Source organism: Eretmochelys imbricata, chromosome 1 (genome assembly GCF_965152235.1).
Source record: "Eretmochelys imbricata isolate rEreImb1 chromosome 1, rEreImb1.hap1, whole genome shotgun sequence".
In the NCBI taxonomy this organism is placed as follows: Eukaryota; Metazoa; Chordata; order Testudines; family Cheloniidae; genus Eretmochelys; species Eretmochelys imbricata.
The window spans coordinates 228,703,748-228,847,926 of NC_135572.1; positions in this window are offsets into that span (position 1 = coordinate 228,703,748).

The window sequence follows — 144,179 nt, forward strand, 5'->3', positions numbered from 1 at the left end:
TTAGGATTATGTTTTCCAATGTGCATTACTTTGTATTTAGCAACATTGGACAACAAAATGCAGATGAAATTCAGCCCCCCAGTTTGGTGAGATCCCTTTGTAAGTCTTCACAGTCTGCTTTGGACTTAACCATCTTGAGTAGTTTTGTATCATCTACAAACTTTGCCACCACACTGTTCACTCCCTTTTCTAGATCATTTATGAATGTGTTGAACAGCACCAGTCCCAGAACAGATCTCTGGGAGATCCTGCTATTTACTCCATTCTGAAAACTGACCATTTATTCCTACCATTTGTTTCTTGCCTTTTAATCGGTTAATGATCCATGACAGAACCTTCCCTTTTATCCCAGGATAAAAGCTTAATTTGCTTAAGAGCCTTTGGTGAGGGACCTTGTCAAAGGTGTTCTGAAAGTCCAAGTACACAATATCCATTGGATCATCGTTGTCCACATTTTTGTTGACTCCCCCCAAAGAATTCGAATAGATTGGTGAGGAATGATTTCCCTTTACAAAAGCCATGTTGACTCTTCCCCAACAAATCATTTTCATCTCTGTCTGATAATTCTGTTCTTTACCATGGTTTCAGTTAATTTACCTAGTTCTGAAGTTAGGCTGGTAATTGCCAGGATTGCCTCTGGAACCTTTTTAAAAAATTGGCATCGCATTAATTATCCTCCAGTCATCTCCTACAGAGGCTGATTTAAGTGGTAGTTTACAAACTACAGTTTGGAAGATAATAAACAGAGAACTGCACAATGAAACGTATTTGCAATCACTTTTTGGAGCAGGACTGCACTTTAAGGTGTTAACTTTGTCTCTTTAAACCCTTACTGAATTGAAACCAGGCTCTCTGAGAGATCACCACCCTCCTTGTATCACAGCTGGAATCAGTGGAAGTGGCTGAGTAGGAGATCTCTGCATATAAGAGAGAGGGAGCTGCTGGCAAGAGCGCTGTCCATTAAGTCTCCTCAACTGTGGAATATGCTTTTCCTCTGGGCCTGGATTTGTTAACCGACACATCTTTCCTCTACATCAGTTGAGGAAGGGGGAGTGCAGTGTGGCTTGGAGGGGTTTGCTATGAGATCTCTTTTATTAAATGATTTTTAGGATCTCAAGCAAGCATCTTGCCTTTGTTATGGCACTAAGGGGCCTTAAAGCTGACCTAACGGGGTAGCTAGGATTCCTCTTGTGTAAGGGAATCCACAGGTGGTATATAGTCAGCATACTCAGCTCTACACCTCCTCTCCCAGCCCCGTACCAAGACCCACCCCCTAATGCCATCTAGACTATGGTGCTTGAGGGATTCATGTTGGGCAGCGAGGGGCTTGAGTGGAGTGCACTGAGCTCTAGTCCTAGCTGGTGAAATAATCTCAAGGGGGCTGTTACTGCTAAAGTAAGTTACAGGCTACTGCCTCTTACACAGGTGGCCAAGGAGAACTCTAGGGATTGGAGGAAGGTGGAGATGGAGTCACACATGTAAGTGAAAGGAGAATTCTTTCATTGAACTTGCTCTTAGTTAATTAATCCTGTCTCATATTTAGCTAAAAGGATTTGAATGGTTCTTGTCTCCATTTAAATAAACTACATTTTGTATTTAGCATGAGTTACTGAAATCACTTGCTTTTGATGTCTTGCTCTCCATTGCCTATGTATTAAATTACCAAAGGACATGTCTGATTATGAAACCTTTTTCTTGTTTTTTACATCTCCTGTCATTAAAGCTCTATAAAAAGGCAGCCACAAAAACTCATCGCCATCCTTGACGAGGGGCATGGCTACACTTGCAGATGTAGAGCACGGGGAGTGAAACCAGCCTTCAGAGACCACAGCAGAGAAAACGCTGCCAAGTATTTACACTCTCAGCTGGAAGCGTACTGGCATGGCCACATTAGCAGCTCTTGCAACTCCACAGAGAGCAGTGTGTTGTGGTAGCTACCCCAGTGTTCAAGTGGCTGCAACGTGCTTTTCAAATGAAGGGGGTGGAGTGGAGTGTGATAGGGAGTGTGTTGTGTGTATGTAGGGGGAGAGAAAGTGGGTTTTTGGGGTGCTGAGAGTGTGTCAGCATGCTGTCTTGTAAGTTCAGACTCCCCTCTCCCACCCTCTCTCTCACACACTCACAGCAAGCAACATTCCACACTAATGGTTGCTTTGTCCCAGAGCAGATAAGCAGTCGGCTGTCAGAAGTGGAGCTTTGAAAGGGGATATCTGCATTCCTACAGCCGATTCCAAAACAATGACAAGAGTGGCCACTTGACTTAAGGGGATTATGGGATGTTTCTGGAGGCTGATCAAAGCACAGTAATTCAACACCTCATTCAGATAGACGCTGGGGCATTTCAGCCGAGACGCAACAAGCGTTATGCTTCTCGTGGAGGTGGATTACCAGGAGTGCTCCAGCTGCAGAGTCCAGGGGCTCTAAGTGCCTTGCCAGTGTGGACGATTCAGAAGTTAGGGTGCCTGGGGCTGCTTTAATGCACTCTAACTTGCAAGTGTAGCCAAGCTCTCGAACACGTAAAAGCTAAAAAGAAGCTATATGAGTCATAAGAAATTAAAACATAAAATCCAGAACAATGTCCATCAGGCAACTAAACATACTTGCACTAGCAGAACCTTATTCATCCATTCTGCAAATATAGCTTCAAATATTTATGTTTTATTAATTTATAGGGTAACTATGGGCATGTCTACACTTGCAGATGTAGAGTGCTGTGAGTTAAACCTGCCCTCGTAGAGCGCAGTAGGAAAGCACTGCAGTCTGTCCACACTTACAGCTGCAAGCACACTGGCGTGGCCACATTTGCGGCACTTGGAGCAGCATTGGGAGTGGTGCATTATGGGCAGCTATCCCGTAGAGCACCTCTTCCCATTCTGGCACTGTGGCTTGTGGGAAGGGAGCAGGGGATGCGGGGCATTCTGGGTCTTGTCCCAACGCCCCATGATGCATCGGTTCGCATCCCAGCAATCCCTGTGCTTCCATCCACATTTGGCACCATCTTTCAATGTTTTTTGTACTGTGCGCTCTGTCTTCCCTTTTGGTCTGTGGGAATGGAGCCCGAACTGCTGAGGAGTATGCTGACGAGTCTCGCCAGCACGTCGCGTTTGGCAGCGTAGTTATTCCTTATGATCCAAAGTGACAGTGAGGGCTCCGACGATGATATCGACTTGAGTAACGCATATGACACGAGTTTGCTTGTGGCATTCACGGACATGCTCACCACCATGGAACACTGCTTTTGGGCTCAGGAAACAAGCACTGAGTGGTGGGATCACATTGTCATGCAAGTCTGGGATGATGAGCAGTGGCTGCAGAACGTTCAGATGAGAAAAGCCACTTCCATGGAACCGTGTGAGGAGCTCTTCCCCCACCATGAGGCGCAAGGACACGAGATTGAGAGCTGCCCTGATGGTGGAGAAGTGGGTGGCTATTGCAATCTGGAAGCTGGCAACTCCAGATAGCTACCAATCGGTCACTAACCAGTTTGGAGTGGGGAAGTCAACCACTGGAATCGTGTTGATGCAAGTTTGTAGAGCCATTAATCGCATCCTGCTCAGAAGAACCATGACTGTGGGTAACATGCATGACATTGTGGATGGCTTTGCACAAATGGATTTCCTTAACTGCAGAAGGGCGATAGATGGCACGCATATTCCAATTCTGGCACCAGTCCACCTAGCCTCCGAGAATCAGAAGGGATATTTCTCAATGATTCTCCAGGTGCTTGTGGATCACCGTGGGCATTTCACTGACATTAACGCAGGCTGGCCTGGAAAGGTTCATGACCCACGCATCTTTCAGAACAGTGGCCTGTTCAGGAAGCTGCAAGCCGGAACATTTTTCCCAGACCAGAAGATCACCGTAGGGGAAATCAAAATGTCCACTGTGATCCTTGGAGACCCCGCTTACCCTTTAATGCCATAGCTCATGAAACCCTACACAGGAAGCCTTGACAGCAGCAAGGAGTGATTCAACAACAGGCTGAGCCTGTGCAGAATGACCGTGGAGCGTGCTTTTGGCCGTTTAAAGGGCCGCTGACGCTCTCTGTGTGGGAGGCTGGACCTGACCGATGACGGCATACCCGTGGTTGTATTCGCATGCTGTACCCTCCATAACATTTGTGAAGGGAAGGGTGAAAGATTCACTCAGGCATGGAACTCAGAGGTTCAACACCTGGAGGCTGAATTTGAACAACCAGAGAGCAGGGCTATTAGAGGGGCCCAGGGCGGGGCTGCAAGGATTAGGGATGAATCTGAGGCTGAAAGCCACCAGTAATGCCTGGTGCCCTGCACGGGAGTGAATTGCAGTGCTTCTAATGTTAGTAGGAATCTGTGTTTGCTACACTGACTTGCAGGGCCTGTTTCTTTCCTGGGCTAAGGTATCTTTTACTTTATGCAATAATAAAGAATGTTTTCAAAGCCAAAAAATCTATTTATGTCCTCATGCCCCCACCTGAGATAACATAGGGAAGAGCAGCCCTGATCCCTCACTCATTCATAATCCCACCAGAGATGGACTCTGAAGGAGTGGGGATGGAAGTGGACCATGGGATTCATATGGACAAAGCACCAGGAAAAAACATAGTTCCTATACGGTAATTTTGTCCATGTGGATCTCATTTGTGGTGACTGGCTAGCAATTCCCAAATTAATAGGACGAGGGTCTGAGGACGCCTAGCTACAGCTAGCTAAATAAGGATTGCAGAATTGTTCTCCTGATTTTGCCTATCAGCACTGAATAGGGAGTCAATCCGGAGGCTCCTGAAAGGAGATGAGTCCCAAAGATCTTCCTACCTGGGAGCCAAAGACCTAGACAGCCAGTGGGCAGTGTCAGGGAAAAGGAGGAGTTATAAATCCTGAATACTGACTGACATGTTAAGGCAACCAACTGAAAGCCCAGGAGAGCTTGCATATGACTGAGACAACCCTGACATGTGCACTGAATCTGGACAGGCTCTGTTTTGGGGGAAAGAAGATGACTGCAGGGACCTGTCTCCAACAGCAGGAGGAGAGACAGCTGCCTTCAGAAGGAAAGAGAGAAGGCACACAAAGAACCCAGGGCCCACTGATCCTAACATGAGCCCCAGAAGAACCAAGAAATGAGTGGATTCTACCACGCTTGGGACCAGGTGTACTTTACCTCATTATTGTTGTGGTAGCTCCTAGGGGCCCCTTTCAGGAGCTGGCACTGCATCGTGTTGGGTATGTGAAGTGCGGAGAGCTCTCTAGTCATCATGTCCTGAACAAGAAGCCTTTTTTTTATTATTGTTACTAAAAATAAGACACCTGAACACAGAATATGATAGGTAGCATTTCAGGTGTGAACCCTGTGATAATGGTGTCAATTACAAAAGCGATATAAGAAAATATACAAGGTGCGGTAAATCAACTTTATGTGCAGAGTGAAATAAAAATAATGCTATTTAGTCTAATAAAAATAATAAATGGGGCTGAGAAAGTATGTTCATAACCGAGACTGTTATCGTGTTGCTACCTGTTGGAGTCAGCATCTCATTTGCTGGCAAACCAGACAACTTGTCTCTCATTTTATTTAAATAATGTAAAGCAAGATTTGCCATTAGAGCTTTCGCACTCCATAATCATGAGATTAACACTTCAGTGACGCTCAGTTGGCATATATTTTAAATTATGGAGTCTCAAAACATACCAGTTTCATGCGCCAACTGTGCACTTTCTGGCTTGATCTAACCACTCTGTAGGGAAAGAGCAGGGAATTAATTAAGTGCAGACTGATAAGACACTTGGTTAGTATTGCAAAGTTATTGTTCCCCCAAAAGAAGCAAGATTTGACACAGAAATTAAGATTACATTTGGCATAGACATTTATGGACACATTCATAAATAGTGTACAAAGATAGAACTCTGCTGACCTCAACACCAGCTTGACTTCAATGAGATCTTCCCACATATGCCTTGGTGACTTGGTTCACAGCGACTTGTTGACACATCCTCATATTTCAGCTTTGCCAAAAACCAAAGAGATTTCATTTCCTCCCAAATACCCTTGATATAAACAGTCACATACAGATGGAAATAACTGTTTTTACCTGGCTGCTTTAGTTAAATAGAAAAACCATAGCCTTCCACTTACTCTTTTTCAGATCTATAGTACAATATCCAGCAAAACAAGGAGTATAGATTTAGCAGTGCATAGATGTAGTGATTGGACCTACATCATATCATGGTATTTTGCATCAATTTTGAAAGGTTGAAGGAGTTTGTTCCAGATCCTTATCCAAACATTTAGTTATTTAAATGGTTTCCAAAGTAATTGGCAATAGCAGAAATTCCTAATGCCTTATGGAGCTGGCATGATAGGCCTGCCATTAATTTATAAAAATAAATCATAATTTAGATGTAATTTTGCAGTTCCATGTAGGGAGTTAATATCCAGCTGGGGAATGTTTACAATATTTTAGTTGACGTTTTTCATACAGCATATTTTCAAAGTTAACCAAAACACCAAGACAATGTAGCAGCATCATGACTGGTTAACACAAGCCAACACTTTGGTTCATCATTGTTTCCAAAGTGGATAATAGCTTTTGGTTAATGATACATCACAGAACCATTCACATTAGAGAGAGAAAAGGCCTGTTAGGTCATTCAGTTTAACTGCCTACCAATGCAGGGTTATTCCCTACAGTTAATTCCCCAGGCCCTCTGGCTCCTTCACCAAAGCAGACTGCATGCTTCAACCTTGATGCTTAAATCTCATCCTTTAAGGTTTAAACCAATCCCACACTGTTAGAGCTCTACTGTGGAGGGCAGATTATCCCCCAGCTGCCCCCAGCAGTGTTCTTACACCTTTGTCTGAAGAATCTGGTAATGGCCACTGCCAGAGAGAAGACACTGGTCTAGAGATCTTGAATACTGGACAGGACCTTGAGTCCAGGAAAGCAATTCCTATGTTTCTACAATTCCTATGAGCTACAACCAAGGGTCCAGAGGATAAATCAAAACCTTCCAGGCTCCCTGGCTTGACCACTGGACCCACAGGGACCCTTCCAGTGCAGTAGATTCAGCAGCCTCCCCTCCTTCCTTATAAATCAAGAGAATCCTCTTTAACACTTTAATTCAATTATTAGAGTCATCTGTATGGGAAACTGAAACTGTTCATTTCAGAAAGGAGACAAATAAGAGGGGACATGATAGAAATACACACACACACACACACACACACACACACAAAATAATGTGGAGAAGTTAAACCAGGTGTTTCTATGTACCCTTTCACATACTACACGAACATGGGAACAGACAATAAAATTAAAAGGCAGCAAATTTGAAACCAATTAAAACAATGGCATGCCAACCAGAATAGACTGCAACTCTTCCTGTCTGATCTGTATTGACTTTCTGAGCTAACAGAAGAACAAACTAGTGAAACTAGGTCAGAGGGCATAACTCTGAATACGCTCAGGGAGCTGGTCTCTTGAGTAAGAAGGTGCTAAATTTTACAAAGCCACTTTAAAACCTAGTAAAAATATGTACTCCTCTTGTGTGAGCCCTTTTCCCAAAGTCAATAATAAACATGTAATTAAACAAATAATTCAACATGTCACATTGAATACTCCTCACTAAGGATTAGCCACATGTGAGATTTTAAAATGTATAGCCTTGATTTTCCACTGCCTTGCACCTTGTGTGATCCTTTCTACCTGGGCACAGTGGGTCTTCAGTATTACCAAATCACAACAGTGGTCTTTTACACTCCCTTTGCACAGGATAAATGGCTGCTCAATGTGCAAGGCAGTCAATAATAAGGCCCCATCCATTTTAAAAAAAATCTTTGTACACACAAAAAGATCTAAAATTGTGTTTTAAGGGGATGACGTACCAGTATAGCTTTCTCAGATTAAAAAAAAAGTCTTGGGATTTCAAATAAAACAATCACCTCTGGGTTGAAAAAAAAAAACAGGGAACGATTGAGCATAAAAGGAGAATTTTTCATAAAGTCATGATGAGTGAGTGAAGAGAGGTGGTTCTAGTAAGTCACCTTGCAAGCTTAATTGTAGCATTGCTATTACCTGTGTTATAATTAATGTACTCACTGCTCAAAGTGGGTGGGGATCATGAAATACCTTCTACCCAGAACTCATTACCTGCTTCTGGCAACACTCGGATTTTGACTTATAAAAATACAGATTACTCATTGTTTATCACAGTTCAAAGAATATAAAAGCAGTCAGTATGAAAATTAATGAACTGAAGGGCTTCAGGTAAAGCTGATTGGGAAGTGCGTGTGTCCCCCCCCCCCCCCCCCGAGAAAATGTAGACAAAATTATTTTTTTCCCTATTTTCATCTAAGTTTTCCCAATGGAAAATTTTGACTTTTGAGGGGGAGGGGGTGGTGATAAAAGACCCTCTAAATTTTCAACTGAAAACAGCCAACAATATTGCAGCAAAAAACTGCAAAAAAACCCCAACAACAAAAAATCAGCCCCAAATGATTTTTCCCCCATCATGATACCAAAAAATTGTTCAGTTTTGGTTTTCTGTCCAAAAAAAAAATAAAAAATAAAAAATTGACAAGGAAAATAGATTTCAGAGTGGTAGCCGTGTTAGTCTGTATCAGCAAAAAGAACGAGGAGTCCTTGTGGCACTTTAGAGACTAACACAGTGATTTGGGCATAAGATTTCGTGGGCTAAAACCAACTTCATCAGATGCATGGAGTGGAAAATACAAAAGAAGATAGATAGATAGATAGATAGATAGATAGATAGATAGATAGAGAACATGAAAAGATGGGGGTTGCCTTACTAACTCTAAACTCTAACGAGACAAATCAATTAAGGTGGGCTATTATCAGCAGGAGGAAAAAAATTACTTTTATAGTGGTAATCAGGATGGCCCATTTCAAACAGCTGACAAGAAGGTGTGAGTAACAGTAGGGGGGAAAATTAGCATCGGGAAATAGTTTTTAGTTTGTGTAATGACCCACCCATTCCCAGTCTTTATACAGACCTAATTTGATGGTGTCCAGTTTGCAAATTACTTCCAGTTCTGCAGTTTGTCGTTGGAGTCTTTTTTTGAAGTTTTTTGGTTGAAGAATTGCCACTTGAGGTCTGTAATTGAGTGTCCAGGGAGGTTGAAGTGTTTTCCGACTGGTTTTTGAACGTCTTACATCAAAACCCCAATTTTCCATGGAGAAAGAGTTTTGATGGAAAATTGTTGACTGGCCCTAGTTTTTAGATTTTTAGTTACATGGCACTTTTAACGGACAGCTCCTTCCCTATTTATGATTTCTTTGTGTCCCGAGTAGAAATTATCAAGGAGGGAATACTCCCTCTTTACACATCGTTGAACATTTTGCACCTTGTGCACTTTGGAAACCGATCAGTATTCTATTTTATTTTCCCCCTACCTTTTTTAAAAAGTGCCTGCAAAAAATGTGACAATGGTTAGGTCGCTGGTGTACTGATACAACTACCTATCATGATGACCAATACTGTTTCATTATTCCCTTGAACTTACCTGTCTGTCTGTATCCACCTGTTGTCTCTTGTCTTATTCTTCGATTGCAAGCTTGTTGGGACAGGGACTATGTTTCTGTCCTGTGCCAGCATGATGGTGCTCCATTACTAGGACTCCTGGGAGCTGGCATATGCAGTATTATGACTTATCTTGCAGTAAAGTGAAGGTTTTTAATGATTCCATGATTTTAGTCTCATTGATAACACAGCAAAAAGCCACCATAAGAAATGCATTCAAATTACATCAAGTCAATTACATCAATTTTCAAATTTTGAAATTCCAGTGGCAAAACTTAGGACAATTTTGACAAAATTGTGATTTCCCCCCTTCTTTCTCAATGAAGTACAGAGCTGGTTGAAATTCTTCAAATTTCAAAAATCAAAAATAAAGGAGGACATTTTTGGAGAAAACATTTGGAAAATTATTTGTTTTTTAAAATAATCTCTCATGCAAATGTAATTAACACGTGCCACAGGTGCATTCTGAGGACAAGGAAAAAAAGATGTGCATTCATTTATCTCAGAAAGCAGCAATAGCCTAACTAATCTGCACACTGGAGTGGTTTATCACCATTAGAATTAACTGTGTAATTTTAAATTCCTCTATCTTTGCTTTAAAAAACAACAACAAAAAGCTTTGTTGGAGGGGGAGGGGGGTTTGCGACGTCTGTTTCCACTCCAAAAAAGTAGTTCCTCGTAAAAGGTTGAGAGAAAATAGTGGGAAAATAAAGGAGTAGAAACGTCTTTTCTCTATTTTATATATATTGACTATTAATGTTTTCTACCCCTCCCTTTTCATGGTTACCTTGACTATATAGACCTCTTCTCCCTCTTCCTGACCCTCACAAGCCTATGTGCAATTTCAACAGCTGGGTTTAGCTTTCAAAAATTTAACAGTGGACATTTTCTGCCTCAGTGGGTGATAAATGCAACCTTCTATTGATAAAATATTTTTTTCTCCCTGCAGCCAAATCCATCAGTCCTCACACTTCATCCACCACAATATAAAATTTAAAAAATCCATTAATCAAACATTCTTCCCTCCTTCCACCACAAAAAGCCATTAATTCCATCCATACACTGTCCCCAAAAATTCCATCAGCTTCACATTCTCCCTGCTCCCAACATCCATCAATCCTCCTGTCACAGTCCAGGGCAACTGCACCTGTATTTTTCCTCTAGGCTCCCAGCTGTATTCTTCACCCCCATTCTAGGTTCCTGGCTCCTCAACCGTTGCCTCTCGCGGGTGGTGTCACAGTACCTGGCTCACAGCTAATAGTGCCAAACTCAGGTCAGACTGGGGCTATATTCTATCATTAGAATCATAGAATATCAGGGTTGAAAGGGACCTCAGGAAGTCATCTAGTCCAACCACCTGCTCAAAGCAGGACCAATCCCCAATTTTTGCCTCTGATCCCTAAATGACCCCCTCAAGGATTGAACTCACAACCCTGGGTTTAGCAGGCCAATGCTCAAACCACTGAGCTATCCCTCCCCCCTAGATTTCACGAAGCCAGTAGCAAATTGTACTCCTGGCTCACTATATTAGTTTTACCATAGAGCCACCAACAGTGCCCATTAGAATCTCCAGCCCCTATTTTACCACCCAGACACACTGGATTTTATGATGAAAACTTATTAAAATGAAAATTCACCACACATTTAGGTTACTTCCAGCCCCAGATGGCCAGTCACTTACCCCAGATCAAAATATATTCCATATCTCACCAAAGACATAAGAACAGCCATACCAAGTCACACCAAAGGTCCATCTAGCCCAGTATCCTGTCTTCCAACAGTGGCCAGTTCCAGGTGCCCCAGAGGGAATGAACAGAACAGGTAATCATCAAGTGACAATGCTTTAGCCAATCCTTTAGTAAACCAAAACTAAAGGTTTATTAATTAGGAAAAAGTAATACGAGTTATAGCAAGGTTAAAGCAGATAAAATACTTTTCAGGTGAATTAGAGTTTGTATTTTCAAAATAAAAGCAGAGATGTAGCGATCTGTCAGTTTCATAGAGTCATTTCATTAATTCTCTCAAGCCTTCCCAAAATTGGCTTTTTGGGGACCTCTCACTGGCATCTGGAACCTCTCTGTCGGTGTTCAGATAGATCAGAGGTAAGGATCGCTCCCAAGCCTTTCCTGTTACGGTTGAAACAGGCTATCAAACTGACAGGCATCTTCACCACCTGGGCTTTGATGAAGAGCAAATGCAGCCAGTCTGTGATCCTAATTGTTGTTTAATGTTCAATACGCCATTCAAAGGTAATGCATTTAGTAAGACTCATTCAGGCCACTAAGATGGTCTATAGGTATTTTACAATATAAATCAACACGTTTCAGATAGATGCAGACAATAACATTAGCATTCCACTAGTTTTCATGCATTAAGTAAATCTTCATTTAAAAATGCTAATACATTATTTGATTTAAGGTTAATTAAGCACAGGATACAAAGATTAATAAGCACATTGCAACAACAGACTAATTTAGTTACACTAGAACACATCAAACAGGATACACATGCAATGTAAATAGCATTCAGCGGGTTACAGACAAATGTAGGCAATAACATTAACATTTAACATACAAGTGAATTGGGACACTTAACACTGCATTGAGGTTGTGACCTGATCTCAGCTAGCTGCTAGTGCCACCCTTCCTGCCTCCCCCATTCTAGGTTCCAGGCTCCTCAGTTGTTGCCTCTCTTCAGTGGAGATCCTCATCTCTCTCTATTCTGACCAAAGTATTTCCAGGCTGAACAGTTCCCTGTCTACGCTCTAAGTTTCCCACCAAAAGACAGTCTGCCTAAGCTGGCCTGCTTCACTTCTCTGCTTAGAGATGGTACACAGTGTAATTACCACAGATAAGTTACCACACAGGTTCTGTGTAAGCAAGCACATTTAGTCTTTAGGCATAGGCATTACAGAGAAAACATATTTACAAAAAGAAAAGAACCTACACCTATGCTAATAAGCTTACCAGGCATCATCCCAACTTCAGCAAGATGCTAGCTGGTGATAGCCCTTCAAACTCCATGCAGGATTTCCCCCTGTGGTCACAAATTCATCACCACTTCAGCTCAGAAAAGCATTCCAGTCTTACAAGGTCTCAGGATCCCAGTCCTTCCAACTCTTCCCAAAGGATTGGGCCCCACTCTTGGAACAGAAGTCCTGGTCATTTCCTGGATTGGAAAGAAGGCCTTGAATCAGTTTTAATTCAGGCTTTTTAACTAAAAGTCTGTTCTTTGTCTGTTGGTCCCTGGAGAATCCAGTTTGAACCAGTATATTTGAGCCTCTCCCCAAATGGTGGTAGCTCTCTGGGGGTGTTACAACCAGAGTGAATTTGCCTAACCAACCCCCATTGTTTTTAGTTCCAGGAGGGCTGTGGTTACCCTGCCCCATGGAATTACATGCAGCCCCTCAATACATATTTGCATTCTTAATACAATGAACTCCTAAAATACTTAAACTTAATTCAATAATGTTCAACATAATTCAGTAAGGTTTATGTAAGATACTGCAGGACACTGTCATTTCTGTCATAATTCCTACTCCCGCCCGTTGGCTCAGCTTCTGTCAATTCGTCATGCTTCTTCTTCCCTAGTACCTCAAAGCAGAAACTCTAGATGGGGTTCTTCCCTGGCTGCTCTTCCTTACGGCAGCACTAGTGGTGACAGGTGGGCTGTTTTGTTCTGGTAACAGCACATGTTGAGAGGCCAGTTTTCCTGCAATCTTAGGCTGAGGGGAGGTTGGCTGGGTTCGGAGCGGGTCTCCTCTGATGATGGGTTGCCACTTCCTTTACTTCTGTGTCTTGGACAGAAGACAAAACCCTGCCCCTACCTGGGCTTTCTTCACATGGGCATAAGCCCTCTCTCAACTACTTCACACCATCCATTTTCCATGTGATGTCCATCTGCAGACTGGCCAGTGTTTTTATGGTTAACACAGTTCAATAGTTTCCCTATACTTATAATGATTCCCTTCCTTTTTTCTCAGAAGATATGCTCTTGTCTCACTACTCCAATCACATGCACTGCTAACATAATTCCATTTTAAAGTATCTAATTAGGTACAAATTTACAGAGCCATATTACATGTGGATGCAAAAAAAATCCCATAAAATTGATTATAGTGTTTATAATGGGTTTGCAAAAGAACTTTGTGTCACATTACTCACCACCCTGATTTTTATAGTATGAAATATACAGTCATTCTTTGTTCCATTACTCATTCCCGTATCTATGATGAGATGAAGCTGAATACAACTTGAATGCTCACAATAAAGTGCAAGTCTAAAGAAAAGAAGAAGAGTCTCACCAAGTCAGTGGGACACTCACAGGTTTGAGAGAGTGGGAGGCAATGGAAATGATAAAACAGAAGGTGAAGTAACATCTCATGCAGGGATTTTTACCCTACTCCTGGTCCTTAAAACCAGCTCCAGTGTCGAAACTGCATTAACTTAGTATCTTTTCTTCTCGGCCGTTCCTAGTTTCTTCGCTAGTACTTCTGTAGATGGTCACACTCATTGCGCGAATCCTCCCATTTGTTTTATCATAGTCATACTGGTACTGGATTCTGCTTTGTGCAATTTGCTGATGTCCCTTCTCTCTGCCTTACGGCTTTGATGTTCAGCTACATCAGAGCTCCTTTCTGCACAGCGGAGGCCAAGGGGAGTGGGAAAGGAGGGGAAAACATGTCCTTACAGTTGTTATGTTACAGAACTATACTATAGACATGCCCCGATATGCCATCACCATGTCTTCTATGCTGAGATTGCCTCAGGGTGGTATAGTGTAGAGATGGGGGCAGCTTTTAAGGTGCCTTTGCTCTGTCAGAACAGTACAAAAGGGCTTTAGAATGTGCCAAGATTTGGTCCCAGGACTTTCTGAAATGTCTGTCTCCTCAACCCAAGCGACTTCTGTTACCTTCCAAAGGAGAACTCCAAGGTCCAGATACCCAACAGCAGTTCGGCGCTGTTTTAAGTTTAATTACCTTTGCATATCTGGGCCTATGTCTTTTATCTCCCTGCAATCTCTGAAATTTTAAAAACAGTTGTTAGGGCTGTCGATTAATCACAGTTAACTCATGCAATTACCTAAAAAAAAATTAACTGTAATTAAAAAAATTTATCGCAATTAATTACACTGTTAAATAATAGAATACCAATTGCAATTTATTAAATATTTTTGGATGTTTTTCTACATTTTCAAATATATTGATTTCTATTACAACACAGAATACAAATTGTACAATGCTTACTTTATATTATTTTTATTACAAATATTTGCACTGTAAAAATGATAAACAAAAGAAATAGTATTCTTCAATTTACCTCATACAAGTATTCACCTCATACAAGATACAACTATCTATCGTGAAAGTGTAACTTACATATGTAGGGTTTTTTTTGTTTGTTACATAACTACACTAAAAGCAAAACAATGTAAAATTTAAGAGCCTACAAGTCCACTCAGTCCTACTTCTTGTTCAGCCAATCGCTAAGACAAACAAGTTAGTTTACATTTACGGGAGATACTGCTGCCTGCTTCTTATTTACAATGTCACCTGAAAGTGAGAACAGGTATCCATATGGCACTTTTGTAGCTGGCGTTGCAAGCTATTTACGTGCCAGATGGGCTAAACATTCATATGCCCCTTCATGCTTCAGCCACCATTCCAGAAGACATGCTTCCATGCTGATAATGTTCATTAAAAAAATAGTGCATTAATTAAATTGTGACTAAATTCCTTTGGGGAGAATTGTATGTCCCCCTGCTCTGTTTTACCCGCATTCTGCCATATATTTCATGTTATAGCCGTCTCAAATGATGACCCAGCACATGTTTGATTTACGAACACTGTCACTGCAGATTTGACAAAATGCAAAGAAGGTACCAATGTGAGATTTAACATTTAAGAATCTGAAGTGCCATCCAAAATCTGAGAGGGACAAGATGTGGAGCATGCTTTCAGAAGCCTTAAAAGAGCGACACGCAGATGCGGAAACTACAGAACCTGAACCACCAAAAAATACAATCAACCTTCTGCTGGTGGCATCTGACTCATATGATGAAAATGAACATGTATCTGTCTGCTCTGCTTTGGATCATTATCAAGAAGACCCGTCATCAGCATGGATGCATATCCTCTGGAATGGTGGTTGAAGCATGAATCTTTAGCACATATGGCACATAAATATCTTGCAACACTGGTTACAACAGTGCCATGCGAATGCCTGTTCTCTCTTTCAAGTGACATTGTAAACAAGAAGTGGGCAGCATTTTCTCCTGCAAATGTAACCAAACTTGTTTGTCTGAGTGCTTGGCTGAAGTAGGACTGAGTGGACTTGTAGGCTCTAAAGTTTTACATTGTTTTATTTTTGAATGCAGTTATTTTTTTGTACATAATTCAACATTTGTAAGTTCAAAGAGATTGCACTACCGTACTTATATTAGGTGAATTGAAAATACTATTTCTTTTGTTTTTTTACAGTGCAAATATTTGTAATCAAAATAAATACAAAGTGAGCACTGTACACTTTGTATTCTGTGTTGTAATTGAAATCAACATATTTGAAAATGTAGAAAACATCCAAACATATTTAAATAAATGGTATTCTATTATTGTTTAACAGTGCGATTAATCATGTGATTAATCACAATTAATTTTTTTTAACCGTAGTTGTTGTACAAAAGCACTATACTGTTGCTATAGATGCATATTTCTGTACTATTACTTACACTGAAACACAAACACACGTAATACTACCACAATCATCATCCGTTTTAGGGCATGAAACTTTAGGGGGTGGGTAGGAAAGCCCTTCAATCCCCACAAACTTGTCACATGAGATCTAAGTCTGGGAATTTTTTTTTTTTAAATAAAATTGAAACCATCTTGTTTTAGCTACTTTGAGTCAGAGGAATACAAATGATCCCATTGTTTTTGTTTCATCTGTGCTCGTGTAACTCAAAAATAGATTTGTTTCCTAAAGACAAATACTGCAACATTGGCCTTTGATGACTCGCTACTGCCTATTTATTTCAAAAGAAGATTAAGAAAGCTATTGTTATGTAAAGATGACCTATTGCTCATTGGCAGTGGAACATTTTATAAGAACTTCAACACAAAAACATGGAATGTAGGGCTCATAAGGCCTTTAACTACAGAAGATTGCTCGTGCTTGTCATATGGGCGGGGGGGGGGAGGTTTCTGCTAAAATAATGCATTAAAATCGGTGATTTTAGCTAGGTGAACAATTTGCAAAAAAAAAAAAAACAGTTAATGATTTCAGCCGGTTCTTCTCTTTGCAAATTGTCCACTAGAGCTGGTCAGAATATGATTACGTTTTCCACAGGAAAAAAAAATTAAATTTTTAAAAAATGTTTTCATAACATTTTTCATCAAAAAGCATTAATTTTTCAATTTAAAAAAGTTTTGGCCAGAAACCGTTGAGAACTGAAAATGTTTTAGCTGAAAACTGAAACATTTTTCATTTTCTGACAAAAATGCTTCAGTTTGGGATTTATCAGTTTTCTGATGAAAAAATCATACTTTTTCAAGGAAACTACACACTTCGTGAACTCTTCTGTTTTTCCTCTGTAGTGGCACACAACCATGAGTGCCAAACTCAGGGCAGACTGTCAAGAAACAGGACATGAATCCCAAACTGACTGTGAGTTCTATACTTAGATTTCACCAACCAATTAACAAGTGTGAACTCATCAAGCACTATAACAGCCTTTCACCCCTTACACCAAAAATCATAATATTCAGGTTACTCCAAGTCCCAAAGGACCAGTCTCTTAGATCAATTGTACCTCAGATCTCAAACCAAAGACAATATTTGTAGCCAATCCTATAGGAAACTAACTAAAGGGTCATTGACTAAGAAAAGAAAAGAAAAAGAAAAGAAAAGAAAAGGAGTTATTTACAAGGATAAAGCAGGTAAACATACAGACACAAATGAGATATAATCTTAGGTTCTGAAAGGTAATAGTGGTTGCTATAACATACAAGTTCTATGTATCTTCTAGGGCTAACCCAAGCCAAGAAGGTTGGGGATCCCTTGCTTATGCTTTGAAATATTGCACTCTCTAAATTCCAAGCAGCATAGTGATAATTCCCCCTTGACAGGGATTTTTATGCTTGTCCCCCAGCATTCAAACTGTGATGAGATTAGGGTTTATGCTCTTAGCCTTTTCATGGGCGTGTGGGAAGCAATCAGCAAAGTCTTTTGTCCACTGATGTTTAGCTGGGGAGAAGATGACACATCTTGTGGTAAACTAGCATTTCACACTTGGCAATGCTTCTCTCCTGAGTGTGGGGTTTTACTGTTTTAGCAAACACTTTCATACAGCAGAAAAACTTAATTACCACCTTATAACATGGGATACAGATATTACAAATAAAATTAATACATGCAGCATTCTACAAGCATTTCAAAAATCTAAACACTGAATACATTCTTATAATTCTAATATCTACTGGGGTAATATTAACACACCAGCGAGCCCGACTTGTTTCTAGTTATGCATTTCTCAGTGTTCAGTGAGGCCCAGGGGCCTTGGCATGAGGTCTGCCAGCATCACACCCTCAAAACACTGTTGCCAACTTTCACGCAGTAAATAAGCACCCCGACTTTCACAATAAGCCAAAAATCAAGCTAATCCCATTTCAAAACAAGCCAATATCTAAAAACTCCAACACTCTATGTGACTAGATCCCACTGGCATGCAGTTTGGGACTGTGGTGGGCCTGCTGTGCACCCTTGACTCTCTCCCCCCATTGCCCCTGCTTGCCCCTTGCCCCCCTTGCTGGGAACTGATAAAAAAAAAAAGAAGCAACAAGCTACTAGCCAAACAAACTACAAGCCAAAAACTAGCCAACAAGCAACTCACAAGCCAATTAAGCCAAAAACAAGCCCACTTTCTGCATTGTTTTTTATTGTTGTTGTTGTTTTGGTGGGTTTGGTATGTCTTCCTCAAAAACCGTTTTGAGAGAAAAATTTGACCAGTCCAGTTGTCCACAAAGAGACTGATTTGTACTCATTTGTACACTATGCACCATTTGTTTGATATATGTGTGCCAAGAAACTTCTGCCCATGAATTACTTATGATCTGTTTGCTCTATTTGTTTGACTATTTGATATTTGTACATAAGAAATATAACAGAAGTCTGGCCCTACTGGGTCAGACCAAAGGTCCATCTAGCCCAGTTTCCTGTCTTCCGACAGTGGCCAGTGTCAGGTGCCCCAGAGGGAATGAACAGAACAGGTAATCATCAAGTGATCCATCCCCTATTGCTCATTCTAAGCTTCTGGCAAACAGAGGCTAGGGACACCTTCTTTGCCCATCCTGGCTAATAGCCATTGATGGACATATCCTCCATGAATTTATCTAGTTCTTTTTTGAACCCTGTTATGGTCTTGGCCTTTACAACATTCTCTGGCAAGGAGTTCCACAGGTTGACTGTGCGTTGTGTGGAGAAAAACTTCCTTTTGTTTGTTTTAAACCTGCTGCCTATTAATTTCATTTGGTGACCCCTAGTTCTTGTGTTATGAGAAGTAGCAAACAACACTTCCTTATCTACTTTCGCTACACCAGTCATGATTTTATAGACCTCTATCATATCCCCCCTTAGTCATCTCTTTTCCAAGCTGAAAATTCCCAATCTTATTAATCTCTCCTTATACAGAAGCCATTCCATACCCCTAATCATTTTTGTTGCCCTTTTCTGAACCTTTTCCAATTCCAATATATCTTTTTTTGAGATGGGGCAACCATATCTGCACACATATTCAAGATGTGGGCATACCATGGATTTATATAGAGGCAACATGATATTTTCTGTCCTATTATTTATCCCTTTCTTAATTATTCCCAGCATTCTGTTCACTTTTTTGACTGACGCTGCACATAGAGTGGGTATTTTCAGAGAACTATCCAAAATGGCTCCAAGATCTTTCTTGAGTGGTAACAGCTAATTTAGACCCCATAATTTTATATGTATAGTTGGGATTATGCTTTCCAATGTGCATTACTTTGTATTTATCAACATTAAATTTTATCTGCCATTTTGTTGCCCAGTCACCCAGTTTTGAGCAATCCTTTTGTAGCTCTTCGCAGTCTGCCTGGGTCTTAACTATCTTTAGTAATTTTGTACTCTCTGCAAATTTTGCCACCTCACTGTTTACCCCTTTTTCCAGATCATTTATGAATATGTTGAATAGGACTGGTCCCAGAAGAGACCCTTGTGGGACACCACTATTTACCTCTCTCCATTCTGAAAACTGACCATTTATACCTACCCTTTGTTTCCTATCTTTTAACCAGTTACCAATCCATGAGAGCACCTTCCCTCTTATCCCATCGCAGCTTACTTTGCGTAAGAGCCTTTGGTGAGGGACCTTGTCAAAGGCTTTCTGAAAATCTAAGTACACTATATCCACCGGATCCCTCTTGTCCACATGCTTGTTGACCCCCTCAAAGAATTCTAGAAGATTGGTGAGGCATGATTTCCCTTTACTAAAACCATGTTGACTGTTCCCCAACAAATTATGTTAATCTATGTGTCTGACAATTTTGTTCTTTACTATAGTTTCAACCAGTTTGTCTGGTCCTGAAGTCAAGCTTACAGGCCTGTAATTGCCGGGATCACCTCTGGATCCCTTTTTAAAAATTGGCGTCACATTAGCTATCCTCCAGTCATCTGGTACAGAAGCTGATTTAAATGATAGGTTACAGACTACAGTTAGTAGTTCTACAATTTCACATTGAGTTCTTTCAGAACTCTTGTGTGAATGTCATCTGGTCCTGGTGACTTATTGCTGTTTAATTTATCAATTTGTTCCAAAACCTCCTCTAATGACACCTCAGTCTGGGACAGTTCCTCAGATCTGTTGCCTAAAAAGAATGGCTCAGGTTTGGGAATCTCCCTCACATCCTCAGCCATGAAGACTGATGCAATGGTCTTATCGTCCTTGAGTGCTCCTTTAGCACCTCGATTGTCCAGTGGCCCCACTGGTTGTTTAGCAGGCTTCCTGCTACTGATGTACTTAAAAGGTTTTTTTTTTACTTTTTGAGTCTTTATCTGTTCCTCAAATTCTTTTTTGGCCTTTCTAATTGTATTTTTTCACTTCATTTGCCAGTGTTTATGCTCCTTTCTATTTTCCTCACTAGGATTTAACTTCCACATTTTAAAGGATGCCTTTTTGCCTCTCACTGCTTCTTTTATTTTGTTGTTTAGCCACAGTGGCTCTTTTTTGCTTCTCTTACTATGTTTTTTTAATTTGGGGTATATATTTAAGTTGAACCTCTATTATGTTGTCTTTAAAAAGTTTCCATGCAGCTTGAAAAGATTTCACTTTTGGCACTGCACCCTTTAATTTCTGTTTAACTAACCTCATTTTTGTGTAGTTCCCATTTCTGAAATTAAATGCTACAGTGTTAGGCCGCTGTGGTGTTTTTCCTGCCACAGGAATATTAAATTTAATTATATTATGGTCACTATTACCAAGTGGTCCAGCTATATTCATCTCTTGGACCAGATGCTGTGCTCCACTTAGGACTAAATCAAGAATTGCCTCTCCTCTGGTAGGTTCCAGGACCAGCTGCTCCAAGAAGCAGTCATTTAAGATGTCAAGAAACTTTCTCTCTCCATCCCGTCCTGAGGTGACATTTACCCAGTCACTATGGGGATAATCAAAATCCCCCATTATTATTATTATTAAGTTTTTTTTATTTTAATAGCCTCTCTAATCTCCCTGAGCATTTCACAGTCACTATCACCATCCTGGTCAGGTGGTCGGTAATATATCCCTACCGCTATATTCTTATTATTAGAGCATGGAATTTCTATCCATGGAGATTCTATGGTACAGTTTGATTCATTTACGATTTTTACTTCATTTGATTCTACGCTTTCTTTCACATACAATGCCACTCCCCCACCAGTGCAACCTGTTCTGTCCTTCCGATATATTTTGTACCCTGGTATTATGTATCCCATTGATTATCCTCATTCCACCAAGTTTCTGTGATGTCTATTATATCAATATCCTCATTTAATAAGAGGCACTCCAGTTCACCCATTTTATCATTTAGAATTCTAGCATTGGTATACAAGCACTTTAAAAACTTGTCTTCTTTTAGCTGTCTGCCATTACACAATGTAATTGAATGGGACTCTTTTTATTTGACTGTTTCTGATCAGACCCTGCCTGTATTTTATCATTTTCCATCCTTTCATCCTCACTAGGACATAGAGATTCTCTCTTAATAGATCCTCCCCTAAGGGATGTCTGAACCATGTGCTCCTCCGCACCTGTCGGCTTTCCCCCAGCCCTTAGTTTAAAAACTGCTCTACGACCTTTTTAATGTTAAGTGCCAGCAATCTGGTTCCATTTTGGTTTAGGTGCAGCCCATCCTTCCAGTATAGGCTCCCCCTTTCCCAAAAGTTTCCCCAGTTCCTAATAAATCTAAACCCCTCCTCCCTACACCATCGTCTCATCCACGCATTGAGACTCTGCAGTTCTGCTTGTCTAACTGGCCCTGCACGTGGCACTGGGACCATCTCAGAGAATGGTACCATGGAGGTCCTGGACATCAATCTCTTACCTAGCAGCCTAAATTTGTCCTCCAGGACCTCTCTCCTATCCTTCCCTATGTCATTGGTACCTACACGTACCACGACCATCCGCTCCTCCCCAGCACTACACGTAAGTGTATCTAGATGTCTTGAGAGATCCTCAACCTTCACACCAGGCAGGCAAGCCACCATGCGGTTCTCCTGGTCATTGCAAACCCTGCTATCTATGTTTCTAATGATTGAATCACCCATTACTAATACCTGTCTCTTTCTAATAGCTGGAGTTCCCTCCCCCGGAGAGGTATCCTCAGTGCGAGAGGATACCACAGCATCATCTGGAAGGAGGGTCCCAACTATGGGATTGTTTCCCTCTGCTCTAATTAGATGCTCTCCTTCCCTGGGACTTTCATCCTCCTCAACAGCACAGAGGCTGTCAGACCGGGAGTGGGACCATTCTACTGTGTCCCGGAAAGTCTCATCTAGGTACCTCTCTGTCTCCCTCAGCTCCTCCAGTTCAGCCTCTCTGGTCTTCAAAGCCTGTACATGGTTTCTGATGGCTAGGAGCTCTTACACCGAATGCACACATACGCCACCTGCCCATAGGGCAGGTAATCATACATGCTGCATTGGGTGCAATAAACTGGGTAGTCCCCACTCTGTTGCTGGACTTCTGCCTGCATTCTCTTTTTACTCCTGCAGCTGGTTCCTTTGTTGTTGTTGTGTTTGTATCAAGGGGGTGGCTTTGGCTTTTAAGTTTAAAGAATGTTGAGTTCTAGCCCCCGCTCACACTCCCCCTGGAGAACTCCCTCGCAAAACTCCCCTGTTAGCCGCTCCTGTTCGCTAGCTTTGTACTGTCACATAAGTCAAATGGTATTGTTTCCATGATCTAATCTTTAAAAACTACTTTCACTCCCACCAGCAATGAGATTTGATTTAGTCATGTCAGAGATTTTGTTTTGTGATTCAACTAATCTCTGCTATAAAATTTGGTTTCCACTAACTTCTGTTCAAACAAAACTTCATTCAGCTGAATGTTCAGAGAAGGAGAAGGGCTGCAAACATTGTCAAAGTGTTCATTTTATTTAGACACCACCAAAATGTCCACAATCAACTGTTTTTCATCAAGCTGTAGTCACTGGAGACCCTATTACTGACATATGCAAATCCCCTCTTCCAAATCTCCCAATCACTGACCAGACACTTTGGATGAAGAATGCACACAATGACCACTGTTAAGGGTAGGACCACACGTAATTACTGGTGTTTTCCTCACTCCTACAACCTTCAATTTGATTGTTCCAGTGCTGGACTGAAGACAAGACCCTACAACAAATGCTTGATGAGCCATTTGTTTGGCTCTCACTTGCCTGCTAGGTATTTTTAAGAGGAGACTGTAGTATATTCAGCAGTCCATTCTTTGATAGCTTAGTGTAGTCCAGGATTTATGGAGAACTTGGGCCAAGATTGGCACTGATTTATATGCTGTACAGAACCTGGAAAACACTGAAGTCAAAGAAGTGGCACAAAGGATAAGTCATGGTAGAATTTGGTCCTCTGTGTCCTTACTACAGGCTATATTAGTTCAACTAGGAGTTAGAGATACAGGAAATATTACTAGAGTTCAGTACGTGTCTAGCATGCTAAATAGGGCTTACCTTCAGATATGTTATAATGAAGCTTACTCTCTTCTATAGTGTACACTAATGCTAGAGAGACAAACATTTAGGATCAAGTAAAATCTCTAAAATGAAATGAGTTTCAGAGTTATGGGGTAATAGTGGTCCTTCCAGCTGATCACAGACGATGCAACAAGAGACTTTCTGGAATGTACTGGAGTATAAGATTGAAATCAATAAAAGATTCCAATAATTACCAATACAGATATTTCAAAAGGGCTTTATCAGGTAAAATTTGGTCAAGAATTTAGGTTTTGTAAAAATAGAAAGCAAAGAGAAAAATTTCCAAGAAACGAAGGGGGGAAATTTCAGTGACAACAAATTAAAACTAACCACCACCAAAAGTATTTCTCTCAAAGTACACCCAATTATTACCGTATTGTGCTCATAGATCTGAAGCAGAAAGTAAAATGAAGAGGGAAGATCGAGCTGGTCAGGAAATTCCCACCAACTAATATTTTCATTAAAAAATAGATCTTTCACAAAACATATCATGAAAATTTGTTCACATTTTTGACTAGTTCTACAAGAAAGGGAATGAAGACTCATTATTTCCATTGTCCAAGCTAAGAGAAATACAAAGGGCTTTCAAACAGCACAAATGATTTAAAGTAGATTTTAAAAAGTCCTTCAGTTTTAATGTCCTTCAATTTTAATATATACATCACACCGATTGTCCATAGACTTTTTTGTCAAAGGATCTCAAAGCACTTTTCCCATGTTAATGAATTAAGCCTCAATACTAAAGGATCATAGGTAAATATAATTATCTCCATTTTACAGATGAAGAAACAGACACAGAAAGTTAAAGGACTTGCCCACTGTCATACAGAAAGTCTGTAGCAATGCCGGAACAAAATGCAAGGAACTTAATCACTTGGGTCCAGGATACCTAAAAGATCACCTAAGCACCCACGATGAAGACTGCCCTCAACAACTCTGCTTCTTGGGCCCAAAGCAATTTTTACCATAAGGGTAAATTATGTCTATGCTGAAAACAGCGCATTCTTGTGGGCCAGTCCAAGACTGTGGAATAAACTCCTATAGACCATCACAAACCAGACCATCTTTCATTCCCAGTACAAAGCATATTTCTGTGATTTGCCTTCTCTAACATATATATAGAAGCATGTACATTAAAAAAAAAGTCCCCAAACAAAAACCTACCAAAACAAAACACTCCACTGCTTACATAATTATCTTCCCACAGAAAACACCTCAAGTGATAGATATTATTCATGTTACTTAATTTACTATTGGAAGGTGCTCAGATACTATGATGATGAGGGTATTATAAGAACTTATACATAATAGAATGGAGCTTTCATCTTTTAGGTGCTTTAATTAAAGACCATTCTTTGCAAGACAATATGATTTTTCATCTGACAGTGTCTCTAAGAGCAGAATAATTTAGTACTAGTCACCAGTTAGCATCCAGTATTTTGAATTATCGGTAGCCTATGAATGAAACTGCCTCAGCTAGACCGACAAACATGTTAGGCAGGATGATAAAATGACAAAAAAAAAAAGATGCCAGTAATCATAATTTCCACCTCTGGTCTTCTTAGAAAACAATTAAATCTGGCATTGTTCCTGATGTTGCACAAGTCGGTCTTCGCAACGGTGGAAATAGGATTTTCAAATGATAACGAACTGTCTCTAAACACATAAAGACATGTTAAATGTTGGGACAATGTTTCGTGCTTCTGTGTTCTGATCCTACTGGAAGTGTTTTGTCTGGCTCCATGTGAAGTTTTCCTATAATACCCAACTCTGTATATTTGTTAGGCAGTGCACAAGTATTAAGTCAGATGAACAATTTGAGTAATGGAGATCTACATGTGGATGTCATCTCCAAATCAACTGGAAGAAGGACTTCTGTGATGGCTGATCGCATTAATTTTGAATTCTAACAACTCAAACACCATTGAGGACAGTTTGGGTTCATGTGACAATCTGGCAGAGAGGAAATGCATCAAGTTAATTCAGCACATTACTGACTAGAAATAGTAAGAATGGGGGCTACATGGCTGAGGGCATTGCTAAGAGCTAGGATTAATAGAAATCTGTGGAATCTCAGGGGGTGGGATATCTGTGTAGGTAGGTTAGAAGGGAGATTATTTTTATTTTTTATTCCACTTGGCCCTACTCCATGCCAGATATTGTCAGAGGGGAGTCATTCAGAATATTTTTAGAATATTCAACGGAGCTACTTTCACTAGCTCCTACCAACTGGAACTGCTGTCTGGAGATTTTAGCTCCCCACACCATAAATATGACTTCACCCCTAATTGTGAAAGATAGCAGCAGTTCTCTCCATTTTCCATACTATTAAAATAATCATCAGTTAAAGCTTTCAACCCTATAGCTAGGGAATGTCCGGGTGTGACAGGTATGTACAAGTGCATGACTTGATCACATTAACTGAAGAATGATTCTGGAATGTTGACTGGAAGTTCATTTCAGAAAAATTTGGGAAAAATCTCAGTGTGCCGGCATATACAATGTTATATGCAATTATATTATATCCTGACAAGTTGGGGGTGGGAGGAGTGGAAGACATAATGGAGCACATAAACCCATGAAAAGTCATGGGTAGCAAACAAAGGTAATGGGGCAACTGCTCCCCTTGCCCCATAGCAAATGATGCCCCTGAAGTACAATGGTAAAGAACAATTGCTTTTTAATGGCAAAAATTAGGGTTAAAGTTAATACCCACCCCCACATTAGAAAAATGGGAAAGTTTCCTACCTTATACAGGATCAACCACCGAACCACCCTCACAATCACTACTGAACCTTGGTAACTGGACAGAGGATAGAATCAGTGGGTTTTCTTTGAAGTCTAGCCATTAAAGTTCTTCCAGAGGCTGAAATTCAAAAGGAAGTCTCTCTCTTTCCTACTGCAGACCAGATGTAAATGCTCAACAGCGATTAAGAAACAGCTGAGATGGTTTTACGTTCAACATTATTCACAAAGCTGAATTGGGAACTGTTTCATGGCTTCCAGTTCAGTTAGGTCCTGGTGCCGGGAGTGTTTCCATGGATTTCAATGGATTTGAATCATGCCTTTATTTATAAAATTGCAGTCAATAAGCCTGACCCCTTTGACTTCAAAGGAATAAGAACTGGCCTACATGGAATCCACATTCCTGCATAGTGCAGCAGCCAGAGTAGAAGGGTAGGAGGAGCTGGGAAGGAAATTATAAACTTGGGTTGTCTGTATGCAAAGCCTGTAGCATTTATTATGGGCTCAACTGTGCCCAGCTTATAGCCAGAGACAACTCATTGCCTCAGACGAAGCAGTTAGCCCTGAGCTCCTGCATGCACAGAGGCTGCCTCCTACATGGCTGCCGAGCTTTGCTGACATGTGCATAGGGGAGCAGAGCAGTGACCCTGTCTTTTCCTCACCCTTCCCCACTCTTTTCTGGGTGCATGTGCACCCAACGGAACAGGGATGTAGCAGTCCCTGCACTCCCCAAAGTGCAAGAGTTGCCGTTCTGCGGGACACTTATGTGATCTGTGCAAGGAAGGGAGGAGGGCTTCTTATGCCCCCCCCCCACCACTCACTGCACACCTGCAGAAAGGCAAAGCAGCATCTGGCCCTATGTAAACAAACTGGGGATTTCTAGTGGTTAGAGCATTAGACTGAGACTCAGACCTGGCTGTGACAGTGACCCACTGAATGACTTTGGGCAAGACACATCCCCTCTCCAAGCCTCAGTTTCCTCATCTGTAAAATGGGAATAATAATAGTGCTCTCCTTTTTAAAGTGCTTTAAGATCTACTGATGAAAAAAACCTACACTGAAGGTAGGTATTATCATAAATATGTAGCTACATTTTCCCCTTTACTTTGCATTAGTAGAATAAAGGTTTACTTACTTATTTATGTTTGCAGTGATGAGATCTCAGTCATGCACCTTAGGAGGTAAATTCACAGCTGCAAAATCATCAAAAATGCTTAACCAGCTACTTTGTAGGTGGCTTTGAATATTCTCTTAAGCACAATGTATCATTATTATACATTAAAATCTTTTATACCCTTATATATATTCAGAACTCAAAAGTGAAATAAGAACCCTATAGAAACATTCTGCTTCTGTTCCCACTGAAATCAATAAATGAAGTGGAACAAGATTGGGTCCCTAGCTGCAAACAGATCCCTACCTGGAACAGATTACAGTTTAAAAACAGAATTCTGCCAAGATTTATACATGCGCTTCACTTTATACATGCAGGTAATCACAATGAAATCAAGGGGCTATTCATACCTGCAAAGTTTCAAACACCAGAATAAATCTTTGTAGTATCATGGCCCAAGGGCTCAATCTTGAATTTACCACCAGTACAGTGTTTATGACTATAAGTAGTTTCACTGATGGCTCAAATGGGTCTATACATAGTAGTAAATAGTATTCCCAGTAGCATATGTTTTCAGGATGAGGGCCTTATTAGACAACACATAGCGAAGGAGTAGGAGAAAGGATGGAAACAATTTTCTTTCCATACCTTTTAAATTCTTTTAATTCCACCCTATCCTTAGTCCTTATTTCCCCTACCTTTTAAATGTTTAAGCATACAAAATATTGCTTACAACTAAATTAATTCTATTTTTACTCTCTTGCCCTGACCCTCACCATATTGCCGACTGTTTTTCACCTTTGCCTGTAATCAGTTTATTTGCAGCAAATCTTCTTCCCTAACTAAATAAACCCCTTCCTTACATCCTTTATTCAGATTAAATCATAGTTGATTCTTTTTATTTGGGTCTTTTACTGTCTATGTTCTCATAGAAATTCACTTTCTGTGCCTTAGCAAGCACCATCTAGTCACATATAAATTGTGTTCCTTTTTTTGGTGACCCTTTGACACTCATTAATTTGTATTCTGACATCTTTGATTTAATATAACCTGGATGAATTTAGGACTGACCTCATATTTTTACAGCTGTGTCACAATTTCTCCTCCACAAGGAAAATAATTTGTATTTCTTGATATTCATCACTTCTCCATTACATATATATAAAAAAAAAACCTTTCTTTACATTTATTTCAGGCCCCCTAAAGATTCCAGTCCCTCTTTCTTAAAATCTGTTTTATATCCCCCACCCCAATTTACCCACTCGAACAATTAACTTAACTGGATCCTGATCACCAACTACAGAGTCATCTTTGCAAACTTTCCACCTGCAACAAGTTGTTATTTCTGTAGAGGTGAGAGATCACTGGTCCCAAAGATCTTCTTTAGTAATACAATAAACATGATCTTAGCACAGTCAGTACCAAATTACAGGTCTGATTCTCTATCCTGTCTGAATGCCTTCACCCAGTGCAGCTGGCCCCATTGATTTCAGTTTCACACCATCGTAACTCCGCTGGTGTAACGGAGAGGAGAATTAGACCCTAAAGGTTTAAGCCATATGATTCCATGTGTTACTCTGATCTTACCTATATGGGTGTAAGTCCGGAGTAACTCTACTGAAGTCACATATACCAATTTTACACCAGTGTAACATCATTTAAGTCAATGGAGTTAGACTGGTGTAAAACTGGCATAGCTGAGATCAGAACCCAACCATACATTATTCCAATTTAGGCCTGTTAAAGCCAAATAAGTAGAGTGGGCCAAATTCAGCATTACCTTCCATCTGTTTTACACTGCTCTGGAAATGCAAAGCAGCCATAAACGGAGTTTAACCAGACAATTAATTTGGGTTTACAATGGGCAAAGTAATCCCTGTATACCTATTAAGCGTCCAAATTGCTTTGCTTTGAAAGTTGATCGAATATAAAGTATTATTATCTGTTTCTAGTTTAGAATACTGACACACGAAGACCTTATTCTCTTCTCAGTTGCACCAGTTTTATACTGATGTCACTTCAATGACTTCAGTATGGTAACCCTAATTTACACTGTTGTAAGTGAGAGGAGAATCAGGTCCAAATACTCTTTTGCATCACTTTCTTTCACTCTTTACTCTTATGACAAACACCAGTGATCCCTCTATCGAATGATTCCATTCTCTCCACACTCCAAGAAATCCAGCAGCCAATTCCCTCCCACAAAGGCCCCTGAAAGCACCTCATCCCTCAAGTTACCTGTTAAGCTGGCCACATTATACATCCTGTATTACAGAGGAGTGCCAGCTCAGCACTCAGTTAAGGTCAAGAAGTTCTTTCTGTTTCAAAACAACTCTCCTAAGTGCTCTAAAATTGGCATGCTTACTCAGATTGTGTTGAAATTTGCTGCGCATCATGGAGGTGCAAGGTAAAGTTTTTGATCCAATCTGGGGTCATTTGAACAAGATATTCATGAGATATAGCCTTCCTCCCCCACCCCAAAATTTTACAAAATCAACAGTTTTCTAAAACAATTTATATACACCCAAGACTCTCACCAGGGCTGTGATCATTCCTCAGCTGATCTCAAACACTTGACATTTACCTCAGCTTGTGCATGATGCTTCTCCACAGAGGCAGTGGGTAATATTGAAAACATGAGTAACAGGAGAGTTTGTCTTTCTAGAATACTCCTAAACACTCACACACCAAAGAGACTGAAATGCACATGTGCAGCAAGCCTAGGCAAGAGTGTTTCCAGCTACTCCTTTGTCACAAGAAGAAAAGGAGTACTTGTGGCTAATGGGATGGCTCAGGGGGACATGCTGTGGATATTGAACCTGAGCTAGACCCATGCACAGAAAGTATGATCTCTCTCCATGGCAGAAATCTGAGAATGATCTGTAGGTGAGTTGCTACTATCTGCCTCTGCAAAGGATTGTTTGTTTGTTTTGTTTTACTTTTGGGAAATGCGCCCTGCTAACTTGCACAGCTAATATAGAAGAGAGTCTCACTGTTTTCTGAAGGATAATAAATTACACAGCTCTACACAGCTATGTGAGAATGATTGCTGGACATATTGCTACTTTTCCCCCATAGTAGAGCACCAGCACTGATTAATCAATTAGTCGTGATTAACTTTACTGGAGGGAAGATGAACAACAGGATAACGTAACAATGTTTCCTAAACAACTGAACTGAGTCAAGTGGTTCCTGATATGCAGTCCCCTTAACACATTATGGACACTTCATTTTTAGAATCTTATACATCTTTTGGTGTAGAGCTAGGGAATGTAGGGGTCAAAGCAGTGCTGGGGGTGTAGGGGACCAGTAATGGGAGTAAGGAGAGTGCAGGGGCATTGGGGGGGGGAAGAGGAGTGGGGGAAGAGAATGTTTGGGGTTGTGACAAGGGGAGGAGGAGGAGGATTAGGGGCAGGGGGATAAATTTGGAGAGGTGATAGGGAAGGGTGGGGGGAGAGTTGGAGGGCTCAGGCCAGTGGAGAAGGGTGGGGATTAAGAGGAGTGGGAAGAAAGGAGTTGGAGGGGGGAAATAGAGATGGGTGGCAAAGGGAGTGAGGGGGATTAGGGACAGGTTTGGGCTATGAGTACCACATTCTCCCCTGCCATGTGTATGCTGTCATCTGGGGAAGAACTGGCCCTCTGCGTTAGGAACTGAGAATAGGCATGCTCGCAGCATGCCCCAAGCACTTGGTGCTGAGAAGGGAATGAGGAGTTAAGATGCATTCAGTTCAGCTACAGGTAACACAGTGAACACAGCTGGGGCTACTGCCAACTCCTGGAGCAGCCCCACAAAGTTACAGTTACTAGTGCAGGTCAAAAAATTTTCCATTGACACTTTTTGGTTGGTTCTCCTCTGTTTTGTTAGAAAATGGCTTTTCAGTGATATGAAAATTGTTGTGAAAAATATTTTTATTAAAAAAACCCTGAATATTTTTCAGTGTCTGGCAACTGAAAATTGACACCACACCCCCCCTCCCCCCCCAATTATAAAATGTTGGTGATTTTTTTCCTGACCAAAAAAAAGAATATTCCCAACCTGATCTAATAGTTAGACATTTAAAGCAGGAGTGCAAAATGTTACATATGAGCAATGTGCCTCCCTTAACATTACTATCAGAACGTTTTAATTCCCTATCAGTGTTAAACAGAATAACTTCCACTTACAGTCGCTCATTTTTATATTACAATTTCCCCGTTTCAAAGAAAGAAAGCTAAAGGCTACCAAGGTGTTTGGGAGAATAGTGTTGTGGTTAAGCCACAGGCCTGGGATTCAAGAGACATGTGTTCAACTGTTGGCTCTCCCACAGACTTCCTGGATCTTCTGTTACCTTCAGCAAGTTACTTGATCTCTTGGGTCTCAGTTTCCAATCTTTTGCTTGTACGTTATATTTAGAGCTAGTCAGAAGGTGGAATTTCCTCTCTGCAGGACATGGTAACATTTTCAGATTTGGTTTTGTTCCTAACTGGAATGTCCAGATTTAAAGCACAGACATTCTGACAAAATTTGATTCAGAAACATCAAAATGTTTCATTCTGATAATGTCAAAAATTTTAGTTTCCAGAAGGTAAAAATATTTAATTTGGAGAACATCCAAAAAGGCATAGAAGAGAATAGTTGAAATAAAATGACGAAGTCAAAACAAAACATTTTGATATCACTGAAACAAAACATATAATGGATTTATTTTCACTTCCTCATGTCAAAAATTTCATCAAAATCAACACGCTCCTATAAAGGATTTTGATTTCAACAAAACTGCATTTTCAGATGTAAAACTGAACCATCACTTTTTTTTTTCCTTCCGGCACTAGTTATATATCTTTTTCTTCATTGTTTATTTAGAGTATAAGCTCTCTGGGGCCAGAACTGTCTCTTACGTTGTGTTTGTACAGTACCTAATATTGGTTGAGGCCTGTAGGTGCTATTAAAGTACAAATAATGATAGCTCATTTACAAGATGTGCACCCTTAGATTTTATAAGTTCCACAAAAGCAAAGCTTACAACATACAGAAGCTTAAAAGCATTGTAGAAACCATTTCCTACGCCCTTTACCATTTAATTATTTTACTATGAAAAATGTTACATATTGAAATCCTTAAGCACTTAAAGACATATATTATTACATTATTTTTTTCCCCTCCAGATGTCTAATTATATTTAGTGTTCCACAGTGGCACGCAACATTTACTTTTTAAATTTGCTCATAAATTTGAGTAAGTGTCTTCCATTTCTCAGGGAAGAATTCTTTAGCTTTAAGACACTATTGTTGTAATATACTACTGCCTCTTTCAGGAATAGGGCCTGTTAAAAGGAAACAAGAAACCATGAGGTTGGCAGACAGAAAGTTCAGGAAAAATTCGGAATCTAGTTTGTAGATTTGAATAAGAGGCTGTTGCTGAAGCATTTAATGTGTTCTGATTCTTTTAATGATGCTAGTTGCATTAATTTTTATTTCAATAACGTTTTCATAAAATGCCTTAGCATCCATGTGCTGTGAGTCATTAGCCGTGCTGTCTGAAAACTGACTTCTGACTGTTTTGCTGTAGTAAATTTCCACTTTAATACAAGCCACAATTGCATTCAGTGGGGATTCATTAAACTTAACCGGAGGAGAGGAGAAGTCTGCAAAAAGGGTTTTTCTATTAACACTTATTATTAACTGTTATTATTTAATAGATGCTGACAAAGTGCTTGGCTTAGTACAGGGAACAAAATGAAGATAGTCCTTGCCCCGAAGTTGTTTATACAAATAGTAATATCACTAAAAGGTAAACTCACTGGCCCAGAGATGGAATCTTGCACCACTTGTAACCAGGCATCTCATTACAGGCTTGATCCTGCAGGCTGCTGAAGGAAGTGCAGAGAGCCAAAGCCTTAGTGCTCACCACCTGTGCAAAGAGGCTTCAACACAGTGCAGAGAAGTGTGTGTAGCAGTGTGAGTAAATCTCAGTGACAGCACTGGCGTGAGTTATGGTAAGTTGGTGTGGGGAATGTTGGGTGTAATAGGGGTGGAGAGAGGGTGTGGCCTTGTGGTACGTGAATAAGAATGTCTACAGAGGCCACATTTATTATTTGTAGTCACTTGTGCTGCCAGCCAGGAGTAATGGCTACTCAAGAGCTGCACCTAGACTAATCTGGGAGTGTGAGCAGCCAGCAACACTAGCTGTTGGCATAGACCCATGACCGAGGGAGTCTAATAAAATCATTATTCTCACAACCAGCTGCTTAGTGCCTCAGAATTTGTGCTGGGCACTGTGTTTTCACGGTCCCGTCCTCAGGAAGCACCCACTCCTTTAATTTTACTTCACCAACTTCAGCCACCACATTCAACAGTCATGTGAACAGCTTAGTGCTGTTCTCCTAGAGTCTCCACTATGCAACCTGGGGGACTGAGGACTATACTACACAGAAGAGCATAGGAGAAGGGAGGCTGATTATGGAATGTAGAAGGAGCTGTGTTCAGAGCACAGGTGGAGAGAAATTGTACATCAACTAACAGGTAACACTGACAAGGAATATTACTTGTCTGACCATATTCAACTCAATATTAAGTTCAACACACCAAACGTGAGGATTTAAAAGCATATTAGCATGTCTTAAGAGAGGACAGGAGCTAGAGTAACAGCAGAGGTGGTCAAAAAAAGCAGAGGGGAGAAATTTTGCAATACTTTTTTTTAAAATTCACCCCTTTTTCTGAAATTTCAAAAATTCACAATTTGAAATATTTTGACCAGTTCTATAGCTGGCTCTAAAACTAAAGTTTTTCATGTAAAAGTAATAAAAACATCTCCCTTTTAAATTAAAAAAAAATGAGCTGAAATTTAAAACATTTTGACTAACTCTAAGTAATGCCTTTATCCATGCCTCCTTTCCTCTCCCACACATGCAATAAGAATTTCTGTGACAATTTGAAAGACAAGGTAGGTGAGGTAATACCGTTTACTGGACCAACGTCTGTCACAGAGAGAGAGGGAGAGAGAGAGACAAGCTTTTGAGCTTATCAGGAGCCCTTCTTCAGTTCCCAAATATTAAGATGAGCTCTGTGATTCCCCAATGCTTGGAAAATCCTCAGATGCACAGTTAGGTTTACAGCCTCTTTGTGCCACCAGAGCAGTATTGTGGGCAGGATCTGGTCCTAGGTGTTTCAAGTTGAGTTCCCAAAACTGAGATACCAAAACCACTTTTGAAAAATCAGCTTGGATCATGTGAGTCAGCAATACTGGGCTGGCATTTCACAAAAAGTTCTCTCAAGAAATTCCAAGAACTTCTGATTTTGTCTGGAAATTCTTCAGTCTCTCTTTTAATGTTTCAGAAACCAGAAGTTACTAAATTAGAAATAAGGTATACATTTTTTAACAGTGAGGGAGATTATCCGTTGGAACAAACTAACATGGGAAATGATGGAGTCTCCCTTTCTTGATGTCTTCAAAACCAGACTAGATGCCTTCCTGGAAAATATATATGAGGGGTGGCCAAACTTACTGACCCTCTGAGCCACATACAACAATCTTCAGAAGTTCAAGAGCTGGGGCACACCTGACAGGGCTTAGGGCTCCTTCAGTCCCATTCCTGCTGAAGCCCCAAGCCCCAGCAGGCATGCCTGGTGGGGACGATGCCCCAAATCCCCCTTCCCTGCTGGGCAGAATCCAGAGTCAATGCTTGAGGGGGCAAGTGGAGTCATGTGCCACCCAGATTTTTGCCAGGATTTGCCAGGACCACTCGGTCACATGGTGCTGCCAGGTCCCCTCCCAGAATGGCAGCTGCAAAGCTGGCAAGCTGAGAGCTGTGGCCATGGGGAGAGACAGTGGCAAACACCTGGGAGCTGCAGGAAGGGGTCACTAAGGGTAAGAAGGGAGCTGTGCCTCAAGCTGTTGGGGGGCACGAACTTTTAAATTGTGCCCTCCCAGTCTCAGCAGGCACCAGTCGTCTCTGGCAGAAGCCCCTGGCCCCATTACCCTGCTGCAGGGCAGAAGCCCTGAGCGCCCCTCTCCCCTGCCCCCCATCAGTCTAGTAGGCAGAGAATGGGGGTAGGTGGGAGGGAGGGCTTCATGAGCTGCACTTTAACTGTAAAAGAGCCACCTGTGGATCACAAGCCACAGTTTGGTGACCCCTGACATTTACTATGACAATCTGGGGTGTAATCCAGACCAGTAAAGGGCCTGTGTCACCACTTGCCCTCAACCTGCAGTGCCTCACAATGCTTTGCTGCTATAGCTCCCAGCCTAGGCTCCTCACAAATAGCATGCAAGTCACACCGTGAGAGTGTGTATAGCCACAGCTCTAGTCAAGCAGTTCGGACCCCAGAAACCTGTCAGCAAACATCAGCCCCAGTCTGGCTTCCAGCAGCCTTGATTATTACTTGCCGGGTGACCCCAACACACTCCCAGTCCTGGATTCCCCCCCCCACCCCCAAACGTGTGTTTTGTACCATCCAGACCTCTCCTGGACAGTCCAGATATATTAGGTCGGTTGCCCCTCTAAGGGGATCAACATAAAACAGTCTGCTACCTTAACTAGAGATACCCAAACAATTCACATCATTGGGTTAGTTTTAATTAAAGAATAAAACAAGTTTAATTACTTACAAAGAGAGATTTTAAGTGAGTACAAGTAATGAGGCATTAAAGGCAGAAATGGCTACAAGAAAAATAAAGATAAAAGCCTTTCTAAACTTAAACTAGACTTGGTTCAAGGTGAAGTCCCTTGCCACATGTTTCCACTAATAATGTTGGCCAAACTTCCAGGGCAGGATCTGCTCCCAGAGTCTGACGACTGTTTTTGTCTTCTTAGGTGAAAAGAAAGAAGTGGATAAGGAGAGATAAAATGGGGCGTTTTTGCCCCTCACTTCTCCTGCCTTTGAGATGTATTTTCCTGCAAAGCAAAGTTTGTTTAATCAGTAAAGAAAGAGACATGGTGTCTGATGGTGAAAGAGGTTCCATGCTGTTTCTACTCATCTCTGTTTGCTGAAATGCAGATTGTCCTGGTTTCTGGTCCTGGTTTCTGGTGTCTGAGGACCCTGTTTACAATTTATATGTAAATTAATATAAACACACATTCCTTTGCCTAAGACCTGCTTGACCAGTTCTTCCCCACTGGGGTATGTGGGTTTAAATCTTTGCCAGTAACATCCTTTAAGGGGAATTCATAACTTTACATACAATGTTGCAACACACATTTCACCATGATATTATTGACCAGCAAGCTATTAGTTTTTAAATTATATCTCACAAAGCATATTTTGTATAAAGATGATTACAATAGTGTGCATGGTGTGAATACAGGTGTGCATTCCATCACAATACTTTAGACAAACACTACTCCCTGGGTAATTCTGTGCCACTGTGGACATTCAGAATTCATGTCCCCCGCAGATTTCTTTGCTTCCCTGAAGAAAAATGACTTTCTTATGGGGAAGCAAAGGGAAGCCACAAGACAGGTCATGAGATCGTCCCCAGCAGTATGTTTCGGGTGCCCAGGGCAGCTGGCAGAGAGGTAAATCACTGTGGGGCAGGACTGAGAAAAACCTGGCTGGTGACTCCTACCCTGCACTGGGCTCAGCCGCTAGTCCCAGCTGGGCTGAGGACAGGACACGACTTCCTCTTCCCCTGCACGGCATCCGGGGCTTGGTCAGACCAACCCCCAGGTTTCTCCCCAGGCTTCAGGAAGCTCTGCAAGCTCCCCCCACCACCACCACCACTTCCTGTACCCATCACTACTCAGGTACAGGGAGAGGGATCACTGTACAGGGAGCTGCTCCCCCATTTGCCTAGCCCCCCATGCATCCAGACCCCCGCTCATACCTAGACCCTCCTGCCAAGCCTCACCCCCACATCAAGAACCCTCCCTGCCAAGCCCCACCTGAATCATCCTGATAAGCCACCTGCACCCAGATCCTCACCCCACTGAGCTCCCCACACCCAGACCCCCCTGCCAAGCTCTATCCCCCCTGCAGCTAAACACCCCCACACTGAGCCCCAACCACCTTCACCTGGACCTACCTGCAGAGACCCATTACCATTGCACCCAGATCCCCGCAACAAGCCCTTGTGCATCACGATCCCCCACACGCCCGGATCCCCCACTGAGCTGCCTGCATCCAGATTGCCCCATACAGAACCCTCTCAACTCACACCTGTGTCAAAGTCAGATTCAAGGCTCACAGAATTTGTCAGACCACTCTGTTTATTAGCAAAGCGCTTTGCCAATGCACCCAGATATGTGAGCCTTGAATCTGACTTTGACAATTTGGAGGTCCCACCGAGATGGCAACCATCTTCACTGGGGCCGTGTGACTTCTGACCGTTCTTAGGACGGCCGTGGCAAGCCGGCACCTGGGCATTTGGCCCGAGCAGTCCTCCGCCAGAACGGAAGGGTGCATGACCACAGTGAAGTCTACGCCATCAAACCTGTTGGTTCCCACTCTGTTTTGGTAGGGATCCCAGGATCTGACATCAGGAATCTGGTCAGGTAATTATTTCTGTGTTTTGTCCGGACTGAGGACTGTCTTGTCTCTGTGTCTATCCGTCCTCCCTGTGATGTGTTTGAGTCTGGGCACCGTCTCCATCCGGGGATCGGCTGACCAAAGGGTTCCTGTCCCCATGGTCTGAGTGAGTGAAATCTGCACAATCACAGCCGCACCGTGCCTTGGGTAAAACCCTTGGTATGAAAGCAAGGGCGATTGAGGCAGTAGCCTGTGGGCTCCTTTTGTGTGTTGCACTGGGCATCACTCTGATGAACCTGATCTTCCTTCTTGTGTGATTGGTGTGTAAAGTCCTCCTGTATGGGTAACCAGACGTCTAAGTTGGGACAGTTCCCTAAAGGAACGCCGGCTCATTTTATGTATTTTAGGAAGGGTCCGGACTCCTGTAAATTTCTGGAAAAATGGTCTAGGCTAACTCAGGAGAATCCCAAAATTCAGTGGCCACTGTTAGGATCTTGGGACAAAGACCGAGTAGACGTCTTAAAAGACAAACTCGGCCAACCTAAAACTAAATTGGCAAAAGGAGAGGTTGATTGTTTCATGCAGTGGTGGGAAGAGGCAAATCATAGGTGGACAGAATCAAAACTTGCCTCTCTCAAAGATTCTGGCTTCTATCCCACCAGATGCAACTCATTTTACTGTTGTTGATTTGTGCTCTGCTTTCTTTTCTGTCCCGGTTCACCCTGACTCACCGTTCCTGTTTGCCTTTTCTTACAAGGGGCAACAGTACACATGGACCACACTGCTCCAGGGGTAAACTGAAAGCCCGTCATATTTTTCCCAAGCATTAGCCCAAGACCTTGCTGACCTTGTTTTCCCGTCCAGGTCCACACTAGTCCAATATGTAGATGATCTACTCCTCTGTTCCCCTTCATTGTCTGCCTCTGAAACTGACTCTTTAGTGCTCCTTACTGCCCTAGCAAATAAGGGTCACAAAGCTTGTCGCTCTAAACTACAACTCTGTCAAGCTTCTGTCACATACCTTGGCTTTCTCCTCTCCCAGGGTTCCCATGCACTTTCTCCCACCCGCGTCCAAGCTATCCTTAGCTTTCCCCAACCCCGCTCCCCACGCCAGGTCCGGAAGTTTTTAGGCATGGCTGGATTTTGCAGACAATGGATTCCCCAATATGCCTTCTTTGCAAAACCTCTCCAGGAACTCACTGGATTCTCTGTGCCTGACCCCATGCCATGGCCCCCTGAGGCCAATTCTGCCTTTGTTTCCCTCAAACAGGGTTTGGCTTCTGCCTCTGCCTTAGGGTTGCCTGACTATTCTAAGCCTTTTAGCCTTTTCTGCCACGAACAATCTGGGTGTGCACTTGGAGTTCTCACTCAGATGCATGGAGAAAAGAACCGCCCAGTGGCTTATTTCTCTGCCACTTTAGACCCTGTTTCCCAAGGCTTACCACCGTGCCTGTGTGCTGTGGCTGCTGCAGAGCGCCTAGTCGAAATATCTGATTCTCTTGTTCTCCGCTCTCCTCTGACCCTCCTGGTCCCTCACTCTGTAGAAACTCTCCTGCTACAACGTAACACAGGCCACCTCTCCTCTGCCCGCCTTACCAGGTACGAACTTTTACTACTATCAGCTTCATATATCACAATAAAGCGTTGTTCTCAGTTAAACCCTGCCACTCTCCTTCCTTTGTCTAATGACGGTGATCCCCACGACTGCCTTGCAACTGTCTCCGCTGTCACTGTCCCGCGCTCTGACCTTTCTGATGTCCCTCCCCCTAATTCTGACCTTGTTTTATTTACTGATGGTTCCTGTTTTCGAGACGACCAAGGTTGTCTCCTTGCAGGATACGCTGTAGTTTCACTCTCTGAAACCGTGGAAGCTGTGCCTTTACCTTCTGTAACCTCAGCACAAGTCGCTGAATTAGTTGCCCTCACCCGTGCCTGCTTTTTGGCGGCAGGACGCTCCGCCACCATTTACACTGACTCCCGCTACGCTTTTGGGGTTGTACATGACTTTGGTACCCTCTGGCAAACTTGGGGTTTCCTTACCTCTGCCGGTACCCCTATTAAAAATGGGCCCTACGTCGCTGCCCTCCTGTATGCAGTTTTACTTCCATCTGCCCTAGCTATTGTTAAGTGCCCTGGCCACTCAATGGCGGATACTGATGTTGCTAAGGATAACGCATCTGCTGACGCCTCTGCTAAACATGCTGCTGCCATAGAACCTTCCCCAGATGCATTTCTAGGTTCCCTTTCTGTTTCTATACCACCGCCGTCCCTCACTGACCTCACCCTGCTGCAAGACTCTGTCCCAGAAACCGAGAAGGAATCCTGGCTTGCCCAAGGTTGCTCTCTACATCCCAATTCTCTTTGGCGCTCGCCTACTGGCGCCTTTGTAGCCCCCTTTTCGCTCTACCTGTCTCTGGCCGCCCTGCTACACGGTGTTTCGCATGTCAGAAAGGAGGGGGTGGTCTCTGCTGTAATTAAGACAGGATGGTGGGCCCCCATTTTTAGCTCTTTTGCAGCCCACCACTGTGCAGCCTGTACCATTTGCCAAAGCCATAATATTGGTAAACCTGTAAAAGTGGCCCAGGGCTTCCAGGGCCTGCCTCAAGCACTGTTCTTGCATTGGCAACTTGATTTTGTACAAATGCCTAGGTGTCAACAATATGAATGTATATTGGTTATGGTATGTTTATTCTCTGGTTGGATTGAAGCCTTTCCTTGTCACAAGGCTGACTCACTGTCTGTTGCCAAATGTTTGTTAAATCATATTATGCCTGCCAAGGGAATTCCTGCTACTCTGTCCAGTGATCGGGGACCACTCTGTTTATTAGCAAAGCGCTTTGCCAATGCACCCAGATATGTGAGCCCCATGCAAAAGCTCAAGCTAACTTATTTATACAGATAAGCCAAAGCTAATTTAACATAAGAGACAAAAGGAAGAGAAACTGACAAATATACATACATATCTTATTTGCATACTAACATCTACCAATCTCCTAGCTCAGTAGGAGCTCTAAGTTAATTAATTTGAGGACCCATTGTCTCACACTCCTTAATGTTTCTCTTCCTGACAACTATATTTCAACAAACCTTTCAAGCAGCATTTCTTTAATGAATTATAATTTAAATATAATTCATTCTACTTTCACACCTGTATCCCCCCACATTAAGCCCCTCCACACTTGGATCCTGCCAGCTGAGCCTGCCTGCTCACACCTGGTGCACCTGGCGCAGACAGGCAGTGCCCTGGGGTGTTTCTGGGGCAGGCCCTGTCCTTGTGCTGTGTCAGGGTTGGGTGAAGCCTCAACGCTGAGTCTGTGTCCTTGGGCGGGGAGCTGCAGAGTGATCTCCCACCTCTGTGCAGCCAGTAGCCTGTGCTCCCCAATGCCATGCTGGAGCCTTCACATTTATTTGACAAATAAAATTTGCAGCATTTTGCAGAATTTTTAATTTTTTGGTGCAGAATTTTCAATAAATCAAAAATAGCCGTTTTGCTAAAGATTTTTATACACATTTAAAAAAAATTAAAAAGTCACTATTTTTAAAATAACATATTTTGGCATTTTTAACTTTTTATTTGTAGGACATTTTTTTGAAAGGCCATTTTTTATTTTATATCTTTTTGATAAACATTTTTTGACCTGCTCTACTTATGGTCCTCCAATAGTCCATCCATCTACCATGCAACACTACCCACTGATATAGCTCCTACTGAAGGATCCAGCAATTCTGGCAGCCTTTCTGCTTCCATCCAGGCCCCCGCTGAGGTCACATTTTGCCCACTATGGAGTAATATACTCATGGGTTTTATTTTCCAAATTAGTTTTTCAGTTCTTAATTGCCAGTTAACCTCTGTCTGTCTTACTGAAATTTACCCTTCACCAATACACACATATAAATCCCAAGGAAATCAGATGGAATAGAGTCTGTTCCACTCTGCATTTTTTACCTGGGGAGAGAAACAAGGAAGCTGTTCTACACCCTTAATCATTTTTGTTATCCTTCGCTGTATCTTTTCCAATTCCAATATATCTTTTTTGAGATTGCCCTACATGCCTCAACTGGAAGGTATATACCCTACATAGCTCTCTACACATCCAAGAAATGCCTCCCCATCCACACTGATATTTTTAGCAGTGTATTGTCCCCGCTTCTGAAGCCTTTCCCTGCCTCATTGAAAGACTCCAGCTGCAGGGAAAAGCCTGGTAGGGGGTAGGCAGCAGGGAAAGGGTCCAGCAGCCAGGAGCAGCCAGAACCTTTCCTCACCGCCTACCCCCTGCCAGAACCTTTCACTGCTACATGTAGCTACACACCACAGAGTGTGTGGATGCAGCCTGCCTTTTTTACCCTACACACTGCTACAGTGTAGACAAAGTCACAGATAAAATATATGATCAAGTAAAATTGAAATAATTTCAGACTTGACTTTAACTACTTCCTTATAATGGAGAAAATCCTAATGCTAGATTGAATGAAACTGCTGGTGGATTAATCTACAATTATATTCTTATAAAGGTAAAGTCAAATTTTGGTCATATAGGGCAAGATATTTCAATGGCGCTCAGCATCCAACAGCTTCCAGTGTTGCACAATCAGGCCTAATGTGAACATAGTCTGAACAATGGATAAAACAACCTGTTATCTGAAAATTATTCAGCTGAATTATTTGGTGAATATTTACTGAAAAATATTTCATCAAAATTATGTACTAAAATGTTGATGAAAATGGGAATGGCTATGAATAGCTCTTGACTGCACAGCAAACAAGTTGTTTGAGAAATGGTTTCTTTTTTCCCCCCACAAAAAATGTAAAAATTCCATCTAATGACTAAAACTTTGGGGGTGGTTTTGATGAAAATCCCAGACTAATTTTGTTGTTGCTGCTGTTTTCAGCAATTGGGCGGGGGGGGGGGGGGAAGCTGGGATTGTTTTTCAGTTTTTAACCAAAATTGAAACATTTCCAATGTAAATGAAAAACGGCACAAATTTCAGTTTTGTCAAAAAGCCGTTTTCCATTAAAGAAAAACAGAAAATTTCCCCCCACATCTAAAACAAGATCTAAAATTGTTGAAATTGTGCTTTTAGGAATATTATTCAGCCAGCTTCACAAGACTCCTTTACATTCAAGTAAATTCCTTTAGCTCCAGTCATTGACTGAATGATGTGTAGGGGTATTTAAGTTTGTGTGCGCACCAAAGGGCTGGAAGTATCTTTAAATTAAAGTAGGTGTTGGCCTGCTTTCGCTTACACATTCTTGGAGCCTTCAGCTAGTTGCTGCCCTTGCTACATTCCTCTTCTCTGGCCTCTGGGTATATATCCAAGGGAGTCTGAACTGATGTCATGTATATGATGGAGACTTCAATGGGCTTTGGGTCAGGCCAATAATGTGCATTGCCATAATATAAACAATAATTAACAATTAATAATGGAAGAAGGGGGGAATCATTGGCTCAATGAAAAATCTACAGACTTAGGGCCTGATTCTCCCCCTACTTACACCAATTGTACACCTTTGTAACCCCCCCAACTTGAACAGGAAACATCAGACATTCTGACTTTATTGGAATCACTGCTATTTTACATCAGTGCAAGTGAAGACAGAATCAGAACATAGTGTACTTAGATTTCTAGAAAGCCTTTGACAAGGTCCTTCACCAAAGACTCTTACGTAAATTAAGTTGTCATGGACTGAGAACTGGTTAAAAGACAGGGAACAAAAGATAGGAATAAATGGTAAATTTTCTGAATGGAGCGGGGTACAGAGTGGTAATCCCCAAGGGTCAGTCCTAGAACCAACCCTATTCAACCTATTCATACATGATCTGGAGAAAGGGATAAACAGTGAGGTGGCAAAGTTTGCAGACGACACTAAACTGCTCAAGATAGTTAAGACCAAAGCAGACTGTGAAGAACTTCAAAAAGATCTCACAGAACTAATTGATTGGGCAACAAAAAGGCAAATGAAATTTAATATGGATAAATGTGAAGTAACGCACACTGGAAAAAATAACCCCAACTATACATACAATATGATGGGGGCTAATTTAGCTACAACTAATCAGGAGAAAGATCTTGGCGTCATCGTGGATAGTTCTCTAAAGACGTCCAGACAGTGTGCAGCAGCAGTCAAAAAAGCAAACGGGATGTTAGGAATCATTACAAATGGGATAGAGAATAAGACAGAGAATATCTTATTGCCCTTATATAAATCCATGGTATGCCCACATCTTGAATACTGCATACAGATGTGGGCTCCTCATTTCAAAAAAGATAAACTGGCATTAGAAAAGGTTCAGAAAAGGGCAACTAAAATGATTAGGGGTTTGGAATGCGTCCCATATGAGGAGACATTAAAGAGGCTAGGACTTTTCAGCTTGGAAAAGAGGAGACTAAGGGGGGATATGATAGAGGTATATAAAATCATGAGTGGTGTGGAGAAAGTGAATAAGGAAAAGTTATTTATTTGTTCCCATAATATAAGAACTAGGGCCCACCAAATGAAATTAATGGGTAGCAGGTTTAAAACAAATAAAAGGAAGTTCTTCACTCAGTGCACAGTCAACCTGTGGAACTCCTTGCCTGAGGAGGTTGTGAAGGCTAGGACTATAACAAGGTTTAAAAGAGAACTGGATAAATTCATGAAGGTTAAGTCCATTAATGGCTTTTAGCCAGGATGGGTAAGGAATGGTGTCCCTAGCCTCTGTTTGTCAGAGGGTGGAGATGGATGGCAGGAGAGAGATCACTAGATCATTACCTGTTAGGTTCACTCCCTCTGGGGCACCTGGCATTGACCACTGTCGGTAGACAGGATAGTGGGCTGGATGAACCTTTGGTCTGACCCAGTATGGCCATTCTTATGTTAGGTTGTGTGTGTGTGTATTCAATACAACACACACTTGGCATTGTTCTGCAGTCCTTTATGTAAGCAAAATTCCCATTGACTTCAGTGTATGAACTGAGACAACCAGTAATAAGTTACAAGTTATATACGTTTTTACATAGGAGAAAACTAAGGTGTGGTGCAATTTAACGTTAATCGAAACAGCATGATTGCTGATGGCATGAAAAAATATTTCCATTTCTGAAGAGATTCAATTTACTGAATTCTTCTAAAATTTAAAAGGGAGCTGTTTGGTTTAATTGCTACAAGTTGTTGGGTTTTTTTTAATCTGCAGTGGAGTTTATTAAGTACGCTGAACTTGGATTTTTAGGCAAAATTTGTAACAAAATGTATGTTAAATGACTGTTATTTAATTGTTCATACAAGTCACTGTTTATTTGCTCTGTGTTACTGTTTCTGTAGCCAGTGAGATTACTTTCTAATCACATAAACTGATGTCTTAAAAACTATGTGGCACAGTCAATGTGATGAATTAAACCGTTTTGTTCTAAAGTAAATTTTGTTGCCTGTTCTCAAATACAGTGGACCCGATTCTCCTCTTACACTTGGGTACAAGAAGTGTAAGTATCTCCATTGGTTTTACACTGGTGTAGACAGGGGTAGACTAGCTGCCAGCAACTGGCGCCCTAGGCAAAGCATACAATCGGCGCCTCCACCCCCCAAGGGCAGATCTAGGCTGAGGTTTTTGGTCAACTGGGAAACATTTTGCCCCTTTTTTCCTTTTAATGTTTTTTAAACAGGGTTTTTTTTTTTTTAAACAGAGGCTTAATTATTCAGTTTGTCTGTCCATCCGTCTGTCCAACCAATGTTTCTGAGATCAGATAAAATAGAGATGTGAAATTTTCAGAATAGATTTGTACACAACAGCTAGATGATATTTTAGTCTGATTTCAAATAAAAATGCATTAAAATGTTAATTATAATTATTATTACAAATCCAAAATCATCCATTACGCTATCCTGCTTTAACTGCTGTTACCAGCACATCCAATATAGAAAGAAATAAGAAAACTCTTCAATGAACTTTAACCTGTGGTTACAAAACATTCTGAATAAAAAACACTCTGTGCTCTTAAAACATGACTTTTCTCGCTTTAAGTTTTAAAAATTCAGTCACTTGTTCTTTTAGATCCAGTTTTCCAGCTATTTCATGCTCTATTGACATTGTGACAAGTCCAACAAGTCTCTATTGCACCATTGTTGAACGCAGATATGTTTTAATCAATTTTAACTTTGAGAAGCTACGTTCCCCATGAGCAATGGAAACTGGCAAAGTTAAAAGAATGTGTAGAGCTATAAAAATGTTTGGAAAACGGTCTGAGAGTTTATTTTCACAAACAAACTTCAGTACTTCTTCAGGAGTGGAATGTTTCTTAAGTCATCTTGAAAAAGCCTGAAGCTCACTACACAAATCTGTAGTCAATGCCAACTCTGCGTTCGACATGAATTTCCGGCTATGCAACCTTGATGTACATTCGAGTTAGGTGTCACTAGCCTTGAAGCTCTTGCCGCTAGCAGATGTGTTTCATTGTGGCTGAGTTATTGCTTATCAAAATTGCGGAGTGGGTCATCTTGACCCTATGTTGCAAATTGAAAAAAATGTCGCTAAAATATTATTTATTTTGCAGTAAATAAAAGATTTGACATATTAATCTCAGAAATGTAGAGAAATGAATTATAATTCGTATTCTCTCCGTACGTGCATGGGAATTGAAATAATGACATCTTCATTATTTTATTTGTATTTGTATTTTTTTCATTTTATTTTTTTCCTCGAATTTGGCGCCCCATTTAACTCTGCACTTACTCCAAAGTAAGTGTGAGGAGAATCGGGCCCATTTTCTTCAGTGGAGTTACTCCTGGTTTACATCAGCATACATAAGAGGAGCGAGTCAGACTTGCTGTTTTTATTTAACTGTTTTGTTTGATACAAAAAGGAAAAGGTATACTTTAAGACACAGTCCTGTAACCCTTTCTCACATGAGCAAACCATTATTCATACAAAGAGCCCCACTGATTTAATAGGGCTGTTGCATTCCTTTGAGGAACCCAGGGTGTTGAGGTACCTCACCACCATCTGCATTAGCACGAGGGAGTCTTGTCTGTGCCTGCCATAGATCAGCCCCTGGAAACCACCCGCCTCTGGCAACACACACTGCTGCGCAGCCTCCACAGGCTTCGCTCTCTCTTTGCACAGGATAGCAATAGGCACACACCAGCCACAAGTCCTCGGAGCATTCCCTGTAGTATCCAGCCTCTTATCCACTGAATACTCAGGCCCAGTGTTCCCAAAAGAATAGTACATGCTAGCTTGCAAGATTCAATTCAGGATCACCACTTTGCTTAGCACCACACCACTTAGATATATTTAGAGCAAAAATAAGAAGAGGTTTACTATCAACGCAGAGAGATTCAAGTGCTACTAAGAGTATTAGAAACAAATGGTTGCATATAAAACAAAACCACAACGTTTTCTAGAGACTCAGCTCAACTAGCTAACCTAGACTTCTTGTCTAAAGAAGCTTATCTCACCCAAAGTTCTTTCCAATGTTTTAAACCAACCCTGGCTGAGACCCCTCTTCCATGGAGTAAACTCACTTTCCATTTACTTCCAAGATAAGGATGACACGGTGTCTTCTTTGTCCCCCAAATATACAAGAGCAAACCTTTGATGTGCACCTCAAGACAGGGTTCAGCCCACTGCTGTTTGCTTCTTCCTGTTACTTTTCTCTTTTTGAAGTTTTTACAATACTTTATTAACTTTCGGTTTAGACTGGTGAGAAGAGCCCCATTCTGAACCAGACAATATTTAATTTATATGTAAACAGCCAGATCGATAAACATTTCTTATATGACCGAAAACCTGCTTTTCACCTTTGCTGGTGACCAGTCCCTAGACACAGATGTTAACATAATTTTGAGTGTATGAACAATACTCCTTGCATAACATTCATACATGCGTTCCACAATGACATTGATGATCAGTGTGACACTGGCTTTTATTTGAAACCTCACATGACACACTTTGGTGAACTAGAATGTACATACCAGACTCAAGAGATCCCTGTAACCCGTATGCACGCCCCTCTGTGCCCCCTTGCCTGTTGGCACTAAGAGGTTCTAGGGTCACAAAGACTACCGGGTAGATTAAAGTTGTAGATGGTTAAATGTTGAGAGAAAGAGGATATACCTGATGCTGTACAAATATAGGACTCAGTCTCTCAATCCTTATTCATCTAATCATGTGCATAAGGACAATTTGCATGAATAAAGATTGCAGGACTGGTCTAAGAATATAGACAATATATAAAACAATAGACAATTTATATAAAAAAATACGGACAGACAGATGAATCCATGAGATAGCAATTTAATCAGATCTAAAGAAGGACCTGGATAAGTCTGTTATTTTAATCTGGGCAAAGCTATCACTTTGGCATTCCTTATAAGTGTTCTGGAAGCATTGAAACCTGTATTAAGAAGGGTGCAAAAGAAAGCAAGTGCTGTTTGTCTGTAAACAGGGAAGCATCAAGGGCAATGACAGAGCAAGGGCTGATGCAGCTCAGAATATATAGGAGAGGGAAAGGGGATGATCTCCCTGAATTCCAGAATACAGCTGGATGCCATCAGCTTCCAAGAATCTAAACTGACCTCAGCAGATTGCAGACTTCATGTGTGAGCATCATACTGTTAGTGTAAATAGTTATAAAAAAGTCATATATTGAGATTAAGATCCCTATAAATGACTTGAAACCCTGCTCCTTTTAATAAATATTTATTATTAAGTTTGAATAGCTGAGGTTGGAAGACTGTTTCATTTACAATCTCTGTTTTCACAGACTCATAACTTTCTGAAAAATATATTTTAGGATGAAACTTTCCTTGTCAAGCCTCCATCTGAAGTCTGAGCTGAATTCCTTCAACCATTTTTGTTTGTATGTGAAAAATAAAATTTTCCTGCTGGCAAAAATATATATAGCATTTCCATAGTTTTTTTCACTTCAGTAACTCAAAAATGGCTGAAATTTGAAACCTGAACATGTCACTAGTCCTCACTGAGGTGATCATCCTTCACTAACTTGGAAAATTAATAAAGTTCTGAATGGCTTAGAGTTGTGTATGGCACATGTGCAGCACAACATTTCTCTACAATTGAGGGTTTATGCTTCTAGGTGACAATCATGCACTGACAAGTCAATGGTAAAACTTCCACTGACTTCAGTGGGTGCAGGATCCAAGCTCTCTACAGACAGCATTCTTTTGTTTATTTGCAGAAGTGTGCGCATTCAGGAACCAATTCTCCTTAAGCTTATCCTAGGCACTCCTGACCCCAAGTCTCCTTATTTTACCAGAATAAGGCCAATGCTGAGTGCTTAAATCCCAACTGTAGATGCTAAGGAGATTGAGGAAACTGGTAGAATGTGTAGGATGGGAGGACTGCTTTAATGTTCAGCAGGGCTAGACAATAGGCAAACCACAGGCCAAATCTGGACCTCCAAATGCTTTTGAATGGACCCTGAAATCTTTTTATTCATTTAGTATCATTATTATTTTTTAAATTATTTTCTCTGGAGTCTGCACCTTGACTATACTTTGACCAAGAAATTTGGATCTTGACAAAAGATAATGGACTACCCAAGATGTACAGATTCTTACACCTTCCTTTCAGTTGCTTTTCCTATTACTCTTCTCTCTTCTGGCCCTTCAACATGTGACCTAAATGTCCACTGCTTAGAATATTTTACACCTTATTACTATTATTTATTAATAAATTAATAATTATTTGTATTATCATAACATCTAGGAGCCCCAACTGTGGACCAGGAACTCACAGTGCTAGGTGCTGTTCAGACACAAAACAAAAAGCCTCTCAGATTCAGATACCAATAGACTCAGTAGACTCAATTAAAACGGAATGGATAAGGGATATCGATTACACATGTTGAAGTCCAAGGATGACTACATTGGTATTAACACACGTTAATAAGGAGGAAGTACATCAATTTATACTGCCTTTGACTCACCTCTGAATTTGGCCCTAAATGTTTGTACCACCCACTGGTCACTTGCTAGAGGCAGGTGACTGTTTTCCCCAAGTTTATGAAACTAACTGCTGGGCTTGAGCTATTATTCAGAGAAACAGAGGAGCAGCACTGACAAACCAAAGCGAAGGTTCGAAGGAAACCTGTGTTTTTAGAAAAGCAGAGTTATTACTGCCAAAACTAACGGCAAGATTATGTGCTCCACTCACCATTATTTGCCTTCTGGGACTAAAACTAACTGTTAGAGTTTATCTAGAAAACTTGCCTAGGAAGAGAGGTTCCTAAGAGTGATCACAGAAGGCATTTCCTTAGAGATCCTTCAGACAGGGGAGGCTGCAATATTCCCTATCGATGAGGCTGCAGAATATCTGCACTACAGCTAGAGGGAGGTTCCATAGAACACCACATAAGCAATGCTCTCAGCCCCAGGCAATGTACTTAGGGTGACCAGATGTCCTGATTTTATAGGGACAATCCTGATTTTTTGGGTCTTTTTCTTATATAGGCTCCTGTTACCTCCCACCCCCCTGTTCTGGTTTTTCACACTTGCTGTCTGGTCACTCTAAATGTACTGTGTCTTTGGTGGCATTTCTGTGGTGCAGTAATTCAGACTGATTATTGTGTGTATTATAGCCCCACAGTCATGGCTCCATATTTACAACCAAAATTCCATTCTAAACCCTATTTTTGACACATGCAACTCAATCCAATTTCTCTCTCTCTTTTCTTCTTTTGAACAGAGAATTTCTCAATATCAGGCCAGAGGATGGTTTCTGGAAAGTTTAATTTTGGCCCGGGGTGTTTCTGAGTAATTGGGCAATGGAAATGTATCTTGTTGGTAAATTGTGCAAAAACAGTGTAGGTTGTGGATTTTTTCGGCTCATTCATAATTCAAATATGTCTTGGTTTTGCTTCAGGCGTCTCCTGAACTTTGTCCATTATAAGAAAAACGACATAATTTTGATTTAAAATAAAAGTGAACGCAATCTGTGGATCAAACCAACTCGTTCTAGTTATGAATCAATTGTTCCAGTGACTAAGTAATTGAATATGACTATGGTGGCAAAGTATGATTCAGTGACTTTGTGACAAATAAGACAGGCAATGTATCAATCTCAAACACATTATGCCTCAGTAGGAAAACCTCCTATGACTGCTAAAGAAAGACAAATATCTTGTGTGACAACACTTCTGTTTGCCAGAGGAGTCATTGATGCACATGGAGCTTGATGTAATAATAGTGATATGCATAATCACTTTTTGCTTTGTTCATTTTACGCTTGACTACTTAAGTAATTTTAAAAAGTTTTAATATTCACTCTACCATAACCTCAGCTAGCATAAATCAGCATAGCCTCATTGGCTTCAACAGAGCTATGCTGAGTTACATCAGCTGAGGATCTAGCCCATCCTTTTTAAACATGTACTTTTAACTTTTTTGTACATGTCTTGTTACTGACAGCTTATGTTTTATTGCACAAACTTAGGGCTACAGTCATAAAGGGACTCAGGTGCCTAAATGCCACTTTAGGTGCCTAAATCCTGGAATCAGGCTCCACTGGGATTCACAAAACTTCCCTCAGCTGCCGTCAAACCCTGTAAGCACCTAAAACTTGCTTGGGACCTGTTTTTGCAGTAAAAGTTTCCTTGGGGCCTGTCCTGAGTGCATCTGGATACCTAACCCTCAGTGTAATGCATGAACCAGGGGGAAATAGGTGTACCCCACCTAACACGCCTGTGGGGCCCGATCTGGTAAGGTACGTTCAGAGGCTTGTTCCTGGATTGGGCCTCGCACAAAAGAGTGGGGAGGATCACCTCCCTCATAACTTTTAGTCCAGTGGTTAGGGGACTCATGTGGGAGACACCCAGTCCAAGTCCCCCTTCCACCTGAGGGGGAGAAGGGATTTGAAGTGGGAGCTGCCATGTCTTAGGAGGGTGGGCTATCCAGCAAGCTATGGCCTATTCTGGTATGTGGAGGGAGTCCCTCAATCTCCCCTGTTGACTAACTAAGTTGAGACACATTGAAGTGTAGAGACTGGATCTCCCACATCCCGGATGAGAACTCTTACCACCAGGCTAAAGCATTGTTCTCAAGCTTTCTCACTCTCTCTGGACCAGTTACTCTAATTATTTAATCCAGTGGAACATCTTCAATAGCAGAGATTGAAGAACCCCAGCACACATGCCACCTCCAATCAGAATATCTCATAGCGGAGTAGTCATAGCACTCACCTGAGAGGTGGCAAATCCCTGTTCAAATCCCTCCTCACCCTCAAGTAGAGAGCAGACTAAAAAACGGCGTCTACCCCCTAGAATCATAGAAGTATAGGATTGGAAGGGACCTCAATAGGTCATCTAGTCCAGTCCCCTGCACTCAAGGCAGGAGTATGTGAGTACCCAAGCCACTGGACTAAAAATTATGAGGGAGGTCCTTCTCCTTCCACCCCAAAATTATTGTAGGTGCCTAATCCCAAAATGAGAATCCCAAGCAGAGGGAGCTGCTTCCCTGGAGCCTGGACATGAACTCCCTGAGAGGGGTGGAGCTTAGGACACACTCCTCACCTGGGCATCTCCCATTGACTAGTGTAGGCAGGGGGTGGTCTTGAGTCCTGGCTTTTGTGAATCCCATTCTGAGGTGATTGCATAGGCATTATACAGACAGCCTGAACACTTAGCTCAGGCTTTGTGAAATCCAGGTGGGGTTTTTTATAGGAGCCTAAAAGTTGGGAGTGGCAAAGCTGTACCTCACCATCCCTAAACTCCTGTGAATCTAACCCATAGAACCTCATCCTTCAAATGCTAATTGCTAAGTATAGTGCTTACCACTCCTAGTAAAATCAATGGAACTATGCCAATTTACAAATCGCTGCCTCCTACAAACATGGTGTGGATTTGCCTGTGGTGGGTTTATTGCTTTTTGCCTGAGGAACCACGTCTCTTCTGTGCCTGTTGCTACTTTTTTTAATATAAATTATCTGCGTATTGTAGAGGAGAGTAGTGTTATTTTGCAGAGATTTGATTTTGTGTTGTTGTTCAAAGTATGTAGAGTGAAGTACCAAACTTTAGGAGGCCTATAATAGGCCCCAGGCCTGCAAAATAATAACAGTAAATAATAATCTAATACCCAGTATATATATCATGCCTTTCATCTGAGGAAGTCAAACCATTTTACAAACAGTAATGAATTAATGGAGGAATTTGTAGCCACAGGCAAACAAAACAAACAAGAAACCATCCCTTCCCTTCAGCCCACTGTTCTCTGCCGCCTGCCTAACTTCACAAAGAGTGATTCTGTGAGGGAAGTTATACGCAGCTGTTTAGTACTTGTTTCTTAGAGCTTTTGGAAACTTGGATTGTGCAGCTTCTTTAAACACAATATTTCTCTGTGCAAGCAGCAGAGCCAGACCACACGGCAGGGCCAGTTCAAGCAAATGTTGGTCCTCTGAAAAGCTATTCAACAGTGCCTCCTCCACAACAGATGGCTTAATTTTCCATTGCCCTTCACCTTATGAAGCCATTTACACCCGTGCAAAGTGGGTGCAAGTCAATACGTTTCTGATTTGTTTCTGTTTTGCTCCCTCTTTGCTCTCACTTTGAATTAGTGAAAATGGTGAATTGTCATTTTCTGCTGGAAAAAATGTTTAATGAAAAAATTCTCAACCAGCTCTACTTGCTTGTGGTTTGTAGTCCTCCTTATTCCCAGTGCATGTGTGAGAGTATTTCATACCATTGCAAAGGGGCTACCACCACGGAGTCTGTAAATATGCAGCAAAAAGTGGCTTCCAGCTTTAGTTTCTTCCAGTTTTGTGTGGCCAGCTTTAGACATGTTTGATGCTGATTTTCACAACACCTACATCTTCCACTAACTCCCAAAAGAGGCGTGGCTGGAGCTGGTTGGGAGATGTATTTTATTTTCCATAAAACATTTGGAAAGAAGCCAAAAAAATATTTCATTTACATCAAAAAATTAGAATTTTCATTAAAAACCATCTTGAAAACTAAACTTTATGTATTTATAGTTGACAATCAAAAACAATTTTCCTTTGTTTTTGGTTGTCAGAAACTGAAAAATATTCAGTGCTGGGGGGACGGATGGGGGTGGTTGTTTTTAACAAACCAAAACCAAAAAAAAGGAGAAAATCTTTTTACCAGATCAAGTAAAGGATGCTCAGGCACCTGATAAATTCAGTCTCAAGGTGTCAAAGACAGGGCACCCAGATTCAGTAGAACCTTTTGAAAATTTTGCCATGCAACATATGAAAATATTTGAAGGAAATGTTCAATATGGCAGTACAGTTTTCACAAAACTGTCACTCCATATCTGACCTCTCACTCCTTATCCTCAAAGGAAACATGTACAACACCTTCAAAAGACAAGCCGGAGAGCTTACATTTCTATCTTTGCTAGATACTGAAAGCCATGGTTTTAATAAAGACACTGGATTTAGGGCTTATTACAACCATCTGTAACCAACTAACCTTTTCTGTCTTGTGACTGCAGGGTGTTAACAGTCCACTTCATCCTGAATGATCCCTTAGAATGTGTGTTAATTACTTATGCTAAACAATCTGTTCAACCTTGTATTTAGCTGGGACACTGAGTACCTTTCCCGGACCTGAAGAAGAGCTCTGTGTAGCTCAAAGTCATGTCTCTTTCACTAACTGAAGTTGGTCCAATAAAAGATATTATCTCACCCACCTCAATCATAACATGCAGGAGATTGAAGGGGAGTGGACTTTGATTCTGACTTTCACAAAATCCATTTAATTGAGTATTTACATTTATTTTCAGGAAAGCAAAGAATTAAATTAAGCTAACCAGTGGCATTGTCATAACGCCTGTATTTTTCTACCGCTAGGCCAGTACATTCTGTATTTTAATTATTGGTATGAATGCCCAGCACTGGGTAACAAACACTAGCAAAAGAGTGGAACAGGGAAACTCTTCCAAGAACAGGGAAATGCCTCTGGGTTTACTTCATGAGGAATGCCTTTCACCTTCCACACCTGTAATCCTGAGCCATACAGTAAAGGCCTGCATTATCAGCATGGAGAGGGCCACTACTATGGTTGTTAGGTTATACTTCATCACAACAAAAGAGAGGTTAGTCAGGTGAACTACAGTGCCTCCGCCAACATCTGCTTTGTGAGCACAGACTTTTTCACCAAAAGATTTTCCTGATCATTTTATTGCTACTGCTGGCTCCCTGCCCTGAAACCACTCATCATGCAATGAAAAGATAATGTCATTCTGCCAGCCATCAGTAAGCTGTGTTCAATTTTTTTCCTCCTTCTAAGAACACCGAAGCCACCTGATTAGAAAGTCGTGTATGTTTCAAGCAAAAAACAGTCTTTAGATCTAAAAGTAAAATGTGTTGACTACCCCTGATCTGTCATTAAAAGGCAGACTGCATAACATGAAGGAAGTCATACCTAAAGGTAACCAAAGATAAAGATAACACTTCTTTAATTCCTCTCAAAAATATTCCTTAAGGCTCTTATTCAGCAAATACTGAAGTACGCTTCTAATGTTAAGCATGTGAGTGATTCCATTGACTTCAATGGGATTATTTGGGTGCTTAAAGTTAAGCATATGCTTGAGTGCTTTGCTGGGCTGAGGCCCCTTCCAAAAGTTTATGAAATGGCATTGTGAATTGCTAGGGAATAAAGCATTCAAACATCTCTTTTCCCCCTAACTAACAAGCCCTATTAACAAACAATGACGTCCCTGACATAATGAATTAACATTCATTCATTGACATTGAACTTGTACAAAAAGTAACAGTGAAACAAGCTGTTACAACATCCAAAGTTTACAGTAAAATTTGATGGAAAATTGTTAAAAATTCAAAATTTGGGGAGCTTTTGACCAGCTCTGGTTTGGGGATTCTCATGCTTCACTGAAAAAGTGAACTGATGAAAAATTATGCACATATTTTCCCAGAAGGTATTTCTCCAAATTCAAAGAGCCCTAACAATCAGCATTATATAAAGTATTGTACATACAAAAATAAATGTGTCTACATACCTACACACATATGCATGCAGATAGATGTATAGATGCATACATATGTGAGTACATAAATTGGCACTATTTGTCAGAAATTATATAAATTACACTCTTTGTCCCATAGGCAGAATACATGCTTTAGCCTCTGCCATCTAGTTCCATAAGCAAAAGTACATCAGAGCTGGACTTAACTGATGCCCAGAAATTGATTAACCAGAGTTTTAGAGACTGTGCTTTTTATTCATCCAGAAGTAAAACATTCTTGTATTGATTTAATTTTATTTTACCAAGCTTCCGTCAACCATATATCAAATGTGGTATTGGATAAATTTCCCTTTCTGATCATGTATCTGTCATCATAAAATTTTTATTAGCACAGCTTAAGTCATCACAATGTAGATGGACAGTGAATATATTTTTATTGCAAGATAAAGTTGTGATACAGGAAATTGCTTCCTCAATAGATAAATTTACTGTTAACAGTGATACTCCAGATTAAGTCCACCATTTTATGAGATATACCCAAGGCATTTAGCAGAGGAACACTCATTGCCATGGCAACTCATTATAACAAATTGGTTAGACAGAAATGTCTGGAACAATTATATTGTAAATTTTAACACCTGGATAAAATCCTCTAAAAACCTATTTAATGAAACAAATAGATATGGAAAGTGAAGTACAAAACTAAGCAGTCACTCCATTTTCCAAAACATGGCTGACATTTTAAAATGCTTGATTAATTTTAATTTTTTTTAATATGCTTGCTTTTATGTGGAAGCAAAAATGAAGGCCCAAAATTGCACCTTAAAAAGTGGAGGTGAGGTCAAGGCTCCTTTAAAAATAAAGGGCCAGATCCTCAGTCCTGGTAAGATCACTATGTGCCATCAAAATGGCACACAATGAGCTTAAAGCTGCCCAGAATGTGTAAGTGACTCATAGGCTGGTGTAAAGGAAGCATAGCCACCTTCATCTCAGCCACTCCTGGCCTCCCCTGTGCAGGGGACACATTGGGACTGGCTCAGGGTGGACAGGGGTGTTCCAAAAGTAGGAGGAAGTGAGGATGGAATATGACATGCTTCACCTGGTTGGCAGAAAGTGTCACGACCAAGGCTTGGATGGTCAGGCCTAGTTGTGGAAGCTGTGGCAATCAAAAGCCAGGAACAGCACCAGCGGTTAGAGTAGGAGTCAGAACCCAGAGTCAAGGATCAGAAACCAGGAGTCAGACCCAATGGTCAGAACTGGAGTCGAGAGCAAGTCAAGAGGTAGGACCATTACTACAAGAGGCAGGGGAGTCCACCTTGTTACACGGACACTTCCTGGAACTCTTCCTGGTCTTAAATAAGGCACTTGGACCAATCGGAGCCACAAGGGAAGCTGTCAGCCTGGCTTTCTAAGGTGGTACTTCCTGTGGTGTTTATCGCCACAGGGTTTATATAATAATGTACACATAGGTGAGCAGCAGACACCACCAATTTGGTAGACTTAATGTACCTTCTCTACACACATGCAAACCCTGCATTATTTGACAGCTTTATTATGTATACTTCAAGATGAGGTATGATGTGGTGCTGTCAAGAGGTGTCATTATCATATAAATGGGATAAACAATGACACCATCAACATGTTAAAATGGCCAGTTTGAAATAGTTGCATTAACTTCTGTTAGTTTAATGGCTATGCATTATTTCAAGACATAAAATTGGATTTCTTTGTGATCTCAAAGTATCACTACAACAATCTCAAGGGTAAAACAAAATCTAGTCATACATTTGTACAGGGTTCATTGAAATGTAATAGTGCTGGTGCCATTTCCAACATTATCATCCTCATCTTGCTCATCATTACAATCTCTGTTGAGAGTTCGTGGGTTACTACAGTCTTCCTTGCCTTGGCATGCACACAGATCTGTGCAAGGAAGATTGTTCTGACTGCAGACACAGTTGATTGAGCAGGGTCCCCTACTGGTACAGCTACAAAAAAGGAATTGTGGAAGCTCAGATGCCATTGGGTCCTTTCAGAATACAGGAAGTAGTTTATCATTCACATTTTTCCCATCCAGGTTGCAATGGAGATCCAATATCTGGTTTGTCTATGTGTGAAGACATCCAAATATTTCTTTGTCAAGATGCTCTTTTGACATGCTTTTCAAAACTATGCTCACATGGTGTGAGTTCGTCCAGTGACATGTCCTTTCCGATGGCTAGACTGAGGCTCAAGCAAGTTAGGTCTGTGCTGGTCTTTTTTTTTTTCTTGCTTTGGTTATACAGCACTGCTACTAAAGTCCTTGCTGCAGAAATTGTGACTTGTCCATCTCTCTCTCCCAATTTGGCAAGATTTCTGAAGTGGTAAAATCCCTTTGTTTTGACAACATTAAACACAGATTTTTTTTCCCCTATATGAAATAGGGATGACACGGAGTCATATCCTGCTAACACGTGTACAGCAGGAAGTATGTTGCAGAAGTCAGCAGTGAGTGCGTCACAAATCGCACGCACGGGTCTGAGTGACATTTGTAAGTTTTGCTGGTGTCTTTTTCGATCCACATGTTATCTATGAGTTCCATTTTTGGAAAGTTGTGAACAGCAAGAACCTGCGGTTCCTTAGACAACAAGAGATCCAAAAGCCAGACTGGCACATACTGCATACAGAAGCGTCCTTGTGTCCACTTCCTGTGGAGTACTGTTGAAGTCTTGGGCTTCTTCACTAACTCTACTGGTGATGGACTTTGCAACTTCACCACTGGAAAAGTTTCCAGCCAGAGGGAATGTTTGTGCTGGGTGTGCGCCTACACCCAGATGCATTTTGAACCACTTATTCACAGGGAATTTTACAAATGACTGCTTGTTGGATACCATGTTTGGAAACTTTTTCCCATGGAGGAACAGGGCATGCAAAAATCACCTGATATTTCTTGCATCCAACCATAGATCCTGTCTGGTGCTGTCTTTCTGCAGTTTTCACAGCATTATCTGTCGTATCTGTCAAAGATTTAGATTACAGAATTAACTTTGTCAAATCATTTTAGGATCTGCCTCAAATACTCAGCAGCCAATTCATTGAATGTGTGGAATTTGTTTCCAGCCATCACTAGTATGACAGTCATGATATCTTTGAGGTACACTGTGGTTTCTTTGTTGCATGCTCTTAGCTCATGCATTCTTTCAGTTTAAGATTCCATCTGGTGCCCTAATTCAGTTTTGTCTGTTCTTCTCATTGTTCCATTAGCATGGAAAAGTTACATGGACACAGGTCCTTTCGGGTGACTAAGAACAGTCGCCAAACATCTCTGCATCTTGCTAAGGACAGGTCTCTGCAGAAAACAAACTTCTGGGCTGATAGCTGCTGTGATTGTTCCTCCCTTGCCAGACTGAAATTTGGTCTTCTTGGCCATGTCAGCAAATGTTCTGATGCCAGATTTCTTGACTGTGCTGATGAAGCTATATGTCCTATCAGAATCAAGTGCACCTCTCACGAATCTCTCCATTTGTTCTTCACCAACATCTGCTATTTTCAGTAGAAACTCTTGTATGTTGATATTACATGCAGTCCAGTAAGTATGTCGATAAGCACTTTTGGATGTGATTCAAGGTCAAATGGCTTTGCCATATTGTTTATGACTTGGTTGGTAAGCACTGTAACATGCTCCATCACTTTTCTGTGCCAAGGCAAGGATTTGTTTGTGGACTTTTGCATCGCCACTTCTTCTTAGGCTACTTCTTTCTCTCATAGCTTTTGCATGTTCATTCAGGACATGCCTTGTGAAGGTGCATCTGTCAAGGACTGGCTTTTTTGTCAGTCCTATAATCCCACTTCTGCCCTTTGAGTCTTTGATGACAGTTTTCTCTGTTCCAATTTGTCATGGGGCAAGTGTGTAATCACCCTTAGTCTCTGGGTAGTGTGACCTAGGAGCCAAAGTCAATATAGCTTCCCCCTCACCCCCCCCCCCGAGAGCTGTGTGGCCCAATGGCCAGAGTCAATAAGGCTGCCCTCCTCAGCAGGGCTGTGTGGCCTAGTGGCAGGAGTCAGGGAAGTGGGCTGCCACCTAGGGATGGATGGCAGCTGGGGTAGGGTGACCCGAGTCCTCCCTACTTCACCAGGTCCCAGATCAGGGCCCTGGCAGTTGCAAGTGTGCTCGCCACTGAGTCAGTGGGGATCCGACTAAAACACGCTGATGTCACCCGGAACAATGACTAGTCCCCCTGGGCTACTTCCTACCCTGTCCCTGATGCAGTGGTTCAGGCATCTCCAGGATCTCTGGGCTCCTCAGTCTGTCCAGCTCATGGCAGCTCCAATCCTCCTTGGGCATCCACAGGTGCTTGGGTGCCTCTGGCTTCTGCAGTCTGAGGCTTTAGCAGCTACCAGGCTAAACCCTGCAATGTTCATCCTGCCTCCTTGATGGACAGCCCTGACTGAGCTGAGCTGCTCCCTTTTATACCTGGTTTCTAGCCCGAGCATGCCCAGCAGGGCCGAGGGGGAATGGCCTCCTGGGCCCATAGGATGGAGTTAACCCTTGCAGGATCAGTGTGGGGCAAGTGCACTACATCACACCACGTCACCCCAAATTCCATTGAAATAACCAGAAGTCTGACACACAGCAGATCCCCCAGATGCAGAGGCACTGTATACATCTTCAGGAAGATTTAATATTTCAAGAATGTAGATTGGTATGCACTTGGCATAGCTGGGCCTGTTTGCAGTAAAATAGTATGGAAGCAGGTATGCTGTGTGTGCAGGTGGAGTTTCCAATCACCCTCTCACTTTGCATGGATATTTAAAAGTAGTATCTGCATGACCTCAAGAAAATGATCCCTGAACTTGAATATAGGAAGAGGGTATAACCCCATGTCTGAAATTCCTCGCTGCAGTAGCATATGCTGAGTTACAGCATGATCAAGCTGTTTAGTGATATGCTGGAAAGACTCAAATGTCTTCAGACTCAAACACCTTTTGAGTGTTAGCCAACATGTGCCAGACAAATGTTGGAACTACATGAGTACCTCCTCCCTGCTCACCCCATTTAACAAATGAATAAAGTTTCAGTGCACTCTGGGGCTCAAATGCTAGAGTCAAGCCATGTAGAGCACAGTTGAATTGCTTACTAGCAAGCATCTGATCTGCAGTACAAACTGCAAACATATCAGAATCAACAAGAAGGGACACTGGATAGGGAGGGCTCTGAGTTATTACAGAGACTTCTTTCCCAGGTGTCAGAGTAGCAGTCGTGTTAGTCTGTATCCGCAAAAAGAAAAGGAGTACTTGTGGCACCTTAGAGACTAACAAATTTATTTGAGCATAAACTTTCGTGGGCTACAGCTGACTTCATCGGATGCATGCAGTGGAAAAATACAGTAGGAAGATTTTATATACACAGAGAACATGAAACAATGGGTGTTACCATACACACTGTAACGAGAGTGATCAGGTAAGGTGAGCTATTACCAACAGGAGAGAAAAAACCCTTTTGTAGTGATAATCCTCTCCTGCTGGTAATAGCTCACCTTACCTGATCACTCTCGTTACAGTGTGTATGGTAACAGCCATTGTTTCATGTTCTCTGTTGTGATGGGGCAAGGCCAGATGGCTATAGAAAAGTAGTGGGAGATAGATATATTAGCTCCAGGCTAAACAAATCCCTGGTACCAGGATAAGTGAAATGGCAGCTGCTCCAGGTCAATTAAGACACCTGGGGTCAATTAAGAACTTTCCAGAAGGCAGGGAGAAGGCTAGCTTGATTGGGACACCTGAAGCCAATCAGGGGCTGGCTGAAACTAGTTAAAAGCTTCCCAGTCACTCAGGTGAGTGTGCATGTCAGGAGTTGTGGGAGGAAGTTGTGCTGTTGGAGAGACTGAGGAGTACACACCATATCAGGCACAAGGAAGGAGGCCCTGAGGTAAGGGTGAAGTGGAGCTTGAGGAAGTGAGGGCTGCTGTGGGGGAAGTAGCCCAGGGAATTGTACATGTCATGTTTCTAAAAGGTCAGCTACCATAGCTGATGCTATTAGGGTCCCTGGGCTGGAGCCTGGAGTAGAGGGTGGGCCTGGGCTCCCTTCTGCCTTTGCCCCCTGATTAATCACAGAGACTGGGAGACAACAGAGACCGTGCAAGGAAGGATAACTTCTCCTCACCTCCCTCACTGGCTTATGATGAAAATGGCTCAGTAGACTGTGACCCTTGTCTCTAGAGAGAGAAGGGTTATGTGGAGGCTCACAGTGAGCCTCTGAGGCTAGTGAAATCCTCCAGGAAATGTGGGACCCACGGAGGCAAGGACAGAGCTTTGTCACACTGTGTATATAAAATCTCCCTACTGTATTTTCCACTGCATGCATCCAGTGAAGTGAGCTGTAGCTCACGAAAGCTTATGCTCAAATAAATTTGTTAGTCTCTAATGTGCCACAAGTACTCCTTTTCTTTTTCCCTTGGTATCTGGCTGCTGGGTCTAATCCACATGCTCATGGTCTAACTGATTGCCATGGCCTGCTATGTGCAGGGGGTCAAACTAAGTGATCATGATGGTCCCTTCTGACGGTAAAGTCTGAGTCTAAGAAAGTCTAGCAAACCTGCATCTCCTAAAATTTCCCAAAACATGCAAACAGCAGAGGGTGTGAAAACCACGCAGGTGAATCACACTGGTACCAAGTTCACTTGATAAGTAACAGCACACAGCTGCTGATCCATGATCTGAACAGCATGCTGCTGTTCTAGAGCTGCAGACATTTCAGCACTGTAGCATAGACTGTGGCCACATCAGCTGATCTGGCATACACAATAAGTGTATATGCAACTGCTGTGTAGGTACTCTTCTTTGTTGCAAGATTGTGATTGAAACCAGTCCAAAATCAAATAATCTGAATGTCAACAATATCAACATCATTTGGTACGGTAGGCCATCATGAGGTAGGAGTCTTAAAAGACACCTGGAGAGATCTCAAACAGAGTTTTATTTGTAGACAAGTGTTTACTTTCTCAAGTACTTTTTCCTGGCAAGTCGGTTCTGGACACATCCTAGGTTTGTCAAATCCTGCACATTGCGTAAGAGACTTGGATTGCCCAGGGAGAGTAAGTGACTTTTCTTTCTCACACATCAATGATATTTCTTGTGATGCTGGACTAATCTGCAGATTGTTCTTGAAATGCCATTTTAGCCACTGAGGGCCTGTCTTCACTACCATGCTAAATCAGCGCCACTGTGCCAATGTAGCATGTCTGGTGAAAACGCAGTACATTGACGGGAGAGCGCTCTCCTGTCGCCATAATTACTCCACCTCAATGAGAGGTAGAAGCTCCCGCTGACATAGCGTGATGTAGACACCACTTTAAGTCGATGTAAGTTACGTCGCTCAGGGAGGTGGTTTTTTCACACCCCTTAGTGACATAACTTACATCGACTGAAGCGGTACAGCAGACAATCCCTGAATGGAAGGTATTCTTTCTATCAGTAGTCTCCTCATTTATGTCTATATTATCATCTCCTTCATGGATGATATTTCCACCAGCATTAAGTAGTGTAATTCCATCTGGAATCAATACACCTCCCTGAGATCATTCTACTTCAGTTTTTGCAGCACTAGTGATGAACTGCTTCAGCTCATCACAACTGATGCAGAATCCATGAAGGTGCAGTATTTCAATTAAACTGCAAGATCCTAACTCATGGTGTACCTGTGCATCAAGGCTTGTGGCGTGCAGTGGTATGATAATTTTGGAACTTTTAAAGACTATGCACTCTGCAATGGAAAGGCAACTTGTCTTCTGAAGGATGATACTCATTGCTGGTTTAATTATATGTCTCTCTATATCTGTCAACCAAAGACACTCCAGCACCAACTGGGGGATAAAAATAGCTGACCTCTGTAAACTACAATAACCTGGCCTTGGATAATATTCTGCGGCTTTTATTTTGCTTATTTCAGACCAAAGGATTGAAGCAGCATGATACACAAGCACTTACTCATTTGAAAGTTGTTCATCAGGTTCACTCACCAAAAGAACAATCACAAAATATTTGGATGACTTAGGTTCCTGCTTCAAATTACTAGCAGCTTGGATAGAGTGACTCTGGGAGCACACAATGCTAATTAGTAGAGGGCCACAACTCACATCAGGATTTACACACTCATTGTCCAAACTTACTGTTGTCATAATCTGTATCTAAAACTTGTCATGTAAAGTACCATATGCAAACTGGTGACGCTGGTCATTAATACTGTGTTATATATGTCTGGGCGATAAGAACATAAGAACAGCCACACTGGGTCAGAACAATAGTCCATCTAGCCCAGTATCCTGTCTTCTGACAGTGGTCAGTGCCAGGTCCCCCTGAGGAAATAACAGAACAGATAATCATCAAGCAATCCATCCTCTGTTGCCCATTCCCAGCTTCTGGCAAACAGAGACTAGGGACATTTCAGAGCATGGTTTTGCATCCCTGCCCAGCTTGAATAGCAGCTACTGATGGACCTATCTTCCATGAGATGTATAAATAATTATAGATGTGTGCTGGAAATATATTAGTAAAATGTATTTGGCAGGAAATGCCTTAGCCCAGCCCACCTTAGGCAAAGGAATGTTTTGCCTGTGTCTCCACTTTAAATTAAGGAAGGTGAAGCCAAACACAATGAAAAATACATTTACATGTAAGGTAAACAAAGCCATCAGGCAAGCAAGTGGAGGACATGGCCACTAAACATTCATGACGGGGGCTGGAGGCTACATTGGCAGGAAGCCTTGCTGCCTCTTGTAACAGGGAGATAGAAACAGAGGCAAAAAGCCATTTTGCTATCCGCCACTGGAAGGACAAAAAAAGAGGCCAGAAGTCTTGAAATCTGAGGATGGTGGATCTTTCAGCCAAGGAGGTTGAAGTCTCTGAGAGCTGACTCCATGTGAGAAATCTGCTTAGACAAATGTTTTAGTACTAGAAAGCATGTTTTGTTGGTAACCTTTCCTATCTCTTTCACTCTTACTTGAAATCACTTAAAACTGTTTTTTGTTAAGAAAAAAATATTCTTGTTTTATTGTAAACCATCTCAGTGCTGTGTATTAAACTGAAGTGCGGGTCTTCAGCTAAACTAACAGGCGTGTGTGTGTTTTGACTCTTTGGAGGCAGAAAACTTGATAACTTCTGTGAGTATCCGAAGAAGGGACTGGACACTGCAGAAAGACATCTCTGGGGAACAGATGTTCACTGATTGTTACTTGCAAGGCAAGATTTGGACTGACAGAGTCCTGAAGAGTTTGCTGGCAAGGCAGACAAGATGGTGTGTTGGGGAGCTTGCACATTACTTAGCAGCAGCGAAGCCCTCGCAGAGCAGAAGCTCACATTTCTGGGTGACCAGAGCAAGACATCACTCATAGCATCAGCTAATTTTATTGCACTGCATAGGACAATAGTAGACTTGCCTTGTACATGCTATGCATAGAAGGAAATTGCAGAATCCTAGTGTTTTTCTAACCTTACCTATACTTTACTCCTGGAGTAGCCTTCAGTGTCTACATCTGAAGGAATTAGGGCTGTACATCTTTGTAGCAGCTTGGACAGGGAAGGAGCCTTCTTGTATAAAAAAAATCATTGCCTCTCTCTTCAATCAGCTGACAACATGCAGTGCCAAAGGGTAACTATTGTTGCGATATAACCAGGTGGTTTTGCTAAGGTTCATTTTACACATAGGAAGAAAGGCATGTTGAATGATAAACTGCATCCTCAGCAACCAAGTCTTCCACACATATTCTGCTCCTTTTATATAAGCAGAGTAGTGGTGACATGGAAATGATTTTACGCTCTTTTGTAGAATATAAAGCCATTCCTTTAAATAGCACTTTGGAGGGAGAGGCTAATAAGGAATATAAGCTTTCTATGCACTGATCTCTTTCTCTCTCTCTCTAAGTGGATCTTTCCAACACTAAACAAATTCTGGCTGTTACTGGCTAGCTGATAAGGTTAATGGAACATCAAAGCACACAACATGTCCTCAGAGTGTACAACAATAATGTGAGCCAAAAATGCCTCAGTGGCACATATTCAACACCTATTCAAGCTAATGGGAACTACACCCATGCATCAAAAGGCAGAATATGATCATTCCATAGAGGGCATGTTCCACAAACCACTTCCTCTATTGCGTAGGAGGGTTGGCAGAAAGATTCATTACAGCTCTGCAGTGTTTACAGAGCATTTCATTACATTCTTCCCCTCCTTCCCCATTTTAAGATTTGTTTAATCATTTGTATCTGTATCACTAACGGGGATTTAGGTTTCAAAATGGGCTGGAAGCCAGGGATGTAAATGGAGGGTACAATATATTGCTTCCTGAAAGATGACATTGGAGGTAGTAGGGGGATGGGAAATATGTGCTCCTGATATTCAGGCTAATTGAACACCTAGGGAAGAAGATTGATTATCCCCTGGGACAATTAGCAAACTAAGCAGTATTAAGAAAAGAGATCAAAAGAAGAGACCTTCACCAGGGTTAACGTGTCTTAGACAAGGGAGCTGGTTGAGGCTGTTCTGGGTAGGTATGCAGGAGAAGAATGTGACATACAAAGCATACGCTAAATCATATGGCAAGTGTTTGCCGCATGGTGCAGGAGAAGCAGATTGTAGCTGGGTGATGGACAAGCTGAAGCATTTAGGAACTATCAATATGGTGTGCAATTCTAAGGGATGTGTGGATTCCAAGGTGCATGGATCAGTGCGGAACACAGGTTTCTCTGATTGATTCTGCCTGTGATAACGAAACATGTCTGCAAAATACCAGCCAGCTGACAGAAGGCACCAGTCCTATTACTTAGGGAGTTGCCCGGACTCTGGGATCCTGCAGCTAGGCTAGTCTTCATCTCTCCTTATTTTGGATCCCCCTTATTTGTCTTTGTTTGATATTTTAAGAGTGTATCAAAGTCATTTAAACTATATTTACGTTTATTTTTATTGTACTATATAATACCCGAGTATCTTGGTAGCGGTGCTTTGTAGTTATTGACTTTGTTCTATTAATACTATTATCCCATGAGACATGCCTCTGCTAGAGATGGGTTAGAGATATGCCAGGGCTTGGAACAAGTAACCAGCTAGCAGTCCTTCCCAACACAATGGATTCTACATGTCAGATTCTGATCCCAGCTACAGCAGTGCAAATCCAGACCAACTCCATTGAGGTCAACAAGGCTACATCAGAATTACACTGAATTGACTGAAAACATAAACAAGCCCTATAATTCTTATAATGGAAGACAGTTTGACAGGACATCCAGCCTAGTGGATGGGAGAAAGCAGTAGAAGCGATATATCAGGACTTTATTAAGGCTTTGACACAGTCCCACATGACAGTTTCATAAGCGCATTAGGGAAATATGGTGTGAATGAAATAACTAAAGGATGAGTGCACAACTTATAACATGGGTGTTCCAACTACCTGTGGTTGGAAAACTGTATCTGTAGGCCTGACTTGACATGACTAAAATTGCTAATTGAACATGGGGGGGTCCCAAGAGCACCAAGTGGAGTCCCGCCAGGATTTGTCATGGGTCTGTTACTATTTCATATTTTCAGTAATGACTTGGGTCATGGAGTTGAGAGCATGCTTATAAAATTTTCAGATAACACCAAGCTGGAAGGGCTTGCAAGCACTTTGGAGGACAGAATTAGAATTCAAAATTATCTGATAAATTGGAGAATTTATCTGATATCAGTAAATTGAAATTCAATAAAGACAAATACTACACTTACTGAAATTCAATAAAGACAAAGTATTACACTTAGGAAGTAAACATCAAATATACAACTACACAAATGAAGAATAACTGGCTAGTTAGTACTAATGCTGAAAAGTATCTGGGATTATAATGGATCACAAAGTGAATGAGTCAACAATGTGACACAGTTGCTAAAAAGGCAAATATCACTCTGGGATGTATTAACAGGCATGTGATATGTAAGACATGGGAGGTAGTTGTTCCACTGTGTTTGGCCCTGGTGAGGCCTCAGCTGGAGTATTGTATCCAGTTTTGAGCTCCACACTTGTGCTGGTGACCAAAATTAGAATGTGACCAGAGGAAAGTAAGAAAAATGATAAGAGGTTTAGAAAACATGACCTATGAGGAAAGGTTGAAAACACTAGGCATGTCTAGTCTAGAGAAGAGAAACCTGCAGAGGGACCGGAGAACATATTTGAGGACTGTTCAGGGCTGTTATAAAGAGGACTGTGATTAATAGTTCTGAGAGTAGGACAAGAAATAGTCATCTTAGATTGCAGCACAGGAGATTTAGGGTAAATATGAGTAAAAATGTTCTAACGATAAGGATAGATAAGAGCTGGAACAGGTTACCTGGGGAGGTTGCGAAATCCTTGTCATTGGAGGCTTTTAAGAACTGGTTAGACAAACCCATGAGGGATGGTCTAGGGGTAGGTCTACCCTTAAAACACTGCATGGATGCAGCTGTGTCACTGCAGGGTTTAAATGAAGAAGCTTCTCCTAGCGGCATAGTTAACTCATCTCCCCACGAGGCAGTAGCTGTGTCAACGGAAGAAGATCTCCTATCAACATAGTATTACTATGTGGATTTTTCACACCCCTAACAATGTAGGTATACCAATATCAGTCAGTAGTGAAGACCTGGCCTCGATATAAGGGGTATGGATTAGATGCCCTCTCACGGTCCATTCCATCCCTACATTTCTATGATTCGATATATTTGTCTAGCAGACTCCAGCTGCTTCTTCCTCCAAGGAATAAAAGACCCCATTTAGCTGGCTATAGATATTTGTTCAGGTAGGTTTGAGCAGTCTAAGTAATTTTAGAGGTTAACTTTTATTACATGTTTTAGGAGCTCAAAAATCCAAGTTACAGTATTGTTGATCTTCTAACACCTGTTTAAAGTCTTCCATGTGTTCAATTACATGATCATTGTTTACATTTCCAATATGTTTTGCATCAGATTTTTCCAGGTTTTTATTGGTTCTGATGACTTATTGCATACAGAAGCCCCCTCCATTTTCTTTCTTCTTGTAGTTACCATCTCCTCAAAAAGTTTTGTACCAAACATTAAAGAAAGAGTGCCCATGCCATTTACCCAGCTGAGGAAATGTAATTCTTGTAGTGGGACAGAGACGTGTATGTCTGTTAAAACGCTAATGTGTGGATCAGTGTAAACTCCATAAACATGTTTTAAATGTTGAAAGAGTCACTGTGGTAATATTTCTGAGACACTGATGGCTTATACTGAAATATTACTGTGGCCCCTCCTGTAATAACTCTGTGGAAGCATTTCCCTTTCTGGAACCCAGATGAGAGACATGTTCACCTGAGCTATAGAATTATGTATCAGCAGGTGAACTATGGCATTTAGTTTTCCAGGTTCCAGTGTCTTTCTATAGTTTTCCAATAGTAGAGAAGCAGAAGGTAGTAACTTTAGATGTATTTAATTAAATGAAGTCTAATATGCTAGGAGTTCACTAAGATAATAGGGGAAACTCAGATCTCAGGCAAGGATACACACGAGAGTTCTAGACAGTAATGTACAGCTCTTCTGTCCAGTCTCATACAACTGGGATTTCTAAATATCTAAGATTTCCTCCCAATTGTTTTTTGTCCCTTATAAAGTGCTTTGGCCCTAAAAGGTTGGTTTTGTTTTGACAAGCAGTAAAGCTCCTAAGAGCTTTGTCAAACTGAATGCCAGGGATAGCTCAGTGGTTTGAGCATTGGCCTGCTAAACCGAGGGTTGTGAGCTCAATCCTTGAGGTGGCCATTTGGGGATTGGTCCTGCTTTGAGTAGGGGGTTGGACTAGATGACCTCCTGAGGTCCCTTCCAATTCTAGGAAACCAAGTCTAAAAATAAACCCTTGAATTTCCAATCCTTTGACATTTATTTTTGTCCAAATTTGGATAAAATGTTTATACTGACGTAGGCCCATGATGTACCACTGCAGCTCAGTCACAGAAAGAGGACACAGTGCATCAATGGAGATGTAGTTCAACCAGGAAGCAAAGGTGCACATGGGAGAATTGGGTTGTGAGGGACATGGAACTACCATTCACATGAGACATGTGGTAGCCAAGGTGAACAATGAGATAAAGGTCAACCCAACCCACTTCAGTTCAGCTTGTCAACCTGAAGTGTAACATTTTGTTTCAGTTTGACTCAAAACAAAAATATTTTTTCAGATGTTCCCAAGGGAAAATTCTGCCCAAAATCAATATTTTCTGGAAGAAAATTTCCATGTTGACCAAACCCCATTTTCCATTAGGAAAAATGTTTTGTTTGAAACCCTACTCTGAACCTGTTGAGGTTTGCCCATCCTTTGATACATCAAGTGCTCCTCGGAAGGATTCTCTACATTTATCAAGTCCCACTGTGCTCTATGCTCTCTAGGGAGAATGCCAGAATAAAGTTGATATCTAGAAAGCATAGGGAAGGTTGCAACTCACCTCCAACCATCTCATTAGATAGGAAAAACTGCACAAGGAAAGGCTAAGAGATCAGGTACCATACACCTACTCAGAGAGCACAGACCCAGATATTATGTGCCCAGTTCTGCAAACCCTAATCAAGTGAGTAGTCATGTTGATGTCCATGTGACTATTCATGCAAGTAAGGAATACCCTCATCAACAATGATTTGCAAGTAATTTCACAGATTCTGTGATTCTCTAAACATGTGGTGGATCTCTTAAGAGCACTATTCCTGTTGAAGATCACTCCTTACAGCATAAAGCATTTACTATTGCTATGCTCAGTTTAGTTTTAAAATGTTCTAAGTAATGGAGTTTTCACCATTTCCCAAGACTACTCCAGAGTCAATAGATCTCACTCACTGTAAGAAGCTTTCCCTAATATTTAACCTAAACTTTCCTTCTCTTAGTTCACCTCTACTTATAGCCCCAAGACACCCTAAATTATTTGTTTTAAGGTCTCATGCTCTTCTTCCCTGCTACTTGGGGGATAGGGTGAGAGGGATGGGCTGTTTCCCACAGATCCTGGTTGGAGGCTGCCATGCGGGGCAATGTTTCTTCTGCAGCATGCTCTACCTTCTCCACTAGACTCTAGGCAAGGGTTCTTAGGTCAGGGAGATGACTGGGCCAGGGGATGGCCAGTCTTAGTGGTGCATTTCCCTTGCCCCGGACCAACAGGGGACAAAGCAGCATAAGTTATTGAAGTATGAGTCTATGGACTTAGTACCCCTGGTTCCCTGAGATCACCTCATGTGATGGCAGAGACTAACGGAAGGGGTTAAGAGTTTCCCTGGAGCAGCAAATGTAGGAAAAGATACCTTCAGCTCACCAAATGTCACCTTTGACAATGGTTTGTCCCAAATGGAAGGGACCCAGGGCATCAAAGTGGCATAAGAAGCTCAGTCTGAGATAACTTGAAAATGAAAACCTCCTCTGGGCCACGCCAGCATGGCCAGTGAAGATGGGACCTTGAGGACGGGACTCAGAGTGCCCGGGCAGGAACCTGCTCCTCTAATTGCCAGAAACATGAAGAACTGGGTCCAAGGAATGGAACATTGTATTGTTTAACTTAGTATTCAGTTTTGACTTGGCCTTGAATTACTAACTTACGACGACTTCTTAGAAAGGAAAGTCTTTCCTTCATACTAATATGCGGTAGCATTCCTGGAAGGGAGCCAGTGTGTCAATTTAAGCACCTTCTTGAAGTGCAATGGACTGTGGTATTTCCAAGTCACAATGTTAGTTTGAGTCTTTCAGAAATGTGTGCCAAAGTTTCTTCATTGAAAATAATGCCTCACATTACACATATCATCCTTACATTGGCACTTAGCTCCTTCTGGGGCAATGACATCTCAGTTTTCCCCCACATTCTTATCTCCCATTTCTCAGCCTCACCAAAAAAAAAAAAAATGCTGTGGAAAAAAACCATCTTGTTTAAAATGTGAAATTCTCATGTTCTACTTTATTAAACAGCAAAAAGACAATGGCACATATCTGGGGAATTTTAATACCAATTTTTCAAAAGCTGGCTTCCATTTTTGTGCATGCAAATTGTAGACATAACTTTTCACCCAAAAGTATTTGTGGTGCAATTTAGATCACATAGCTGTCCAAGGGCCCCGCTCTGCAAATACTTATCCATGCAAGTAACTTTACTTGTTTGAGCAATTCCAATGAAAACAATGGAGGCTTTGGCTGAGTATGACAAAACTAGTTCGGTAGGATTTATTATGAGTAAAGTTACTCAGGTACATAACTGTTTGTAAGATTTGACCCTAAGCTATTGCTTTACACCCACAAATCAGGTACTTAAACATTTAGACAACCACAATGCAACCGCAATTATATCGGTGAATAGCCCAGTGGTTAGCCTAGGAGATGGGAGACCCAAGTTCAATTCCCTGCTTTATCTCAGACTTCCTATGTCACTTAGCTGCTCTGTGAATCAGTACCCCATGTGTAAAACAGGGATAACGATACTGTTACCCGAAATTGGGCCAGCTAGTAAGCTTAGGGAGGACTAATGACCCACCAGAGTTTGGCAGAAAGCAGCACGTTTATTATTCTGATAGCTAAGCTCAAAAGAAAAGGGTGTGGGGGGGGTCACACTCACACTCGCATACTCACGCTCCCAGGACAGGCGCGGCACTGGAGATGTCAGGATCCTTTGAGGTAAGTGTTCCACAGCGCAGCAATGGATGATGTGATGAAGGTAAGTCTTCCCAAGGCACAATGGAATGCAACGCAGCAGACCACTGGCCAGGTGGTCCGGGCGAAGGGCCTTCACAGGAGGTACAAGCTTATGAGTGCAACTCTTGAGCACATGGCCACGTCTCCTTTTAAGGACCTGATCCTCACGGCCTGCGACTAGAGATGACTTAGCCGCATCTGGTTGGTCACACTCCACCTCAGGCAGTGTACATGCATTGGGTGTGTGATCACTGCCTAATTAGAGTCCCAGACACCTTGTCTACCTGGGAGCTCTTTTGATCTTCCAGCTGTTCAACCAGCCCATTCATCCCACAAGCATTCCATGAGGGAGGGGGAGGGGAAAAGCCACTTCACAGGTATTCAGAGGGAGAGGAGACAAAAGTGTGGGGGGAGTGTAACAGACCTTTTGAGCATAGAGGTTATTCATAACATAGTCATACAGAGCATACGGATCACTGCTGCTCCTACAACAGATACTTCCCTATCTCCTAGAGCAGTGCTTCTCAAGCTATCTGATGTGGGGGACCGGCAATCTTTTTTTCCAATGTGCATGCAGACTGGCAGCCGATGGCTCGCAGACCGGCACCGGTCCACGGACCACCACTTTGAGTAGCACTGTCCTAGGGGCCCTGCAAAGATAAATACATTAAGATCATGAAGTGCTTTGAGAGCTACTGATGAAAAGTGTTATGTCAGAGCCAGGTATTTCATGGGAATAAAAATGTATTAAATTTTTTTAACTCTAATCTAAACCATCCTCACTTTTGGTTCTGTAAAAACAAAGCCTAACTGAAGAGGTTTTAGCAAAATCTAAATCAACACAATCCTTGCTCGCCCAAGACAGAGACAAAGCAAAACAGATCTTTTGTCCTACCTTTCCATCCCAAACTTTGGTGATTATTAAATGGCAAAAAAACTTACATTAAACAGAGAGCTAACGTTGCTTGGTGGTATGTTGATCCCTTGCAGAATACTGAGATGAGCAAAACAAAGTTCTGAAAACCAGGAAATGCACAGTTAAGGTTGCCCATGCAACATTGCTCTAACCTCTTCCAGCAATGCCCCCAACACACCCCATTAACACACATACCTTTACTCTGCCAACCCCACAACTGTTGAAATGTACACGTTCTTCACCCCTTTTATAACCCACTCCTTCTCACCCACAGGATTTCATCTAACACTATAAGGGGACAAAAAAAGGTTGTCCATGCCAGCATCCCTCTACAAGCAATGCCTCAATATGCACAGAACACTTATTCAAACTGGCCCTTGGCAGTGTAACATCCAGGAGATTCCAGATCCTGGTGCATACAGACATACAGGTAGCCAATTCCCCAGAAACAATACCATACATGTGCAATTTAAGAATCACATCACAGCCTTTTTACAGCTCCCTTACATTTACTCACAGGATACTATCTCAACCCACACTTTCACTTAATCCTTAAAGCTTTAGAATTCTCTCATATTCCACCTCACTGCTAACAATACCCTTCGTAATAAAGGCCCTATGCCCTGCTACTGACATAACCTACACAATTCTCTGTTCAAGTGATACACACTGAATCCTGAAGGCGCATGCAGCTCTTGCCTTTGCTCACACAGACGAGGACACAAAATATGGGTCTCCTAATATCAGAGAAATTGTTACTTACTGTAACTGGTTCTTCGAGATGCGATGCAGACGTGTATTCCACTTCAGTGTGTTCGCGCACCCACTACCCCAGCGCCAGAGAAATTTGCCCAAGACTGCCCATAGAGGGACAGCGTATGGGCCTTACGGCTGCAGTCCCTCCCCTGCCCACATGAGGTGGCACCGACCCAAACCCTCCCCAGTTCCTTTGCCTTGAATGCCTGGAAATGAGACTTCGATGCAGAGGGGATGTTAACATACATCTGCATTGCATGTCATAGAATCACAGCTACAGTAATTAATCCCGTCTTAAAGCAGATGCAGTGGTTTATTCCACATGGATGACTGACACGCAGTGACCCCCCAGCCAGGAGGTGGGGGATCAGAGTCAAACAAGGACTGAAGGACCGATCTACCAACGTTTGCATCCACCCTGGAAGAAGTGCTCATGATGTAATCATTTGTGACCTTGTGTATCCATGACCACATAGCAGCCCCGCAAACGTCCAATATGGAAACGGCTCTGAGGAACACTATGGACGTTGTTTGAGCCCTCATAGAAGCAGGTCACATACACTGCAGGGAGTAGCCAAAGCTATTTCATATGCAGTTTTGATGCAGGATGTTATCCATTTGGAGACTGTCTGCGAAGAGACCGCTTGACCCTTCATGCGATCTGGATAGAATACAAATGAGGCAAAGCATGAAACAGTTTAGTCCTGTCTCGATAAAAAGATAGACATTGCCTGATATCTAATGTATGGGGACTCTGTTCCTCTGAAGATGAATGTGGCTTAGGAAAGAACATAGGTAAATATACTGCATGGTTCAAATGAAACTGAGAAACTACTTTAGACAAAAATTTTGGATGTGGTCAGTCACTTTGTCTTTGGAGAACTGTATATAAGGAGGCTCTGCCATCCAAGCCTATAACTCACCCACTTCCTTTGAGGATGTTCTTGCTACCAGGAACACAGTTTTCTGACATAAAAGTGGAAAGGACAAGATTCCAGGGGCTTGAACAGGGGTCCCATTAAGGTCACTAGGATGGTGTTAAGGTCCCACAGAGGAACTGGCTCTTGAACTGGAGGATTAGATTAAGGAGCCCTTTTCAGAATCTTGCTACCATGGCATTTGAGAAGACTGATCTTTCCTGAATGGGGGGGATGAAATGTCAATATCACTGCCAAATGCACTTTCAATGGATTAAACTCAAACCCCAGTGACTGAAGGTGCAGTGGGTACTCCAAAATGTTCTGGGTAGATGCCAGCGTTGGTTGGATTCTGCAGGGTAATGACCACACTGAAAATTGCTTCCGTTTTACTGAATAGGCCATCCTGATGGAGGGTTTTCTCCTGTTTAGGAGGGCTTGGACAGTCACTGAAGATTGCTCTTCATCCTCAATCAGCCATGCAGCAGCCATGTCAGAAGATACAGGGAGCTGAGAGCAGAATGCAATATGCAGCCTTGGTTTCGAGTGAGTAAGTTGGGATAGGGAGGAAGAGATATGGGAGGATGAACAGACTGTGTAAGAAAGTTAGAAAACCAGCACTGTCTCGGCTAAACCAGGGCAATAAGCATGATTTTAGCCCAATCTGCCTTGAGCTTGAGGATGACCTGAGGATGATCAGGATTGACTGCCAGCTGAGGTGGAGAGTGTTGGACGGGTGCTGGGACTGAGGGCCCCCTTGAGAGGGGAAGAGAGATGACATTTCCTGTTGTCCCTTGAAGCAAACAGGTAAATCATCAGGATGCCCCAAGCTGTGAAGATGACCTGGAGGACACTATCTTCAGGGACTATTAATGACTCAGGGAAAAATGCCAGCTGAGATGGTCCACAAGCTTATTCTACCCCCGGGCAAGTGAACCGCTATCGGATTAATGTTGTCCTTGATATAGAACTGCCACAGCCTGATCACCTGTAGGCAGCGCAACCTGGAGCGTTCCTCCCTTGTTTGTGCACATAGTACCTCTCAGTGGTGTTGTCGGTAAGTAAGAGACTCAGTGGTTCACAGATATTGTCCCAAAACTCTTGACGGCCTCCTGCACTGACCACAGTCCCTGTACTTTCAGTGCCCCCAGGTGCACTCCACTATGCATCAGAAAGGCATCAGTAACAACTGACCTGGTTGGCAAGGGCCGGGCAAAGGGAATGCCTTGGCAAACATTCTCTGGACATACCAACCACTGCAAGGAGTCCAGAACCAGTGGAGGAAAACAAACCAGTCTGTCTAGAGGGTGAAGAGTGAGACAGTAAACCATCCTGAGACACATTTGAAGGGGATGAAGGTGCAACCCTGCAAACTGAATCACATGTGTGCAAGTGAACATGTGTCCCAAGAGCCTCAGTCGTGAAAGGCTAAGACTGAGGCAAAGGTGGTGAATTGTCTGAAAATGGCCATCCAGCAGAAACATCTTCGAAATAGTGGAATTTGACAGGGCCCCAGTGAATGTGATTTTCTGAATGGGAGCCAATGTCAACTTCCTGCTGTTTAGGTTGAGATCCAGATGGTTGAGCAAGGAAACAGTGGTGCCGACATGACCAAGAACTTCCTTTCTGGATCTGCCCCTCAGTAACCAGTCATCAAGACATGGTAATATGTGAATTCCTTTCTTCCTGAGATACACCATAACAATGACCATGCATTTAGTAAAAACCCGGGAGGCAGAAGAGATTCTGAATGGCAGCACTGTGTACTGAAAGTAGCACTCCACCATGACAAATTGAAGGAATTTCTGTGGCTTGACAATATTGCCAAATGAAAGTAGGCATCATAGAATCATAGAATATCAGAGTTGGAAGGGACCTCTGGTGGTCATCTAGTCCAACCCCCTGCCCATCCTGAAGGTCCAAAGCAGCAAACCAGTCGTTCTGAGACAATGCAGGGAGAAGAGTCGATAGAGTGTCCATTTGGAACCTCATGTACCTCAGAGATTTGTTGAGGCCACAAAGGTCAAGGATGGGTCTTAGCCCTCACTTGGATTTGGGTACCAGAAAGTACTGGGAGTAAAAGCCATGACCCCCATGTTCCAGTGGAACCTCCTCCACAGCTTCCAAAGCCAGTAGAGATTGGAGCTGTATCTCGTGAGGAGGTCCCTGAAAAGGGATCGGGGGAGAGTGGGGAGGAGGTGTGGAGAGGAACTGGATAGCATAACCTGATCTGATGATGCTTGAGACCCAGCTGTAAGTGGTGACTGAGCCTCAAGCATTCTGAAAGCATGCCAGCCTGTCCTCTAAGGGGGGAATGAGGTGCAATAACAATCAGTGCTTTGGACCAAGGAGTCAAAATGGGCACTTGAGAGATACCAGGGAGAGTGTGTGTAGACTGGCCAAACCCTGAGTCCAACTGTTTTCTTCTGTGGCATCTATGCCACTTTTTAAGTAGTCCCACTGCCTCAGAGGAGGGAAAGACTAGCCAAACATGCACTGTGAACGATACGGTTGCTGATGTTGCTGCTGAACACCACAGTGGTACCTCTGAACTGCCAGTATGTACGCTCCCAAGGACCACAGGCTAGCCCTGGAGCGCTTGAAGGACTGCAGTATCTCATCAGCCTTGTCCGAGAATAGAGTTTGGCCACCGAAGGGCAAATCCTCTATGGTTTGCTGGACATCAGGGGGAATACCAGAATTTTGCAGCCAGAAATCCCTACTCAGGGTGACCACAAGGACCATCACCCAGGCTAAGGTGTCTGCAATGTCTAGCACTGACTGCAAAGACATTTTAGCGACCAAGCATCCCTCAGTGACAAATGCCCGAAATTCATCTTGTGAAGTCTTGGTCAACTGGTCTGCAAACTTTGACATAGTTGTCCAGTTAACAAAAGTTGTACTCGGACAGCAAGGCTTGCTGGTTAGCAATTCATATGGGTAAGGAAGAGGAGGTGTAAACTTTCCTGCCCATGAGGTTTAATCATTTAGAGTCCCTATCCTTTGGGGTGGACTTAAACCTGACCTGCCAGGCTCATTCACCACAGTTACAACAAGGGAATTTGGGGTCAGAGGGGAGTAAAACCCCTCAAATCCCTGCATGGGAATGAAATAGCTCTTTCCTATGTGCTTAGCCACAGGAGGCACTGAAGCCAGCATGGTCCAGAGGGCCTTAGCTGGTTCATCATTGATAGGGAGGGTGACTCTCCCAGGGGCGAACAGCTGCAGGATATCCACTAAATATGTGGATGTTCTCTTGCAAGAACTCCGCTTGGATACCAAGGGAAGCAGCTACACATCAGACAAGGTCTTGATACACCTTAAAATCTTCCAGTACTGAAGGGAGGGATGAACCAGGCAGCATGGAATTGTCCGCAGACTAAGATCATGCCCTTAACTGACCTAAAGACAGATTCTGTTCCAGGGCTGATCGAGCCAGACCCAGGAGAAGGATCGCCAGGGCCTGGGCCTGCGACAGATCAACAGTCCCTGCCAAAATCCTGGCTGGCGATTGCATCTTTGAATGAGATGAAGAGTGGGACCTCCGTAACTGAGAAGCATCCCAAAGGTTCCATGGAGGCTACTGCCATGGATAAGGCATTGGTGGCCAGTAGGCGCTGGGCCAAGGGTCTCCATCCTGACTACAAGATGAGCACCAATCCCAGTACCTTTAATGGTGCATCAGTGGCCCCTGATGCTGGTCAGGTGATGGAGAGTAGGAGGATGATGACCCTAACTCAGATGCTGAGGAGCCTCAGGATCCTCAGGATAAAGGTGGAGCAAGGTCAGAGGAAGCAAGTTACCAGTCTGACTCCTCCGTGGCGCAGAACGAGGCAGGAAGGGGCACTGCCAATGGAAGCGACACCATTGGTACTGAGCATGTCAGTGCTGGAAGCAGCGTCAATCCCAAAGTCAGCAGTGGTACTGGAAGGTCTGATGGTACCAACTTTGAGGGTGGGGAAAGCTGCCACAGTAACATTTGCAGTGCCAATTGCAGCAGTCCTGAGGAGATGCCTGGTACTGAGGGCCCATCCCAGTCCTAGCCCTGCTTCCACAACCTGTGGAAGGGGAACATCAGGGTGTGGTGCTGGCAGACCCAAGGGTCCAGCAGCTCGTTCAGTTGACAGGGCAATAGATGATGCAGCCCTGGAAAAATCCTGGATCAAAGGAGAGGTCGAGACGCAAAGGCAGAGGAGGTTTGTAGCTGCCTGGTATGCTGCCAACATGGGAAGGGGGGGGGGCAAGGTAAAAGGTTTGGGGACCACTGATCAAAACACTCTCACCTCCCCTACCACTCGTCCCCATTTAGCTTTTGCCCCATAGCATCCATCCCCCTATTCCACCCTCTCCACCCCCTAAATACCTCTTCACTCCCAGGAAGCGCATGTCTAATTCCCCACCCCCATCCCTCACACAAAGAGTTTGGGAGTGCAGTGTGGTTGAGTGCATTGGCGGGGCTGGGGGGATGCATGAGGGTTGGGTGCAGGGTTCAGGTGCACTAGCAGAGTTGGGTGGTGTCATGCCTACAGCATGAAGGCAGCAGAAGGAAACTGGTTTTGGGTAGTACTTGTAAGTAACTGATGAACCCCTTGGGCAAATGACCCCAAATTTAGATCACTAACGCTAAGGCCCCTACGTAGCACACCAAATTTCAAAGCAATTTTGTTAACTGTTTGGATTCTAGAGCACTTACAAGAGTCAAGCTTTAAAGCATATAAAAAACAGCCGGAATGGAAACCCTCTAGCTGCTTTTCTGTTTGGCGCATGTGCAGTGTAAAAATATATATATTTTTTTCTTAAAAACTGTTCTAAATGTAAGTCCCCCAAAGATTTAGTGGGTGCCATGCATTACCTTGGGTAAAACTCGGCATTGAGTTTACCTGCTACCATGGGTAAAAAATGACCACTTGAGATCATTTTGATCCACATCACATTGATAGGTTGATCTCTAGCTCTGGGCAAAACAAAACAAAAGCAAACAAACTTTTTTTTAAAATGGCTTTTTGCGGGGGAGGGGACTTATATGGCTCAAATGACTCCAAATTTGGGTCACTAATCCTACCCTACGCCCTCCTGCGGCACTCAAATTTCAAAGAAATCCATCAACCATGTCGATTTTAGGGGACTTAGAAAGGTCGACCTTTAAAGTGAAGTCGTGTTGCAACCTTAACTAAAGTGGCGTGGCAGAGCCACTATAATGATCTAATAAACTTTTGATTCAAACCAGAACACCCAATAGGATCAAGCCCTGCAGCATATACACCGGGGAACACTTCATCCAACAATGAAAGACAGCCATCTCTGGGCTGAACGTGGTCACTTTAAAAGAGTGCAGGGTGACAATACTGAATATTTCAGACAGAGAGTTACAAATATTTTAACTCAGATGAATTTAAGGTTAGGCAAGTAGAATTTATCCAGAATGCTGGGACCAATCCTTCTATGCTTGTGAAAAGTAACATGGTTTTATTATTCTATAAAGTACTAACACCTCAGGTTTACATGTTACACAGTCTGAAAAATGAGACACTCATTAGCACAATGCTGCATATCTCCAACTCGGATACTGTTTCCGAACTGACCAAGGGATTATTGTCACCTACTACTGACATACTTACGAAAGAAAGAACAGCATTAGGGAAGAAAAAAGTTCAGCAATATAAAGTTGTGATAGCTATATAAGCACACTTTAGAAAGGGAAACGCCATTTAATCCATAAAATTAAACAAGACACAATCTGGAGGGTTTGTAAAAACACACATGGGGCTTCTGAGATTAGGAAGATGGCTGGGTTTTTCTGTGATTATCAGTACAGTATTTTTATAGGGCTGATCTGGTTTTGGTGGGGTTTTTTTCTATTCCGAAATATTTTTACAGTGTATGGAGGACCAAATTCTGTACTGGGAAGTGCATGTACAGCTCCAGCACAATCTGACTTTAGATCATATTACATATATATTGTTTTAGTTTGTATTTAAACACACCTACATATACACAGACTATATATATGCATAACTCAGCTCTTCAGCTGCCTCTCTTGACAGAGTTTTAAAAAAAAATCTATATCGATGGGGTGTTCAAGCTGCTGAATTCGAAGCTCTGTAATCAAGACAATCATGTTTTTTCTAATGCACCACAATCTTTTCGCTTTAAAAATTTACTCTGTAAATGCACACATTTTCTCTAGTTACACCACAGCTGCTCGTTGCCTCTTCATTGTGTTTTTTTAAACCCAGGCTTTGTAGGCTTCTGTAATTGGTTTGTTTTCTTTAAGAAGAAACAAACATACTAAAGGGCCAGATCCTCAAGTGTTATAAATCAGCATATTAGACTGAGTGAAGATTTGGCTCAGAGCATTTACTAGGTGTTCTCTCTTTAAGCCAGGTCTGGAAAGAATAGACACAACTGGATTCATTTCAACTTTGGGTAGATCTACTCTGCATCTGGGAGCGTGCTTCCCAATGAGGGTAGACAGACACATACTAGTTGTATTAGAGCTAGCACACTGAAAAATAGCAGTAAACTTGGGGTAGCATGGACAGCAACTTCGGCTAGGCCCCTAAGTACAAAGCAGCCCAGACCCTCTGAGTATGTATATAGGTAGCTAGCCAGAGTCACAGCCCATGCTACTCCCAGCTACTGCTATTGTTAGCAGAGGTACAGCCTCTGTCTACTCCCGCTGGGAAGCAAGCTCCCAGATGCAGTGTATGAATACACTTTGAGCGTCACTTGTAGTGAAGGAAATGACACCAGGTTATGCTGAGAAAATATAAAGGAAAATACTGCAAGAGGATTCTCAAGAACAAGTGCTCAAGTACCAAAAAAAATTACTTTCACTTTCCACAAAATTCTAACCGGTGAGTTTACTGCTCACAGGAACAGCAAATGCTAAGCTAGTGGGTGAGAATATTCACAGAAAGTGAATTCTGAACCCACAAATACAAGTATTGGCACCATAATCTGCTTCCAAGAGTTCCGCTTATTCAGCTGAGGAGCAGAAACAATGCCCCGTGAGCTATGAATCCAGGCTCAGCTAAGCAAAACAGCACAGTTCAGCTTTTGAGACCTGAAGATGGAGAAGGAACTGCTCATGAACAATCCAGAGGTCATTCACAGAACATATTCGCTGCATAATTTTGATTAAACAATAAATCTGAAAAAAGCATAAGATACTAATTAACAATTTGTGATCAGAAAAACCTGCTAAATTCAAATAACTTATTCACTCACGCACACAAGGGCCCACAGCCAGCCTTAGGGGTGGGCCACCCGGGTATCTGCCCGGGGCGCCATAGTCAAGGGGGCGCCATGTGGCAGCGAAGGTGTATGTGCTGCTGGTGTAGAGTCAGAAACTGCTCCCGACTGGCAGGGGAGCCCAGATTTCTCCCTGCTTCCTCCTGCCGGAGGAACATGGGAGGCAAGCAGTGATGCACAGATACTGCTCTCGCCCTCAACGTTCCTCTGCACCCCCTAGGGGGCTGCCGGGAGGGCCGGAGTGAGGAGCAACACCAAGCACCCCGTGCATCCAGCTCACTTTCCCCTCCTGAAATGGACTGTGAGGCAAGCGTCAGGAGCTGCTGCTCTCCTGCCCTGCACTTACGCAGCCCAGGTTGGGAAAGTGATCTGGATGCAGGGAGCCCTGACATTCTTCCTCTCTTCCCCCCTCACGGCCCCCAAGGGGTACACAGAAGAGCAGCAATGGGGGGGGGGGAGGGAACAAACAGCAACGCCAGCTGCTCCGTGCATTAGAGTTGCCAACTTTCTAATTGCACAAAACCAAACACCCTTACCCTGCCCCCTGACCCACTCCTTCTCTGAGGCCCCACCCCCCCCCTCACTCCATTCCCCCTCCCTCTGTCACTCATTTTCACCGGGCTGGGGCTAAGGGTTGGGGTGCAGGAGGGGTTGAGGGCTTCTGCTGGGGGTGTTGGCTCTGGGGTGGGGCCAGAAATGAGGGGTGCAGGAGGGGGTTTCAAGCTGGGGGTGGACCGAGGGGTTCAGAGTGTGGAAGGTGACTCTGGGCTGAGGCAGGGGTTTGGGGTACAGGGTGCGGGCTCCAGACCAGAAGGGAGCTTGGGTGTGGGAGAGGGCTCAGGGCTAGGGCAGGGGTTGAGGGCTCTGGGTGGCAATCTGCTCCATCCAAATGATTGCAGCAGATTGCACATCACCCCTCATGCACAAGGAGCAGTCTCAGAGAGTTTCCTGCTCAGGCTGTGCTACAAATGCCACTATCTGGTCCAAAGGGCCAAAATCTGCTCTCAGTTACACTGGTGAATAATGCCAGAATAACACCACTAACTTCAGTGGAATGCTGCTGGATTTACACCAGTAGAAATGAATGCTGGTTTTGCTCCAGAAAGATTTTTGGTTTTACATGCTAGTCATTTAATTCTTTGTTCAGTTTTTACTAGTATGGGACATGATCCTGTATGGTGCTAAACCTTTTCACTAGAATTAAGGGCTTGATTGTGATCTCCCTTGCCCTGCTCTTTCACCAGTGCAAATCCATGGACTACAATAGAGATACTCCTGATTTGCACCAACATCAGGCAAGAAAGTGAGATGTTCAGCATCTTCAGCTCTGAGGATTAAGCCAGTATTTGTTTAAGAGAAACTGACATGGGGCTGAAAAGTTTGAGCAGTGGTTACATAAGCCACTGATCTGCTTCAATTTCCTTCTCACGTGCCAACAACAACAGGGAAATTTGCTTTCGGAATCAAACCTGTAAATGAAAACAGTAAATGAATTCAAGCAGCACTCAATGAACAGGACTCCTGCCAGATTCAAGGCAGTATATGCGTTCACTCATTGTCATTTGCACAGCAGCCAGATTAAGTCTGTCTCTGTTATTTAGTGAAATTCTGACATGCTACACAGAAATGAGGAGAACATTTTCAGAGCTTTGGTGTGGTTTTTGACTATATCTCCACTCCGTCCACTCCTTCACCATCCACTCTATTATCTTTCTCCTCTCCCCCTTCTTCCTGTCTTTCATCAACTCTTCCCATCTCCTTACTCAGTTGAATTCTATCACCTTAAAAGATAAGGATGAGCCAAGCTTGAAACACATTGGCAGATGTGGGAAGCTTGCACTACAACTGCCCAGACTGTGTTCTGGGGTTCAAAAGTGTACTTAATTCCACCACTTTTCAACAGGAGGGGATGGATAACCCAGTGGTTTGAATGCTAATCTTGGATTTTGGACACTCAGGTTCAATTCCTTGCTCTGTCCCAGCCTTCCTGTAGGACTTGGGAAAGACATTTAGGCACATAAAGATGCAGATAGGCACCTAGTAGGATTTTGAAAGTGCCTAATTCTTTTAAGTATGAGGTCTTGAGTGTAGTATAAATGTACAGGGAGATTAGATTAACATTTGGGATTAGACTAAGAAGTACAAATATTTTAACATATTTTGTGAGTATAACATACTACATATATGCAATTTACATTTATTTAATTGCATACTACACTAACTGGATAAAGAGACCTAAATATAGGGAAAGAAACTAGAGTGAAAGAGTAAATGGTAAATTCAAATGAATATATCTGAACAAGTGTATCAAAAACTAGTGGTATATCTAATTTCAAAAAATTATGTTCTCTCTACAAATCTGCTAGTAATTCCATTTGCTTTATCAGATTTTTGTAGATGTTACAAAATGCTAGTACCAGCTGTCATGCATATAATCAGAAAGGAGGAGTTAAGAAAAGAGCATTTTCAATGCTTTAAAGATCTTGTGGGAGAGCCGGTGGAAAAAAAACAAACAAACAGAATTTCTGTCCCACAGGAAATTCCAATAGTTTGATATTTGAATTAGGAAAAACAATAAATATCAAATATTTTCATTAAATGGAATATTAAATTGATTTGGAAATGTCGTTTGACATTTTCCATAACAATGAAATGTTTTGATATTCCTTAGTCAAAATATTTAGTTTTGGTTTGTTAAACCAAATCAAAATACTTCTCTTCAGTTTAATACAAATTATTAATCTGTCCCCATCTGAGCTTCTGCTTTGCTTCATGGGAGTTCAGGTTCCTCAGGCTCCCATTCTCCTGTGCGGGCTAGAATCCCCATTTAGACTACATCTTCCAGGCTGCACCTTGATCACGTGATTTCCACAACCTGCCACTGTGGTTTAACTGGGATGGAGATGCCAGTTCATCCTGGGAGATGTAGTCCATCCAGGAAGACTAGAGAGAAGAATGGTGACCTGAGGCATTTGAATTACAACTTCCTTGAGGCAATGACACATCTCAGACAGACACAGATTAACAACAAAGCGACCCCCCATTTTGTTTTTATTTGGGTTGACAAACCAAAGTATTTCAATTCAGGGACAATCAAACCTAAAACAAAATATTTCATTTTGATTTTCCCCAACGGAAAACCAAAAAAATTTCAACAAAAAACAGAATTTTCTGGCAGAAAACCCCAACCACCCCCATTTCAGTGGAAGATTCCCAACCAGCTCTACTTTCAGCCTGATTTTCATTTACCCTAAAGCACCGGTTCTCAAACTTATTTGATCATGCCCCCTTTTGTTGTGTCTGTAGAAGTTTATGCCCCTCCCTCATGCCACACAAGTACATATACCAATAAAAACAATTTTAAAAAAATCAACATGCAACTCACTAAATATTAAAAAACCAGTAAGGCATTGATTCAGACAGAGCCATTTAAGTCTATAGCATGTAGCTCTCCAGCCACCCAGCTCTGAAGGCAGCGCCACTCCCAGCAGCAGCATAGAAGTAAGGGTGGCAATGCCATACCATGCCACCCTTACTTTTGCACTGCTGCTGGCATCGGTGCTGCCTTCGGAGCTGGCTGCTTAGTCAGTAGCTGCTGCTCTCCACTCTGCCGCCTCAAGCTTTCCCGACTGAGAGCCTTACACCACTCTGCCAGTGAAGAGGGGCTTTAAAGTAGGCATAAATGATGTTTACATTCATTTTAAAGCCCCTTTACGCTGGCACAGTGGTGTAAAGTGGCTTAATGTAAGTGAGAACCGGGCACTTAGAAGCCAACCTTGGAAAGCAGAGAGAGTTTCTGAAGCGCCTGTTAATCTGATAAAGAGAATATATTGCTGATCTTGCAAGGAACAAACGGGAGTTAAAAGCATCAATCTGCACACACAATAGACACACTCATGAGGGTTTTTCATAGCTATAGCTAATGGAAAGGAAAGGCTTATTTACTTTTCAAATCTTTTCTCGGACAACCCAAACCAAGAGCAGTGACATTTCTCAGCAGAACTGCCGCTCCCTCCAGTGTGGGATTACAATGTTTACCTCCTCAGGGACTGAAGAGAAGCCCTCCCATTGCTACCGTTATGCCAGCCCCTAATTCTCAATGTTAGTCTTGCCTGCCTGGTGTATGACATCAGCAGACTCAAGGGAGCTGTGGAAAACTCATCAATTTGGCTCTTTGCATCAGGAAAACAAAGCTGGAACACTTCACCATACTTTCAAATGAGAGTAACTGATCCCTAGATCGCCTCTAATAAGGCTGCCCTTGATTTCTGCAATTCATCGATCCCAAGGCCAGAAAGGAACATCGTTATAGGGTTGACAGTCCTCCAGGATTATCCTGAAGTCTCCAGGAATTAAAGATTAATCTTTAATTAAAGATTATGTCATGTGATGAAACCCCCAGGAATACATCCAACCAAAATGGGCAACTCTAAATTGTGATCACCCGGTCTGACCTCCTGTATAACACGGGCTATAGAACTTCCCCAAAATAATTCCTAGAAAATGTCCTTTAGAAAAACATCCAGTCTTGATTTAAAAATCTATTAAGGGAAGGCCCATCCTTGGAATGATCTATAGTTTGTCCAGGGCTCTTATAATGTTTACATCTTCTGTATGCAGTAATCAAGAGGAGAAGTGCTAGTACCACACACAACTCTCATTTACACTAGAAACCATACTTTAGTTCAGTGGAGCCCAGTCTGCTGCTATTGATTTCAATGGTAAAATACCCAAGGCCTATTCTCCATTGTCTTTCTCCATGTTTAGTCATTTTCACCAGTGTGCAGTGCACGTACAATGCTGTAGTTCTGATGTGGTGGAGTTTTACAGCCTCTTTGCACTAGTGTGAATGAATACACATGGTACAAAGCAGTAGGCGTATCATAAGTCTAGATTGACCAAGAGCAGAATGTAGCTCATATTCTTCACAATTCACTTGCTGTCATCAACATGGGCAAAGAAAGGTTGCGGAAAGGTAGGTGGACTATACACCAAGTTGTATATTTTCATCAAAGTAATTTTGACATAAATGGTTTTTCACCAAAACTGAATTTTTGATGGCAAACTTCATTTGATAAAATTTTCCATTTTGGGGGGAAAATGTACACTGAGCATTTTTACCAGAATCTGAAATTCTTTTTACCACAAGATGTTTTCAAAACACATTTCTTAAGCCAAAATGCAAACAAGTTTTCAAAAACCAAAAACATTTTTCAATTTTCTGTTTTTCATAAACAAAAAACAAACCTGCTTTTAATGGAAATATTAAATAAAATGGAAAAAAGGATTTTTCAACCAGCTCTACTGTATCATGATATAAATGAAGACATCTACTGAAATCCTGACGTTATATGGAAAACCCCATCAACAGATGCTTAACATTAACTTGATAATACAGCTGCAAGCAATCATGCTTCCATGTCACATCTGGGTTCTGGACACACATTTCTGAGCACAAAGGATGATCATTTAAAACCCAATTGTGGCTGTTAGTCACTGACCTAAGTAGGAGGTGGTGTGGAACTGCACCACCCTGAAGCAACTCCAGAAGGGACTGGACACCTAGCCAGAATGGGTGGAGGAACAGGGTCATGGCCCCACCTCCTCCCTCTTCCCTTTTGGATGATTTGCACTGCCAACATGCACAAAGGGAGCAATCTCTGTGTTCTTCTAAATGCAGGGACTTGTTGTCCTGGTCCTTTTGGAAACTTCTAATTTCCCACCCCTCACCCACTGAGAGTACTCTGCTCTCCCAGCCAAGAACTAGGGACAATCTGGCCCTTATTGGGTGGGTGATGTGTTAAGGTCTTGATTCTGACCACATATTGTGCATAATTGGTATACATGACCCCATACATGCATAGCACCAAAAGGTGAAATTCTCTATGAATCTGAGACATTAACATCAGCCTGTGCACCGAACGGTTGCTGCCATGGGACACTGCAGCTTTTTAGAAATGAGTTACTGTAGGTCATGTAGGCGTATCCAGTTAATCTGTTCTGGAAGATGAAAGTGAGCCATAAACGGAGTAACATTCGGGAGATTTCAGCCATAGGCACTAATTACGTGCACACTTTTGCCTGAAACAATCATACGTGGAGCACAGTATCTTCTATATTCCCGCGGAAACAAACAACCCTCTTCCCACCAATGCAGCTGCATCGCTGTAGCGCTCAGTGAGGAGACTACCTACACCAATGGCAGACCTTCTCCGGTCGGCATAGGTACTCCACCACCCCGTGAGGCAGTAGCTACGTCGACAAGAGAAGCCCACCTGTCAACGTAACATGGGTATAAATGTGTCGCTCAGGGGGTGTAGATTTTCCACACCCCGGAGCGATATTATACCGACATAACTCTGTAGTGTAGACCCAGGCTCTCATGCAAAACCCAGCATTCACATGGATTTGTACCTCCCCTTTGTGGAATTTGTGCCACCATCCCTTCTTTTCCACTCCCCACCCCCACAAATGTATCATATAGAGCCACATTTTTTTCATCTGTAACAGTGAGACTTAAGCTCTTCCCACTTACACTCTTGTAAATCTGGGGTAACTCCACTGAAGTTAATGGAATCACTTTCACGTAAAGCAGGTGTAAGTGGGAAGAGGGGCAGAGCCACTATAGTTGAAAAATTAGTCCAAGAATAATTTCATAAAAATTCTTTTGATGTTTTTCATTTTATTTAGCTGAGTCAGAACACCATCCCTAAGAAGACACATTGGAAGAAGCATGACAGTTGTCCTGAAAACTTGAGCGGTGACACGTGGCAATTCCTCTCTGTGCAGGGAAAGTCACGTTGCATGTTTTTTCCCCAAGCACAGCTTACCTTAGAGGATGCTTCACAGCATAAAAGTCAGAGCGTGGGGGAGCACTGAGAGGAAGACCACGTGCTACAAGATCTTTCAGTTCTAGCTGCTAAATCTGGCAGGGCATTCCTAGGAGGGGCCCTCAAGTAATGTATGCCTTATACTACAAGTGTTGTCAGGTAAACCATCCTTAACTCCTATATTTCACACCATTATGTAAATTAAAGATGCACTCCTTTGGCTTATACCCACATGACTATTTCCACTGATGTCAATGGAAAGTCACATGAGTAAGGGCTGCAGGGCTGAATCCTGCCTTTATAATACACTTCTAGATTTCCAAACCCATGGCACTGTTTTCAAAATAACCAAGTGAGGTGGTGGGGCGGGGGGATGAGTAGGGGAACTCTAAGATGGATAAATGTCAGACAAAGCTTGACATGTACACAATAACCCTATGGTATGACAACGTGAGCGGCCCCATAAAGTTTTCCATTGTTATTTGTTTTGGAAAACTTGTATGACTCAGTGGCTTTGCCACTTCTGAGCAATGTATGACCATCCCTATCTTGTTGTAATAAGCACTCTGTAGCACTCCACACATCAGAGTTTCTCCCTCTCCTTCCTCACAGGATACTAACCTCAGTTACTATTCTGGTCCTTGTTATGCTTGATAAAGAAATGGCTAGATTGCACGACTGGAATGAGGCACATGACAGACAACAAAATATGTGAGTAGAAGCCTTCACGTGGTCATAAGTGTGGGTGAAACAGTGACCATATTTAGCAGAGATCTGCCACAACCAACTAACAGAGCAGTAATCAGCATGAGCAAAGAGATACATTGTTCAGGGTTACAGTTAGATTATAAACTTCAAGTGGGTAAGAACTACATCTTGTGCAGCGCCAAGCACAGTCGTTATTCAACAGTAAGTAATAAAAATACACTGGCTTTTTCCAGTAATTCTCCTTTTTCACAAAAAAATCAGAATCAAGCAGTAAATCTTTGTAATTTCAATCACTTTTTAGCAACCCTGGTAGAAAATACTATCGTTTAGATTGAGACGGGTGCTGCCATTCTAAATTCCTCTTTCTTATTGCTTCTAATTTTCTTTGACAAGTTTACCTTTGAGCTGAAACTTCACATACTTGGTCTCCATCCAAATAAATTTGGGAGGATGTCAGAGATGGATTTTGAGGAAAAATTGGTTCAGCTGGTTTTTAGTGAAATAACTGTGGAAACAAAAATACCTTGTCAATTTAAGTGGTTCCTTTTTTTTTTTTTTTGACCGCTGTTAAGCAAGGTACTTGGGCACATGCTTAACTTTAAGCACTTGATCAGTCCCATTGACTTCATGTGTTTAAAGTTGGGCACATGCTTCAGTACCTGCTGAATCAGGACCTTTTCTAGCATATCTTGAAAAATGAATGAATGCTAAAACTTCAGAACTGGGCAATGTTCCTGCAAGCCCTCTGCCCATGGAAGTCCTATTGAAATCAGTACATTTTGCATGTGGCCGGCTTGTAGGATTGATATGTATGGCTAGGGCCAGCACACTTGCTAAGTTTCAAATTTTTTAAATTGTAGGGTCAAATCATGGGATCACTGATTTAACTGGGAGTAGAATTTGGCCCATAATAATTTAAACTTATGCATCTGTGCATATGCAGTAGTTGTAGCAGATCTTTCCGTTCTGAAATTCGATCTGCACTGTGTATGCTGCCCCTTCCCCAGCATATGGGATTTCACATGAAAGCTTTTGCAGAATTCAAAAACCAAAGCAAGCAGTTTGCCAGCAGAGTCAGTTAAGCAAAATGTGTAAATATGCAATTAATATTACAGGCCTGGATCACACAAGCATTTACTACAGGATATGTCATTCAGTACTGGGAGTTGTCCCATTGACTTCAAATGATTGACTCCTTGCATTAAACAAGTGGCATTGACGGTATTCAGGATCAAGATTCAGTCTACTCTAACATACATAAATTAATGCAAAAAAGGTGAATAGATTATGAAAAATTCCATTGCCCAGCTGCAGTTCCACTTTTACCCCAACTCGCCTGCTGCTCGCAAAGACTATTTAAATGCCACAGTTTGGGGTGATATTGTTTTACTTAGTATTTTTATTGTTTCTCCCCCTGCCTCTTCTCTCTCCCTCTTTTTTTTTTTTTAAAAAAGGATATTACAAACCCAACTACCACACTAATTCAACATTAAAGCTGAAACTGTAAACACACCAAAGTCAGGAAATTATAACGCTTAGACTTCCCTGAATCTGGAGCAACATTACATTTGTCACATTACACAAGTGCACTAATCATGTTGATGATTGTTTATGCCTCTAAAAACAACATGGACAGTTCAGGCAATGTCGCCAAGTTAGCAAAGCTTTGGGAATCTTAGCTCTGGAATTTCCTGACTTTGAAGTGAGCTGTAGCTCACAAAACCTTATGCTCAATAAATTGGTTTGTCTCTAAGGTGCCACAAGTCCTCCTTTTCTTTTTGCAAATACAGACTAACACAGCTGCTACTCTGAAATCTGATTTTTTGTGTTTAGGTTCTTAAACTTAAAATCTCACTGAGGTAATGTTTTGCATTTCATTCTTTTAAACTTTTCTGACAAATACTGGGATTCCATTAGATTTTACAATCTAAACAGGATTAGATCTGATCAGCCGTTGTACATGAAACCACCAAGGACCAACTACTTACTGGAGGAAGTGGTGTTAGTATTTCAGTAAGCAGAACTGCCATAGGTAGCTTTTCAGTAGGTAGCATGAAGTCACTGCTGATCTAGTCCCCCAGCATGGTGGCTCAAAATCAAGCCGTAGATATGTCAGCAAACTTCTCAGTTGGATTTCAATGAGGAATTCTGCATTAAAATCAAGGCCACAACGTTAGGGGATATTGTGCTACTGGAAGTACTATCTTTCAGGTAAGATGTACGTAATATCTGACTCTGAGTCTTCTAGACTACCTTGGGTGATTAAAAATGTATAAATTCCAATTTATGTAGGTACTTTTGCCTGTTTGAATTCTTCCTGCCCTTTTAATTGAACAGTTTTCTTCCTTATTTTCTACTGTAACATTACTGGAAGTCTACAGGTAGCATTATTGCAGATAATGCTCATGCGGGGTGGGGGGAGCGGTGCTGAAAATTAAAGTGTAGACACACCTTGTGTCTACATATTCAGTCCTGGTGTGAATGGACACAACTCCAAACATATTAGTGAGCTTACAACACTTTAAAATAAATTCTAGGATTTACTTTAAAACAATCTCACCCGATTCCGCACCACCACCACTTTTCCTAGCTGTAAAAAAAAACCAGTCTCATTTTCACGCCACAGAAAAATTTTTACTGAGTGTCTTTTTGTTTACTTCACAGAGTTTTCCAAGTGATGTTGATGTTTGAAAGAAAAAAAGTCTCCTGAACGTAAAGTTTTTACTTAAACAAATTGATTAGTAAAAGGAAAAAAAAAATAAGTTAAGGCAATATGGAAAAATAGGGAGATACCATTTCTTTTCTCTTACTTCTGGATCAAAACTACCTTTTAATAAAATGGCTCATTAAATGTACTGCAACACATTGCAGTTGCAGCTTGTTGTTTTTGTCAGTGTGTATCAATGCCACCATGGAAACACCACAGACTTGCTGAAATACATGTAGCATACACATGAACACAGATCTGTCTGCACCTTTCCGTTTCTATTCAGCATTTCAACCACAGAGTGGCGCTAGTGCAAAAGCTAACAGTTAGTGGGCAAACCCTAATTCCCTCCTTTTCTAGTCACCCGAGATATAGGTAAACCCAATGAAATATTGGCTTTACCTATCCTTTTATTTACTAAAGTGCATCTCACATGTGTATAAACGTCATAATAAATATACTGTTTTACTGTGTAATTTACTGTGTAATACACAAATTAAATAGCTAGAGACACACACATATACAGAAACTATTTTAAAACATAAGTGTTTGAAGGCTCACCCAGGCCTAAAAGGAACAGATCAATGCTTTAGTCATCAGCACAATTTAAAACCACAAAATAAATATCATACTTTCTTCCCATGGCATGTATGTAGTAATATTTGTAAGTCTTCAAAGTAATCTCACTGATATTTTAAGGACTGAATAGAGTATCCGTTTAATAAAGTATTACCCTGTCAGTACTTCTGACATGATGGTTACCTTTAAAACAAATCAATCATTTTCATAGGTAACCATTCTACTCTTTCACTTTATTAGCAACAGTTTTACATAATATTGAAAGCTGTAGAAGAGCCACTTGTAGTTCTAAGGATTATGGTGAAAATGTAGAACAAATGAAGATAAACACTTGCAAAGGTGGATAGAAAAATATGTCAGGAGTAGTTTTGAACCCTTTAAGGGAAAGTCTGGGAAACTGAAAGTAATGAACATATCTTCGCTTTCTCTAGCTGTGAAAATGAATACCCCGTCTACAATGCTTTTTACAGAGCACACATATTTGGCAAGATTAAGGTGTCACATCTCAAATTACAAGGCGTGTTGTTGGCATGCAGACACAAGTACAGAGCAAAACCCCTCAAGTTGTGCACAATGCATGGTTCTGGTTGGTTTACCTCCCATCAGAGGTAGCCAGCCCCTCCATGCAGAAATCATTTACTTGTAGTCTACTTGTTTCCCTTCTTTTTCCTGGACTGGCTGCAATAGCGAAGTTCCCGGCTCTGAGCTGTCTTCAGAAACTTAACCCTTTGACTGCTGCTGCTGGAGCATAGTACTGGCCTGCCACAGGAAATATTTGTATTGCTGGCTATTCAGGAGATTTAAAAGGCACCCAGGTCTGACTGCACTGTGTGTATGAGGGGGAAGAGAATTTACATCTGACTCCACTTTTTGTTACAAAGGCTCTAAAAAAAAAAAAAAGTCTTGATGGAAGTTCTGCAGACAGGGAGAGTGTGAAGAAGAAAACACGTTAGAGTTGCTCAGCCTTTAAGCTACCCGTGGATTGTGAGAGCAGCAAGTTTTAGCAGAATATTCTTAGGAAGCATCGGTGGAAGACTGCACTTTTTCCTTCTGAGCCAGGGCATTGAGATGCGACAATCAGCTCAGGCAGTGATGATGATATAAGGCAGGTACACTGTGTATAGTACAGAGGTCCGCAATGGTGGTATTTTACGGATGATGATAGTCATATTTTTTTAAAAGTCAACTTTTCAATTGACAGCTGAAAATAGATCCCTAAAACGTGACAAACCTCCAGCTAGATTTAAAGGTTCAAAGGGAGCTAGAAAGATGCTCTGAGGGCATGGGAGGTGAAATCACACTATACAAAACAAGGTGGAAACTAGTTGGGGTAAATAATGAAATCATATAAAACACATCATCACACAGAACTGAGATTGTTGAAGGAAATGTCTTCCCCAGAAGAGCGCGCGCCCCATACAAACGGTTCTGTGTGCCCCCTTGATTGTGGTTATGACTTGCTCAAATTATACTTGAATCAAACAGAAAAGAAAGATGACATAAGCATTTAAATTTAGAGAGAGATTATTAGAGGCACGCAGCTAAAATTATCAACGATCGCTGTGAGCGATCACTCCAAATAAAAAAAAGTTTGGAAACCAGTCACTGCTGACTGCTGATGAACTTTCCACGGTTTTGGCACCCCCAGTCCTTTTCTTAATGGGCTAATCTAGAAATCAAAACGTGAGGAATATCTGCCCACGAATCGACCCCGAATTCTCTTCTTACAAACGAATATTGCTTCCAAATTGGGGAGGACGGGGAGCACTTGGCTAACAAAAATGCTAACGGACCCACCAACCCAGCAGGTTTAAAATTCGGAGTTAATTTTTTTAAAAAAAGGGGGGGGGGGGAGAGAAAGGCTTATTAGAATGTACTTCCTTCTGCTTTTCTTATTCACCTGTTTTATGTGCCCTTTAATGACTCCTGAACGTGGGTAAGAATAGCAACACATGTAAACAGTTTGACCAGGGTGTGTGAGCGCTGGAGAGAGGGTGGACCATTATAGACATTGGGGCTGTAAAATACTTGTCTTCTGAGAATCGTGTTTAGAAAGAGATGTTTATGATTTAACAAAGGAATTCTGTGAAGAGTTCCCTGGTGCGGACACTGTTCTTAAGAATAGGAGGAGATCCTGGTAGGAGGGGGATAAAATGATCAACAGGTCTTTTAAATGGTGCTTCTTTAAAACACACACGGGGGGGGATACCTTTATGGGGGGCTTGTTCGTTTGCAAATAAAAAAAGGGGGGGGCTTCACTCGCCGGCTTTCCCAACCAGGCAGCGTTACTGGAAAGGGTAGGTAGAGAAGGCAGAGTGTGGCAATAAAGGGGTTAATCCGCAGAGCACGGAGCCATCTGGCTGAGCTGGTTTGTTATAATCGAGCAGATTATGTTCACGGGACTCAGAGTTTAAGGCTCCTCTCCCATAGAGCAACTCTGCCCAGCCCAAGCAAACCAGCTTTGGGACTTTGAATGAACATATTTACATCAACCTCTCTCTTCATGTCGACTTCTCTGGAAACATTCACACGGATGCCATGGTTACTCCTACCACGGTAAGGGAAATATGACATTTTCTAATAGGGTTGTGGGGCGGGGGAAGAGAAGAGGGGTTCTTTAAAAAACTGAAAAGGGGGGGGGTCGTCTCTTTGAAAGATCTGTCCCAACCTCTGGAGCCTGTCTCGGTGCGTTCACCCCCAGATCTTTCTTTAGTCTGGAGACTCCGCTCTCGCTGTTCTCCACTGCCTGCAGCTCAGGGTCCGCTGCAGGGAAGCAGCCCGGGGGGCCGGGGGGATAATATAAGGTGCTAAAGGAATCCGATTTAAGAGGCAAAAGCAAAGACGACTCGCGGCTTTATTTTAAGAGGGAAGCCAGCACCTTCAGCTATAACAAAAGCGTTGCAAAGCCTGAGCAGGGAATGCAAGAATCAGCTTCAGCACACTTGCCCCGGGGGAAAGTTAGAGGCCCTGAGCGGCAGCGGCAGACCCCCCCAGTTTCTAGACCTCGTAACTAACTTCCCTGGCGCTTTTTCTTGTGCCAGGCACAGAGCGCCCATGCATGACCTTTTAAAACTACCCCCACGTTCCCTTCAAACCCAACAGCTCCCTTCTCTGGAGGGGACCGGAGATCAAAGGGTTATCTGCGTCTAGGTGAACCGATGGATTCGCGTGGAGTTGGCAGGGCTGGGACCCTACTCCGACACTGTGCGAGTCCCAGGCTCTGGAAAGTGCCTTCTAGGAATGCAGCAGGCAGCCCCACGCGCACGGAAAGGGGAATGAAAGCGGCTTCCCAGCCAAACAGCTGAACCGAAGCTTAGAAAGTCAGTTACTGACCTGGGGGGGGGGGTGTATTTTGGGGTGGGGACCCAACGGCTCTTAGCCAAGGGATAGTGTGTGTGTGTGAGGGGGTGTCCTCGGCTGGTTCCGATAGTTCTCCAATCCGTTCGTAATCCTTCGTTAAAGCAAACATTTGCCTCCCCTCTGGCTCCCTAAATGCGCCCTACCTCGAGAGAGGAATGGCTGGGGTTGAATTAGGCTACTACGCGGGCCGTGCCTGATTCCCCTATTGCAAACCCGTGACTGAGAGACGAGAAGAGGGCTTCCTTTCCCAGAGACGGGGATGTGCGAGGTGGGCTCCGCTCCCTTCCTCGAAGCGCTCCGAGAAAGCCCCCCCTTTGCGGCTAGGCTGGTGCGAAGCGTGCACCCGGCGTGGGAAGTTTGCCCTCGCGCTGTGCCCACCGACAAGAGCCCTGACAAAAGACAGGCCTCCCAGGCTCAGCCATACCTGCTCTTGTGTATAAGAAAGTGACAGGCTGCAACTCCTGCCAAAGGGGTCAGCAACAGCCGACGTACAACAACCCCAACCCCCCCCGCTTGTGGCCCAATGGACAAAAGCAGCCGACAGGCCGGCGCGCGAGGAGTGAGTCCAGCTGCCTGTAGGAGGAAGGCTGGTCTGGGATACACACGTGTCCGTATCAGGAGCTCTGGGTGTGCGAGAGAAAGGGGCCGAGGGGGAGGGAGGCTAGGCATGAATGTGGGGAGGAGGGTGTAGGGAAGCGGGGGTGTATCAGTGGGGCTAGGGAGGGGGTGCTGTGGCGTGGTAGGCTGTTGAGGTTAGGGATGTGGGGTTTTTTTTGTTTGTTTGTTTTTTGCTGGGGGGATTAAGTGGTGTGTGTGTGTGTGTAAAGGGGAAAGATCAGGGGTGTGGGGGGTGAAAGGATTGTGCCAGAGGAGAGGGAAGGCTGTGTGTGTTTGGTACACATGACAGGTGAAGGGTGCCAGGGGGAACGCAGCTGGGTGAGTGGTTGGAAATCAGGGGTGTGTTTGGGGGACAGTAAGGGGAAGTAAACACGTAGGAGGGAGAGAGGAGAAAGGGTGTGGACTGGGGATAGGGTTGGGGGGGGTGTGAAGTGGTTGGGGGGGATGTAGGGGGGGGGGATGGGAGGTTCTGTAGTGGAGGCATAGGATGAATGGGTGGAGGGGGAAGGGCACAAGGCTGTTTGTTTGGGGAGGACAGGCAGCTAAGGAATGCCTGTGTGGGGTCTAAAATGAGGCCTGTAGGATTCTGTGGGGGGGGGGGGGGAGGAGTCTGTGTATGGAAGGTAGGGGCCCTGTGGAAGCAGAGAGCACCTCAGGGAGTGGGGGCTAGAGAGGAAAGGGTATGCAGGGTGGGGATGGTGGGTGAGTGTGGGGGAAGATCAGGGGAACTGCAAAGGTGTATGGGGAGGGAAGAGACTGAAGTGTGCAGAGCAGGTGGCCAGGGGTTGTGGGTGAGGGAGGTCAGGAGGCTGGTGGAGCCAGGAAAAGTTCTCATGTGTAGTTGGGAGGCAGGGTTGAAGTAAAAGGTGCGAGTGGGGATTGGAAGGGGGGGGTGGGTGAGCTAATGGGGATGAAGTGTGAAGGGAGGGTAAAGATTGGGGTGGGGTTTGAGGAATGTGGATGTAGATGGAAGGATGAGGGATGAAAAGAGGGTGTAGATGGGAGGGAAATGCATGGGGTTCATGTGAAGGGTAGGTGAGCGGCACAAACGCAAGGCATAGTTTTAGAAGCGAGATGGGGTGTGGAAGTGAGAAACATTGTGAGAGGAGGGAGAACAAAGTGCAGGGGTGTATAAAGTTGTGGGGGTGTAAGGAGTGAGGTAATGGGTGTGGGGTGCAGAAGGGGCTTAGGCAGAAGAGGAAAAAAAGATGCATGTTTGTGGGAGGTAGGAAGCATGTATGGGAGAAAGTAAGGCACATGGGGGCAAAGTGTGATGAAAGGGACAGCAATAGAGTTGTATGTGTTGGGGGAGGTCAGTGTGAATTCAGGGCTGGGTAAGGGGAGTGTGATTGTCTGAAGGGGGATGGAGGTATAAGGTGTGGGTGCAATGGGAGAAAGAGGGGGTGAGGGAAAGGGATGTGAGGGAAAGGGAACAGTACATTAGCAGAGAAAGGGGCTGTAATTATGTATTGACACTATGTAAGGTGGGGGGAGCAGAGGGAGTGGGAGGGCTGGTTATGTGGAGGGGTAGTAAGGGTATATGTCTGAGGGGAGTCAGGAGTGGGAGTAGAGTGTGTGGTATTATGGGAAGGCAAGGGGTGTTGGTAGGGGCATAGATTACATGCAGAGGAAGAGGAAAGGGGATGTTGGAAATAGTTAAGGAGTTAGTGATGAGGAAGCCGGTATATCTGTGTGAGGGGTTCAGGAATATGGTTGTGTCTTTGGGAAGTATGGGGGGATGGTGACAGGTTATGTCATGAGAGTGGGGAAGGGCATTATGGGTGTTTATGAGTGAAGGAAATGGCTACTCAAGGATGAATAAGTAAGTCGTGGGGAGGGAAGAGGGTCAGGATGTGTGAGGATGCATGGATAGCGTGGGGGTTTGTGGGAGTAGGCAAGTAAGGAGAGCTATGGGGTGGATGGAGTGTGTGTGGTGAGGAATAGGAATGAGTGTGTTGGGGGGGTCTGGTCTAAATGCAGGACAGTATGGATGTAGGTGTGGAGGATGTTGTGTAAGGGTGTGGGAGGTTACATATGCATGAATGACAGTGTGAGTAGTTTTGGGTGTCAGTTTGGTCTAGTGGAGAGGGTATGGGAAGGGTAGATGAATTCTTGTTGCAGGTGGACGCAGGTGATTTGGGGGGGGATTGGTAGATGTGGTTACTGTTTGTGAATTGGGTTAGGGATGTGTGGGTCCATGGGGGTTGTGTGGGAGGTGGTGTTTAGATTATCAGCAGAGAGAGCTTTAGAGGGAATTGTGTGTTGGGGTAGGGAGACAGTAGTAAGTTTGGGGACATGCAGTAGATGAGCTGTGTGTAAGAGCCTGTAATTATTGAGGGGCTTGTGTCTGGGCAAACGTTATAAAGGTGTGTGTGAGCAATGCTGTTTGTATGTGTATTGGGGAGGCTATTGGGAGACTGACGTGTGTGATGGGGTTGCAACAGGTCTGAACGTGGGGTCTGGTTGTGTTGGAATAAGGGGGTTGAGAGGCAGTATAGGTGTTAGAATGGGGTTAGAAGTTGTGTTTTTGTAAAGGGAGGAGGGAGAGGTGGCTAAATTGAATAGGAGTGTGAGGGGCTGTATGTATGTGTGAGGGCAGAGAAATGTGGGGGAGAAAGGTGAATTGCAAAGGTGAAGAGCACCATCTCGGTGTACCTGAAGGAAGAGCATCTGGCTGAAGTTGAAGACTGAGGCAATGCTGAAGGCAAGAGGGAAACACTGAGGAAGTCTTTTCTCCATAACAATCCTATCCATTTGAGGCATGTGTTCTCAAATTGTTAAATTGATCTGCAGACTTGGGGTCCTCTTAGGCACTGTGCTATGCTTGTATACTCTGATAACCACAGTGAAAAATGCTGCCCATTTCCATCTGCAGCTGGTTAGAAGACTGAGTCTGGTATGATCAGGCAAAGATGTGGCTACTGTGATCGGCTCAAATGCAACACCACAGCTCGAATATTGCAGTTCTGTGGGCCAGGACCTCAGCTAGCATTGAAGCCAATGTAGTTTTGCTGACTTCCACCAGCTGAGAATCTGGCCCATTATAACCAGGAATCCCCATGTCCTGCAAAAGCCCTAGCAACTTCAGGGCTCAGCAAGCCCACTTGGTAAGCAACAAAGCATGCCAGGAAAACATCATCCTAATTCAATACTATCTGTACTGATTCTCCACTGAACGCGGAGTCCAACTCAGGATCCTTTTCCGAATTTTTCAAATCCATGCATGGAATTGGTTCTAGCTACCTAATAGACCATTTCCCTCTGTGTGTGATCACAAAATGAAGCACTTGACCAACAGAGGGAGACTCATGACCACAGGAGACAGACACTCCATAGGAACTGTGCCAAGACTATGGAACTCATCGCCAGATGAAATAAGAATGACTACAAGTGTGCTGAGCCCACAGCTTAGTCCAAACAATCCCACAATAATACTCTTACTTATACCAAAGCTCGTGCTTTATATTCCATAATATTAAAAAAAAAAACAGCAGCAAACAAATCCATAAGCCTGCCAGAACGGAGGGGAAACACATTGGTTGCAGAGGTGCAGTTGGTGCTGGAGTTTCAGGGGCATACAGGAAGGTGTGGGACTTTAGGGGCAAGAGCATGGGGATACGTATTAGCTTTGGCAAACTTCATACACAATCCTGACAACAAAGCTATTGAAATCTATATTTGCAAAGGGTGGAGGATATTATTTTCTGTGGGGACGTCTGTGTCCATGATGACTAAGGGTTATGTGTTTCCCTTTCTGTGACTGTTAGAGGAGAGGTAAGGGGAGTAATAGTTTGTGGCAGCAGAGGTGTGTGGATAACAAGGACTGTGGTGTAGAGGAGGCGGTTTTGTGTGGGAGGTGTCTATCCACCTATGATTGTAGGTCTGTCAGTGCAGGATGTGGAATTAGGTGGGGGGGAAGGGAGGGGAGGGGAAATGTGTGAAGAGTGGGTGGTAGGATGTATATATGGGGTAGCTGGGGTGTCGAGAATTTGTTGGAAGGAATGTATAAAGCTAGACTGAGAGAGAGATACACAGCCTTGTGAATACTGCCTCTAGTGTGGTGCTGTACTTCCCAATGAGAAGCCCCAGGAAAGACTGAATGTATGGTGCCACTTTTATTATCTCTCCCCAGGCACAAATAGTACAACCTACTTCCACTGATGCAGTTAGCCTGCTGTGTGGGCCACTGCAGTAGTGGGGGTGGTGCCAGAGTTCTGCCTTCTCCCTATCCATTTGTGTTCTTCTGGGGCACATGATACCTCAAGGGGGGGTGTCCTTGTACTCCTTTGCCCCACCCCCTCCACCCTCAGTTTCCCAAGCACACTCACCTGTGTTTCCCAGTCTGCTCTATAGTGAGGAATTGGGAGTTTTGTGTACAGTGGAGGTGTGTATAAATGGTAGGGGGCTGATGTGGGTATATATACTTGTATATAGTAAGGTGATGTCATCTGGAGCTCAAATACAATCAATCAGTTCTATCTCAGGGTTATGGAAAGAGATGGCAATTCATCTCATGTGTTTCCAGAACAAGGCAATCTTCAAAGCACTGTAAACAGTTTCTGTGCATCAGCTAAGTGCTTTGGTCTAACCACCACCTTAAGCAAGATAGCAATAAATGTCACAGCCATCAGCTGGTCATTCACACCCTTTGAACAATAAGTTCCTCTACTGTGGATTTGTCTAAACTACAGATTTTGCACTTGTTACTCATGTTAGCCAAGTTAATAAATTTGGACAATCCACAAATATTTGTTCCTAGGCAGAGCCTTAGGGTAAACCACACATGTTTGTGGAATGTCTAGATTAGCATTTCCAAAGCTGGTAGTTAGATCAAGTTAATTGGCAATCAGTTAATTCAGGTTACAACAGAAGCAAAACATCTAGCATAGGTATACCCTGAAGGGCTTGTCTACGCTTGAAAGTAAATATGGATTAACGTAGGGTGTGCATTTAAACAATAGCTATTCTGGAATAACTCCATGTATAGACAAACCCTAAAATCGAGTCCTCTCCAACAGACTGACCATCACTCATGAGGTGAATGACCAAATTCACAAGACTAGCAGTTCCTTTGATCTGTTGAGATGCAGGATTTGGAATGCAAGAGGATTCAGCTCCAAACCAAGATCAGATTTTATCTTCCTGCTTTTGCAGCTATGATATATGGGCCTCATAACAATGGCTCACAAATCTATAGGCTACATTAAATCAATGCTTCCAAAGTACTATCCTTAGGATAAATGTTCAGGACCACGAAGCACTGAAGTTTTTGATAATGTTGGCATCAAAGCTGCAGTAACAAAGGTAAAAATGAGACATACAAGCCATGCCACCAACCGGCCTGATGAAAATAAAATAAATAAAATAATACTTTATAGCCAGCCGAACCAAGAAAGATGCATCCAAAGGAGAAGGGCAGAAGAAATGCTTCAGACACATTTTGGAAGAATCTAAATGCATGCAGGGTTAGTTTGTTTCATCCTGTGGAATACACTGCATATAAGAGAGCTACATGGAGAATACTGGAGCACCAAGAAGCAGGCAACAGTGCCCAGTGACACCTTTGAACCAACAGAAACCTCACCCTACATGGTGGCACTGAACCTGCCAAGAGTACGGTTATGGAGGGGTGGATGTGTGTTTATGTAGAGAAGTACACATAATCTCATGGTATATGCAAGACACCTATATGTTTGTGCAGGGTATATTTGTTAGGATCTTGTACGTGTGATTATAGAAGAGACCTATTAAGTTAATCTGCTGGATCTCCTATTCACAATGTAGCATTGTATTCTCAAGCACTTTCGTACAGTCATGTTTTAAATGACTGTTTCCATCACCTCCTTTGGAGTCAATTCCACAATTTAAATCTCAAGTTATGGAATTTCCTGATTCAGCTTACATTTGCTTGTCCTCCTAGTTAAATCTTCCTTAACCCTAAACACCTCCTCTCCCTCATTGGTGTTTACAATTTTCAAATACTTGTGCCCAGTTGTCTCCCTTAGCTGTCCACACTTAGTCATTGTTTGGCTATGTTATATAGTACATATTTAATTTTTCCTTACAAGTTATTCCTTCCAACTTTTAATCATTCTTGTTACTCTTCTATGAAGTCCCTCCAGTTTATCCCCATCTTTCTGGCACTGAGGTGTCCAAAAATGAAGGCAGTATTTCAGTTGTGCCAGAGATGGTGGACTTCTTTCAACTCTTTGTTCCATGAAATGTTGCATCTGCATGTCACTGTAAACCACATTTGATTTTTTTTTTTTTTTTTTTTTTTTTACTACTCCCATATCACACTGGAAATTCATATCTAATTTATTGCCCCATGTCATGCCTAGGTCTTTCAGCATTACTGCTTTCCAGCGTTCTCCCTTGCATTTAATCTTTGTGCTTCACATTAATTTTCCCCAGATGTATTAGCTTTGATATTTCTACTCTGAATCTTTTACTTTCTGCCCATTTTTCTAACCTATCTAGATCCCATTGTATTCTTTCCCTCATGGTGTTTGCAACACATCTCCGTTTAGTATGGTCTATAAATTGAACTACATGCCGTTTGTCCCACTTCTTCCAGATCATTTAATGATACTATTAAAAAAATAGGTCTAACCCTGATCCCTGTGGTACCCCACCAGACACCTCCCCACCTTGATAATCACTGTTTATAATTGCTATTGGTTTTCTACCCTTCATCCAGTTTTCAATCCAGGTATGTTTTGGAGAAGATAGGAGGCATGTATCTGAACAGAAAATGTTTGGGGCAGGTGCCTGTGTGTGACTGGGAAAATGTTGTATTTTATTACTTTCACCTCCTCTTCTCTGGGCTTCCTGACACCCTCTTTGCCTCTCTAGTTCACATGAGCACTGCCACTAAAATGTCTTCATTTGTTGCTCTGACAGAATCATTGTTCCTCTTTGAATTTCTGCACGGCATCAAGATCAAGCTTCTTATTACTTTTAAAGCTCTGAATAACTCTGCCAATCATGCAAGCCTCATCTTGCTATTTGTCAGCTTCTCTCACAAATATTCCTGTGCCTTTTCCATGCTGTCACCTATGCATCACATTCCCTTCCTGAGCACATTCGAGAAACCCTACAAGATGCATTCAAGTCTCTCCTGAACACCCATGGCTGCTGTGACACTTATGGGGAAACTGGCTAACTTATACTGACAACTATATAAGGAATAATTGGGAGTAATTTATATATTCTATTTCAAAAGAGAGAATATCCTGTGTAAATTTAACAGTTTATAATAAAGATGCTGGCAAATGACACTTCAACCACTCTACTAGAGATTCGATAAGAAAACAACTGTAACCTTGGTGATCACTCTACTTAGAGGACTATCTGAAAGAATAGTAATGAAGGATACTCCTGGAAATTAATAATTTTCATCTTTAGGCTCTAGAACACTGAAATTGATTAATCTTTGTACGATATTATTCTATTACAAGAGCTAGAGTTCAAAAGAGTGACTTGATACTCCAGGTTTTTCTTTTGATTAATTGTATTTATTGGTCAATACTTAAAGTTCTCCTATAGGTATAGATAAGAACTCACTTTCAAGGAATTAAGAAGCAAAACATTTCATTGGATGAGCATATGAAAAGTAAAACTTCTTGATGTAGCTAGATGTGTGAGGGCATCAGAATTGCTAGGATTTATAATGTCTATAGCGATACTCCAGTGACTTTATCATAAACTTACAGAAAATAAAAAGTAGCATTATATAAAAGCTCTTCAGCACCAATCTAAGAATGCTACTAAGAAGAAGTCATCTACCAAATTTGGGAACCTGGTGTTCTTAGGCTCCAACAAATATGGGATGGGATTTTCAAAAGCACTCTGCATTGGCCTAACTCTGCTTCCACTGAAGTCAGTGGAAGTTTTACTATTGTCATCAATGGGAGCAGTTAGGCTAATGCTGACTGCTTTTGAAAATTCCACCCACGTTGTCAGTATATCTGTTACATTCCCACAAATGAAGGGTTATGTTTTATAAATCCATTTATAAAAAGTAGAGTTCCTGGTTTTCTTCAGTCATGCCTGGTGGGTGTCTTTAGCTCCCAAACATATCCCGGAATTCTTTGTCATCTGCAGCAGCATTTCAAAGAAGTTCTGCCTTGCCTGATCAAAGGACTTTGAGCCATTGTGGTGGAGTGTGGAGGAAGTAGAAAGGTGATGTGGTATGTGTGTATTGTGCATTTGGGAAATGGGTTTTGTCTGCCTCTGATAATGCAGGGTGTCAAATAGGATTGCCAGGTGTTTGGTTTTTTATCTGAAAGTCTGGTCAAAAGGGGACCTGTACTGTCTGGTCAGATGTACTGACCGGACACCAAAAGTCCAGTTACTGTCAGGGAGAGGCAGGCATTAGGTCATCAACCTGTGCCAGCCTCTGCTCAGATGGGGCCACCTCCTACCTGCATCTCCTAAGCAGACAAGCTCCGCATCAGGGGCTGCAGCTCCTGTCCCAGCCCCAGAGATCCAGGGCGGGAGGGTAGTGGAGAGGATCGAGTAACAAGGAAGGGGAAAATGGACATCCATCAGTCCACTAAAATTATTCCACAGACTCTCATCCACTTAACTATCTTAGGGTTATATATGGCTACCTATTACTCTGGTGCATTAGTACTTTCCTTGTAAAAATCAGTAACAATAGCAAAGTCCTTAGTAGACTTCATGGAGACTCCGCACATCTCTCTTTTGGGGGCCAAAAACCACTGTGCTTGGGTAGGGTTTTGGGGACTGATTGTTTAGATGTTAATTTACTCTTTTTAAGGGGCTGGGAGGATGGTAGAGGGTTTTGGAGTAGAAAGGGGTATCAATATTAGGAGTATCGCCCTTATAGCAGAAAGATCTTTTTCAAGAGGAAGGCTTTGCTGTGTCTCCTAAAGATGATCAAGGCTCTGGATTTGCCCAGTATCCTCTTGGAGTGTGTTCTGTAGTCAGATCTAGTAGATCTTGCCAAGGGTATGGCTACACCACAGCGGCCCAACTACCGTGCTGCAGCTGTGCTGCTGTAGTGTAGATACTACCCACAACAATGAAAGGGGTTTTTCAATCCGTGTAATTCATCTACTTCCCTGGTAGCAAGGTTGTCAGAAGAATTTTTCTATTGACCTGGCTGTGTCTACATCAGGGGTTAGGCTGACTTAACTATGATGTACAGGGCATGAGTTCCCTCCACCCCACACCCCCCAGTCCTGAGCAACATAGCTAGGTCAATCTAATTTTTAGATGTAGACCAGGCCCAAGAATAGACTAGACAAGGTCAGACTGTGCTTTCAAGGCACTCCCTTGAGTAGAAGGCCGTGTGAAACTGCATGGCTTCACAAGGAGCTCAGGGAGGCAATATCCTTCACTGCTGTCCGCTGCATTTACAAGCAGTGCATACGCTGCACTTCACTTAGGATACAACAGCCTGCTCCCCTCCTTTCCCCATTGAGGCAGGAGGTCCCTATGCTCCTCAAAGTGGAGGGACTGAAACTGTACTTGGTCCTTGAGCAGGGTGTGTAAGGGAAGGGGAAGTTTTTTGTATCCTCTCTCCACCCCATGCGAGGGCCATTCATAGCTTAAACCATTCAAATATTTGTACAAGCCAGCTGTGTAGATTGAGTTATTTTATTCTTTATTGCTCTCTGCATTCTGTCCAGATTAGCTATTACTTTTTGGTAATGCTGGCAGGCTTCTAGAATTGAAAGCCGCATTTCAGGGGGTGAAGGCACCAAAGCCTAAAGGGCAGGGGTGCTCCTTCTTAGCCCTCCTCCTCCCCACTGTCACCAGCCCCCTATCTTTTTTTCATCACCTGAACATACAACTACCAAAAATTTAGGCAATACCTAACTTCAGCAGGTTTGATTCTGATCTCACTTAGACTGGTGTAACCCTGCTGACTACAATGGAGTTACTCCTCAGTCATACCGCAGTGATAGCAGAATCAAGCCCTTTGTCTTTAAAGCACACACTAACACAAGTCACGCAATTAGAATAATACATTTCATACATACATTTTAACTCTGAATTCATGAATGTGTATCCAAATCTGAAATTGCCAAATTTCAACTGATAATTCTGCTAAGACCTATGTACAATTATATGCCACCAAATCATACTGCACATTCCTATCTAATTTACTCTGATCAGGGTGGGTTTTTGTTTTGTTTTTTTTTTTAAATCATTTACTGCTTTTGCAAGTGTGTCTATCTGTGTGACGGACTGTTACTTTCATCAGCTGGGTCACCATCTGGATTTTCTTTGGCAAATCCTAGAATATGAAACCAGCCATTTTACCTCCCAAATTAAGATCAATAACTATGGATACTATCACATTTCATTTTAGTCTTCCTCAGGAATGAGTCTGGCAAAAAATCCCTTCAAAGCTCAAAGAGGCTTTTCAAAAATAAATTCCTTAGATATTTTAATGTCTTTAAAAAATGTTATAATACAAGGAAATTCTGTAATGTAGAAATGCTATGCTAAGGGTGGAATTGTCAAATGTGTTCTGAATTGTCTTAACTTTGCTCCCACTGAAGTCAATGGTAAAATTTCCATTGATTTCAAGTGGAGCAGAGTTATGTTAATGGTGAGTGCTTTTGGAAAAAAAAAAATCCACTCCAAATATTCAATTGCATTGCAGGCTTTAAAAATTATATATTACATAGTAACTTTCTTAGGTTACATAGGGAAAGTAAACAAACCATTCAGACCTTACAGTTTCCATTACAAGAGGCTTGCTTTCTTTGGTACTTTCTATACTACATTTATGACTGTGATAGGGATCCCAGTTACAACACAGTAACTGTGTCCCAGCTTTTTTATTATTTATTATTAAAGTGTGACCCTAACTGCCCCTTGATGCCAGCTGGCAAAGGACACACTGAAAACACTGTTGTCAGAATATCTAGCCAAACAGTTTCTTGTAAGGTGTATTAAAAATTGGCAACACTCTTGTCATGAATATCATTGTGTGGTGTATATGTAGGTTGTGTATGAAGAGTTAAGAACATATTTCCAGCACACACACAACGGGTTTTGGAGGCAGTGGATACATAAGTCTACCCAAGCCAGGCAATGTTGTTTAGCCTGTGTCTCCAATGCAGATTGAGCAAGGTGAGGCCAAAGACAATGAAAGCACATTTACATCTAAGGTAAACAAAGTGATTATGCGAATTGAAAAAGCAAACAGACCAAAAGATGAGAGAGAGACAGCATGGTGTCTACACTCCAGCAGAGAAGAGGAACTTTGTCTGGGTTTACTTTGGAAATAATACATTTCAAAGGTTTATTGGACAATAAGAAGGGGGAGAGAATCCCTTAGTTATCCATCATGACGGAACATAGGGAACAGCACCTTCTGGTTGTTGTTTTTAACAGGATGAATCTCCTGCCCATGGTTCATTTATACCAAATGTGTTCCTACTTTGATTGCCATCTATAATACAGTGGCTACCATCTGAACAACACCATGTGGCCAAAGGTCACTCTGTGGCACCCTGTGTTTGTTTCCCCCTCTTCAATGGTACCGGAGATCCATCTCATTCTCCCCTTTTATCAGAGACCAATCCAAGTGCCCGTATTCTCCAGCATGTGTGACATGGCAGGGCTTCTCCCAAGTTTAACAAGCACTCACTGCCTTGCTCAATCTCCTTTAAACAGGGTTATTTGTCCAAGCATAAGCATATATCCAACAAAAACAGTTCCTCAGCTCACCCTTAGTCCTAGGGTTTCACAGCCTCCCCTCCAGGGGGTCTCCGGTAGTCCTGCTTCTTGGAGCTTACTGGAACTGGGAAACTACCTTGTTGCAGCAAGTTTTCATTCAGCCAGCTCTGTTCCCTTTCTGGAACACAGGCCCCAGGACTACCTCTCGCTTGTTCCAGGGAGCCATCACCAGAGTTAGCTCAACTCCTCTGTGGTTCCCATCCCCAAGCACAGCCTGCCCCAATTCCACTCTACCTGTCCTCTGACAGGTCTTTATAGCCCAAGGTGTAGCCCTGCCCTCTTTCATTGGCTCAGCTGGGCCCATCTGCTCTCACACAGGAGAGCTGGGTATGGCCTACTCCATGGGGACAAACTACCCTGTGACACCATCCAACAATGGGGAGGAAGAAAAGATTCTTAAGCAACTAAGCACCTTCTGGGATGGGGATGAAAGAGAGCATGCCATGCCCCAACCTCTTGCCCCCTGAAATACTTAACTATTAATCAAAATGGAATTTCCTAAAATTGAAAAAGCACATTTTAAAAGTTAGATTACAACCCTCATCCTACACACAAAACAGCTGTCTGAAGTACGCTCCTATACAGAAAGTCGTCCTCTTTATTTATTTTAAATATAGGACCTCTGTATTCTTCAATAGCATTCAGCTACATAGGGCAAGTAGAATTTTAAAGCTGACACCTGCAGCTGGTGCCTGATCTCAGAAGCAGGAACATTACCTACCACACAGCGAGAATGGGAACATATGAATCTAGTACCATCTGTGAACTGAATTAAACATCCAGTTCACTTCCTTTTCCAGATTATTAATGAAGTTTTTAACACCACCGATCCCTCCAGTATTCCCTTCCAGAGAAGTCCACCCACACCGTAAAGTTGTTCAGTTTAGTTCCTACAGAATCAGAATAATGAATCCACAGTTAAGATTGTGACAGATTTCTTTCAAGTATTATTTTGACATCTTTCCCCTCCCCATCAACCCATACACGCAGGCCTTGTCTAGATGGGAAAGTTCTTTTTTTAGTATAACCTCATGTCTGAATTTAAATCAACGTAGTTATACCAGTCTGATCCCCATGCAGACACTCTTACTCTGGTATAAGAGAGCCTTTTCAGTTTATCTTATGTTACTTGGGGAGTGGTATAAGCTATATTGGGGGGAAAAAAGTATTCTTATCAGAATAAAGGGGAGGGGGAATATACTGGTAAAACTATCATGGTATTACTGATAACACTTCAAATGTAAAGAAGGCCACAAATTTTCTGGAAAAAGCTCCTTTCCCCACACACTTTCTTTTGTGTGGTCCATGTTCATGGAGAAGATTTTATTGTATTTATTTGTTTAGAGCAGTTGGACGTCAATCAGGCAGAAGTGGTGGTGATGGTTGGGTGTTGGGGGAGTTGAGAAACTTTGGAAAAGTGGCGGTTCTTCATTCTTCAAAATTCTTGTGACATCTGTTTGCCCAATTGTAGTTAAAAGAATGGCTCTGGGTTGGTTTCTCTTTAATATTTCTGTTACGCACATGTGATTGATTTGCTCTTCAGTTTCTATTTCTCGCTATGTGTTACAGTTTCTGGTATAGAATGAGACACTTCACTATGGCATAGACCAAGAATGTAAAAGCTGTGGACCCTGGATCAAACAGTGTTCTCATTCAACACCTGTGCAACCCCCCAGAACTCAACAGGGCATCCTGGGGGAATCTGGCCTCCCTCTGGGTCTTGCCACTGGAAGAGGGGGATCCATATGTGCTAAAATGGCTGACTTCCTTGTTGCTGTAGCTGGGAGAACACCAATCCCTAAGTGGTTCTGAATCTATTAACGGGAGGTGGCATCATGTGTTCCTACCTTCCCTCTCCCTGTGCTAGCACAACTCCCCTTCTGGCTGACACAACAGGGATTTAGCCAGGGTCTTTCAGACCAGAAGTATGAGATTCTACAGCTTTAGTTAAAGAGCCAAGGCTCTGTAGGTTGGGGCTGTAACAACTCATAAGGTCTGTGGAGCAGCAGAGAGAGAGAACCTGTCATACACCAGTAGGTTACATGGATGACACTAGCCTTCCAGAGGAGCAAGGGGCAAGAAACGCGTGCCCTTTACTGCAGTCAAAGGTAGGGGCTTTGAGATTCCTATCCCCTCAGCAATGAGGAAGGGAGGGTAGACTAGCTTGGCCCACTGTCAGGAGGCAGAAGAAAGGAGATGAAAAAAGAACGGAAAACATCTGTCACATGAACAAAAGAAACAGAAAATATTGCAAATGGAGTGTAGTTTTGTGGGCAAGTCTAGGCATCCAAAAGGAGATAGCACTAGCTGGAAGGGTAGGTTACAGCATCAGATGCCTAAAGGCCATGTTGTATGACTGTCTACCTAACAGGGAAGGTTTCAGAGTAACAGCCGTGTTAGTCTGTATTCGCAAAAAGAAAAGGAGTACTTGTGGCACCTTAGAGACTAACCAATTTATTTGAGCATGAGCTTTCGTGAGCTACAGCTCACTTCATCAGATACATACCGTGGAAACTGCAGCAGACTTTATATATACACAGAGAATATGAAACAATACCTCCTCCCACCCCACTGTCCTGCTGGTAATAGCTTATCTAAAGTAATCGTCAGGTTAGGCCATTTCCAGCACAAATCCAGGTTTTCTCACCCTCCACCCCCCCACACAAATTCACTCTCCTGCTGGTGATAGCCCATCCAAAGTGACAACTCTTTACCAGCAGGACAGTGGGGTGGGAGGAGGTATTGTTTCATATTCTCTGTGTATATATAAAGTCTGCTGCAGTTTCCACGGTATGTATCTGATGAAGTGAGCTGTAGCTCACGAAAGCTCATGCTAAAATAAATTGGTTAGTCTCTAAGGTGCCACAAGTACTCCTTTTCTTTTTGCTAACAGGGAAGATTTAAGCTTCATATAAAAAATAGGTGAGGGTCTCCAACTTACAGGTAAAAAGGTGGATAGTGATACTTGGCAGGGTTAGGATTGATGATACTTGAAAGAAACTCTGGGGTCTGTCTATTGACTTTAACAGAAGCTGGCTTAGACCCTTGGTTTGTTTCTGTGCTTTTTTAAATTACAATCTATTAACTTTATTTTAAGGGGCCATATATTTTCAGTCTGAACTCTCACTTCACCAAGTTTTCAAGAGGTTTTTTTGGTCTGGAAATTTATCACTGCTCTTTGTTTATGGTCCATCAGCCAATTTTCTATCCATATGATAATGTTTATATCCAAACCAATTTGAATTCCTTTTTCAAGGAAGTTTTCATGAGACACTATGTCAAATACTTTGCTAAAATACAGACACTTTATATTTAATACACTCCCTTTGTTCTTTAGTGTTATAATTCTGTCCCAAGAAAACCCAATCTAGTTTATCTAGAATGGCTTTTTTCTATATTCTTTTGTTCAGACTTCTGTTATCTTTTAGGTATTTACAGATTATCTTCCCCCTTTATATTTTTTCAGTTAATATACTAAGGATTGAACTAGTTGGATGAAATCCTGACTCAGTTCAAGTCAATAACAAAAATCCCATTGATATCAATGGGGCCAAGAGTTCACCCTTTGTGTGAGGATTCCCAACATTATACTATTTTCCTTTTTCTGAAGATCTGTACCTTGTGTGTGTTTGTGTGCGTTTGTTTTCCAATTCTCTTATACATCCACAGTATTCAGTGCTGTTTTCATGACATCTGAAAAGTCTCTGATGTTGCACCAGAGTAATTTGGAAAAGAGAAATTATCTTTTAGATAGATTTAACAAGAAGGTCCAGTCTGACATGGCAAAATATCTATTTCCTCATTAGAGCTGAACAACTAGGTCATACAGTTTTCCACCAAAATTGTTTTGGTTGTATTAAATGCCCCTTTATGGCTCCTTTCCATGAATATTCTTTCAAGTACATCTACTGGCATGCCTTGCAGCCTAGTTAATTTGAAAGGAATATTGAAAACTAACTTTGAATTTGTAAAAGTGAGTATTTGCAGTGGAACCCTGTTTTTTTAAACATTACACTTCATCAAATCAGGAAACAGACATATCACACGTGGCCAATGTGCTCCATTAAAATCAACCAATACAGCTTGAACTTTGAAAATCAAGCCGTAACAATGAAGTGTCCAGGAACGAGCTCCAGCCCAAAGTTTTATTTGCTGGGGTTTCTTGGCTTAAGCCTGAAGAAAGCCACATAGGGCACATACCCTAAGGCTTCAGGAGTGTCTTTACTTGCCTAAACCGTGCCTCGTCATCTACACTGCTCTTTTTACCCATGCTAGGTGGGCATTTAGTATACATGCGCTACATAGAACCATAAGGAGTGTGCAGTGTAGACATGCCCTTGGAATAACAAATACACTTGAGAAAAATCACAATCTGCTCATGGAAAATTCAGAGGCTGAAATTTAGCCATGTGCAGAGGATCACCAGTCTGCCTAGATACCATTTAAGTTTAATCTGTTATTTTGAGTGCTTAAATAGTGCTGAGGCCTTTTGGTGGCCCTCTGCACAGGGGTCACTTTAACCTAGGAGGAACAAAGAAATGAAACTCATTGATTACATTCCTTCTAATGAATTATTTGCTCCGTTCTCTTCATCAGAATGCTCTGTGATGTCCCGGATGCCATTAAATCAGTGCTGTGCATAACACCAGCACCATTAAAATTGTGCAAACGCCCATGAAAAGTAACTTGTTTTCCATGGTCTTTGATGTAGGTGGTCTACCAAAGGGAGGGAGGAGCCTAATCAGTGGGAAACAGGAAATCCTTAAACAAATTTGGAGTTGCCTGCTGAGTTAGGAGTGTTGCCAGGCACAGATCCCTCTGTCTGGGTCTAAAAACAAGACTGAATCCAAACCTCTTCAAATTTCAGCCGGGGGTGGGGAGGCTTAAGAGGCCAATTCTAACCCAAACGTTTTGGTTCTGGCTCAGATACAAAAGTGCTTCTCATAAAAGATTTCAACCCAGGATCGTAGAACTCTTGCAGAAGGGTTGCAGCATTGTCAAATCCAAATATAAATCTGAAAATCTAAATTTTAATCCATGTCCAAACACTGCCTCTATAGCTGGGAAGTACACAAAGCATTGACGGGCGCTGCTGAAGTTTAGCAGGCTGTCTTCCCTCTCAACAAGTTGTGCTACTGTCTGTCAGTGGCGAACATGCAAAGTACATTCAGTTGTACGCATTCAGTAGTACCCACAGGTTTTCCGAACTGTTTGAGCTAAGCGCTTGTATTTTTCTCTTCCAGGACTCCATTAACTGTCTAAGTAGCTGTATAGCACTGCAACCGTGAAGATGTTCGGGGCTTTGCATTACTGTCCTGCATATCTCCATTCGTGTACAATAAATTCAGGCATTTTTAGGATCATCAGATATTACAAGCTGCTCTTACAGTGGTTAAAATATTTCATTTGCCTTTAAATTGTTCTGTCCCTATCGGCAATGGGCTTAGTTTCAGTTGTTTTCATAGGTTTGGCTCATAAGTATTGGATGCTTGCCTAGTTGGGAAATTGCATTTCCATTTCCAACACCTGCTCTGTGCTAGACTTTTATGAGAGGATAAACAGTTCTCTGTAATGAGGAAACACTTTAGCATTGAAGTTGCTACCTGAGACATAATTGTTACTGTTTAATATTTGGTATACGCTCATGCAAATTTTGCCCTTCCTTCTAGGCTATTTTTATTTGGTGGTATTCTTGAATGATGTCTTTCAGCTTCTTATTACAGTTAAAGTGTAACTGAGTTCCTGTCTACTCTGTGTGGACATTAAAGATTGTATAGTGCTTTTTAAAAGGGTGAGTGAGGTTTTCTTGGCCAGAATTTCCCTTCCCCCTCTTTCTGTGCACCGTACATAGTGGTTGCTGTTCTCCAATGCAAAGATGGCTGCATTTACATGGTGCTTTTTGTATACTTGTTGCAAAGTTCTTTGGGATCCCTATGAATAAAAGGTGCTAAACAAACAGAAAACATTAATTGAATAATTATGTGAAAATACATGCAATTAATTATGGAGATTTGAAACCAGATATTATATATTTTGTTCTTTTTTAAATCTGGATGATTATTTAAATAAGACAGACATATTTAGGGTTTCTAAGTTTATTTAGTGCTTGACTAACAAAACCTGGATTTTTGTTTATGCCCAACATGGGAACAGAATTTTGATTCCCGTATTCTGTCCTCCATCAATATGTATCAAGCTCTGACTAACAGGGACAACTTCTAGGAGTTAAGAGCAGAATTCAGTGTCTACTGCTTCTCCAAAGCTCCTCCGTGCCAGTTTTTTCTAGAGATTCCTATGAGGAGCACAATTAATACAGGTGTGGATATGATGTTTGTCGCTGTCTTTCTAAGAAATGCACTCAGATCACCAACTCACCAAACAGCACCTTAATGGTAACTTCTTTCCATAACTATCAAACTGGGCTGAATTTGAATTCTTAAGCTGTAGGTGAAGGGCTATGGGGCAGATTCTCCAGGAAGTACAGCACAAAGAGAGGTGGGGCAATGATGGTTTTAAATCCCCTTTGAGCCACCCTGCGGTAACTGCAGCTCCAACATGTGGCAGCTTCTCATGGCTACCTACAAACTGCACTGGAGCCCAGAATCACATTAGCATTGAGCACACCCCAACCGAGCCATCCCGGCCCTTCCCACAACACTGGGCCTGCAAGGGATCAATGTATGGATACTTATATTAGCTCTGTGCTGCTCCTGCACAAAGGGAGTTCTCCCTGTGCTGTTGTTATTCCACTGTGGTCCATATATGGCACTGGAGTGGCACATATGAGCCAGGGTAGGCGCCAGAACCAAGCCCTAGCTCTCATTTTCATTTCCAATAGCATAAGTCATCCAGTCATCTAAACCTATTAAGGTTTAATTCATTTTAGAAGTGTTACTCATTTATCTCTATTTATTTCACAGCCTCATGTTCATTGCTCTGAGAGAATTGTGGTCTGTCACTGCAACATCAGGCTTTATTTACTATACTTTCCTTTCACACATTGAAGAATGTTTGCGTTGGTTCCACCTGCCTGGTTTAGGGCAATGCCTATTATGAATATTCAATTTTCTGTCCTTAACCTACTAGGTTGTTTGCACAGCCATTGAATTTAGAGATGGACAGTTACATATAACTTGTGGGTGCATGTTTTGAGACATTTCAGGTTGTGTTGTCTACTAGCCTGATCCCGCAAACTCACAGTCACATAAGAAATCCCTTCCTCAATCACCTGAGTAACTCCATTGTCTTCAAAAGGACAAAGATTAAGTCAATGGATTACAGTGTGAGTAAGGGCCTCACAAACTTGCTCTAATGGTTTCAAATTAAGACTCTCCTTGTTTACATAAAGCCTAGATTGTAAGATCCACATGGTAAGGACGGTCTTCACCCACGTAAAGTGCTTTTCCTACCTGTGGATACACTAATGTCTAAGTATAAGGCTGGAGTAATCAATTATATACAGGTCTGATATATCCTCCTTGTTGCAGCCTGGCTGGGCTTCCCCTCAGGACACTGTCAGTAATATCTGACCAGGGCCTGGCAAAGTCTGTTATCTTTCCTATTCTGTTTCCTGCATGGAGCTGGACAACCTTGACATTGACCACCAGGTTCTCAGCCCACTCTTATTGCTCTCTTGATCAAAGAGACTGTTAGAAACACAGGGATAAATTCTGCCCTAACCCGTGCCCACGCTTCACCATTGGCAGAACTTGGTCCAAGGATACTGAAAGCTGGCTGGGCTGGTCTTTAGAATTTCTTCAGACAGTAGATAAGTATGCTTGGGCACTAATGAGACTAAAGATAACACTAAATTCCTTCATGCATTGGTTCAGGTTGTTCTCTGCTATGGAAGGGGTAATAATACTTAGCTCATATAGCATTTTTCTTGACCCTATCACCGAACAAAGATTCGCTAATTAATCTTCACAGCTCAGTGGGGTAGGGAAGTGTTAATATCCACATTTTACAGCTGGGGACAACTGAGGCACAGAGTTAAAATGATTTGCCCAAAGGCCACACAGCAAGGGATGAATCCTGCTGAAGTCAATGGAATTGTTGTCATTGATTTCAAAGGGAGAAGAACCAGGTCCCATGTCAGTAGCGGAACCAGGATTAGAGCTCAGCTTCCCAACTGCCAAATCCAGGCAAAATATACCCTTGGGCGGAGAACAAGCTGGAAGTATAGGTACCTCCGAAGCCTCACAATAGCACTTGTGAAGCCTTATGCTGGCCTTCTGCACAGGGGTGAAATATACCTACTCTGCTTATTCCTCCAGGCCATGTTAACCTGGATTTTGTATCAGTTTCTCACACATGTATTCATCAGTATCCAAACATACACATTAAGCTTTTCTCGGGGACTTGCATAAATCTACTCTCATGTCCAAAATCAGATAAACAAATTATCTGAACGATACAAAAATACATATACTGGATATTGATAAGAACAAACAAGTGAATATTCAACAGACACAAAAACACATTGTGCTTAGAGCTTGATTTATAGGTTTAAAACAGAGTCCAAAGGCTAATGCTGAGAGTCTTGAAAGTTGGATGTGCAGCATCACCACTGAAAAATGAAACATTGTTCCCATTTAGTTAAGCTAAACGAATATCTTAAGTGGGTTATGAATTACTGAGACACACTCATTCCAAAGAAAAGTCAAATGAAAAATCAAGTCACTGCAGCCTTTTAAGTCAGGAATCAGTGAGACCAACACATGCTTTTATCATCACACTAGAAGCTTGTCCAAGATAATACAAAGTAAATTATTTTGGTATATTTAAAAGTAGAGGACTTCCCTGAGCACCGCATTACAAAGGCCCCACAGTCCTGCAAACTGCCTCAGCTCCCAAGGGAGTCAGTGGATATATAACACTTGCAGCATCAGGCCCATTAATTTCAATCGCAGGTGAGGCCACTCAGTACCCAGCAGGATTGGGCTGTAGCGGGAGAAGCAAATGTAAAATACAGGTTGTTTTTGTTTGGTGGTTTTTTTCCTCACTGAAGTGGAAAGGTAGCACAGAGAAGGTTCTAAAACAATAATCAAAGGCTGTACACATAGTTTCCAATTTAAACTATGAAAACCTGATCCAAAGTCCACTGAAGTCAATGCGACTGTTGGAGACAGATTACGACTAGATGCGACTGTTGGAGACAGATTACTTGAGTAGGACTAAGGGTCTTTGAATATGAGGGATCCAGTGCTGGTCACCTTGCTCATGTGAATAGCTCTAGTGAGCAGCAGTTGAGCCCTGGGAGTTATTTCCTGTCTTCTACATGGATCAGACTGGGCAGATTTGCCTGTTGGAGAAATTGCCAGATCCTCATTCTCCTTCATAATACTCGGTGTTCATCCAATACGCCCATGTCTTGAAGTATATTACACCATCTTTTTAACTTAGTCTGGGGTTGGCCTGGCTGTCCTGCCTCCAGGAGCACAGTCAGAGAGGCCCCTTTCCCCTAATCCCTTTTGGGGGTACTCAGTATATATACCCACCTGCCAATTTTTTGTTCCAGAAAAGCAGGCACTGGAAACTCAGACAAGAGTCCAACTCCTCTGGGCCTTTCAAGTTTTAAAAGTGTGTGGACTTTCCATACCAGAGTACAAGAGAAAACTGAATTCCAGTTCTCTACCAAGACTGAGGATTTTATACCTAGACTATCGAGTGTAAACCCCCAGAATTGTTTTAATAGCTAAAGCATGGGGTGAGGGTAACTTCCAGTCAGCTGAAGCCCTGACACACTCTTGGTTGCTTCTGTTTTCAGGAACTTTTCTGAGAAAGTGAGTCCTTACTGCTTTTTCATATCCATTTGTACAAGCCTGAACATTGCTGTTGCTATTCCAGGTAACTGGCTTTTGTGGGTCCCCATGGAAGGAATTGGGTATTGGGGGCATTTACCAGGACTCTGGCCAATGCTGAACTACTGCCAGGAGCCTCAGATGTAAGACCCTTGAAAGCTTTGGCTGGTGGTATTTTCTGCCCCTAGTGCAATTTCCTACTAGACCACTGATGCTCCCAGGAAGGGATTGGGTGCTACTGCTGTACGTCTCTTGACCTGAACTGGATAACTAGAGAAACTAAGGATGACACCACAGTGGAGGTGAGGTTGATGGAAGTTATGAGGCTGTACATGCTATGCTGGTTGGTGAAGTTAAGGTGCTTGGTGAGGTATGAAGTATTACTGGGATGGAGTGTTTACAGGAAAAATCCCACAGCTCATATCTGTACTATATATTTAAAAACTCCTGGAACTTCATTTTACAGGGGAGTTGATTAATGGCTATGCTGCATTTCAGCTCAGAACGTACTGCACTTACTCTACTGGAACTGAGCAAGTCAGACTAGCCAAATACAAACTCTACTTCTGGACTGTGATTTAAAGGTGGCTCTTTGCATAAAGGCATTTGCTTTGGGGCTCTGCTTGTTGTATGCATATAGTAGACGACACAGCTGTAAAGATGGACCTCCTAGGAGAGATTTTTTTTTTTTTTTTTTTTTTTAAGTCGAAGCATTTTTTCCACGGATACCTACCTGATGAATAATCTGAAGGGCACCTGAAAATACTACCTTTCCCCTTCACATTTATCTTTTCAAACCCATGAGTGACACGTAAATGTCAAAATATAGTTTCTCCTGATTATGCTATGTGTAGTTATGTTGCAACACCCACTGTACGTTCTAGGGACATAGCTAAATGCTGCTGTCCCCTTTTAAAAAAAAATCACACAGTGGTATGTGAGATTAGCACTGTGTCTCCCCTATTTAGGGGAGTAGACATCTGTGGTTATGGTTGGCAAATGCTGACTTTTTAATTGCTTTTACTATATCATAATCAACACCAACAATTTCATTCAGCTGAGGCTGGAGTCACTTCATTAAGTACAAATTCTTACAGCTATTAAGACTCATGAGGAGCAATTGATGTCCATAATCTCTGGGTTTGTGAAGTGGAAGAAAACACTACTTAACTGAAGGCACAAAAAGAGATGATAAAATTGAAGGATTTTACACTCTGCCTGCGGATTATCGATTGTAAACCCCCCAAAATTATGAGAAAACTGAAGATTTCTCACAGAGAAAGTTGTAAGGCCCTTAAGGTTGTAATCTTTACAGCACAGCGGTGCACAGTCTGAACTGGAGATAGTGGGAAATAATTGTAAAAAATGCAACCTGTGTTAGAGCCAAGAGAGGGCATGCAAGGAAAGGATCTCTATAACATTGTGTCTACATTGTTATAATCCACTTTTCTGAACAAAAATGTGTTTATCATTGCAGATCATGAAAGGTTCCAGAAAACAGCACTTAAATTTACATCCCTTCTAAATCTCCATAAGATCAAGCAGCCAAATCCATTCCATCTCATACTCTTAACTTTTATATCAGTCTGATTCAAAGACCAAGTTATGTGTTAAATTTGGAAACACTATGGTTTCCCTTCTTCAAAGGGAAAGGAAAAATGGTATTCCAGATAGCATGGGCAGCACATGAAGAAAATATATTGTTATGGAAAACTGAATTTGCTACTAGAAATTGATATCACTGTATTGTTCTGGCCAAGCTTTTCTTGATAGCTGATAATTTTTTAAAAGGGTTGCAATGATGCTAAATTACTTAGCTGCCCTAGTCCAAGAAAAATGAAGTGTTGGAGAGTCAGTGCAGTTCAGATGATTACGTTATTGAAATCTAGTGTTCTTGACAAGAAAATAATCTTTAGTTTGTTTATAATGAAAATGTTACTGATTGTTCTGACTGCATCCATTCGGCTAAATGCCCTTTATTGTTCAAGTCTAAATTATTATGTATGGGTGACTAGCACAATGCATTTATGGAAGGTTGCTTCCCTTTTTGCTGTGTCTGTATTCACTGGATTGCTTTGATACTTTTATCTTCTTCAATTAATTCTACCTTTCTTCTGTTCTTACTTTCTTTGGGTTTGACTCTTATAGATTTAAGATTTTAGAAGGGGTGATGGTGCTTTCTCCTCTCTCTGTGCACTATTTTGATCAGTCAATATGGATGCTGATTATATTAAATTAAAATAAACAATTTAAAACACAAAGGACCAGATCCTAACCTGGTGTATATCAGGGTAGCCCTACTGAAGTCAATGAAGTCCTTTTAGTCACTTTTATACCAGCTGAGAATTTGGTCCTAAAGTGGGGGTCCACGCAATCTTCACATCTTAAAAAATAAGTAGACTCCCGGTCAAGAATTTTTCACTAAAATGGTTTTTCAATGGAAAACTTCCATTTTATCAATTTTCAATGCACTGATGAAAATATTAATATTTAATTTTGGTTTGTTGAACCAAATTGAAACACTGTTTCAAATCAGTTTAACATTAAACTCCATGATGCTGTGTTGCCTTTTGGGGAGGCGGGGGGGGTCATGCTTCCTGTTCCCGTTTTTGGGCCCCCACTATTCCCTATTGGACAGGCTGTGTGGTCAGACTACATCTCCAATGATGCAAGATGTGATCTCCCTTTGACTGACCTGCATGGTGCATCATGGGAGTCATGTGACTAACACATCATGGGAGATGGAGAAAGGGAAATGAAGTTTAATGTTCGACTGATTCAAAAAGAGGCATTTCAATTTGGCTCAACATACTGAAATAAAGCATTTTGATATTTTCTATCCACAACATTTAAGCATTTTTTGTTCTGTGACATCCCCAACGTGGGATGAAAAAAATGGAGAAATATTAGAATTACCTGTGGGATGGAAATTCCTATTTTCTCTCCACCCTAAAAAATGAAAGGAAGTTACATGTGCTTGCACTTCCTGGAAATAGTTCTACAGGAAAGACAGGACATGCTGCTTAAGAGCTTGATATTAGCCTGGCCCCAGAGGCCAGCTTTGAGAAAGGGCCCCAGAGGCTGTATTGAGGAGCCCAGAGGTACCACCAGCTGAAGCTGCCACTGAAGAACCATGGAGAGAGACTACCAGGTGTGCCTTGGCAACCTCAGAATACGCGCAGCCAGTTTAACTGACGAGTAGTGACCAATCACGTTTATTTTGAATACAATCATCGCTATCATATACATAGACTCTGGGGGGTTGCAAGTCAATCGCCCTTGTTCTGCTCACCTCTCTCCACTCTAAGCTGTCGGTGAGAATTCTCACATTGGCAGAGGCAGCTGCTCCTCTTCTCATTTCTCAGTCCACTCTCTTTCCTTTAATTGCCAAAGACAGCCTCTTTGCTCACAGAGTGCCCCTCAGGACTCCCTAGCATGCAGTAGGAGTGTGGCAATTGTTACATCCTTCTGAGTGTGCTCCTTTTCACAGTCAGCTGAAATAGCCAGAGCAATGGGGTAGGAGGCCAGGATTCATCTTCCCCTCCCCACCCCCCGAAAAGGGGTGAGGAGGAAATGCTAACAGCAGTTCTAGGCAGTGTAATAACTGAGACTGGCCCTGCAGTGGGGAACTACAAAAAAAGGTAGGTGAAGCCTGGTGTCTCGCTCCCAACTGTGCACATTTACACAGCAGCCGGTCATAACCTGTCCATGAATGTGAAAGAAGGAGTAGTCCCCAGTTTCAGTTTTGGAACAGAAAGTGAATAAAGAAGGTGTCAGGCCACCAACTGCTGTTGACAGAGCAGCTTGATACTTTGATGATGTAGTATGTGTGAGGGGAGGGTGGGGTGTCTTAAAACCTACCCTTTTCTTCTCTGGCTCAGTGCTTCCCTTGTCCTTCCCCACCTGCCTCTCACTCCTCAGTTCTCCTACTATCATTGTCCCTTAATAATAGGTCTGGTCAAAAGATTTTTTTTTTTTTTCCAAAACACATTTTGGTGAAAAATAGTCTCCTCCCCCCCCCCCAGCCTTTTTTTTTTTAAGAAGTCTTTCAAATTTGTCCAGTTTTTCAATAGAAAAATACCAAACAAAAATTGGTTTTCATTTTCCTTCCCCATTTCTCTCCATTTTTCTTCCTTTTCTCATGTCAAAATGGAAAAAAGAATCAAGGGGGGAGGGAAGAAGGCAAAGAGGGACAAAAAAGGAAACAAATTGGGGGGGGGGATCATTTTTCCATCAAAAATGGAAATTTGGAAGTTAAAGAATTTTTTTTCAAAAAATTTCCATCCAAAGAACTGACTGTTTCTCAACTCACCCTACTTATAACCTCTTCTCCTTCTAACATAAAAGATACAGGGATTTTTGTTTTGTAAGGTCCTAGCTGTGCACCATTGTGAATGGTTGCAAAACTCGGACATCAGCAAATGGTCAGATTCCCAGGGAGGTAACATACTCATGGAGACAGTACGGTGAGGAACCTGTAGTTCTAATTAGAACTCCCTGAAAAAAAGTGTGTGTTGATGTTGAGGCTCAGGAAAAAAATTGGAGGACTGCACAAGTGGGATGAAAGGGAAGGAAAACAACAGTAATTTAAATAGCTGACAGTTTACAGATATGTTCTCTTTAACATGGGTACCTTTCAAGGTAGCATTGAGGTAGGAACAGCCTATTTGAAAGAAACAGCAACCAGAGTTGAGCCTCAAGGGTTGGGTGAATGTTGCATGCATAAGAGTATCTACAGGCCTTCATGCTGGATACTTAACCTATTTGTGAACTGGTGTTCCTTTCTGTCTTGAATGTTGTCATGTCTGGAAGCATCATGCCCCGAAGGGAGAGGCAGCAGCAAATGACCTCACTATTTAACATTTTCTGATTCCCAGAACTAACATCTCTTAGTCACAGTGCTTACAGAAATGATGTAAAGAGATGATGGTCCCCAGTGTTTGGCATAGATGTGGGTAATGGGATTTAGGGGATAACAGACTCTAGTCTCCAATATCTGACATACAGTATCACTGCATACATGGAGGATTATGGAATACCAAAGAGATCCTGTATTTTCATCTTGACCCATTAAGTAATTTATTCCTTAAGCTTCCCTTAGGTGTTTCTCACAGCTCTGGGGGCCTGATTCAACTGCCACCAAAGACAATGGAAAAAACTCACATGGACTTTCTTGGGTGTTGGATCAGGCCCTAAATGTGCTATATCATAGAACATGTAAAATATTTACACAGAGACCTAAAAATACCTAAAGACAAATGAACAGAGTCCATGGAAACTCCTGAGTTGCAAATCTTTCTGCATATACTATACATGTTGTATGGCCCATGAGTTCAGCCTTCACGGAACAGGCCAGGCGTATCCTCAGAGTCACAAAAGGGACTAAAAGACATGCAGCATCATTAATGCTAGTTATCTCTGGTTTCCTGGGTCAATGGATGGCAGAGAGTAACAAGAAGAATGTGGTTCTGGGACCAGCAACACTATCGCAACTTAACTCCTTTCTTATGAGGTAACTCACTGCACTGTGTCCATTTTCCAGGAGATTTTTTTTTTCCTGTTAGCAAAATGTAACTCTAGCTAGGTAAGTAAGACAGGAGAGCAACCCTTTGCCATTTCTTTCTTGGAATTTGGGATGCAAATCTGATGTTTATGGAAAGGGAAACTGACTGCAGTACATTCAAGCAACCTCTACACTTTGGCCTATAAAACGGTTTACTTTTTTTTTTTTTTTAATAAACTCTGTGGCAGACAGTTTTCCAAAACTCCACATACTAACATTCCCAAGGGATGCTACGCTTTGGCTAGTTTGAGAATATCCTACCAGATTATACTTTTCCACAATGCTAAATTACAAAAGCAAATTCCACCTTTGGCAAACTACGTGGTGATGGAAAGAGCAGGACGTCCCTAAGATGCCACATTTAGAACGTAATGGAAGAGCTCTCCAACCACCTTGCTGTCTGGTTTAGGTGTCAGGACTATTTATAAATGTCAAACCATGCTACAGAGACTTCCTTAGAAGAGGATATCCCAAACTATGGTCCATGGAATACTTGTCAGTAGTCTGTAGAGATGTCTGGTCTCGTGGGTGAGACTTTCAAAGCCATTCAGGGGATTTTGACACTCAGAATTGGGTAGTGTTAGGCAGCTTCAAAAATTCCAGCCCTAGTGTTAGTTCTCTTTGTTTCCAGCTGCTACATTTCATTAAGTACTTTCCTGAGTTTTCCATGTCAGCAATCACTGTGGTTGCCATGCCAGGATGTAATGAGCAGTGATCTATGAAGCCATCTCCCTATTAAGAGCTGGATTACACAAACTTTCCCCTAAATAACAAAAAGAGTGAATTAATAGATTCAGTTGTTCATGCATATGTGTGTGTGGAGACTTATTTAGTATCAACAGGGGCATATTTAAATTTAGCTTAAGTTGATTCCTTACCGATTTATATTAATGACAGAAATAAACATGTCCAAACAAGGGGTTTGCACCAATTAGCTAAATCCATTTTTAACCTGCTTTAGTTAAATCAGTGCCACTTGTGTGTGTGTGTAGACAAGCTATTATGTGGTCCACGATAGTAGTAGTGAAATAGTTCCTTATGTTGGCATTTAAATGGTCATAATACCTCTCAGAGTAATTGTTTCAAGCTATCTGTAGCCCAAGGGCTTGTCTACACTGGGATTTTAGCTCCTGCTACAGTTACACCAATATAGCTGCATTGACGCAAACTCCTTACCATACGTATGCTGCACCAATGAAAACAGTGACTTGCAGAGGCATGGCTTACCCTGATTTGAAATGAGTGGCACAAATACCAATCATTTTTTACACTTGTGCAACATGTCTAAGGAAGTGGCTTTCACTGGTGCAGCTCAAACTGCCATTACAGTATTGGTTTACGTATGGATCACAAGCTGAAGGTTTTCTTCACAGCCGTCAGAGCTTGGATTCTAGAACACAAGATGGCAACCACCACAAAATGGGTCTTCAACCTGACTAGTTCATATCACCAGATACAAAATATTTATTGTGCATGAGCAAAGGCAAGCACAGAATCTTAGGTCTTAGAGCTGGCTCTCTCTGTCTTAGGTACTTGTATGGCACCTGTTACTGTCGTTTCTAAATGCTTCACAATCTTTAATATATTTTTCCTCACAACACCCTGTGAGGTAGCAAAGTGCTATTATCCCCATAGTACAGATAAATTAAGTGACTTGCCCAAGGTCACAGAGAAAGTCTGTGACTGAGCAGAGAACTGAACCTAGGTTTCCCAAGTCTCAAACTAGTGTCCTAACCACTGGGCCATCCTTCCTCTCTGATAGAATACCGAGAGAAAATCCTGTGAGTTATTTTGTGACTAGTCATGTGTCAGCTTGATCCAACCATGTTTGAGGCACTTAGCGTTCACAAAGCTTTGAAACTGAATACATGTATTCAATCACAGTTGTGTGCGTTCCGCATAGAATGAATATTTTTGACTCACTATCCATCTGTGTGCCAGATTCTGAACCTTGAATTCTGAAGATTAAATGCCAATAGAAGATGTTTCCCAATTCATCCATTTGTGAAATTTGTCAAATATTTTCAAAGACCACATAAACTTGCAAACAATAGGACTGGTTCACAAATGCTTTGTAAAGCCAGCTTTTGTATGTGTATACAATCTGCTCTATTTGGTATACAGTTATGATTATTTGTACCACATTAGCATCTAGTGGCCTTAATCAAGATCACTGCTCTATTGTGCCAGAGCACTGTACAGATTATAAAACAAGATTTAACACCTGGGCTAAGAACACAAGTCAGCATGTGGGAAGGTGTATCAATAGTACAAGGATGTTTTAGTAGGGCCTAGATAAGTAATAAGCCATCCAGTACCAGTAAACACAATAATGAGCTGTGCATGCAGCAGTGCCCACTTGCATTCTACTTTATATAGAGATCCAAAAAAATGTTATCAACATTCTAGAGCCTTAACAGGAACTGGAAGTGGGAGGGGGAGAGTTTTCATAGATCCATAGATTCCAAGGCCAGAAGGGACCATTTGTGAGCATCTAGTCTGACTTCCTGTATAACACAGGCCATAGAACTTCCTCAAAATTATTCCTAGGGCAGATCTTCCAGAAAAACAGCCAATTTTGATTTAACAATTGTCAGTAATGAAGAATCCATCATGACCCTTGGTAAATTGTCCCAAGGATTAATTACTCTCACTGTTAAAAAGTTCTCATAAGGAAATGAAGATGCAAGTCTTTGACCTGGCGGACACTGGTTAAAATCAAGTGCAACTGGCACCAAGACATAAAATAGGAATGCTTCACACATGCTAATACATAGTGCTCTGTCCTTAATATATTTCAACTTATAGTGCACTGGAGCATTTTTGTTTGTTTTTGTTAAATACAAGTAGATATACACCTAGCAGCTGTGAAATGTCTAAGGACTTGTCTACATTACCCACTGGATCGATGAGCAGTGATCGATCCAGTGGGGGTTGATTTATTGCGTCTACTCTAGACGCGATAAATTGACCGCCAAAGCTCTCTCCCGTCAACTGCAGTACTCCACCGGAGCAAGAGGCGCAGGTGGAGTCAACAGGGGAGCATGAGCTGTCGACTTACCACAGTGAAGACACCGTGGTAAGTAGATCTAAATACGTAGCTGAAGTTGCGTAACTTAGATTGATTCCCCCGCCCCCCAGTGTAGACCAGGTCTAAGTCTATCAGTATAATGAGCGAGATTCACAGTTGGTGTAAATTGGGATAGGATCACTGAAGTATATGGAGTTATGCTGATTTACACCAGCTGAATGCCTGATCCCCTTTAAACCTTGATATCCTATTCGGATGTGGAATTTGGGTCAGTGGTTATTTCTCTAGTTTTCCTGTACATTAAGGGCCATCTGAGATTATATGAACCAGAGTAATTCCATTGCAGTCAATAGAGCTGCACCAATTTATACCAGCTAAGGATCTGGTTCTGAAAATCAAATCCTAGACCCACTGAAGTCATGGGAAAATCCTCACTCTTATATTTCAGACTATCGGCAAAACTTTCTTCTTCTATTATTCGCCAACTTCCAGGTTGCTCCATTTCTTTGTCTTCTCACCATGATTCACTGTACTATTTCAGTCTTTAAATATTTGCCACTTCTTTTTTTAGGGTTGCCAACTCTTGCGTGTCTTAATATTTGATGATTTTCTTAAGACTGCAGCTCGTAGAGTCTTGTGATGACAGGAGACTCAGCTTTTGGGTTTTACACTTAAAAAAAAAAAGTTTGTAGGTGGCCTGGCTGCAAAGAAAAGTCTGTGTCAAATCTTGAGTCAAGTGCAGCCCAAAAGGCTCAGAAAAACAGAAGGCCAATAAAAAACACACCCAAAAATCTCTTGTTTCTTAAAACCTCATGATTTTTAAGCCAATCTCATAATTTGGGGGCCCAACACAGATTTTTGAACTCTTGGAGTTGACAATATCTCAAGACTTTCGTACTCTCCGCCTTCTCCCTTTGTCAGTTAAATATTTCAGAACCCCTCTCCTCTTCATAACGCCACATGTTCAAATGCCTGGCAACCCTAAAAGAAACTTCAAATAATTGGTTTTCAAGTGGAACACCTGGTTGAAAAGGGACCCTGGCGGGTCCGGTCGGCGGCGGTAAGGCAGGCTCCCTGCCTGCCCTGGCTCCGCGTGGCTCCTGGATGCGGCCAGCATGTCTGGCTCCTAGGGCAGGCAGAGGGGCAGCCAGGGGGCTCCACGCGCTTCTGGCACCCCAAGCACCAGCTATGGAGCTCCCATTGGCCGGGAACCATGGCCAATGGGAGCTGTGGGGGCAATGCCTGCAGCCAGACATGCTGTCTGCTTTCAGGTGCTGTCTGAGATAAGTCACCCAGCCAGAGCCCACACCCTGAACCCCCTGCCAGACCCCAACCCCCTGCCCTAGCCCTGAGCCCCCTCCTGCACCCGAACCCCCTCCCAAAGCCCACACTCCCTTCTGTACCCCAACCCTCTGCCCCAGGCCTGAGCCCCCTCCTGCACCCCAAACCCCTCATCCCTGGCCCCACCCCAGAGCCCACACACCCAGCTCCTAGCCTGCACCCCCACACACACACCTAACCCCCTGCCCAGCCCAGAGCCCCCTCCCACACCTTAAAACCCCTAACATTTGTGACCTCATCCCGGAGCCTGCAGCTCCAGCCAAGCTGGATCCCTCACCCTCTCCCTCACCCCAACCCCTTACCCCAGTCCGGTGAAAGTGAATGAGAGTGGGGGGACAGTGAGAGAAGGGGGGTGGGGGGATGGAGTGAGTGGGGGGGGGCTCAGAGAAGAGGCAGGTCCTCAGGGCAGGGCGAGGGTGTTCAGTTTGTGCAATTAGAAAGTTGGCAACCCTAGTTTCTTCAGTCTTTTGCAAGATTTATTCGCCAATGATTTCACTTTACCCAGGAGCCATCAGTTAATGACTGCTTAGTTGTTTGCTATTTATTGTTCTTTTCCACTCTCTATACAATTGTATTCTAGCCTATGGATTCCTATACAACCTTCATCACCATAGTATCTGCGCCTTCCAGTTGTACGATAAGTGGTATGACTAATATTTGTGACACAGAGTTTGTTCTTCCTCTCCCCAGAGGGAGAATGGTACATACAGTGGAATGTTTTGTTTTAGTGGGTGGTTATTTTTGCTTGTTTTGTTTTTATTGTACACATTGCTATGTGCTTATATTAGAGATGGCAGGTCAAAGATGTGTGCCTTGCACTTGCCTTAGACCAGCCCCTGAGACAGCTGTCTCCTACATAGAAAAGCTTTCCCTTTCGAGTAGATAAGTTTCATTGTGCCTAAGGAGCAAAGTTGTCAACCCTGCTGTTCCCCTCAAACCCAGACCTTTGAATTAGAAGCACTGTATAGATAAACAAGTATAGTTGATTGGAGTAAGATTGAGGCAGAAGCCATTTCTGCAAGATTCACTATAGTGTTTTACACTAGTTATTACATAGTTTGAACTGCAGTGAAATGGCTAAACCAAAACCCTGAATCCCAATACTTTGACTTTAGATTTAAAAATCTAGGATTTTGCCGCTTGATCCCTTTTCTATAAGGGCCAGATCTCCAGCCCAGACTCAGGAATCTAAGGTGTACACTATTCCCAGACACCACAGATAGAGTATTTGAGGGCAGGTTCCTGAGGATAACAAGATGTCTGCTCCACCCTGACAGGGACAACCAAAAATAGAGCACACATACTCCTCCTGCTACCAGTCTAGCTCCTTCTATATGCCCTTGATCACACTGCCCCAGTACCAAGACATTCCCTGCATTATTGCCATAACGTTTTGGTGGCAGACAAAAATTCAGAACAGTCAGTATATATAAACCACTTCAGTAGGCAGACTGAGTACAGCTGTCCTTCCCGCCCTGTAAATTAGTTCAATTAAAGATCCGTGTCCTCCATGCACATCTCCAGCTGTAGCGTGTGTGTTACTTGGGAGTTCCTTTGCGGGGGAGGTGGAAGGAATCTCTCTCACCGGTCCATGCAGTGGGGCCATTCCGTGGCTGCTATTCCAACCTTAAGAAACTATTTACACTGCGGTGCTTGGCAGATAGGGACTTCTTCCGCAGCAGTGTGTGGGATAGTTGGTGGGAAATACGAAGGCTAGTTTGAGGCTTGCAAATAGTACCTATCTGGATCTAAACCCTCCTATGGAAGGAGGGTGCAACTGTGGAGTAGTAAATCCCTGAGGCTACAGTAGTGGCAATGGAGCATAAGACGGAAGGATCCTGCCCCATCTCTGGTCCCTGAACACCTGGCCTGCACATGGTCCATCTTTTCAATGTTTTTACTCTACAGATTGAGTACAGATATTCTGAACTTTAGCTGTGATGTTTGGGGCTTGTCTACACTCAAATCCCACAAATTTAACTTAAATCTGTGTATTTCAATCCTTGCTCTGCCACAGACTTCCCATAGGGCCTTGGGCAAGTCACTTAGTCCTTCTGTGCCTCGGCTCCTCATCTGTGCAAGGGGGATAATAGCACTTCCCTACCTCACAGGAGTGTTGCAAGGGTAAATACATTACAGATTGTGAGGCACTCAGACACTACAGTGATGGGGACCAGATACATACCTTAGATAGTTAGGTAAACCAGTGCAACTTTTGCATGAGGACTTATATCAGTTTAAAACTGATTGTAACGGTTTATCTTTCACCTGTAGATTTACCAGTGCAAACTAGACATTGGTAAAATTAAGCCACAATTAAATCAGCTAGATAACAGAAAAGAATTCTGGCTGTAAATACTGCACTGGTCGTTCAGCACTGAACAGGAGGTGCACACAGAGGGTTTAATGCTTCTCTCAATCACACTGGGTTTATGCCAGTTTAATTCCATTGATCCCACTGGAGTTTCCTCACTGTTTGCACCAGTATAACTGAGAGAAGTGTGAGGCCCAGAGGACAGCAGGGATCCATGGTGAGAATAAAGCATTAGACAGTTGTGTTTCTCTTCACTGCCTGGGCAGTTTTCTAGTGAATAACTTGTACCTCACAACAAGGAGCAACAACAATTATGCTGTTGATTTACAGATGTTCAATGCAATTTTAGAATAAAAAGGAATAAATGCCTCAGAGAAAAGTCATGTTGTATGCAAAGGAGAGAAAAAATGCATTGGAAGCCACTATTAAGTGACACCCTCCCCCTTCCTTTTGGCATTTACCCCAAAGTGAAGCAGTTGTGGGGGTAAAACAACAACAATAGGCTTCTGTGTTGCATTACTCTAAAAATGCACTTGAATGAAAGCAAATAGTATCATAATGAGCTAAGTCAGAGAGCAGTGTTCAATTAGCTGTAGAACTTAAAGGAGTTTATAATAGCAGCTCTTACAAAGAAAGACCCGGTTGGGATTTGTCATGGAAAAGAGGAGAATGTGTGGTAAGTTAAATGCCATTTATAAAATGGGAGAGTCTGATCAAACTGATCCAGATTAGTCCTTCACAGTGGTAAAACCTTAAAATTAGGACATGGGGATAAAAAGAGGGTTTAGTCTAAACTATTTCATGCAAAGGGTATTCAACATATGGAATATGTTACCCAGAAGAGTAACTGAAGCAAGGAGGACTAATGTTTTCAAGAGGGAAAAGGACAAGGAACTACATAAGAAAATTTCAAGCTTCAAAGGGATATTAGTCAGATTTTTGCTAAAGAGTATCCGACCCATTTCTGGGTGGTGTGCAGGAAGGGGGGCGTCTGAGAGAAATTTTGTGCTGATCATGGATTTGTTGTTGTTCCTCCATAGATTGACAACAGGGAGTGTCTTTTTTTTTTTTTTTTTTTTTGCATTTTGCCTTGTTGTTTCATGACAGTATTTTTGCCCTTCTGCAGTACAATGAACAACTAATAACATTTTAAGAACTTTACATTTTGTTGTAAAAATATTCTAACATATAGGGCCAAATTCTGGAGTCCTTACTCATTTCATTCTCCCCAGTTGATTGTACTGGAAGTTTTAGGAGAGAAAAGATTTTCAAAAGGAGGTGGGTGCCTAGTTCTTTTCCACACTTGTGCAAACATCACCCTAAATAAAGAAGCCCTCAGGGCTGAGTCCATGCACTGCAGATGATGGCAGATTTGTCATCAGGACAGAGCATGTTACAATTTATAACAATGTTGCTGACTGTATCCTGCTACGTATGAGTCTATTACTCAAGTTTGTATGCATAAGAACGACAGGACTAAAGCATGGCGAAAAAATTTGGCAAACGCCTTTTTTCAGAGAAAAATGCAAATTTGTGTCAAATTCACTGAACTATTTCATTACAAAACAAAAAAAAAATCAGCAAAAAATCAAAATATTTAGTTTCAACATTTTTAAAGGACACATTTTGATTCAAAACAATGTATTAATTTGAAATTTACTTCAATTTCATAAAACAAAGTTTAAAAAGGTAAAACTCCAACAAACTGAAATATTTTATTTCGGTTCAAATAAAACACTTTGTTCAACCCATGAATTTTTTCAACTTTCTGGTTCACCACAAAAATTTTAAAATTTGTTTTGTGTTGACACACAGCTTCCCCCCCACAATTTTTTTGGAATAGCCAGAAAATCAAAAAAACAGTTATTTGCCTAGTTTGACTCAGGATCAGTCTTCTGCTATACTGAAGGGTATAGATGGCTGTGTTATTATTGGATTACTCCCTGTCCAATGATACACTGTTATGTGAATATGTAAAGAGACTGATAAAGCTAAAGTAAACAGTAAAATGAGAAAAGCAAAAATGGCCCAAAACCACAACCTCTAATCCAAACCCCTTCTAACTCCAGGAGTATTCAGATTCAAATCCCAGGATCCTAAATGACCCCTATCATTTTGCTCCTAAGTCGCATTCAAAATGGCAAAGGGCCTAACTTTTACATCTAGCTTTTATGTATTTTTTTCTGCATGGGGGAGAGCATGCAAGATATCAGGAGAAGCCACGGCTTTGGAGGTGTTTTCATAAAAATAGTTTGAGAGATTTTGGCATATCTAATCCAAACCTTCAGTCTAATCTCAATTTATTCTCTAGCCTAGTGGCTCTCAAGCTTTCCAGACTGCTGTACCCCTGTCAAAGGGAGTTTTGTGTATCCCCAAGTTTCACTTCACTTAAAAACTACTTGCTTACAAAATCAGACCTAAAAATACAAACGTGTCACAGCACACTGTTACTAAAAAATTGCTGACTCTCATTTTTGCCACATAATTATAAAATAAATCAATTGGAATATAAATATTGTACTTACATTTCAGTGTCTGGTATAAACAAGTCAGTCTGTATGAAATTTTAGTTTGTACTGACCCCACTAGCGCTTTTTATGTAGCCTGTTGTAAAACTAGGCAAATATCTAGATGAGTTGATGCACCCGCTGGAAGACCCCTGCATGGTTGAGAACCACTGCTCTAGCCCAAACCTTGAAAACCATTCTAAAACCTAATCTTAATCTGAGGACCAGTTCCTGGGTCAATTGCTAGGAAGGAGAACAAAACAAAAAACCTTGAGCTAGAGGTTCTCTTCTGTTTCTAAGACTTCTCATACAGCACACCTATATGCTTTTTTATTAGGTGAAGAATCTATTTTGAAAATCAGGTACAGATGTTTTGGTCATGGAGCACTCATTTCATAGGCAACTGTCAATCCACTGGATCAAGGGGTAGCATAAGAGGTCTAATCAGGTGCCTGATGAATCTGCTTATGGTTGACACGCCAAATTCAAGAGCAACACAGCTTGTTAACAAATTTCATAGATCCATGTGTTGTCTGAATTGGAGTCCAAGATTACAGCAGTCTGCTTTCTTCTCTCTTTAACTGGAGTGTATTAATAAAAATAAGAGAAATTAGTCCATTTTCTCATTAAGTTAGATATTTCCTCCTGCTATGTAACTGAAAAACATTTGGGTTAACACTTGTGGTGGCTCTAAGGTTCAGATCCAAAACGTATCAAAGTTTGGGGGAAAGGGAAGAAGTGTTGGGATCGGAGATCTTAGTTCAGGCCCATGTGTAGAACACATCAAATCAGGAAGGAACCACAGTGTCCTCTATGACCACATTGCCCAGTAACTTGCAAACATTTCTCTCATTCCATCTTCTCAGGTCCAAGATACCAGTTATGTTCTATACGAGTCAATTTCTGTTCCCAGTTGCACCAGGGTAAATCAGGAGTAACACCACTGAAGTCATTAAAGTTATGCTGAGTCTACATCAATGTAATTGAGAGCAGAATACATCATGTTTTTTCTTAAATTCTTTCAAGTTATTTTCAGTCATGGTGATCATAAGCATTAATGCCTGACCCATTCCCTTTTGGGTTCCCTCAGAACATGTCACCAGCACTAACAGTAGTCTAATGGAAATCTGACAAGCTCAGACAATAGGCCACGTTATAATTTCAATTATAAGCAAGTAACTCTTAAAGTCACTTGGTTTGTGTGTGAATGAAAACAGAATTTGACCCAAGATCTTTGATTTCAAGTGTTGTATGTAACCCATGCCTACTTGGTATGGCACTCTGTCCCCCTTTGGTGGTGGCTTGGCCACCTGGAGATTGATGAGCCTGCTACAGCCTTGGCTAAGAGTTGGGTGTTTTAGGTCAGGTAGCAGATACCCATGCATTAAGATCCAAAAGTCACAGGTTCAATCCCAACTACGAATGGGCCACCCAGAGCTGTTGGTGCCCCTTGCAAATGGGAGAAAATGTCCCATTTTCTTCTTCTTTTTTCAGTAGTCCCAATATGTGCCTCTAAAATTCCTTATCTTGTCTAAGTATCTCCAGCACAAATGTGTTCCATGTAAACCAAACCTCTGCCTATGCACCACAGTCCGGTGGCATTTAGAGAATAATTTTTTAATTGCATCCATGTTGGGTTGTCATGTTCTTCTCTTCTCTTCACTCACCTAATTCTTAGTCCAATCTACATTCAAACCACAAACCCTGTCCCCATTTGTACTGTAACTATGGGGGCGGGGGAGAGGGAGCTCAATCATATGGTATAGGAGGACACATTAAATTCTTGAGGTGTGGTGTGCTTTTGAACCTTAGCTTTTTAACAGTTTTCCAAGAGGGCATGTGAGCTCTTTTCCAAATGTGTATATTCTTCCCCTCAGTGATAGCCACTGCAAAAAGCTGCCTTCCCCTCAACGGAAGCCCTACACTCTTGCTTGCAGCTCAGTAAACTGCTTAAGCTTCCCATTGTCAAATAAGTCTGAAAACTTATTATCCCCCTTGCATCCAATTATCTCAGGATGTTAAGTGACCTCTCACCTTCTCTAAAGAGTTTGCCCATCTGTACGCCTCCCAGAAGTTCCTAAGGATGTGATTGCTTTGCTCTGTTTTTACACTGGGGTCTCCTCCATATTTTCTAGAAGCAGGTTACGCTTAGGTTAGGAAACAGATTACCTACTTTCAGAGGTTTCAGTGAATACTGTTCCAGCTTTCTAGCACTGGTAGTGTTGTGGTATTTTAACAGGGCCCTTTATTCTCCATCTACATGGATTATATTTGCTGGGTGAAACTCCACAACAAACATCTTCAGAGAGCTAGACTGTCATAGCCCTTATTCACTGGAAGAAGAGAGAATAAACCTCTCCATCCCCTCCTGTTACTCCCTAGCTCAGCCTGCTCACATCCTGATTTTGGCTGCAGCGGAGAGATCAGGGCTGCTCACCCAATATCCTCACTATGGATGTGTCTCCACTGAATGCAGGAGTTGTGACTGCAGCATACATAGATGTAACCCAAGCTAGTTTAGATACCAAGAGCCGTAAAGCTGCTGGAACACAGTTCACTGCATGGTCTAGCTAGAGGGATCAGATGTCCTGGATTTTATAGGGGCAGTCCAGATATTTGGGGCTTATTTGTCTTATATAGGTGCCTATTACCCCTCCCCCGTCCCAGTTTTTCACGCTTGCTCTCTGGCCACCCTAGGTCTAGCCCCACCCACTCAGGACACTCAAGCAGCTGCTGTGGCTTCACTGCTATTGTCACTCGAGCTAACTTCGCTCTAACTCAATGAAAGCTAGCTCAGGTATGTCTATGTGCCCTGAGAGCAAGTGGGTGGGGAGCGGTGGTAGAGAGAGGGGGAATGCGAGGAGCCCTAGCTTCATCCCACTTCCCTTACTCACTGGCAAGAGCAGCTGGCTGGGAGCAGGGGAGAGTAAGCTTCTCCATGGAAAGAGATGAAGTCACTTACTCTTTCACCAGAGCAGAAGGGGAGCAGGGGAGGAACAGTGAATCTGAATCAATTTATTTTCTGGGCTTCTCCTGGGGTGATGCAGCTGTGTGTGGCCCTTACTCAGGCCACATTGTAAGGTTATGCTGTAGTCCAAAATGAGTATGCTTCATTCCCACTTCCTGCAGGACAACAGCACTTTGATTATTTTAATCAGGGATTTCTACTGAGCACATTAAAATCTAAGATTTGGCTCACCCCACCTGAAAAAATAATAAAACATCTGATTTTTTTTCTTGCTAAAAGGGGAAAGCAAATGAAGTGCATTACACCTGAATTACATTGATCCTCTACTATTACAGCCTGTTGCCAAGTCATTCTCAATTTCAGAAGACATCTGAGATCATCAAATATGATTTACCCCTAGATGCCTTGCAATATATTTTCTCGACACCTTTTCATCTTTTCCCCCCAACACTTCATCTTTTAGGGACCCAAATAAATAACGCAAGTAATAATTTAGACAGAGGTAGAAGCATTTCTGATTTGACCTGTTAACTTTAGAGTTTGCTTGGTACAGCATGAGATTGGAGGGGGAGGGCAATAGCTAGGAACCAGGAAGAGGAAGGATGGTCTAGTGGTTACGGCCATCCCTTAGAACTAGGGTGACCTGGGTTCCCTTCCCTGCTCTGCCACAGACTTCAAGTTTGGCCAAGTTACATAGGGCTTGTCTACACATACTGGAGGGTTGATGTTGCGGTGATTGATGCATCAGTGGTCGATTTAGCGGGTCTAATGAAGACCCACTAAATCGACCATGATCGCTCTCCCATCAACTTCTACACTCCACAGGATGGAGAAAAGTAGGGGGAGTCGACAGGAGAGCGTCTCCCGTCGACATCGCGTAGTGTGGACTCTGCGGTAAGTGGATCTACGCTATTAATGTAACTCAAATTGCTTAGCTTAGATCGACTTTCATGCATAGTCGAGACAAGGTCTTAGTCTCTGTGCCTCAAATTCCCCAGGAATACCATCACTCACCTATCTCACAGGGGTGTTGTGAGGATAAATACATTGAAAATTGGGAAGTGCTCAAATAGTATGGTGATGGGGGCCACGTAAGTGCCTACAATGGTTCTGGGGCCTCTCCCAGGGCTGATACAATTTAGCACTGCTCCTGGGTATACCTAACAGAGTTCCATCATGCTTCTTTCTTCACCTGACATGCCCCTAAGCTGCGGAGGAGAAGGTAGAGGCACAGGCCCCAGCTATGGCACAGATGCACCAACAGGGAGTTTACATACACCATTAGAATTTGTTGTTGGGTATTTGCAGCTGGATCATGGCCCCTTTTGTGCTCCTGAAGTAGTGCAGAGGGGCCATAACCCGATGGAAAAATCCAACCATGATATCCATCTGGATAACATTCCAGAATATAATTGGGGAATACAGCTCATTGAGTTCTGTGCAGAAGTGGTCAAATAAACAAAACAGCACATTTTACACATGAGTTATTATAGCATGAAAGAGTTCTGTCAAATATTGGAATGTAATGTTTTCCATAACGCATCAGCCTATGGACCTAATCCTACAGTGATCTCCAATCTGACACCAGAGTCCTTCCCAGATTTTGTGTGTCCAATCCTGCCTCCAGCAGTGGTGAACACCTGATGATTCGTAAGAAAATGAACACCCCTCTGCCACTGCCCATATAAGAGAGGAATTATTTAAGGAAACAAGCTCAGTACCAATGTGGACACAAGAACAAACGGATAGAAACTGGTCATTGGGAAGTTAGACTTGAAATTAGACAAAGGTTTCTAACCATCAGAAGAGTGAAGTTCTGTAACAGCCTTCCAAGGGAAGCAGTGGGGGCAGAAGACCTATCTGGCTTTAAGATTAAACTCGATAAGCTTATGGAGGAGATGGTATGATGGGATAACATGATTTTGGCAATTAATTGATCTTTAACTATTCATGGTAAATAGGCCTAATGGCCTGTGATGGGATGTTAGATGGGGTGGGATCTGAGTTACTACAGAGAATTCTTTCCTGGGTATCTGGCTGGTGAATTTTGCCCACATGCTCAGGGTTCAGCTGATCGCCATATTTGGGGTCGGGAAGGAATTTTCCTCCAGGGCAGATTGGAAGAGGCCCTGGGGGTTTTTCGCCTTCCTTTGTAGCATGGGGCACAGCTCACTTGCTGGAGGATTCTCTGCTCCTTGAAGTCTTTAAACCAGGATTTGAGGACTTCAATAGCTCAGACATAGGTGAGAGGTTTTTCGCAGGAGTTATTGGGTGAGATTCTGTGGCCTGCGTTGTGCAGGAGGTCAGACTAGATGATCATAATGGTCCCTTCTGACCTTCGTATCTATGAATCTATGCAGTAACTCTTGTGGTGATCAGCTGTCAGTGGGATTCCTCCATGAAATTTATAAAGCATGTATATGAAGGGCTGAAGAGAGCTGAGCAATGAATTACTCTGAAGTCCTTTCTTCTAGTTCCAGTTCCCTGGTTCCTCCTTCACATCCACACACTCAGCTGTATAATTATAGTGAGCTTCATAAGTAGCATTGCTTTGTTACACAGTAGCTAAAAAGGGTTGCCAGTTACCCGATTGCTTAAGAGGAGATAAATTCCTTGTTTAAACCAGCTGCAATGTATCTAATTTGCCTACCACCTAGACCCACTGTCGATAGTGTTCAAAGCCTATTTTCTTCTAATAGCTAGCTATTAGTATATGCTGCATGCTGCCAGACATATCAGATAGCCCACATTCTGAAATTATTCCTTCAAATACTTTTAGTGATGAGGAAGAAGGAAATGTGAATTGGCATCAAGATGGCATCTGTATTAAGATATAAGTAAAAGTATGATGATTTTGATGTTAGTGTGAGATTTGCAAAAGCAAGGTGGTTTTTGGTTTAGTCTCATGTTATAACTGGCAAAAGTGCAACAATTGCCTAGGTATAATAAGGATGCAAAGATCATGCTCCGAGTTTACGTGCATGAGTTTGTTTCTCCATGATGCTGAGCATTCTGAACCCAATCCAGCAAAGCACTTAAGCATGTGCTTAACTGAAAGCACAGGAGTAGTCCCTTGGAACTTAACAGAATTTTATACTGGAAATTTTATGCAAAGGTACATATACTACCGAATTCAAAGGTAAAGTTCTGTTTTTAAAGACAACAAAACATGGAGAGTAGCCAAAGTAATTTGAACAGCCTTAAAACTCATGGCAACACTACACACACAGCTAGTAATGTGGGCTAAGGGTGTGATTTTTTTTTATGACGTTTCTATACCAGCAAAAGTCCTAGTGGAGACAGTTATACTGGCTAAAAGGTCCTTTTGCTGGTATAGCTTATTTCATTTGGGGAACTGGTACGAGCTATGCCAGTAGCGTAACTGTGTCTATACTAGGGCTTGTGCTGGTATAAGCTGTCTCCCCACTAGGAACATTTGATGGTATAACGAAACCAGCAAACTTTTTCTAGTGGAGCCCAGGCTTTTCTGTTATTGTTAGGAACAGGCAATCTCCAGTCTCACACCTAGAAAAGCACTTTAACTTACTTTATCAGATGGGGCCATACAGCAATAAGTTCACAAGGTTTGGATTCATTTTTGATAAGTCCTGTAGAAGTAGTTATTTAAGCCCGTCAAGATTTCTTGATTTCAGAAAAGCTACTACGTTTGTGTAATTATTATTTTTTTTTTTTTGGCAGAAGGGACTAAATATTTACAGCAGTATGCTCACTGGCGTTATTTATGTTTCTCTTTATGGCCTTGATTCAACTTTATGCACTTTATGCGCAGCAGAATTGGCATCTAACTCTGATTCATTGTAATCACAGTCTCCTTTGTCCTTACTGTGAAAGAGCCTTTTCCAAAACTCACTGAATTCAATAGGAGTCTGACCAGTGACTATTATGGTGTTTGGATCAGGCCCCAAGTCCTGTAGTGAGAGCTCTGGCCTTAGTTGTTTTTGTATCTGTATATATATATTGGAGCTGTGTGTCAAACAAGACTTCTGTTTGGAGGCATGTGTACCTTCAGGGAAAACAGAGAAGAGAGTTCTCTTTTTGATTCACAAAGTAGCCAAGTGCATCTTTCTGTGGGCTGTATGGCTCTGAAGAAGCCAGGAGCCATGGGACCTTGGAAAGCAAACACAAGTGCAGTTTGGATTTAAATTAAATGTAGCTCCCCCACCATGTATTTTGTGCAATGACCCATCACGGTTGCAGTCCTGGTGCTCAGTGAAGCACAAAGACAGCTGCCTTAATGTTCCCCCATGGGTCAACATCACCCCAGAGGGATGAAGAAGAGATAGGACAATGGCTTTGCCCCTCACTGTGCATCAGTCAATGGAGCAGTTCCGGTGCAGCAGAGGGGGTATCAGTACACCACCTAATGTCGTGGTCCCCAAACTTTTCCACAGTCATGCCCTTCCCCCACCCCTAACTATGCTTCACCCTGGAAGTGGGGCCATGGCTCTCGGGGGTGGGGGGGACAGGGGTAAAGGGGCAAAGGCTGAAGCCAGGTCTGGGGCCAGGAGGGAGCTGCAACCAGGGGCTGAGCCTGCAGGCAGGGCTGGAACCAGGGCTGGGAGCAGAGCTGCGGCTGGGGGCCAAAGCTGGGAGCAGGGCTGGGGCCAGAGCCAGGGCCGAGAGCAGAGCTGTGCCCGGGGGCCAACGCTGGGGGTGGGGCTGGGGTTGGGAGCAAAGCTGCAGCCAGATTGTGGTCTGGGGCCAGGCGCAGAGCTGGGAGTCGGAGTCAGAGTCTGCTGGGAGCAGAACTGGGGTGGAGTGGGGCTGAGTGGTGCTCCCTCCCTGCCCCCATGGGGACTGCCCCAGGCCCCACCATGTCCCCCCAAACATTCCTCCATGCCCCCATAGGGGAGCATGCCCCACAGTTTTAGGACCATTGGCCTAATAGGAGTGGAAGGAGAAATTCTCCAGTGGCAGTACAGCTCCCTGCCACCAGGCTGTACCTGAAAGACACGTTTGAGGCCGATAAGATGAAGAGTAAAACATTCTAATAAGAGCACCCCCTAATTTTGGGAGTCACATGTAAAATAAACCATTATGTTCTTTAGAAATCGTATTAGAGCTAGTCAGAAAATCCTTTTTTTTTTCTTTGAAGAAAATTTTGTGGGAGAAATCCCAGTTCAAAATTTGAGAAAAAAATTCAGGGTTTTCTGCAGAAATTTTTGTTTCATTTCAATTCTAAACAACATTTGTTATGGTTTCCTCCTGCTCTCCCAGTCTGTCTGTATCCAACTGTTCTCGCTGGTCTTATACTTAGTTTCTAAGTTTTTGGTGGCAGGAACCATAATTTTATTCTGTTTGCACAGCACCTAGCACAATGGGGTCCTGCTCCATGACTGGGGCAACTTGGCACTGCGATAATACAAAATATAATAATTCTGAAATGAAATCAAATATACCAATTGCAAAACAAAGTATGAAAATGATTTCTCTCACACGCGCACAATTTATTTTTACTGTCCCCCCACTCCCGTTTTTCAGAGGTGAAAGTGAAAAAGCTCAAAAGGGGGGGGCAATACCCAAAAATTAAAGATCATAAAAAAAAGTTCTCTTCCATTTCCAAAAACCAAAACAAAATCTACATTTTAAGTCAAATCCAAGCAAAAAAAGGTCATTACATTCTGAAATGTCAACTTGAAACAAAAATTTTCATTTTGAATTCTCTGACTGGAAAATCTAAAAGCATCATACAAATAGGCAACATCTTCCAACAGAAACTTGCAGTGCTGATGAAGCTCCATGTTCCAATGGAAACATTTTGGTGTAGAAACTTTTGATCAGCTCTAAGATTCTAATTCTCATCAGTATGGTAGCAGAGGGGCAGGACCCTGATTGTTCATGTGTTCTTAACTGCATTTCCCCTTCTCCCACTGCCCTAACAACTTGTCAAAGTCACCAGTATCAAATGGAACAACAAATTAAAACAAATTTAGTCTTTGACTAATGTCATTTCTCATTTTAACAAATCAAAAATAATTAGAAAAATGATCTAAGGGAGAACAACATTTAAAAACAAATAAAACCAAACCATTTCACCCAAATGCGTTTCCCAATTCCTTGAGACCTGGGCCTTGAACTTTCCTGAAGAATTCTATTCTGAAATAAAGATTGTGTCTGTGAAATTTCAAGAGGATTGGTTTGTGTTCAGCAAAATAATGGGGCATAGACAGAAGTAAACTTCAGATGGAAGACTGGTCTCAACCTTAATTATGGGGAGATTAAGCCTTCAAAGCAAATCTCAGTTGAAACCAAGAGGAACTGCAACTATTGCCTGATTTTGATGCAAAACCATTAGTTGAGCCAGACTAGGTTCAGGTTTACTTGGAAAGTTTGTGAACCTTTACAAAACTGTTCAACAAACTTAGATGGAGTTTCAAGACTAATGAAACATGAAACCATGCCTCTTTTGTGTGGCTTTGGTTTTGTTACGAACATCTTGTACAACTCAAAAACTTCTTATTCTTGATAATCAGCCTTAACTTCCCTTTCCTTAGTTTAATCCCATTTCTCCTGATTACACCCTTTTCCACCACTCTTAAAAAAAACAAACCCCTCTCTCTCACTGGTGCTTTCCATTGGGTTATCATGGCCTCGTGCCCTTTGTCACCACATCGCCAAATTATAGAGATTTACTTCTTTGACCTTTCTTCCAAAGCCTGTCCCGCAAGCCCTAAATTCATTTTTGGTGGTCTTCCATCCTCCTCCTATGCTATGGCAACATCCTTCTGCCCTTAGAATTGCATGCAATGTTCTATATGCCTTCCAATGCTATAGAGCAGTGTGTTTAAACCTCTGGTCTGCGGAGTCCGCAGACTGTCTAAGATTTCCAAAGGGATCCACACCTCCATTTGAAATTTTTTAAGGGGCCGCAAATGAAAAAAGGTTGAAAACCACTGCTATAGAAAGACCCTCCCTTCTCTGCTCTCTAGTAGGATGCTTCTGCATAAACAGCTCAAATAAACATTGGATTTCTTTGCCATTATTTCCCATTTTAAGTTCACATCTATGTTTCTGTCCAGTATTTAGATTTATTAAATATTGTGCCTCATCAAGGCTTTATATCCCTTCTAGGTCTGGTTAGGCATTGCTGCTTTCGAAGTTTCTCTTTCCCACTGAATAGCTTTGTTTAGGATTATTATTCCCCTGGTGTACTAGCTTGCAATTTCTAGTTTGACTCATTTTGTTATTTTCTGCCAATTTTTCTAACCTCTTCAGGTCCCCAGCAGAGATTGTATTTCTCTCTGCTCACTGGTGTTTGCATCCCCTCCCCATTCAGCTGCAAATGTAATTAATTTTCTCTTTGACCCTTCTGCCATTAAAGCTCATTAATGAAAAGGTTACATCAAATTAGGCCTAATACTAGAGCTGCTTGAACTATCTGCAGTGAACAATTTGAAGCATTTGACCATTTTTCCATTTGAAAATGACCTTGGGGGGTGAGGATGTGCAGGCTAGGTTCTCAGTTGGTGTAAACTTAGCATAGGTTCCATGCAGGCAATAGAGATATTCTTATTTACACCACCTCAGGATCTGGCCCTTAGATTTTTACAGGTGTGGATGGTGCTCAGAATTATGTAGTGAATGAGATACCTGGAAATATTTCAGCTTCTG